At 33.8% G+C, this 133,702-nt stretch overlaps 1 protein-coding gene across 1 annotated transcript; it reads right to left on the minus strand.

Moving 5' to 3' along the window:
* Positions 1-4,335: 4,335 nt before the first annotated feature.
* Positions 4,336-118,167, minus strand: LOC133321436 (fat-like cadherin-related tumor suppressor homolog; the record flags this gene model as incomplete). The annotated part of the gene is made up of 11 exons (XM_061530522.1): positions 4,336-4,469; positions 16,733-16,870; positions 29,987-30,157; positions 47,985-48,222; positions 57,966-63,305; positions 76,343-76,651; positions 76,741-77,141; positions 79,331-79,771; positions 94,484-94,658; positions 99,571-100,288; positions 117,836-118,167. Coding segments are annotated over 11 exons (8,397 nt in total), but the record flags the coding sequence as incomplete, so codon positions are not given.
* Positions 118,168-133,702: the final 15,535 nt, after the last annotated feature.

Consider the following 133,702-nt stretch of genomic DNA (forward strand, 5'->3'; position numbering starts at 1 on the left):
AGTATTTTGGCTGTGATTACAAAATTCTTGTTTTCACTGAAACTTGGTTAAAACCAAATATTGGTGACACAAAAGTTTTGTCTGATCAATATCAAACCTATAGAACTGACAGAGTAAATAAATCTGGTGGGGGAGTTCTTATTGCTGTACACAACTCCATTGCCTCAGAGCGTATTCCTACGGACAATTCCATTGTTGAATTTGTTTGTGTCAAAATAAATTATTTAAATAATATAACAGTTCTAAAATGTTCATATATCGCTCCAAATTCTGAAGCAGACATTTACCTAATGCATTCTAAATTAATAAAACAAGTTTCAGACTTACAAACCACTAAATTTGATTTGATTTGTCTTGGTGACTTTAATTTGCCTCATATAAAATGGATTCCAGGTGAGAATAACATTGACTATTTGCCAGTTTTGTCAACAACCTCGGCACCTGGTATGGATACCTTTTGGGACACCTTATATGATCGGTGTTTGTTTCAATAAATAATGTAAGAAACACCAAAAACAGAATTCTCGATCTTGTTTTTTTCTTCTTTTCCAAACATATCATTATGTAGATGTGCACCCTAGAACCTGAAGATAAACATCATGCCACATTATGTGTAACTTTAGAACTGCAAGATAACTCTTTAAAAAATACTATGCGGATGAAACTTGTTCAAAAATTAAACTTTACGAAGACTAACTTCAATAAATTGCGATACTCATTATCTTATAGCCTAGACAGACGACAGCCGTAATTTGCATTAACAGCCTTAATTCAAATTAATTTATACATTATCCTCATTTTTATGTGTTTTTAATGCACAAAATCAAACTGAATTTATACTGAATTAAGCAATTTCAATATGGCAATGCTGTAGAAAATAAATTGATTGTTGTCAAATTTGTTTACGTTTATGAAAATAAAATTTATAAATAATAGAAAATTCAACAATTATTCAAATTGGGAGCTGTTTTACTATCGTTATAGCCGATTTTCTTCCTTTCTGCAATGTATCAATTTCATAAAGACGTATTCCCAAAAAATATTGAAAACAAATGTCAATATCTTCTTCCTACACACAGACAAACAATAGTTTTGAAACAAAAAATTGTTTCATAAATGCAGAAACTCTCGTCTGTCAGGGGTAAATATTAATTCAAATTAAGAACTTTTTAATGCAAATTAAGGCTGTCGTCTGTCTAGGGTATTATGCTGATTGGAAATTTGAAAATAACATAGATTCGTCTGTTTCATATTTTTATAATAATGCCCTATCAATCTCAGTCCCCGTTCTGAAAGTTAGTTTGGACCGAGGGCCAGCATGGTTTACTCCATATCATAGACGTTTACGTAACATTAAGAGTAGATTATTTAAAAAGTTTAAAATATACAATACATTGTTAAATTATACTAATTATTCTAAAGCTAGACATAAATACAATACAGAGAATTTAAAATGCTATTCAAATCATCTGACCAAAATGAGACAAAACCTTCTATTAAATCCTAAAAGTTTGTATGAATTTGTTAATTGAAAAAGAAAAGTTAGAGAATTTTCTAGTAGTATGAATTATGGTAGTAAAGATTCCGCTGATACGGTTGAAATAGCAGACATGTTTGCAGATTTCTTTCAAAGTACATACTCTACATCCACATTCAACTCAAAGTATGCTTTTAATATTGATAAAATAAACAATTCCCTAATTTTCTTCTAACAGAAGATGAAGTGTTGGATGGTTTAGATCAATAAAGTATTGTTGCTCCCCAGGTACTGATGGAGTGCCTGCGAATATATTGAAAACTTGTGCTTATGAACTGTATAAGCCCCTGACTGCTAGACCCTGGAGATCTAGCTTCATTATCCCTTACATAAGTCTGTAGCAGAAATGTTATTGAAAATTATAGGGGTATTTCAAAATTAAGCGGCATTCCAAAACTTTTCGCACTTTTAGTATTACGTAGAATAATTCATTTCGTTTCGCCAATAATTTCACCTTGTCAACATGGTTTCATAAAAGGGAGATCGACTTTAACTAATCTGATGGAATTAACATGCCATGCACACCATGGATTTTCTACAAAGCAACAAACAGATGTAATTTACACTGATTTTAGTAAAGCATTTGATACTGTGTTACACAAACTTTTATTATTTAAATTGGACGCCATGGGGTTTCCATTCAAAACTTTGGCTTGGATTTCATCCTACTTGCAAAACCGCACTCAAAGCGTGTCTTATAATAATATTTTCTCTAGAAATATTGATGTTCATTCTGGAGTTCCTCAAGGTAGCCATTTAGGTCCACTATTATTTGTGTTATACCTTAATGATCTTCCATCAGTGGTTCAATTTTCTAAAGTGTTGATGTTTGCTGATGATGTAAAACTTTTCAGAAATTTAGACTCACTAAATCAAGCCCTTAATCTACAAAATGATTTGCACTCTCTTGAATACTGGTGCAGTATTAACGATATGTCACTGAATCTTAAAAAATGTAAAAAATTATGCCTTTCTAAATGTCGTTCAATTCCTATCAATTGTTTTATAGGCTCTTAAAAATTAGACCATGTTGATTCCTTTGTTGATCTTAGCGTTATCTTAGATGACAAATTTCGATTTAATTTGCATATTGAGTCATGCGTAAATAAAGCCAAATCTTTACTAGGATTCATAAAACGATGGTCTAAAGAGTTTAACGACCCTTATGTGACTAAACGTTTATTTTTTAGTCTGGTTCGGCCTACATTAGAATATGGATGTGTATTGTGGAGCCCGTTATATAGTTGTTATTCTAAAAAAAATGAATCTATCCAAACACAATTTCTCTTATTTGCTCCTAGAGGTTTGCCTTGGAGTACAGTTGAAGGACTCCCTACTTATGAAAATCGTTTAAAACTTATTAATCTTCCAACTCTAGAACGAAGACGTTTAATGCTGAGATCTGTATTTTTAATATAACTTTTACGCGGTCAAATTGACTCCAAAGTTTTAATCTGTGATATCAAGTTTAATGTACCTTCACGTCTTACTTGTAATTATATACCGATTTATCTTCCTTTAGTGAGATCTAATTGTATAATCGCATCTCTTTACCTGATCCAATACATGTAATTAAAAATTCTATTCTAAATTTAGAACTGTGAGTGCAAGCAGTTGCCAGATGTTTGTGTTTGTCTTTATCGTTGTGTTTAATTAATTAACTTTAAATTGTTTAGCCGTCTGATGTTTACTGTAGCCGGTGTTTCCCAACATTACTAACCCTCCATGAGCCGGATTATGGGGTGTACGTTCTCCCTACGTTATGGGGAGGAGGCCCCCTCGGTCGGCAGGGGCGGGTAAGAGTGGCGTGGGAACGATCGAAAAAAACTGATTAGAAAGACTAAGACTCGATCACATTGAAACCAAAAATATGTTCATGTCATCAAAAACATAAAACACGCAAAACAAGAAACCGGTTTCTAATGACCGTTAGAATTACATTCCACACAACAAACAGAAACACTCATCACGCCCCATAAAGCATATACATAAAGTTTGGTCAAAATCGATGCAGTAGTTCTTGAGTTACGGTGCATAAACACAAAAAACTACATATTGCGCCCTCTGTCGGATGAACTTCGAACTACACAGAAACACTCCTCACATCCCATAGAGGCTGTACATACAATTTGATCAAAATCGGTGCAGTAGTTTTTGAGTTTAACGATCACGGACTACACTTAATTTATATATATATATATATATATTAAAAATTATAAAAAAAATACATAATTGGTCACATACACATTTCCAAACTTTAATTTATGTTCGTTTAATGACAAAGCAGTTTTACGTTGGATTCTTTTCATTTCAAATTTCTATTGGAGATATTATTACGTTTGTTAGAAAAATCAATTAATAAAATATTGAAAAATATTATAAAATGAGATTACAATGGGACAACGCACATTATAGCTTAAATTACAATGTGGCAAAACGAATAATTTTTTCAAAGACAAAAAAGCGTGTGGATAATACGGAAAAGTAAGGTAGGCATGTGTGGTATATTTTACAATATTATGAGAATTTATAAGAAAATTGCTTTTATTACAAAAATGGTATTAATACTGACTCAATGTCATGTACATGCTTCAGATATGAAGATTCAATAAAATATACTTACTTACTATGGCATTTCTAAAATACCATTACCATTTATACTAAAATACCATTACCATTTATTCTAAAATACCATTACCATTTATAAACCTTATTTATATTAAAATATTTGCTTTATTAAATTTTGGAGGTATTACATACAGTTATCAAAACAAAATAAAATTAATGGAATTTTAGAATTAATCATGGGATACTTCAACTCGTCTTTTAGGCAAGAATTCTTCAAGCTCCGAGTCTTCTATTTCACATAAATGCACGGAAAGATTGCTATTGTAGGGACTTTTACGGCAAAAATATCCATCGTCTGAGTTAACTGCAAAAAAAAAAATGAGAAAACGATGAGACATGTGACTTATAAATTATGATTTTTTAAGTTATATACATTTTATGTGGGTGGTATTCGAATTTTTATTATATAATTTGTTAAACAGATCTGTAAATAAAATACTTGATAACTGCAATGAACTCACTATTTTAACATTGTGATATTCTATGAGGTATTCAATTGTCCGACTATGTATTACTTTGAACTTATTATAAAATAATTTTTTTACACGCCAGATTTAAAATCTATATATCACAACTCTATGTCATGCGCAGCGTGCGAAATATAATCGTTTGTTTAGTTAAGAAACATTTGTTTCCGAAATTTCTTTTGCCATTTTTATTAAAGAGTTTTACGCCTTTTAGAATACCTGGTAATTTTACCCTACACAACTATGTTGTCAGGGTATTATAGCTTTGTGCAGCCCCAAGAGTTTGTAACGCCGCGAAATATTGGTCCTAGAACCTCCTTTAAGTATACCGATCATATCTCGACTAGCTGAGTCGATCTACACATGTGTTTCCGTCCGTCCGTCGATCCGTCTGTCCATTATAATTTGTAAACACGATACAGGCCACAGTTATGTACCAATCTTCAGGAAATTTTGCATGTATGATGGGTTCTGGGCAATGAAGACCCATATTGTTTTTGGTAAGGAACGGGTAATATTTGGGGGATGATATGAACCAAGTACTTAATTTTTATCGTTTTTTCTGGTCGCTCCAGAGACCGCAATTATGGCCCGAACCTCGCGAAATTTTACATGGAGAAGGGGATCGGGCCAAAGAACAAGCATGCCTGTTTTGATAAAGATCGGTCAATATTTAGTGGGTCAAATGGTTCCAAACTTTTGTGTGAAAAAATACAAAATTTGTATTCGTCAGCGTATAGATTTACCCCTGAAGGACATAGACCCGAGAAGTTGGTAGTATATCCAAGACGAGTGGTTGGCTTTTAAATTGATACCAATTATATTGTCGTATGTACTCGGAGTTACACGTAAATATTTACAGGTGCTTACGTATTCATTATTTAGTAATCAGTTACCACACTGGAGGGCGCAAATAAAGCGCTGATGGCTTTGAAATGTTCCATTAGGTTTCAGTTATGGTCAAGGACAACGCCTATACTTTTCGGTGATGACCAGATAATAATTTTGGGATGAAGTGGTCCAAAGACTTATTTTTAGTTTTTTTTTCTATTGGCCACAATTATAAGACAAACATCACAACAAAACCTACGGTGAAGGGAATATGGACAAGCAATTAGAAGGACTGTACTGAATATTAGTAATATTCGGAAAATAATTCCGTGTAAGGAAGTGGTGCAGTTGACCTCTAATCGGGCAACAGTGTGTAGATGTGTTATTACTACAGTTCCGTGGTAGTTGTGTAGGGTATCGTATGGTCGGCTCTGTACGACTATTCTGCTCCGCTCACTGGTTTTATGAATATGTTTGTAAATTTCGGAGATATTAAGAACAATTTAGCGTACGCACGCGCTACATAATTTTCCCATTTAAAAATTGGATATCAGTTTCGATATGAAATTTCTGCGAATTGGCTGGAGATAAAATTTCGTATTTTTTACACCTATTATGGATTATTCAAGATTATATTGACATTTAATTTTTTTGTGAAAACAATTTCTAACATATACTTTTTTAATTTTGAACACCGTCACGCACATGTTACACTCGTAACGCACCGTTACACACATGTACTAAAAAATTAAAACAGAATGTTTTAAAAATGCTAATTCTTATACCCCACACAACTATGTTGTCAGGGTATTATAGCTTTGTGTGGCCTCCAAACCTTTAGTAAATCATTATGCAGTTATGGACGAAATTTTTCCCTGTAAATCCGGTTCTAAATCAACTTATTGATGAGGAAGATCCACACATAACAGCATTATTAAAAATCTCATATTAGAGTCTGTATAGAAACATACAATAGGTTTAGTTTGGGGATGTGCAGTCACATGTGTGACTGCAACACTCTGAGACCGGTTAGGTCCGTTGTGATCATCCACAAGAAGAGATACAGCGAAGAGAAGAGACCAAAGACAGATCTGTAGGGGAGAGAAGATTAGTAAATTAAAGGAGTGACGAATGAATGGAGATCGATGGCCCTATGAGTTAGACAGAAAAAGTGTTACGTGCCAAGGTTGTATGCTCCTAGCCACTTTATGTTTCTAATTATGCTGTAGATTAGAGCAGGTTCGATTGTTGAGCAGAAGCTGAGACCCGGTAGAAAATGAGCACACATTAGTCTGTGTCGCCTGTAAGCCAGGGCTGGGCAATGACACAGGAGATGCTCAATTGTCTCTGTCTCCTCCTCGACAACACAGAGTCTACAGTAATCAGTTGCATCAAGATCCCATTTACTAGTAAAAGCCCTGATGTTGCATTGACCAGTGATGATTCCGGTCACCACTCCAATTTCAGCTTTGCTCAGGTTCAATAGTGAGTGCGTTCTTTTGGTAGACAGAGTCAGCCAAATTGATCCTGACACGTTGCACCTAGATTCGTTGTGCCAAAGTTCGCAGGCTGTTTCGTCAAAGAATGCCTCAAAATTCCTATAGAAAAGAAATATTGGTGGTTTGATTGAGTCATCAGTTTCTAGATCGGTGGATTGAGATCCTCGTCTAGCTAGTTCGTCTGCTCTTTCATTACCCAAGATGTCACAATGTCCTGGTACCCAACACAACCGATAGCTATGGTTAAGTGCTTCCAAAGCTGCTCTACACTTGAGGACGGCTTCGGATTTTATGTGACAAGATTTGAAGGATTTAAGAGCCGCTTGACTATCCACAAAGATAGTCACCGGTTCAACGACCTCAGCATACAGATTTTTATCAATTCCGCTGCATTCCAGATCGCGAAGATTTCAGCTTGGAAAACGCCTGCCCCAGTACCTTCATCCATCTTGGATCCGTCTGTATAGAAGGCCAGACCGTCCAGGGAAGGGTTACTTCGCTTCCAGTCGTCTCTACTAGGAATAACGACATCTACGACATCAAATCTAAGGATTGGTGATATATTGTCGCTTAGTTTAGCGCGTTGGTCCAATGCTATACCTGGTTCATTCAGAACACTACTATGCCCAAAGGTACAGTTCCGCCAAACTTTTTGTTCATGCAGCCATAGGGCGCTACGCGCAGACTGACACTTAATGCGGAGGCCCAAAGGCTTGAAGTACAGCATTGCATTCAAAGCTGCTTGTGTCGTACTCCTTCTGACTCCTGTAACTAAAATCGCGTGAGTGGTTTATGGATTCAAGTTTACGTTGTTAAAGGCTCCCTCTATATCTAAAAAGGCGGCCAGCGTCAAATTTGAATTTTCCATGTTCCTCTCAATATAGCCTACCACTTCGTGCAGTGCAGATTTACATGCATAATTTAATTTACACATGCATAATTATTAAACATATTCTGATGTAGAATCTTGAAATAACATTTATTTTTTTATTTTTAATATTTATTGGTTATTTTTAATAATTGTATGCTGCACTTCATACAGTTTGAGTCAACGAAATTAAAATTGAATGAAAAATAAAAGAACAGTACAACAAACAAATGTCACAAAACTCTTTACACATCTCGTGCTTTTTTCTTATGGTGAGCATTGTATGAATTTTTACGGTACTCTACCGTTAGCTTTTGTGTGTTCTACTCTTTTGTTTTATATTGGGAATCATTTGATGGCAACATTTTTTAATGGGCGCAACATACCTTGAAATAAAGTATTAAAAAATGCCAGGCAAAAGGTTATCTTTTGATCTAATTTAGTTGATATATTACAACCTCCAATTGGGAAAAAGGTGTGATCGAATTGTCGGAAATGTTTTCAGTTACACGAAAGACAATTTACAATGTATTAAATCGAGCAGAAAACGAGGGAAGATTGGAGTTAAAGCGAGGTGGTGGTCTGAAACCCAAAATTAATAAGCGCATGATTATTAGAAAAATTATTCAAAACCCTCAAATTTCCACTAGGACGCTTGCGAGGGAGCTCGAAGAAGAGTGTTGTGTTAAAGTTTGTCACGAAACATTTCGACAGACAATATTAAAAAACAAATACTCATCAAGAGTAGTACGCAAAAAAACCTTACTATCTGCAGCAAATATAGAAAAAAGATTTTCCTTCGCCAATACGAACGTTTCATATCCGACTGAATATTGGGAGAGCGATGAAACTAAAATTATTTTATATGATAACGATGGGCCAACCAGAGTAGGGTGTAAGCCTTTAACAGCACTAGAAAGGCAGAACATCATTCCAACAGTCAAATTTGGAAAAATGTCAATAATGATTTGGGGGTGCATATCACGCAAAGGCGTGGGAGACTTAGCTTTTATTGAAACAACTATGGACGCACAACAATATTTAGATATTTTAAAGAAGCACATGGTAACCAGTACTGTGAACTTTGGGTTCATCAGGGAAAACAAGCCACATTTTAAATTTTTTCAGGATAATGATCCTAAGCATAAGTCATATATAGTGCGCATGTGGCTTCTTTATAACTGTGGCAAAGTTTTGGATACGCCAGCCCAAAGCCCAGACCTTAACCCTATAGAAAATTTGTGGGTCAATTTGAAAAAAGATGGCTAAACGGCAACCAAAAAAATATAAAAGTATTAAAAACTGCAATTTTGGATGAGTGGCAGAACATTCCAAACAATTATGACTTGCAAAAGTTGGTCCACTCGATGAAAAAACGTCTGCAATGTGTGGTAGATGCAAAGGGAGGCAATACAAAATATTAAAACTATGGAAATGTGTGTTCAATAATATTATTATACTATATACCTTAACATTTACTTCTTGTGAAAAGAGTTAATTGACAATGTTAAAATTGAATATTTTTTGTTTTTGTTATATTTTTAATGTTTTTAAACTGAACTTTTTTTGCATTTTATCTCTGTACATATGTATACAATTATAAAAAAAAATCAAAAAAATAACTTTAATAAAAAATATTTTATTCAATGTGTAAATATTTATTTATTCAATGTGTAAATTCATTCTTGACATACTGTATGTTAATTTTGTCACGCACGCGTTTCATATTTTCATACACTATTTAACTGCACTTACCACGGGATGTTATATATATATACATGTAATTCTTAGTAAGATATTACTTAATTTAATTGCAAAAATTTGAAAAACAAATCTTATATAATTTCATATCTCCCTTAACGAATTGATTTTTCACCTATGTGGTTGACCTTTTTGTGGAATTCGTTATATACCAATTGTTCTTGTTGGGTAGCTCTACTTTTTAACTATTTCCTTCCATTTTCCCCACTCCCTTGAGCTAAATAATTGCTCACGCGCGAATAACTTTACAGAATTAACTGCCCTCAGAATTAACGCCCTCTTATTCGCATATGTCCAAAACAAATTAAACCTTTGTTCACGCATTTAAAAAGTTTTAGAGGTCTAACCAAAATTTTTATTTTGACGGAAAATTACCTAAAACCTGATATCTGTATTACATATCGCTCATTTGCTGCAAGGCAGGCATAACTAAAAAATAAAACATTTTGCAGAAAACGCGTTTCAAGTTTTCAATTTACACAGAAATTACATAGAACAGAGGAAATTCTATAGTGTCTCAATCAAAATCTGTAAGAGATATTCACATGAATTTTTTACACAACATGAGGTCTATTATAGCGAACAAACCTGCACCATTAACTCAAAACTCACGGTTTTTGAGTTATGTCTAGCTTGCAGCAAATTAGTGACATGTTCTCTCCGAATAATGTTATTTTATTGAACTTTTATATTTATGATGGAAACGTTTTTAACAGTGTTCGAAAAGGAATGATACAATAACGTTGTGTAAATATTACTAAAATATTAAAAACATTAAATGAGCACAACGATGACCGTAGTGTTCCACATGTTGAAACACTAAAAAATTTTGGGTACCGCAGTCGGAATACTCAAAATTGATTTTAGTGTAGCATCGTGTGATACAAATATTCGTATACCGGTATAGTACGTTACATACCCTTTCATCAACTAGTTTACAAAATGTTTAGTTATAAAGAAATTATTAACCAACTGGTAAATTTAATGAAGAGGTTACTTAAAGGAAATATTGCTGGAAATATTTGCAATAGAAATAATAATTGATTTTAACGTGGATGGGACCCATGGAAAAAAACGTTTAAAAGATTTCCAAAATGTTTTCGAGTGCCTTAGGGACACCCTGCAATCACTTCCAGTGGATCCAGAGAAAGAGCTCCGAAAAACGTTGCATATTATTAAAAACGTCACTTCCACAACATATGCACCCTGCAATCACATTCAGTGGATCCAGAAAAAGAGCTCCGAAAAACGTTGCATATTATTAAAAACGTCACTTCCACAACATATGCATACAAAAAAAAAACTATAAGTCAGTCATTTATATTAATTTTCTGTGATGAATTATTCATTATTTTTTAACATGTATATAACGTTATTTCATAGATTCAAACATTGCAGTGTTGGTATAATTACAAATTAGCCAAGTTAAGTTAATAAATAGTTATATTAACATATACCAACTAATAGTCATTTCGAAAATTGTACATACAAATTAATCTCTTTTAGACCGATGACTATCTGCATTTTTTAATCTAACCATAAATCGGTCAAAAATAAGTAGTTTGTAACCAGTTGAAAAGTTTCTGACTACTACCGCGATCATCGCCATGTAAAAATAGTCAGTTGGTCCAAAGAAAAATAATCGATTAAAGGACTAGTAGTGACTATTTTAATGTTTAAAATTGGTTCATTTCCCTACAGGGTATGTTTGCAGTCTGTTTATGTATTGCGAAAGAAAGGTTTCTTTCGCTTTCAATGCGAAAGAAAATCATATTTGGTTTATATAAAAACTGTTTACAGGCAAAAAAATCGAACGATAAACAACTCGAAAGAAAACGTATACTTTTTCTCTAAAAATTGGGTGTATGTATGACGATAAAACTGTCCTCACTCGAACGAGAATGTCAAATTCACTCTCTTGCTTTGTAGATATCGAATGAATTGCAAAATCGCGAGCTATGTATCAACATTTCAAGCACTTCCACACAACACAATTTCTGAACAAAATACAATTTTTTGAACATGTTTTATAGGTATCGTTTTGATTTTTTATTCATGTTTTTGGAAAATAAAATTGTACAAAATTCTTACAAATACTGACAATTTCCATTTGACATTTTTTTCATGTTCAAATGTGTGATTGTATTTGTGTAGTCTGTTCACATTTCCTATTTGACTCTCATTTATTGAACATTGTTGTAAAACTTTACATTAAATTTAGTAGTTTTTCGAATGGTATACGTAACGGCAAACGAACTATAGCTTTTGAAATACATGAACGCTTTTTTAAACGAAAGTGAGTGAGTTACTTTCTTTCGCATTGATTTTGATTCGAAATAGAAAACAGGCTGTTATTTCCGAATACTCGTTCTTATAATTGTACACACAATTTTAATTAACCTGTCTAAGTGAATTTATTTTGCTCCATTTCAAACGGATTTTATGGAATATTATTTTTGGGACACTATATATGATCGATGTTTACTTTAAATAAATAATATGTGAAACACTAAAAATAGAATGCTAAATCTCGTTCCTTTCCCAAACGAGCCAAATCTTTCTTCATGGAACCAGTGAGCGGACAAGTATAGTCGGACGGGGCCGACCATATGATACCCTACACAACTTCCACGAAAATCTAACTTTATTCTGAGCTAAGGCAATATTTCGCGATATTTTCAACCTCTTGACCGACTAGAGGTCAACAAATATTTCTAATATTCAGAACAGCCCTTATAATTACTTGTCCAGAATCCCTTCACCGTGGGTTGTATTGTGATGTTCGGCTTTCAATGGTGGCCTATACATCGACTCGAAAAAAATATAAAAAATTAAGTTTTCGGTCCACTTCATTCCAATATTATTATCTGATCATCATCGAAAAATATAGGCGTTGTCCTTGACCACAACCGGAACCTCACGGAACATTTCAAAGCGATCAGCGGTATATTTTCGCCCTATAGTGTGGTAAATATTTAAGTGTAACTCCCACATCCGAGTACATACGACAATATAATTTAAAGGTCAAGCACTCCTCTTGGATATACTATCAATTTCTCGGCTATATGTCCTTCAGGAGTAAATATATACGCTATAGAATACAAATGTTGACATTTTTCACACAAAAGTCAGGGTCCATTTGACCCGCTAAATATTGACCGATCTTTATCAAAACAGGTATGCTTATTCTTTGGCCCAATCCCCTTCTCCATGTAAAAATTCGCGATGTTCGGGCCATAATTGCGGCCTCTAGAGCGACCTGAAAATCAGACAAAAATAAAGTTTGTGGTCCATTTCATCCCCTGAATATTAACCGATCTTTACCAAAAACAATTGTCTTCATTGGCCAGAACCCATCCTATGGGGGAGGTCCCCTTAAATGCAGATGCTGTAACAAATTATATTCCTAATCAAGCTCAGCCAGAGCCAAGACCAACAACTGCCAAAAAAAACAACCACACAAACTGCCGGAGGTAATACTAAAAGTGGGGAACATTCTATATATAGCCGCACATGGAGTGCATGCAGCACCAAATTCCTCCCAGGAATTACCGCTAAATAAAAGCCCGCTACAAAGCCTGGAAGCAATCAACAGCAAACAACACAGCAGATGCTATTACTGATAGATAATTGTGTAACCACTTTTTCCACTGAATTGGCTGTAATTTAGTATTTTGAGTTCTTAATAGGTACCAAAAATTTTTATTATTCGCCCCCTTTTTAGGGTCCTCCCCATATAACCCCCTTTTTATATTAAAATAGTTATAAGATTTGTTCCGTGTTTGGGTTTGGTCCTAAGACTCTGTGTAATCATTTCATCTGATTCGATACTTAACCCTATATATAACCTCATTTAGGCCTAGCCCCTGTTGAACTAAATTTGGAAGAAATAATAGGATGGGCAAAGTTTGGATGAAATCAAAATTTTTTGAAACAAATTTGGCTCGAAGAAACTTGATGTATAGGACCAATATTTAGAACCATAATCTGTTTGTAGAAATGTCGGTATAGGTACCCTTTTTGATATGTTCCCTATATTTTTATTTCAAGTACTTGTCAGTATATCTATGGTGGATGGTATCCAAAGTTCGGCCCGGCCGAACTTAATGCTATTTCACTTGCTATTGTTTTACGATTCATAAAAAATGACGGCATTTGGCGTACCATTTCCTATAGGCGAAGCCCCACTACTTTTGTTTGATTTCTTTAAAACAAAACACCGCATATTTCGTTCCTTTGACATTCCCTTCAAACATTGTTGTTGTTGAGAAATTACTTTTCTCATTTTGCTTTACTGCATAAAGCAAAACCTGTAATATTTTTTGTTGGTCACCAATAATATTGCTTACAGTTGTTAAATTTATTTATTTTTCGATTTAACTGAAAGATTTCTTATTTGTCGCTAGCAACAACAACACTGTTTGACCCTCTACCAACATCACTGCTTGCGTTGTTATTATGCTCTGATCAGCATTTCGTCTTCATAAATGCAAACGCAATATTGAAGATAGAAATTCTAAACTTATATTAAAGTTACTTCTTGGATGTTTGGTACTGGAAATGAGATATATCTGCCAATTTTTTATGGTAGCCCCCAAAAGTCCGTATTTTATGGCTTTCTTCTTTTTTAACTAATCAGATAAAGTTAGGTAGTTTTGTTTCCCACTGGGTGGAAAATCTTCCTGCAAAAATTATCAATATTAGTACAAATTTTAGGGTTGCCCCACTTTAACGGTACATCCCAAAGATCTATATTTTGATAAATAATGCCACTTATTTTAACCAATTGGGCTGTAATTTTACACTTTGGATAATCATTGAGTACAATGATCATTATTGGCCCATGTTGCATATTGGGTACATACAATAAAGGCTCTTAAGACCGTTATATGTACCGATTTAAACCAAGCATAACAAATGCAATTTTAATACCCTGCTGGAAGCTTGAAATGTAATATGTGATTAATATAGTTATATGAATCGATCTCTTAAAATCCATTCAATTGAAACAGGCTTTGGATCTTATGTGTACTATTTGTGTGAAATCGAAGAAAAATATATATGAGAGTTACACGAATAAATCTAGACAAATTTGAATGAAACTTGGTATTCTTGAGCACAGCACGTTGTTGAAAATTTCATTTCAATCGGGCAAACGTTGCTAATTTGGTGCTCAATATACATAATAGCTATAGTTAAATCTGATTCTCTGTGTACAAAGCATCATTATAGGCTCAATTGGGTGCGTTGATAAGAATTAGTCCAATATTTAGATACAAATGGCAGAAAGCATTTACAAAAAATCGTTGAAAATGTATTAGGAGCTATATCGAAATCTGAACCGATTTTCACGAAACTTAGTACGCATCATTCTGGACTCAATTCAGTACGCTATGCCAAACTTCTTGCAAATCAAAAGAAATATAGCGGCATTAATGCACCGTTTACGCATAATTATCAGACATTTTGTTGTGCTATAATTGTATTGTAGATACGACTTTTTGTTTCAGAAAATATCATGTTAAAAAACGTAATTGACATAAAACCTTTAAAAACCAAAAAATAATAATAATAATAAACTTTGAAAAAATTTCCAACCATATTCCATTTTTATAGATTTTACAACGTTTTTTGCTTCTCCTGTCAAATTAGTAAAAGTGTAGTTACATACGTTTGAATTTATGGCAACGATATAGAAATACAGCCAAATATCGAATATTAATTAAAATATATATGGGCTATTTGAATACTTAGGTCAATTTTCAATACCAAATATCGTATGAGTACTAGAAATGTATGTGCAAATTTCAAAGTTCTATCTTACAAAAAGCTGACTTCATATTGCGCTACCGTTATATGGAAGTCATTTGCCGTTGTCTTGCCCAGTTGGTATTGCACTGAGTGCAATATGAACTATAGAAAATTGTAGTACAACTACATTAGCTGAAGATGCAATTTGATAACTGCGAAATATCGGGAAATCTTTGAATAAATAAAATAATTAAAAAGACCTCAAGCTCAAATAATCTCATTACTTGAATATCAACAAAAAGGTCGAAAAAACAACAAACACTCAACATAAATATATTGGTATTTTATAAATCGAAAATTAAATTTTAATAACATAATTTAACATCTGATTTTTTATAACAGTCGAAATTGCTTATAACGTCAGTCAAGGGACATTATAGGCGACAGTCGTTAATGTTTAGACATATATTTTGTGGTTTTGATACATAAATAATAAAATATATTTAATTTTGAACTTCTACGTGTCATCATGGTATAATAATAGAAGGTAACAGCAAGTGTTGTTGTGCAACAAACGATACAACAACCACATGGAAATTTGTTGTTGTAAGTTTTGCTAGTGTCAACATCATTTGACAGAAAAATGTAAACAAACAAAGAAATTTTCAACAATTTTTATTTATTTTGAAAATGAAATATGTTCTAATCCTCAAAAAAGGCATTGCCACTTATATGTGTAACACATATAAAAAATGCTGGGAATTGCGTGTTATTCCATGAAGAAAGATTTGCTTCCTCAAACTTTCCCAGCAGGCAGATTGAGTAAATTGAATACTGGAGCACATTTAATAAAGAACAATTTCAAATTGTATGCGTTCCCAATTTTCCTGTTGGGTAATTTTTAAAAACATAATTTGTCAAATTTATATTGACACTAGTATTACGTTGGAATCAAATCAGCTGGGATTTGGAATAGAAAATATATTTCATATAAATGAAAAACTTAGAACGAAGTAATAAAACATAACACTACTACCTGCTGTGTGTTCGATATTTTATAAGAAATATTTTCGTTGGTTTCAGCCTTAAAATGTATAGGAAAATTCGAATATTTTGCAAAAACAGGTCTTTACAACCAATATGCCGATATTCTTTTGTGAGGGGTAAAACGGCAGAAATACGGGACTTTTGGATTTCGTATAACTACGAAATGTGTCGTTATAAACGCTGTCGTTAAAAAACGATTTCGACTGTATTTATAAAACGATGGACCACGGAATACTGTGATCCCTGTGTTTCGTTGTAGTCAGCGTTACTGGTTTTTGGGATTTCATACAAAAATTGATCAAAAAACATTTTGACTTGTATGTATATTTTATTTAGAACTTACCACTTAGTTTCCGCTTTTCGTTCTCAATATCAACTTCACATTTTAAATTGTAGCACGGTGAATTAGTTTCTCCATCAGTTTCACTAAGGTTGTTTAGCGGTGGCAAGTACGAATCTGGATGTCGTACGTACATTTTACCTAAAAAAATAATCAAATAAAAAAAATAGATTCAAATATTTTTCGAATATATATATATATATATATATATAAATTTATATGTCTATATAAATTAGTGTCCATTGTACTTACATTTTGTGACACATCCGAAAGGCACTGACAGGTTCAGGTATTAAAATAAGATAATATACGTTAAAATTAAAATTAATTTTCGTTGTCCATATATATATATCCTTTTTGTTTTATTATTGTTCGTTTAATCAAATGTAACTGCAATGGCATGTTTATACCCTTTAGCACACTGTAGTACAGGGCATTATGGCTTTGTGCATATGTGTGTAACAGACAAAAGGAAACGAGATAGAACCATGGTTCACTTTCTGAGTCGATATATGCATGCCCTTCTGTCTGTCTCTGTCAAATTGTAAACAAAGCATAGGTCGCATTTATTATCCGAATGAGATGAAAATCGGCACAGATCATTTATCAAAAATCGATTCAGATTTAGATATAGCTCCCATATATATTTTCGTCCGATTTTTAGCATATGCTGCACCAAAGAGTCAAATTTAAGCCGATTGATCCAAAATTTGCACTGCGTACTAAAGTTAGGATAGCTTAACGTGTGCCAAATTTTATTGAAATCGGTTCTTCGACCAATATTATGTAAATAGTGTACAATGTATTAAATTGAGCCTAAAATGTGGTGTTTTGTAAAAATTGGTATAGACGTCTGTCCTTCTAGAATGCATCTCTTAAATATACCCAAAGTGGTAAAGGGTATCATATAGTCGGCCTCGTCCGACTTTACTGCCTTCCTTAATGGTTTTATTAATGAAAAATGGCTTAACTACACTTCTGTAAAATATTGATGTTACTTCTGGGATGTATTCTATTAATAATGATTTATCGGTACATTTTTTACGGTAGTACCATATAGTGGTACCTCAATATTCGATATTTTAAGGCTTTTCTTCATTATTTTTAACAAATCGGCTTTAATTTGGTATTGTTGTTTCTCACTGGGTGAAAAATCTCCCTGCTAAAAATTATCAATATTATTAGTCTAATTTTTATAGTAGCCCTAAACATCAGTGTTTTGAGAAGTTCTGCCACGCATTTGAACCAAATGTAATTTTACAAAAAATATCATAATTGGCCCATATTACAGGAGTCGGATGGGTGCGGCTATCTAATGCCTTAAATCGCAATAAACACTCTTAAGATCGCCATTTTTTATGCTGTCAATTGAACATACATATATAACATTTTTGTAGGAAGCTAGAAATGTAATACGTGATCAAGACTGATTTATTTACCGATTTCTAACAATCCATTCGCAACCTATGCAAATATTCATATCATTCAAGCTGACTTAGGATCTTTGGTATACTATTTGTATGAAATCGAACAAAAGTCTGTATGAGAGTTATACGAATATATCTGGACCAATTTGAATAAAACTTGACACAAGACTTTCGGTATCCTGGAACACAATGCGTTGTTCAAAATTTAATCTCAATCCTAATAGTTGGTGTACGATTACATAAAATCGAACGAAAATTTATATGAGAGTTATATTTAAATTTGAACCAATTTCAATAATTGGCCCATATTACAGGAGTCGGATGGGTGCGGCTATCTAATGCCTTAAATCGCAATAAACACTCTTAAGATCGCCATTTTTTATGCTGTCAATTGAACATACATATATAACATTTTTGTAGGAAGCTAGAAATGTAATACGTGATCAAGACTGATTTATTTACCGATTTCTAACAATCCATTCGCAACCTATGCAAATATTCATATCATTCAAGCTGACTTAGGTTCTTTGGTATACTATTTGTATGAAATCGAACAAAAGTCTGTATGAGAGTTATACGAATATATCTGGACCAATTTGAATAAAACTTGACACAAGACTTTCGGTATCCTGGAACACAATGCGTTGTTCAAAATTTAATCTCAATCCTAATAGTTGGTGTACGATTACATAAAATCGAACGAAAATTTATATGAGAGTTATATTTAAATTTGAACCAATTTCAACAAAACTTATCATCTTAATTTTTATAGATTTTATAAAGTTTTTTTTTTGCTTCTCCTGTAAATTAAATAAAATTGTAGTTACGTCCGTTTGCATATATATATATATATATATATATATCACTTTCAATATATTTTTTGGTCGGAATGGAAAGGAAGATCCTTATAATTTGCACACTAATATCAAGGTATATTAAAGTGCATCTTTCCCTACTTCAATTTCCTGTTTCTCTAACAGAATTGTTTTTTTACGACGGTTATAGTATTAAAGTTATTATTTTTACATAGACAAAAATAGGAATCAAATCTAGTAGTCATGTAACATATTTCCTGAATTTTACTCTAAACAATAAAGGGTTTTTATAAGAACGCTATAAATAGCTTCTGGGGAGAATATCCCAACAAAAAAACTAAGGGAACTGATGAGGATCAATGGCGAGGTCCGAAACTATAGTCTTCCCTGGTTTACTCCTCGGCGGACAATGCCATACACCGCTAATAAATATTTGTTTTTTTTTATAAAAACATTTTTGGGGATTCAGCCCGACTATTTTGCAAAAACAGAGTATCAAATAATAATTTTTGTTATTCTACGTTCGGAATATAACATTCATATTCAAAATAAAGCTTCAAATATACCATATAACATAATAAAAAAAACTCAAGAGTTGAGAACTGGTCTACAGAATTGATAGGATCTCGTAAGGCTTTAATGATGAAAGCCAGTATATTTTTCGTGGTGTGTTTAAGACATCGAAACCAATCTTAGTGTTTGGCCGTAATTTTAATTCTGATTTTATTGTGTAATATTCATTCTTAAGAACCAATCCTAAACTAATATGATTCCATGCTATTTTGATTTTAAGGGAACCCCCCCATTGTCGATTTTTATTTTTCAAGATTTTCAAAGGGCTGGTAAATCAATACCAATGCTTGTTAAGGTTTGTAACTTTGGACATATGTATTTGAAGATTTAAAAAGAAAGAAAAATAATTTACAAAAAAATTTTATTGTTGTTTTGTTCTTTTTTTGTAATTAAAGAAAGGTCCTTATTTTTGATGGCGGGCATGATTACTCCTCACTGGAACATCGGAATCCGAAAATTCCAATGGTGTTAGAAAGAGTTCATGTTTGGCTCTCGTATGAACTAGAATTATTGACTTCGCTTTAAAATTAACAAAATGGTGGACCTTTGAAAAATATTTTTGGAAAATCTCACATTTTCGACCAAAAACCAAGTTAATAAATAAGGAAGATCTTCACCGATTGGCTTTATCCTAGTTCATACGATATCTATACACTCACAGAGGGACGTGTAAAAATTTGGAATCGTTTGGGTTATTAGTTTTTGAGTTATTGTGCCGTTTACGCGTTTAAAGTATGAGAAGTCCTCAGCCGCCACTTGATGCTGACACAATAAATTTCTTGAGATTTTCACTTGAAATTGTGTAGGAACATTCTTGAGTTATTATAGATTCGAATTAAATCAAACAAGGATTTTGACTCCGAGAATGGGGGTCCCCTTAAATAATGCCAAGAAATGAAATATTTTGATATTTCTTACATTTGATGCACCATTTTGGATTAATTTTAATTGGTTTTAAAAATCTGATTTCGATTTCTTTTTAATCAGTGACCCTAGCTCTACAAAACGTGTAAAAAATAATTTAATTAATTCAAATTTTAAGAAATGTGTACGCCGTTTTCAGTTCTCTCTATTAAATTTTTACTTTTTATGACCAAAAAATGAGATCTTTGGCCCATAGTGCTACATATGTATTTTTCGTATGGCATAACCTATAAACAAAACAGCACTATTATTGTTTCTTAAATCAACATAATTTTTTCATTTAACACCTATAAACGAATATACACTTTTGCCTTTTCATCCTTTTCTTAGATATTCAATTCAAATGTTTTCTTACAACAATGAGTTTATTTCAAAAAATACATATGTAATTACATATCGTTTTGACACTCGACGACCCCGAGTTGTATATGTAAATAAAGTAACATCACATACGTACAAGGGGATTGTTTTCTCCCTATACATAAGTGGGTTCATTTGTTTACACCCTGCAAACATTTTTTATCGCCTATGTAAAGAAAAAGTCACTTGAATTCTGGTATAACATCATCGGCAACCATCGCTTTCTTATCGAAAATTATAAAGTTCACGGGAAGAGTTGTACCACGTCCATGATACTACTTGGGAGGATCTTCTCCGTTACAACTCGAAGTTACTCAGGCGATAAAGTTTGGCCCATAGTGCTACATAGGTCCAAGCCTTGACCTAAATTAATAATCTCCTGCATATATGTATGTCAGCCTCCGAAAATCCGCAATCCTTTAAAATACCTATAAAGTGGGATCTTTGCTATCCACATAGTGATCCACAGATCCACTTCAGTTTCTACTTCCTGCTTACAATTTCGAAAATGTAGTTCATTAAATTTAATGAACATTCTTAGCCTATATTCCTTAGCATTTCCAATTACTTTTTTCCTATTCGACATCTTTTTCAAGAATTTGGGTCGCAATATAAATCAACTAAACAACGCGCTAGACCGAATGTAACAGCATGAAGCCGGATTGTCCAAAGTCAAAACGTGTGTAGTTCGTTTGAACCATCAAGAGGAATGAGAGTGGGAGTACGGGTTTTATAAGTCTTTTACTCTTCCCTCTTTCGTTTTATGTGTGTTACATATGTATGTATTGATCTAAATTGTATCATCACTGACAGTATTTATCTATGTAGATAACTAGTTATAAGCCATTTTATTGTTTTAGTCTTAGAGCAAATATGAACTTCTCAACATCTTAATCGTAAACACTCTCAAGACAAATCAACACCTTGTTTGACTCACACAACGCATATACAACATGGTGTCAGGAGTGAGTGTAGTCTAAGTAAATTGTCAAATTAAAAACAAAAAAAAAACAGTCGTGACAAACAACTTAAATGAAAAATAAAAAACATAAGTGAAAACTGAAAAACAATTAAAAATGGTAGAAAACGAAAACAAGTCGAGTGCAAATTTTTCTTCGTCATTGCCGAAGTTGTTTACATCAGGGAAGCAAAAGTCGGGTGAAAATATTAGTAATTTTGTTGCGGATTTAGAAAATTTAAGCAAAAATTGAGAATTTGGTGATTTAAAAGAATTACCAAATAATTTCGTAAATGTGGTCAGAAACACAGATTTAAATGTCCAGCAATGTCAGCTAAGTGCAGAATTTGTAATAAGTATGGTCATTATGTTAAATTTGGTTTTAAAAATAAAAATGTCAGACAATTCAAATAAGTTTTTAATTGGAACCTTAAACCAAAATAAGTCATATTCTAAGGAGTCGTGTCAATTATTGAATTATGTCAACAACAAAAATGTAAATTGCATTCTGATATATATATATATATATCAGGTCCTGATATAAATGTCATGACTTTAAAAACATGTACAATTTTGAATCTAAAAAGTGCCTTGTTTAAATCCTTTATACAATTGTCAGGTTTCCTTTACACAATTGTCAACTTTCCAGTAATTGATCAGTGTGACATAGTTTGTGAAATTAATGATGATGTTAAGTCGATTCCTTTTGTCATAACAGACATTGAGTGGTCAACAGTCTTAAGGTAAGGTTACACTAGGCAAATATTTGACTCAAATGTATTTTATTTAGTTTGCCCTCAAATTTGTGCACTCTTGATTTTGTGTTCACATTACACTCAAATATTTGACACATTTTGTTTTCTCAAACAGCAGGTAAATAGTGTCAAATAACGAAATGGGAAAACATGTTTGACAATAAAGCAGTTTTAAAAGACAATTAGAAAGATTGGAAAGCATGCAGGTGATACATGCAGGTGATACAAATCCTAGATGTTGGGTGAATTCTATCGTAGTCAAAGTTAAAAAGTCAGGAGATTTGAGAGTATGCCTTGATGCCAGAAATTTAAATAAATACATTATGAGAGAACACCATCAATTACAAAATATAGATGATATCAGCTATATTGTCTGTAGATTCTTCGACGTCCGCAACAGAAGCAGTTTTAATGCAAAATAAACCTATTGCCTACAGTTCAAGAGTACGTACTACGTCGCAGGAGCGTTATGCTCAAATTGAAAAAGAGCTCTTTGCAATCCAATTTGTATTTGATAAATTCCATCAGGACCGAAAAGTAGTAGTGTATACAGAGCACAACTAGTCTATTTATTTATAAAATCATTACATGAAGTTTCAGCTAGACTACAGTATATGATTTGGAAGTAGTGTATGTACCAGGCAAAGAAATGTCAAGAGCGGATTTAAAAGAAAATTTATCCCCCATTATGAGTCAGATTTAAAATGTTATGTAAATGCAATATTTTCAAGTCTTGCTGTAACTAAACCCAATTTGTATAAATTGGCTAAAGCAACAAATTCTGAAGAAAACTTAAAAATTTTCAACCTTATTACATTAATGAATGGACAAATAGTAAAGAAAAAGTTTCCGAGCAGTTTAAAAACTTCTTGGAATTTCCAAAGTGAACTACATGTACTAAATGACATAGTCTTCAAGGGGAATAAATCGATAGTACCATCTTCAATGCGTTCAGAAATGTTAGAAAAAAATACACAAATATACCTTACGGACATTTGTGTATTTTTTCTATGGCGAGTGGCGGTGGTGGTTGTTCAAAACAACCACTGAAGTCCCAGCAACAGAAAACAAAATGCACATCAACCACAAAAGTTTGTGGTTTTGTTTGATATTAAAAACGAAACGATTCAAAGCAAATGAAAAGTTTGTGACATTGTGTGATTCGTACGGGTATCGCACTGTTTTTTTACGTTCTCTGGTTTCAACTAAACATCGACCAACAGAAGTACATACACTAAAGCAATGAAGCATACACTAAAGCAATAAAGCAATTTGAAATTCAAAAACTTTCTACATGAATGGGACATATAGTTACAAGTCCATACCATGCAAAATCCAAAGGTCAAGTTGAGAGATCGGTTAAAATCGTCAAAAATATTCTGAAAACATTTAAAGAGCCCAAGGCAGATCCATGTATAGCATTGTTACATTATCGTAACACTGAAAAGAATAATTTACCGTCTCCAGCACAACTTTTAATGTCTATAGAAGATCAACCCTATGTATCAAAATCGGGTAGGACTAACTGATAAATACCAAATAATAAATAAACATTGTAAATTGAAATTTAGTTTTGAAATGCATATGCATGCATCTGTATCATCACTGTCAGGTGTCATCAAACATCAAATGAGTAATTGGTATCCTAAGTATTTACTTATGTAGATAACTAGCTATAAGCAACTTTATTTTATTGCGCGCATCAAATGAGACCAAAGAAAACCAGTAATTCAAATTTATTTTTTTCCTAAGATTCTTCCGATAAATCGCCGACTGGTTATTAATGATGCTTTATGACATCTGGTCCATGGTACATAATTTTGTAAACTATTGCAGACATATTTCTAAACTGAAAATTTGTATTATATATACGTGCAGTATCCTTGACAAACATTATTGCATCATTTCTTCCTTGCATTTCAAGTTTTAGAACGATTGCCGATGTGCATGGCAATCATTCTAAAACTCGAAATTAAATTAATATCGACACCAGTTATTTCAGATGTTTTGTTTTCTAATCTGAAAGAACCTACTAGCTGTACTCCCGTCATTTACGAAATTCACACACGCCTTTTAGATCGATGTATGTTGCTTCTTTATACATAACTGTATTAAAATCTCAATTTCTCGAAAAATGGACTTGTTACCTTTACAAGTTAAGCCAGCGATATGCATCAGTAGTATCTAATAAATTCTTCGGGGACTTTGTTTAACACTAGATTTACGGATATTGATGGATGAAGCTTCAGTGTGCTACATTTTCAACTACCATAGTAAGCACTAATTGATAATTAACTTCAATAGTCTGCCGGTCAATTTACTTCAATTGGCTGGAATGACACAATTTGTACTTTTACAACACTGTCGTCTTAGCTAATTTTTTACCGAGTTTCTTTTTATACCCTCCACCATAGTATATACCACCCATACTTAATTTTGTCACTCCGTTTGTAAGTCATCGAAATATTAATTTCCGACCCTATAAAGTAGCCATGTCCGTTCGTCTGTTGTAATCACGCTATCTACTGAAAGAATTGAGATAGGGTGCTGAAATTATGTATTTTGTATTGTAGGTTTGCCTTTTGTCTGCAGGCAGGTCAAGTTCGAAGATGGGATATATCGTTACTCGTTTAGGCATAGCTCCCATATATGGGTACCCTCCAATTTTCGGTATTTTGGGGTTCTTGAACGTGTTTTTCAACCGATTTGCCTGCATTTTGGTACATTAAGTTCTCTTTGGGTACTAAATTTCTCCACAAAAATATAAATATAGGCCCACTTTTTCCGTTACTACCCGTATAACGGTACCTCCTAATTTTCAATATTTTGGGGGTTTTGATAGTATTTTTCCTCCGAATTGACTGTAATTTAGTATTTTGGGTTCTTAATAGGTGCCAAAAAAAAAATATGAATATAGGTCAATTTTTTCGGATAGTCCCCATATAAAGGTAGCCAAATTTTCGGTATTTTGAGGTTCTTGAGAGCGTTTTTCAACCGAATTCGCTGCAATTTGATATTGTAGTCGTATATGGTAACAAATCTCCCTACCAATAATTATAAATATTCGCCTTCTTTTTTGGGTAGCCCCATATAACCCCTTTTATACCCTCCACCATAGTATGGAGGGTATATTAATTTTGTCATTCCGTTTGTAACTCATCGAAATATTCATTTCCGACCCTATAAAGTTTATATATTCTTGGTCAGGGTAAAATTCTAAGACGATCTAGACATGTCCGTCCGTCTTTTGTAATCACACGTTCAAGTTCGAAGATGGGATATATCGGTCCACGTTTAGGCATAGTTCCAAATAAGGGTACCACCCAATTTTCGGTATTTCTGGGTTCTTGAGCGTGTTTTTCAACCGAACTCGCTGAAATTTGGTACATTGGGTTCTTATTAGGTACTAAATGTCTCCACAAGAATTATGAATATAGGTCCACTCCTTCTGGTAGCCCCCATATAACGGTACCTCCTAATTTTCAGTATTTTGGGGTTTTTGATCGTATTTTTCCACCGAATTGACTGTCATTTAGTATTTTCAGTTCTTAATAGGTTCCAAACCTCTCCACCAAAAATTATGAATATAGGTTTATTTGGTCCATTATGAATATAGGTCCATTTGGGTTTGGTTCTAAGACCCTGTTGTAATCATTTCACCTGCGGAGGATATCGAAATAAAAAACTAGAACGTAAGGTTCGATAATTAACTATATATGAACTATAGCCCGGATTTAGGTCTAGACTATGATGATGTTCTTGCTGGTGGTCATTGAAGAAGTGGTAGACACAAAAAAATGAGCTAATTGCTGCTATGGGATCAGCAGGATTTCAGTTAAGAAAATTGACAGCTAATGGCCCACAAATAATCAAGGATTTACCAACAGATCAACTATTACCACTTAGGGGAGACTGGGGCACCTTCGGCAATCGCGTTTTCGACATGAAGCTCTCACTGTACATCACTAGTTTCGATACATAGGTATCGCATATCAAAATAAATAACTGTCGCAAAGTTTGAAATCTCTAGTTAATAAAGTTTTTTAGATGCACGGGTTTTTGTATTTTTACAGATGCATTTGTAATATTTCCATTTCATAAGTATTTCGTGTATAAAATTTTTAAATTTTTGGAGCAGTAAGTAGTTAATTACAATGTGCATTCTTCTATTTCTGATAGTGTGTATGGCCTTGAGATGTAAATGTCTATTGCTAGAAAATATAGCATTAAAAGTCAAACTTTGGGTCGCGTATTAAAACTAAATGGAACATTTAGAGGACCTGAATTTCAACCAGACTGATAGCGGTAATAATTACAAAACTTTAGAACATTTTAACTAATACTAGTTTATTATATATTTTTGGTACCAGTTTTTATATCTGAGGACAATAAACAGCCATAAAGATTTTATATCTGTTGAATAAGTACTGAAATATAGAGCTCTAAACAAAAATTACCCCAGTCTCCCCTAATTGGTTGAATTTATCTGAAAATGCTTCCACCAAGACCCTTGGTATATAATGGATTATCTCAGGAGTTTGTACCTCATTCACACCGCCTTCAATTGAAAACAAAACCAATTATTCGAAAAGAGAAATCTTATCTACCATAGCAAAGTTTTTTAGCCCTTGTTGGTGGTTGGCACCAAATATCAAATAACGTAGCAAAAATAATAATGCAACAAATATGGTCCGATAAAATAGCTTGGGACGATAGCTTGGGCGAAACGCCAGAAAGTGCTTATGGAGCCGTCTTATACCTCCGAGTAGAAAATGTCGATAATACTGTTGACACATTTCTTTGACTGCCAAAACCAGTGTGGCGCCCATTAAAAAGATTTCACTGCCACGCCTTGAGTTGTGTGGAGCTGTACTCCTAGCGAAACTAGCTGCTTCTATAACAAAACATATTCATATTTCAAATATTGATCGCATTATTGGACAGACTCTAAAAAACTGCCCTGCATATGGGGTACATTTGTAGGAAAACGAGTTTCGGAAGTAATTCACAACGTTGGTAATGATAAATGGAAACACGTCGATTCTGAATCCAACTTAGCAGGCATTGCAAGTAAAGGATGTTCACCGCTGGATTTAAAATCACATTCATTATGGCGGCATGGTCCAAATTGGCCAAAACTTCCAAAAACTAGCAGGCCATATCAAAAAATATTATTCATCCCTATCACGCGCATTTAGAGCATATGTATACATCTTATGTTTTTGCAGAAATACGGGGAACAATAAAATCATTTCAGAGTTTACTCTGCGAACGCCTCATTTTGTAAACGAATACAATCTATTAGAAGGAAAAAAATATTCCGCCTAGCAGTACTCTATTGACACTAAACCCCTTTATAGACTCAAAGTGTATTATCAGAGCAAATGGTCGACATGTCCAATCACCAGCCTTAACATACAATGAACGCCACCCCATATTGTTGCCATACTCATCGAAATTATCGCAACTAATCGTAGAATTTACACATTAAATCACCTTACATGGAGGAAATCAACTCATTACACGAATGTTACTTACTGAATTTGGACATATAAGTTGAAAATATTAGTCGATAGACTATCCACCACTGGCGCGCATTTGCGAAAATGTATTCCAAAAATAAACTTCACATTTGAGGAACTTAACACAATTTAAATTCGAATTGAATCATTGAATTTAAGACCCTTGAGTCTCCCAATGACGACGCAAATAATTTAGCTCCATTAACACCCGCGCATTTCTTAATCGGGTCACCCATGTTAGCTCCACCAGGACCAAATTTGTCCGACACAGATATTTCATTTTTTATTAGATGGAATTTGTTAAAAGATAGAAAAATTATTTAGAAATATTTCTGTCATAGATGGAAAACGGAATACCTGAATGAATTACATTGAAGAAATAAATGGAAATATCAGAATCATAATGTAAAGGAGGGGACCTTGTGGGAAGGATTTTGCGAACATATAAGGGGATTGATCAAAACATACGAGTTGTTGACATTGAAACTTCAATTGGAACATTAAGTCGACCCATTACAACGGTTGTCAAAAAGATTACCGACTGACTTGTCGGACATTTCTTTAAAAAAGATACGTTACTCCTCTCAATTATTTTCAGACATGGCAGCTTACCTACCCAATCAAGATGGAGCTTTGAACTCAGCCCGAACCGACCAGTCGACCTTAAACCAGCCCCGATAAACGTCACCGCAGTCATTCTGATGTTCGCCCAAGACCGAGTTCTTGGCAGTTTTCGTGTGGGTTTTGCCAACAAGACCACTCCCTAAGCAACTGTTAGCGCTTTAGAGACCAAACGCCATACCTGCGCTATGAGACAGTCGATCGACGAGGATATTGTCGAAACTGTTTAGCAAGAGGTCACATGCCCCATCCGATTGCCATGTATCGTAAAGATGTGACTATGTGTGATGCCTCTCCTCCTTAAGCCAACATTTACATGAGATTTGGTTTTTGTGCCCACTGCCTTGACCCTAATCAAAACAAACGAGATTGACACCTTTTACACCGCAAGAGAACATTTAGTCGACTGTTACATCTCGACTTGAATATACAACATTTCAAAGAATAGGACTCAGGTCCTTTATGTATCAAGGACGCAGATTCACCAAATTTAAAATTATGACACGGCGTAATAATTCCACTTGGGCATTAAAAGCCAACGCCCTTATTACTGACGAGCTGCCAAGACGAGTTTATTCAGACCTCATTCTTGAAAACCCAAGTATTGCACTGGCCCTACTATAAAATTGGATATATATGCGTACACAACCTAAACCTAAATATTTCACTACAAATACAGAAATATTGCAATAAATTTGCATCACCTAAAAACTATTGGAACTCAAATCTACCTAACCTAAACAAAGTATATTACAACTAAATTTAACTATTTTAAAATACATTAATTAATTGCCTAAAAATAAAAAACAAAGTTTTTAATTTGGAATAAAATGCAAAAGAGGTAAACCCCCTAACCAAAACAATGATTTAATAAACTTTGACAAAAATTCACATAAAATTATATAGCATACCCCATTAGCCTACCATACCACACCACATTATCTACACCTTTTCTTAATGGTTAGTAAATGTATTTTTCAAGTTAATTTAAAATCTTTTTCAATTCACAACGAAAACTAGCGCCTTTCAATTATTGTTCTCTAGGTTTACCACATTGCCCGAACTTACTCTACATCAGTGTTGGGCAAAACTAAATTGAGAGCAAGTGTGTTCGAGCGTACCTGACAATTCACAATTAAAAACGACTTATCGTTGATAGTACAGGTGTACAGTTTAAGTGATAGATAAGTTAGCATATGTATAGCTAAATGTATCTTATTAATTTGTTTTCCCATAATAAAAATTTGCAAAATATTCAGATGACAGGCATATAAATAATTGTATGTAAAAAACAATACTCACCTGGATTTGATGTATAGTCTTCGTTCTCACTGTAGTAAACTGGACTCAGTCTTGAATTACTACCGTTTGGTAGATTTAGTTTTTGAGTGCTATCATGAAGTTCTGAATCAGAAACCAAATCCTCGTCTAAGGTTGAAATATCTCTTCTTGGATCCGATTTAATTATAGCATCTGAAATTAAACAAAATTTGTGTATAAATAAACTAGAAATTTTGATGTGATTGTAACAAATCATGTCGACAAACACTTCTAATGAATATTATTAGATAAATCGAAGCTACCAATAACAAAATAAAGAAACAAGGAAAACATTCTAAAATATCATTGAGATGGAATAAAAAATCAGCTACAGAATCTACAGCTGCGGAGACCTTAGTGTACGGATGACCTATCAGCGGGGGAAGTTGTGGTTTTCCTCTCCTATTTTCATTCATTCAAAGCACAAAAATAATTATCGGGAAATTCCAAATATAAGACACGTGTATCGGCATTTTGAAAGTTTTCGTCGGGAGGCAATATTTCACGATGAGTCTCAAAACAAGCTATATATCAAGGTCTACATATTAGGTCACCCAGTAAGGACAGTATAAAATTAAAAGTATTGGCAACATATTCATTGTTGACTTCAGTAAGCACATCTGCAGAAATGTGCAAAATTTTTCAACAGACAGCATTTACGTCATAAAAATAATTGTAAAAAACCCCATTAAAATGTTCATTGTTATTTGTTAAGTATCTAGAATTAAAAAAAAAAATATACAAAACTTTTAACAAAATAGCCAATAAGCACTAAATGTATATTTATCACTTTGCGACATTGGATGAAGAGTTCTTCCGAATCCAAATTCAGCCCTTTTCATTATCGCTGATGAAAACCAATTCAATTGAGAAATGAGAAGCAATGGATTGAGGATTCGTCATGGTAAGGGATGGCTTTTAATGTTAGGACCTTGGACCGATGCAAACAAATTTGAATTTATTATAATAAAAGAAGTCTACTGAGAGGTTTTAAGAGTCATATCAACCGGTTTCGGTAGATAAGAACACTTACCCTGTAGAAGAAGTAATTCTGAGGAGAATGGTGATACAAAGCACACGTCCGAAATCGTGAGAGAATATATTGATGAACAAAATTTTTAATTAACGCAGTGGCCAGCACAAAGTCCGCCATCAATCCGAATTTGTTAATTTGTTTCTTAGAAATTGATGAGTTATTTTTTTAATTTTGATGTGTTTTGCTAAGTACAAAGTACTTAATAAAGTACGACAACAAATTTTAAATTTGCTTTTTTACTGTTTTAATGACGCAAAAATTTTCAAAGTACAAACATTCACTCGCTTCTACATGCCACTGTATATTTTCCGAAAAATGTTGCCAATTGTTGTACATCAAATTTCTAACAATATTGCGAATTTTTTAATACTCTATTGTAATTTTTTTTTGGACATATATCGGGAAAAAGGTCCTGAGCAACGTTCGAAAAATAAATAAATAACATACTGTACCGGTACACAAACACTAAAAATATTTTTAGCGTTACTGTTCCGGAGCACAACGAAAATCTTAGCGTACCTGCCGCGGTACACTAAAAAATCGTAGTGTACAGACAGCGGTACACTAAAAATGGTAGTTTAACGGTAGTGGTACACTAAAAATCGTAGTGTACCGACTGCAGTTCAAGTAAGTGTACCGGAAGTGGTACACTAAAAATCGTAGTGTACCGACTGCAGTTCAAGTAAGTGGAACGCTGCGATTTGTATTGTTCCGACCAGTGGAACACTAAGATTTTTGGTGGACCACTGCCGGAACACTACGATTTTTAGTGTTCCTCTAAATGGAATACTACGATTTTTAGTGTTCCGCCAAATGGAACACTACTATTTTTAGTGTTCCGGCCAGTGAAACACTACAATTTGTAGTGTTCCGGGTTCCCTCTTATATAAGAGGGTTAGTGTTCTATCTGGAGGTATTCATATATAAGAGAAGGTTATATTATTACAGTAGAGCTTGAGATATTCTTATAGAAGAGTTGAAAGAGTTTGAACGGGATAAAGATCTGAATGCATCTTCAGGAAAAGCTGAAAGTCTTCTTAAAATGAATATTTAATATTTTTATTTTATTTTGTATACATTTTTTGGAATAACAATAGTTAGAATGACGAAGTTTGAATTTAAATTCCTTTGAGCGAACATTGGGGCGTGTGTAAAGTTCGCCATCTGTTTTTCCGAAATCGATGCAAATAATGCGAGCAGTGCGTTTGCATTGCAACAAGCCAGTCGATCAAAAGTCATTACTTCACCACCAGCTTTCATTATAGGTTCGCAATCATTCATTTTGGACACGTTAATTTGGCTGTTTGGTATACTTAAAGAAACATACGTTAAAAATATGGTACAACTTGATCATAAGAAGACAAACTTCCTTTGTTTAGGTTTTCACTATAGGTTCGCAATCATTCATTTTGGACACGTTAATTTGGCTGTTTGGCATACTTAAACGTTAAAAATATGGTACAACTTGATCATAAGAAGACAAACTTCCTTTGTTTAGGCGCTTGTAAAGTAAATTTAAACCGCAGTGCTGAATGTCTTTGTATGTAAGTGATAATATTCTTATGGATGAAGCGAATGGCTTCTATAGAATAGATGAAGGCCTCCTTAATGTTGGTTTTCCTTTATGTTCCCATCGCCTCCTTTTCGCTGCTCGGAAGGTGTCACTGCTTAAGAGGCTGCTCAATATGAAAATGGAGGAAGGCGATGGAATCCAAGTCGTAGATAAGTCAGATACGTCAGTCGTAGATAAGTTGGCTCAATCAGTTATTGAGTTGGGTGACGAGATCTTAGTAATCTTGATCCTAATTTGCCGAAAAGTTTTGAGAACTTAGTGGTTGCATTGGAATCGCGGAACGATTTACCTAAGGTGAAATTGTCAGAGGAGAACGAACGGCGAAAGTTATTAGGAAATTTAAAAGGCTGTTGTTCCGATCAGGCATTTATGGCGCAACGCAGACGAGATAGCAAAAACAAAAATGGTACAGTGTCCAATACGCAAGAACAAAGATTTAGCAACAACAACGCAGGTAGCTGCAAAAGGGGTGCAGACAAAAATAGAACGCGCACACGGAATTTTAGGAGCTACGACAACGACAGAGGCCGTTACGCAGCGCAATATAAGGCAGCGAAAAAAGGAAACGAGCAAGCGTACGTACAGAGTCATAAATAGGAATGACAACAACACAAGATAGATAGATAGATATAGCTCCAATTTATATTTTCGTCCGATTTCAGGTAAATGGTGTACCAATGTCCCTTAATATCTTTCGGTTTGCACGAAATTGGGCACAACGTAATGAATTAGATCTACAATTAAGTGTGTTAAGTTTCCTGAAAATCGGTTCAGATTAAGATATAGCTCCCATATATATTTTCGTCCGATTTAAGGTAAATGATGCACCAAAGTCCCTATATATCTTTTGATTTGCACGAAATTTTGGCACAGCGTAATGAATTAGGTCTACAATGAAGTGTGTTATGTTTCGTGAAAATCGGTTCAGATTTAGATATAGCTACCATATATATATTCGTCTGATTTAATGTAAATGGTGCACCAAAGTCCCTTATTATCTTTCGATTTGCACGAAATTTGGCACAGCGCGATGAATTAGGTCTAGCATGATGTATGTTAAGTTTCTTGAAAATCGGTTCAGATTTAGAAATAGCTTTTATTTCTGACCAAATGAAAAATATAGTATCGGCCCCGTCCGAACTTATTACTTTCCTTACTGGTTTTACATTGCTGTAAGCATATGTTAGTAAGAAATTGAAAGTGAATGTCAAAATAAGTTTTTGTGATCAAGATATGTTATTTCTTAGAAATTTAAAAATATATGTGTACAAATATTATATGAATCCAAAAGTTTTTTTTTTTTGATTTCCTCGTCTTCGTATTCAGAGGATGAGTACAATGTAGCAATGTTATTTCATAGAAATTTAAAAAAAATATGTGTACAAATATTATATGAATCAAAAGTTTTTTTTTTATTTCCTCGTCTTCGTATTTAGAGGATGAGTACAATGTAGCATTAATATGGAATTTAGTTTTGTTGTCAATTCGCGCCACAAGTTTAGTTTTTTTTATTTTGCTTGAGCACAGTTTTGCAACTTACTTTTGGCTAAGTCTGGATGCTTCAACATAAATTGAGCCTCTTTCTGCTTTGCATTCACTATTTTTACCAACTTCTTGTTCCTGTTTGTTTACCTTTTTCCGCCCAAAAATCCCTAAGTATGTAGTTTCCGATAGCATACTACCTATCGTATACAACTTCGAGTAGAAACAATTCTATAACGACTGCGGTGATCCGATGCCGAAGTACTCGATTTCGACTGCGGTGATTTGGCCCCAGTTAGGTCAACCATTGTCGATCCCTTGTGAGGGGGACAGCATGCAGAAGGAGCATGAATGATTAGTCTTACAATTAGTAGTTAAATAGCGTGTGTATTATTTTTGGTTTTATTAAGTGTTTACAATTTATGTAAGATATAAATAAAGAAAGGATAGATATAAATAAAAAAATGTGTGTTGAGGAGAAGCGTTGGAATTATTAAATCTCCAGGATACGATCGAACAACACACAACACACATGTTGAGTAATTACTAAACCTCGGATTTTGCATATTTTTTAATAATGAAGATATCGAAATTCTGATTGGACACAAATTCGTTTCAAAGGATTTAGAATTATTTGAAGGGTTCATATTTTTTAATGTTTTGCATATTTGCATATAATGTATATTTTGCATATTTGTGCCTATATTTTGCATATTGTGTATATTTTTGCATATTTTGCTTATTTTTGCATATTTTGCTTATTTTTTGCATATTTTGGCATATTTTGTATATTTTTATATATTTTGCATATTTTGTTTATTTTTGCATATATTTACATATTTTTGCATTTTTGCACATTTTTGTATATTTTGCATATATCTTGCATATTTTTGCATATTTTTCCATATTTTGTATATTTTTGCATCTTTTGCATATTTTATGTATATATTTTGCATATTTATTGCATATCGACCTAGCATACCGTGCATATTTTTTGCATATTTTGCATATTTTTTTCATATTTTGCATATTTTTTGCATATATTTTGCATATTTTTAACATGACTCCAAATATCGATCAATTGGAGCATGAAACGCCTAAATACAAAATTTGATTCCAATCGGATAAAGCATAAAAAATATGCAAAAATCCGAGGTCTAGTCGGGAGGCAATATTTCACGATGAGTCTCAAAACAAGCTATATATCAAGGTCTACATATTAGGTCACCCAGTAAGGACAGTATAAAATTAAAAGTATTGGCAACATATTCATTGTTGACTTCAGTAAGCACATCTGCAGAAATGTGCAAAATTTTTCAACAGACAGCATTTACGTCATAAAAATAATTGTAAAAAACCCCATTAAAATGTTCATTGTTATTTGTTAAGTATCTAGAATTAAAAAAAAAATATACAAAACTTTTAACAAAATAGCCAATAAGCACTAAATGTATATTTATCACTTTGCGACATTGGATGAAGAGTTCCTCGGAATCCAAATTCAGCCCTTTTCATTATCGCTGATGAAAACCAATTCAATTGAGAAATGAGAAGCAATGGATTGAGGATTCGTCATGGTAAGGGATGGCTTTTAATGTTAGGACCTTGGACCGATGCAAACAAATTTGAATTTATTATAATAAAAGAAGTCTACTGAGAGGTTTTAAGAGTCATATCAACCGGTTTCGGTAGATAAGAACACTTACCCTGTAGAAGAAGTAATTCTGAGGAGAATGGTGATACAAAGCACACGTCCGAAATCGTGAGAGAATATATTGATGAACAAAATTTTTAATTAACGCAGTGGCCAGCACAAAGTCCGCCATCAATCCGAATTTGTTAATTTGTTTCTTAGAAATTGATGAGTTATTTTTTTAATTTTGATGTGTTTTGCTAAGTACAAAGTACTTAATAAAGTACGACAACAAATTTTAAATTTGCTTTTTTACTGTTTTAATGACGCAAAAATTTTCAAAGTACAAACATTCACTCGCTTCTACATGCCACTGTATATTTTCCGAAAAATGTTGCCAATTGTTGTACATCAAATTTCTAACAATATTGCGAATTTTTTAATACTCTATTGTAATTTTTTTTGGACATATATCGGGAAAAAGGTCCTGACCAACGTTCGAAAAATAAATAAATAACATACTGTACCGGTACACAAACACTAAAAATATTTTTAGCGTTACTGTTCCGGAGCACAACGAAAATCTTAGCGTACCTGCCGCGGTACACTAAAAAATCGTAGTGTACAGACAGCGGTACACTAAAAATGGTAGTTTAACGGTAGTGGTACACTAAAAATCGTAGTGTACCGACTGCAGTTCAAGTAAGTGTACCGGAAGTGGTACACTAAAAATCGTAGTGTACCGACTGCAGTTCAAGTAAGTGGAACGCTGCGATTTGTATTGTTCCGACCAGTGGAACACTAAGATTTTTGGTGGACCACTGCCGGAACACTACGATTTTTAGTGTTCCTCTAAATGGAATACTACGATTTTTAGTGTTCCGCCAAATGGAACACTACTATTTTTAGTGTTCCGGCCAGTGAAACACTACAATTTGTAGTGTTCCGGGTTCCCTCTTATATAAGAGGGTTAGTGTTCTATCTGGAGGTATTCATATATAAGAGAAGGTTATATTATTACAGTAGAGCTTGAGATATTCTTATAGAAGAGTTGAAAGAGTTTGAACGGGATAAAGATCTGAATGCATCTTCAGGAAAAGCTGAAAGTCTTCTTAAAATGAATATTTAATATTTTTATTTTATTTTGTATACATTTTTTGGAATAACAATAGTTAGAATGACGAAGTTTGAATTTAAATTCCTTTGAGCGAACATTGGGGCGTGTGTAAAGTTCGCCATCTGTTTTTCCGAAATCGATGCAAATAATGCGAGCAGTGCGTTTGCATTGCAACAAGCCAGTCGATCAAAAGTCATTACCTCACCACCAGCTTTCATTATAGGTTCGCAATCATTCATTTTGGACACGTTAATTTGGCTGTTTGGTATACTTAAAGAAACATACGTTAAAAATATGGTACAACTTGATCATAAGAAGACAAACTTCCTTTGTTTAGGTTTTCACTATAGGTTCGCAATCATTCATTTTGGACACGTTAATTTGGCTGTTTGGCATACTTAAACGTTAAAAATATGGTACAACTTGATCATAAGAAGACAAACTTCCTTTGTTTAGGCGCTTGTAAAGTAAATTTAAACCGCAGTGCTGAATGTCTTTGTATGTAAGTGATAATATTCTTATGGATGAAGCGAATGGCTTCTATAGAATAGATGAAGGCCTCCTTAATGTTGGTTTTCCTTTATGTTCCCATCGCCTCCTTTTCGCTGCTCGGAAGGTGTCACTGCTTAAGAGGCTGCTCAATATGAAAATGGAGGAAGGCGATGGAATCCAAGTCGTAGATAAGTCAGATACGTCAGTCGTAGATAAGTTGGCTCAATCAGTTATTGAGTTGGGTGACGAGATCTTAGTAATCTTGATCCTAATTTGCCGAAAAGTTTTGAGAACTTAGTGGTTGCATTGGAATCGCGGAACGATTTACCTAAGGTGAAATTGTCAGAGGAGAACGAACGGCGAAAGTTATTAGGAAATTTAAAAGGCTGTTGTTCCGATCAGGCATTTATGGCGCAACGCAGACGAGATAGCAAAAACAAAAATGGTACAGTGTCCAATACGCAAGAACAAAGATTTAGCAACAACAACGCAGGTAGCTGCAAAAGGGGTGCAGACAAAAATAGAACGCGCACACGGAATTTTAGGAGCTACGACAACGACAGAGGCCGTTACGCAGCGCAATATAAGGCAGCGAAAAAAGGAAACGAGCAAGCGTACGTACAGAGTCATAAATAGGAATGACAACAACACAAGATAGATAGATAGATATAGCTCCAATTTATATTTTCGTCCGATTTCAGGTAAATGGTGTACCAATGTCCCTTAATATCTTTCGGTTTGCACGAAATTGGGCACAACGTAATGAATTAGATCTACAATTAAGTGTGTTAAGTTTCCTGAAAATCGGTTCAGATTAAGATATAGCTCCCATATATATTTTCGTCCGATTTAAGGTAAATGATGCACCAAAGTCCCTATATATCTTTTGATTTGCACGAAATTTTGGCACAGCGTAATGAATTAGGTCTACAATGAAGTGTGTTATGTTTCGTGAAAATCGGTTCAGATTTAGATATAGCTACCATATATATATTCGTCTGATTTAATGTAAATGGTGCACCAAAGTCCCTTATTATCTTTCGATTTGCACGAAATTTGGCACAGCGCGATGAATTAGGTCTAGCATGATGTATGTTAAGTTTCTTGAAAATCGGTTCAGATTTAGAAATAGCTTTTATTTCTGACCAAATGAAAAATATAGTATCGGCCCCGTCCGAACTTATTACTTTCCTTACTGGTTTTACATTGCTGTAAGCATATGTTAGTAAGAAATTGAAAGTGAAAGGGAATGTCAAAATAAGTTTTTGTGATCAAGATATGTTATTTCTTAGAAATTTAAAAATATATGTGTACAAATATTATATGAATCCAAAAGTTTTTTTTTTTTGATTTCCTCGTCTTCGTATTCAGAGGATGAGTACAATGTAGCAATGTTATTTCTTAGAAATTTAAAAAAATATGTGTACAAATATTATATGAATCAAAAGTTTTTTTTTATTTCCTCGTCTTCGTATTTAGAGGATGAGTACAATGTAGCATTAATATGGAATTTAGTTTTGTTGTCAATTCGCGCCACAAGTTTAGTTTTTTTTATTTTGCTTGAGCACAGTTTTGCAACTTACTTTTGGCTAAGTCTGGATGCTTCAACATAAATTGAGCCTCTTTCTGCTTTGCATTCACTATTTTTACCAACTTCTTGTTCCTGTTTGTTTACCTTTTTCCGCCCAAAAATCCCTAAGTATGTAGTTTCCGATAGCATACTACCTATCGTATACAACTTCGAGTAGAAACAATTCTATAACGACTGCGGTGATCCGATGCCGAAGTACTCGATTTCGACTGCGGTGATTTGGCCCCAGTTAGGTCAACCATTGTCGATCCCTTGTGAGGGGGACAGCATGCAGAAGGAGCATGAATGATTAGTCTTACAATTAGTAGTTAAATAGCGTGTGTATTATTTTTGGTTTTATTAAGTGTTTACAATTTATGTAAGATATAAATAAAGAAAGGATAGATATAAATAAAGAAATGTGTGTTGAGGAGAAGCGTTGGAATTATTAAATCTCCAGGATACGATCGAACAACACACAACACACATGTTGAGTAATTACTAAACCTCGGATTTTGCATATTTTTTAATAATGAAGATATCGAAATTCTGATTGGACACAAATTCGTTTCAAAGGATTTAGAATTATTTGAAGGGTTCATATTTTTTAATGTTTTGCATATTTGCATATAATGTATATTTTGCATATTTGTGCCTATATTTTGCATATTGTGTATATTTTTGCATATTTTGCTTATTTTTGCATATTTTGCTTATTTTTTGCATATTTTGGCATATTTTGTATATTTTTATATATTTTGCATATTTTGTTTATTTTTGCATATATTTACATATTTTTGCATTTTTGCATATTTTTGTATATTTTGCATATATCTTGCATATTTTTGCATATTTTGCATATTTTTCCATATTTTGTATATTTTTGCATCTTTTGCATATTTTATGTATATATTTTGCATATTTATTGCATATCGACCTAGCATACCGTGCATATTTTTTGCATATTTTGCATATTTTTTGCATATTTTGCATATTTTTTTCATATTTTGCATATTTTTTGCATATATTTTGCATATTTTTAACATGACTCCAAATATCGATCAATTGGAGCATGAAACGCCTAAATACAAAATTTGATTCCAATCGGATAAAGCATAAAAAATATGCAAAAATCCGAGGTCTAGTAATTACAACATGATCGCAGAGAGCGATGCACACTATTTGTAAATATAGTTGTTATAGTATTAAGATTTCATAGTGTGTAAGTTTGAATTTGTCACTCGTAATAAAGTTCTTAACCAGTAAAGAAGTATTTCAATTAGAAGCGGCAAACACATAAAAGGAAATCCTACAATAGAATAGATTCTAGAATGATGTATCCTGTTCTTGTCCGGTCATCGTTTTTATACCCTTCACCACACTGTGGTACAGGGTATTATGTCTTTATGCATATGTTTGTAACAGGCAAAAGGAAACGACATATGGTTCCTTTTGAGAATATGCATAGAATCACTTTCTGAGTCGATTTATGCATGTCCGTCCATCCATGTATTTTTGTTAACAAAGTACAGGTCGCATTTGTGATCCGATTTGGATGAAATTTGGCACAGTTCACTTATTTGGCCCAAGGACGAACCCTATTGAAATTGGGAAAAATCGGTTCAGATTTAGATATAGCTCCCATATATATTTTCATCCGGTTTTAGGTAAATAGTGCACCAAAGTCCCTATATATCCTTCGATTTGTCTGAAATTTGGCATATATATTTTCGTCCAATTTTAGGTAAATAGTGCACCAAAGTCCCTGTGTATCCTTCGATTTGCACGAAATTTGGCACAGCGTACTGAATTAAGTCTAGAACGATGTGTGTTAAATTTCGTGAAAATCGGTTCAGATTTAGATATAGCTCCCATATGTATTTTCGTGCGGTTTTAGGTAAATAGTGCACCAAAGTCCCTATATATCCTTCGATTTGCACGAAATTTGGATTTGTAAGTAAATGCAGAACTCAAAATGTGGCCGAATGCAAAAAAAAAACATACTGAAATAAGTGTAACCTAACATGTGACAAGTTTCGATGAAATCGGTTTAGATTTCGATATTTTGCTTTAAATTTAATTGCATAATTATGTCCCTTCGTAAGAAGCAACTCTATATCTGACCAAAATTTAGTATAGGTTGCAGAATGACATGTGTAATTTCATGTTAATGGTCCTTCAAAAATGCGACGTCTGTTAGGATTCCATCTTTTGGATATACCCAAAGTGGTGAAGGGTATCGTATAGTCGGCCCCGTCCGACTTTATTATTACTTTCCTTACTGTTTTTTTTTTAATTTCTTAAAAAAAAATTGTTAAAACACTTCAGTCACCAAAAAAATTATGACGACATACCAAATGCCGGAATACCAAAAATGTTTCAATAGTTATCGATAAATGTTGGTAACGACATAATGCCATGTTCTGACGGGCATTCGAACAACGTAGTTCGCTCTCAAAATTACGTACATGAATGAACCCGTTCATACAACACTATTCTTAATTCATGTCATCAGAGTTTATTTTTTTCAAACTTTTTGTTTCTGGTTTTACACCAAAATTGTAACATATTTGAATGAAGCACATGTTGATCTAAATAGAAAAAATAATTCTCTTTCTCCTGACTATAGTATGAACCCATATCTATTAACTTTTAATTAATGTTTTCCATTTTTTCTGAAAATATTGTTGTTTTCATACATTTTTATATTTTCTCAATTCAAATGTCAAATATAAAAAATTGGAGAATTTTTTTTTTTGGGTGGCCCCACATTTTTTTCTTGTTTTGTACGCTAATTAGAACAAAAGGGAAAGAAATGCATATTGCATTATGTATACAACTAAATTTAGATCCTTCTGCATACAATTTTCATAGACAATTTTTTACTTTTCATTCATCATTTTCAATATTACTAAAAAAGTTTGAAAATTTTATAAATATTTTCAAGCTGTCAAAATTAATTTATTTTCGGTAAATACTCTCAATTGTTAGGGATGGGACAAATTTCTTCGTTATTCAGAGAGTGATTCGAATTGAACAACGTACAAAAGTAGGTGTTCGCTCAGAACATTTTGTATGGGGAACTAAGTAATTACTTCATAATTAGGGGTCGAACAACGAATGAGAGAGCGAACAACGCTCGTCTGTACATGGCATAAGGAATACCAATTTGCAAAAAAAAACAACGTCGTCCTTTTGAGTCGACGACGACATACGGAATAGAGGTGATTATAATTGTTGAAAATTATTGTTGACCTTTGGACTTTCTTTTTATACCCTCCAAAATGGAGGTTATATTAGTTTTGTTTTTCCGTTTGTAACGCATCGAAATAATCATTTCCGACCCTATAAAGTATATATATTCTTGATCAGCGTAAAATTCTATGACGACCTAAGCATGTCCATCTGTCCGTCTGTCTATTGTAATCACTCTAGCGTCTAAACGAATTGAGATAGAACGCCAAAATTTTGCATAGAGTCTTTTGTCTGCAGGCAGGTCAAGTTCGAAGATGGGCTATATCGGTCCATGTTTAGGCATACCTCCCATATAAGGGTATCCCCAAATTTTCAAAATTTTGGGGTTCTTGAGCGCATTTTTCGATCGAATTTGCTGCAATTTGGTATTTTGTAGTCGTATATGGTAAGAAATCTCCCTACCAAAAAAAATTTTAATATTCGCCCCCCCCTTTTTGGGGTAGTCCCCATATAACCCCCTTTTTTATATTAAAATAGTTATCTGATTTGTTCCGCGTTTTGAGTTTGGTTCTAAGACTCTGTTGTAATTATTTCACCTGCGGAGGATAGCGAGATAAAAAATTAGAACGTAAGGTAAGATAATGAACTATAGGCGCATTTAGACCTAGTCTCTATGTGGAGGTTCCAGATGGAGTGGTCCGATTTCCCCATCTTGAAATTTGAACTAAGTTTGGAGAAATAATAAGATGGGCAAAGTTTGAATGAAATCTAAATTTTCTGAAACGGATTTGGTCCAAAGAAACATGGGGTCTAGAACCACATTGAGGCACATTTTCACCGTGTTAAAGTGTATACACCCTCATTAGCCATAATGCTGAGGGTATAATTATCCATTAATAAATTTCTGAAATTTGTATTAAGGTTTACATAATCCGTTTTTAGAAATGTTGGTATAGGTCCACTTTTTGGTATGTTCCCTATATTTTCATTTCTAGTACCTGTCAGTATATCTATGGTGGAGGGTATCCAAAGTTCGGCCCGGCCGAACTTAACGCTATTTCGCTTGTTTATATTCGTTTCTTTCGGCTTGAGGTCTGTGAATTTTTTTTCGACCTCATGTCCGTCCGTCTGTTATAATCACGCTATTTTCTAAAGGAATTGTGATAGATCGCCAAAAATTTGGTCTCTGAAATTTGGAACATTGGGTTATTTTTGGATCCCAAATGTCCGCATTACAAATTATAAATATTGGTCCACTTTTTCTGGTAGCCTCCATATGACGGTACCCCCAATTTACGGTACTATGGGGGGTGGGTTTAAGCGGGTTTTTGAACCGAATTCGCTGAAATGGGTTCTTATTGGGTACCAATAAAAATTATAAATATAGGTTCATTCTTTCATGTAGCTTTCATATAAGGGCAACCACAATTTTCGGTATTCTGGGGTTCTTGAGAGCGTTTTTCAACCGAATTCACTAAAATTTGGTATTTTGTAGTCGCATATGGTAACAAGTCTTCCTACCAAAAATTATTAATAGTTGCCCCCTTCTTCCTATGGTGGAGGGTATCCAAAGTTCGGCCCGGCCGAACTCAACGTGTTCCGTATCCGTCGGTATTACCACTTTTTAAAGCCAGTATGTAGTGTTCATTGTTATATAGATTTGAATTTGCGAAACGTTCCGATAGATTATAATTCATAAAAATCGCATTTTTACGCATTGACATACAATTTTGCATACACCATATTTTTGGTTCTACAGCTTCGAGGTAGTGAACGATTTTATATACCTCGGTATCTATGCTACTATGGTCTGAGTAAACAACTGAAAAGCAAGGCCATCCAATGTCTTTCAAATTGGATGAGATGGATGCTCACAAGACCGACGCGCCTGGAAATGTTTTTTAAGCTCGGCTTATGGAACAACCGTTCTGTCATAAGCCAGCTAAGGAAGTAAGTAATATTTTTGGTTCTAGGGTTAACTTCATATAAAAAAAGGTGACAATTTGGGCAGATTTCAATAAGCATACGCCTGATACACATTTGAGAAAAATCGATTCACATTAATATATATTCCCAATATAGCCTTAACTCAATTTTGTTTTTTGTTTTTTAATATATTACAATTAAATGTATGAGTATCGAAAACATATTTGTATGTTTCTTATTGAATCGGATGCTCTAGGGTTTAGCGCATAAAACAACAGCGCATAAAACAACTATTGGCAAACGTTGGCAACAAATTAAAATTTAAGTTATCTTATGTTAGGTTTGGGGATCTGCAGTCACTAATGTGGCTGCAGCACTCTGAGAACTTCCGGTCCATTGTGATCATCCAAGTTATCTTATAAATTATAAAAAATATTCATGACAAAGATGTTCCAGCGCTATTAAATGGTTCAAATTCCTCAAAAAATATAATAAAACATAATTTTGAAAATATAAGTTTTCGTTAAAACTATGTTTCTTTCCTTTTTATCTATTTTCACAGTTCCAAAAAATGTACTTTCTAACATTCAGTACCGGTAAGAACAATTGTCTGATTCGCGGGATTGATTATTCGCAGACAGTTTGTAATTATTGTAGTGAAAGGGGAAAATAATAAAGTTACGTGTTTTGAATTTTTTGAGTTTTGCTCGATTTTAGGGAGTATTTCCCTAAAATGCGATGCTTTGAGTAATAGAAAATAGTTTTTACCACAGAAAAAATATGAGTCACAACAGAATGAGCATATAGAGAGACTATAAGCTTAGAGCACACATCTAAGATTGTAAGGAAAAATGCTCTTCAACTCAGGACTCCAAAAATATGTTGAAAAAATAACAATATATTTCTGAAATAATAGTTTCTGAAGAATAATGTCAATTAATCTATTTGAGCCTGGAGAAGAAAACATTTACAGTCTGACAAATATTTATGATACTGAGTAGGACTTAAAAATTCTTGCTTTGTGCTCTGAGACTATATAAGTCAAAATTATGTGGATTTCTTAAAGTATTTAGTGAACGACTGCAAGGACCAAAATTCGAATCAATAGGCGCGCGACTTCATATTTTTGTACCATTACTTCTATAATTTTGTCTTTAATCAATGTGAAATAGCGTAGAGGACAAAAGATTCCCAGGAGGATGAACCCGGTGGATAATGGCGATGAAACAACAACAAAAGATGATTGGGCCGATAAGCAGACGGCAACGATCATGGATTTTTCGGCCAGCAAGGTATAACCGAGAGATATGGGCATTGATATAAATTGTGGAAATACGTCCGGGAAGTTGGATACAGCAGCCACGTATAATAAGCCACCAACGTTAGATGGTGCTTATGCTACCGGCCAAAGATGCGGAGAAGACAGTCGGAAATTGTATGACCGAAAAGCTGATGAAGACTTTTGCCAATGGTTCAGACTAGAAAAAGAAGCCCACAGACAAAGGTACAGGTAGAGGTTCCAACGTGAGAAGCTGGTTGGAGAGATGACGGTGGTAACTAGATACGAACACCAAGCTGTTTCTTGATTTCTATATAAATAATTTTTTATCATTGTTTTAGTCGCTGTATACCAAAGGAAAACTAAGGTGGCTGCTGACTTCGACGAGTCGCTCCGATGGTCCCGTATTGGCAATTTTTAATGCAGTATTATTAAAAAGTAGTTAATTACAACGTGCACTCTTATAAAAATAATTAAAAATATGTTTTTAGAAGATTGATAGAAATAAATGAAATAAAAAGTACCTTCGGGGTAGATTCGGCATTTTGAAGTGGGGCACATTCGGCCATATACAGATAGTGCAATATTATTTCATTAATTTTTTTGAGTTTGTCTTTAAAAATAATATTTTAATATGGTAGGGGCATTCGGGTAGGGGCACATTCGGTGAATTTGACTTTAAAAAAAACTGTAAAAATGTTTAACTAATACTAATACAACTGTTTATATCTGTTGAATAAGTACTGAGATATTCGATGTGTTTACAAATTAAAAATTTAATGATGGAGGGTATAAAAAAATGAATAAGGCCTGTAGATGTATGTCATAATTTGTAATTTTACATGAAATAAAGTTTTTTTTAGTTTTTTTTAATCTATGTATTTTTACTTATTGAACATCAAAATCTAAATTTCTAAAATAAGTTAACTTATTGCCTTTTCACGTTAAGCCAGAGATAACACGTAATTAAAACATCTACTGTGGTAAAAAATTGGATCAGCCCTCGATTCAGAACACTTAGAATTACTGTACTTAAGAGATTTAGCGTGAAAATAGAAAATTATTGAATGCAATTTTGCAAAAAAAACATTAACTTTGAAGTGGCCACATAATTAAAACATATACTTTTTTTTTACTTTAGTGCATTTTTTAAACATTTAAAAAAATACTCCTTAAATTTATTAAATTAAGTAAACAAAGCACCGATAAAATCATGTACACATAAAGATTAAAAATAAACAAGTGAAAAAGCCTTAAGTTCGGCCGGGGCGAACTTTGGATGCCCTCCACCATAGATATACTTACAGGTACTTGAAATGAAAATATAGGGAAAATACCAAAAAGTGGACCTTTACCGACATTTCTACAAACCCATTTGGTAACCATAATACAAATTTCAAAATTTTTTAATGGATAATTGTACCCTCAGCCTTATGGCTAATGAGGGTGTATACACTTTGACACGATGAAAATGTGCATCATCGAAATATTGGTTCTAGACCCCATGTTTCTTTGGACCAAATCCGTTTCAAAAAATTTTAATTTCATCCAAATTTTGTCCATCTTATTATTTCTTCCAAACTTAGTTCAAGTTTGAAGATAAGGAATATCGGTCCACTCCTTCTAGTACCTCCCACACAGGGACTAGGCCTAAATGCAGTTTATAGTTCATTATCGAACCTTATGTCCTAATTCTTCTAATTCTTCAAAAAGGGGGCGAATATTAATATTTTTTGGTGGGGGGATTTGTTACCATTTACGACTAAAAAATACCAAATTGCAGCAAATTCGGTTGAAAAACGTGCTCAAGAACCCCAAAATACCGGAAATTGGGGGTACCTTTATATAGGGGGCTATCCGAAAAAATGGACCTATATTCATAATTTTTTGTGGAGAGATTTGGTACCCATTAAGAACACAAAATACTAAATTACAGCTAATTCGGCGGAAAAATGCGATCAAAACCCCCAAAATACTTACAATTAGGAGGTACCGTTATATGGGGGCTACCAGAAAAAGTGGAAAAGTGGAGACATTTAGTACCCAATAAGAACCCAATGTACCAAATTTCAGCGAATTCGGTTTAAAATCGCGCTCAAGAACCCAAAAATACCGAAAAGGGTTAAATTTATCAAAATTGGCAAGAATTTGTACAGTACACCTAACATTCGGAAAGTCACATAGAAAATAAATGTCCGAATTGATGGAATTAGTAGAAAATAATAAATAATTATTAAAATAAATATTTGAATTAAAAACTCAAAACATGGGAATTTACCTAAAGAAGGGATTCGCTTTCGAAAGACTTTATTGAAGAAGTACGAAATATATTTGCAGTATGTCAGGAAATATCGAATAATATTGGCATTTATTATATCAAATCGATTGTTCGGGTAATACAGAATATATTTAATCAAAAAATATATCAGTCACAACAGAATGAACAGAGATAAAGGTCAGTACAAGTTTCTGTCACACAGTAGTATTTTTGATGCAATTTTCTATTTTCACACAAAATCTCTTAAATCTCTGCAGTATATATAAGTGTTCTGAATTAAAAAAATTAAAAATATCAACAAAATTTTACCACAGTAAATGTTTTAATTACGTGAACGCCACTGTACAATTATACATACATGTGTATATAATACATATTTAATTTACAAAAGCTACTTACGTGTGTAATTTCTTGGTCTTGATTCATTGCTTTCGTTACTATGAAAACTAGATGAATCCATAATTTCTGCTCCAGGTACTTCTGTAATATCGGGTAATGGATTTTGACTATTTCTGGCCCAATCAGAACAATCCCAATGGTATTGTCCATGAATTGAATATTCCGTTCCATGCGCTGCGTGACATACGTTTGGCATTGCTACCTGTATCAGTTTTCCACAGCTGGGTTTTATTGATGTTAAACGATTCAAGGGTAAGTTATAATCAACACATTTTCCTGTAAAATATAATATTAAAATGAATAGTTTATGAAAGTGGATATTGCTAAAGAAAAAATAATTTGCAGAATGTTTGATAACTTAAATTTATCTTCCTATGGATGAAGGTACTGGATTCAACCATGATTTCTACAAGAGGATGCAGTTTATCTCATTTATTCATTATATCTATTGGATGACTACATTTGTTTTTCCTTGTATAAATTAAAATTTATTCATATTGTGGCTTGTTATGGGGCTATCGATATATTTTTGCATGGATGTTTGGTGCCAAATTGAGAACTCTCTGTGTCAAATTACAACCAATTTAATTGTAAAATGTGGCTAATAGATTTAAATTACCTTAAATCGGGAGTTACTATTCGTATTGATTTTAAAAACATGTGAGCCAAATTTTGGCAGACTGCGTCAAGTGGATCGCCAGTTAATACCCAATATTTGGGTAAATGCTCGGGTATTTACCCATGGTACCAATGTACTGCTGTTAATTGGAATGCTGTTATGGACGATATACCCTTCAAATCAGCGTCTGTCCAGTTGTGCCAATAACAATGGTATTGGGGTAAATCTATGTATGCCACATGCCCGTAGCTAGAAAAGAAAACAGTTTATCGGTTTCCCTATACTCCTAAAAATTCTGTCAGTTCCATTAACACCCCCTTTATGCCATTTAGGTCGTAAACAGTATAATTTCCAAAGAATGGAGTTCGAAAGTTTTCAAGGATTGGCCAGAAGTTTGGCAATATTGCTAAGTTTTTAACACAGCTGATATTGCCCTTTTTAACCTTCTTGATATTGACCTCCAAAGTTAATTTTCCTGGAACCTGTGTCTACTACTTTAACATAAAAAATGGATGAGATAACTCAGTTTTTTTTTTAGTTTTTTTCTACTAAACCACTAATTTCACAGTCTTTGTGTCAAAGTAGAAGTAGTAATATAGAACCCCACGATTTATTTGAAGGGTATTGTTATAATCCGCAAGGTGTATACTTTTACACAAGTGAAATTCGGCTAAAATAGAAGAATAGGTTTTTTTTTTTCGTACGTTCCCACGCCTCACATTCCCACCCCTGCCGACCGAGGGGGCGACCTCCCCTTTCGTAGGGATCGCGTACGCATCATAATCCGCATTATGATGGAATATGAGAAGGGATAGAAAACCAGCTACAGAAATCTACTTCAACAGCCAGTTTGTTATTAAGTTGTATTATTCATTTAAAAATATGATTATATTAGATTTTATTAGGTCTATATTCATGCAAAAGTCTACTTTAGAATACACAGAATTGAAATCAATACACATTTTACTAAGTGGATCTCCCATAGAATAATTTGTGCGATGAAAATCTACGTATAATGGTTGATAATATCTACTTGATCGAAAAGGAACATTTATTCTAATGGATGAAATTAGGAAGTCCGAGGGTATATTACCGCTTAGTATTTTAATTACTATCATAGTGTTCAACATAATACGTCTACTTTTTAATGTTGGCAATCGAATTAATTTTAACCTGCTAGTGTAAGAAGGCAACACAAAGTCACTATTCCAATGTAAACCTCTCAGCGCAAAAATTAGAAATTGTTTCTGCACTGATTCAATTTTATCGGAATAAATTGTATATTGGGGATCCCATACAACAGAACCATATTCTAATATGGGTCGCACAAGAGATGTAAAAAGTTGTTTTGTAATGTAGGGATCAGAGAATTCTTTAGCCCATCGTTTTATAAATCCTAAGACACCGTGGGCTTTGTTTACCATAGAAATAACATGATTATTAAAATTTAATTTTGGATCCATTAAAATACCAAGATCAACAAATGAATCGACAGTTGATAAAACAGTACCATTTATATTGTATTGCCTTGTTAAAGTAGAAGATCTGGAAAAACACATATGCTTACATTTGTTTAGGTTTAAATCCATACAGTTTAATTCGCACCATTGAAAAAGGTTATTTAAATCATTTTGAAGTAAATCAGCTTGCTTCATGGAGTTATGGGTGATAAACAACTTGACATCGTCAGCATACATTAGCAATTTGGAGTGGATTATTGCATTTGGTAAATCATTTATAAATAGAAGAAAGAGGAGTGGACCTAAATGACTTCCTTGGGGAACACCGGAAGGAACATTAATGGATTTGGAGAGACAATCATCAAACAAAACTACCTGTGATCTATTTCTCAAATAAGATGATATCCATTTAACTAAATTTATACTGAAACCAATTTGATTTAATTTATATATTAAAAGTTCATGGTTAACCCTGTCAAAAGCTTTACTGAAGTCAGTGTAAATCGTGTCGGTTTGATTACGCTGAATAAAACCTTTTATGACGGTTGAGGAAAATTGAATAAGATTGGTAATGGTTGAGAGGCCACTACGAAAACCATGTTGATATGGGCTTAAGATTGGCTGAACTTTATGAGAAATTACATTAGTAATCAGTTTTTCGAATAATTTTGGAATTGCACTTAATTTAGCAATTCCTCTATAATTCGAGACATTAGTTAAGCTACCAGATTTGTGTAAAGGAACTATATAGGATTTCTTCCAGAAGGTCGGAAAATGACTATATTTTAGGGAATAATTAAACAATAGCGTTAAAGGGATAGCTAATGTATCTGAACAGTACTTTAGAATTATGCTAGGAATGCCATCCGGACCTGGACTTTTAATTGATCTTAAATTACGTAGATTTTTAGAAACATATTGACTTTGTAAAAAAGGCATAGATATTTGATCTATCGTCGATAATTTATAACTATATGTATCTTTATTTGGACAGGGTGAATATGAATATGTTGTAGCGAAAAAAATTTGCAAAGCACTCTGAAATTTCAGAGTTTTTCTCAAATGTCTGATTATTGAATTTCAAGATGGTGGGCTTTGACGTAGCTTTTCTTTTTATATTAACAAAGTCATAAAAAGATTTAGGATTGGATTTGAAATTAAGTTTAATCTTGTTTAAATAAAGATTGTAAAGTTTTCGGGACTCTGACGTATATTTAGACCTTGCGACAGCATATTTAGCATAATCTATAGAGGAGCCTGATTTTTTATATTTTTTAAAAAGTTTATTTTTATAATTTTTAATACTTGAAAGCCCAGATGTGACCCATGGATATCGTTCCGAGTTTCTAACTCTAACAATGGGAACACATTCTAGAATAAATTTATTTAGGATATCATAAAATTTATATACTGATAATTCTAGATCAATATGACTCTTACAAATTAATAATGTGCTCCAATTTACGTTTGAGATAAGTGCGTTTAGCTTTCGGAAGTCAGTTTTATTATAATTAGGAACAGATTTAAATGATATTAAAGAATTGTTGGTAGCTAAATTATTATGCATCATGGATATGCATAATGTAGGATGGTAGTTATCTTCGGGAGTACATACTGGAGGTATTCTAATAATTTCAAAATATTGTGTATAATTCACAAATGCTAGATCTAGAATTCGATCATAACAATTTGATACGCTATTTATTTGATAAAGATTTATGTCGCTAAAACGATTTACAATTTCAAAGGTATATAAGTTTACATTTGCATCAGATGTCAAAGGTGTTAGAGCCTCAGAATCTGGCAATGAAAGCCACTTTACGGACGGCAGATTAAAATCGCCGAGAACTAATATTTTGTCAGAGTCATTCATTTTGTTAGTGATTGAATTTATTGCTAACAAATGCTGATTATAAATATCAAGTTGCGATGAGGGAGGAATGTATGAGCAAGTCACAAATAATTTAAAATTTTCTAATTCAATGGATATGCAAATAAATTCGATATCAAAACAGTTTAATTCAATTAAATTAGTGGAATATTTGGCATCAACTGCAATAAGGACGCCACCATCTTTTTTAAGAACTCTATCTTTTCTAAATATTTGATATCTAGAACACAAAATTTCACTATTTAACACGGATGGTTTTAACCAAGTTTCAGAAAATACTATAACATCATAATTAAACCCAAGGCTATCAGAGAATAATCGAGTTAATTTTGTGTTTAACCCTCTTACATTCTGATAGCAAACATTGAGAAACATATTTAGTTTTTTGGCAATATTTCAGCCCTCTGAGGCAAATGAGCTAAATTTTCAGATCTTTCCAGAAATTCCTTTACAAATGCATTAGCAGGCCAAAATTCTCTCGAAATTAGTCGATGAAACATACTTTCTTCTACTACGATTTTAAAAGATGATCTACTTTCTGAGAAAGCAGACCGGAGCTTATAACAACGTAGAAAGAAATTTCCATCGATTTTTGATTTTATATAATAATTGATATCCTCAGCCGAGGTATCTGGTGCAAACCTAGATACAAATACCATTTTCCTGGTGGGAGCCATAGATAATGGTCTTTGACCAGGTTGGAGGGAATTGCTAATGCCAGCTACGGAAGACGCATTAGATGATTGAACTGATGATTCCCGATTTCCGTGAGTAGGTTTTGAAGTCTTTTCCAGACTAGCACTACTTATACTCACAGATTTTGGATTAATCACTTCATTTACATCCTTAACGATTTCCGAGGCCGAATGTGACGCAACACTAGCATATGTCTGGACACAATCAGTTTCCGTTGTATCTGTGATATTGACGGAAGGTGATTGTGGCACTGTATTCCCAACAGAAACTGTGGGTTTGCGACTAGGCACGACTTTATTGGGAGCCTTTTTCGCAGACCTTTTACGTTTCTGCCCAGACACAGACGGTGATGATACAAATTCATCAAGCTCTTGGTACTTGTCGAACAAATTCGAAAAATTCTCAAATCGTTTTGATAACGATGTAAATTCCTTTTTCATCGAACTAAGCTCCGACTGCAAGTCTTTTACAAAGTTATAAAAGTCAGCTGAAAGTTTTCGACAATGGACACAGCACCAGCGGACACCAACATTATCCCTAATTGTGTCCACTACTTTTGCATTAATTCGAGCACATTTAACGTGCCATTGATTAAGGCAAAACCAGCAAGTGACACACAACTCATCATCTACGGAAATATTACATAACTCGTAAGGACAAACCATTCTTAAGAATTATTATTATTATTTTTTTTTTAAATAATTTATGAATTTACTGGAATTTCTATCCCTTGAATTTCTTATGAAACACACAATTTGGCAACTCTGTTTTGAGATGTCAAAATAACAAAACAAAATAAAAATAAAAGAAATGTTACAACAACAATATAAGCTAATGCAACAAAGGAACAAATTGGGAATGGAATCAAAATGCCAATAAGAATTAAAAAGATTAATTAATATTAGAAAAAATATGTTATATTTCACACTTCCAATTATATCAAAATGCACAAAAATTATTTCACAACACTTTTAAACACCGTTACCACAAAAACACAGATTATATTGTTAGAAATTAAATATTTTTTAAACGAGCACAGAGCACCACAAAATTAGTGAACATTCACGACAGGGTTGCCAAGACAATCTAATATCATTAAATGCCAGTATTTTCAAAAGTGACCAGTTCAAAAGAAATTGGACAATAAATTGAATTTTTCAAAAGCTGATAGCACCTGGTCATTCCTGCACCAATGGTTTAGCAGAGTGAAATGTTCAAACCCTGAAGCGGAAATTGAAAGCAATACAATTTTATCTATATATATAAAAATGGAGCAAGAAAAATGTATACTAACGCATCAATTGAGAACGGCTGGACCGATTTCACTCAAAATTTCTTTCAGTTGTCGGTAATTACAGTGGGAAGGTTTTTATGAAAGAAAATTTTGAGAAAAATCCGCGAAAATCTTGCAAAAATTATTTTAAAGAAACGGCTGGACCGATTTGACTTAAAGTTTGTAATTGAAGTAGAAAGGTTTTAATGAAAGAAAATTTTGAGAAAAATCCGCGAAAATGTTGCAAATATATTTTGGAAGATATTAGCATTTCCACACGTTTTATATCGAACTTTTATGATTTCATCCCTTCATAGTTCTTTTTGGACACATTTTGGTCGAAAATTGGCAGCGTATAACATCTTAAAGTAATTGTCAATTATGGAAAATTCTCAAAATATGTTAATTTTCTACAATTAATTGGATTGTCATTGCCAAGAAAAAACTATTGTATATTGAAATTTATATGTTCATGTATGTTCTAATACTAATAATGCGATCATTAACATATTATTATTCACGTCAGATATTTGAAGTTTTGTCTTATTTTCTTTAGCTGTTGGATATGAAATCCTATTTTCATATTTATCAAAATTGTATTATTTTTATACCCTTCACCACACTGTGGTATAGGGTATTATGTCTTTGTGCAAACGTTTGTAACAGGCGAAAGGAAACGAGATAGACACATGGTTCCTTTTGAGAATATGCACAGAATCACTTTTTAAGTCGATTTATGCATGTCCGTCTGTCCATGTTAACTTGTAAACAAAGTACAGGTCGCATTTTTGATTCGAATTGGATGAAATTTGGCACAGCTCATTTATTTGGCCCAAGGACGACCCCTATTGAAATTGGGAAAAGAATGATGAGTGCCTAGAATGATGAGTGGTAAGTTTCGGGGAAAAAATTCGATATACCTACCATATATATTTTCGTCCGATTTTATGTAAATGGTACACCAAAGCTCCATATAGCTTTAGATTTGCACGAAATTTGTCTGTCTGCCCATGTTATATTGTAAACAAAGTACAGGTCGCATTTTTGTGACGTACAGAATATTATGTATCAATTTTACTATACACCGTTTTCCATAAATGTGTCCCATGGTACGCAGACGACACTAAATTTGCCCGAATGAAATTCAATTTAGCATAGGTTGTAGAAAGACATGAGTATGTTCCTTCGAGTGAACATTGACATGCAATTGTAAGGGTACCTATGCACAGATTTAGTGTAACTATCCTAAATAGGATATGAGCAAAATTTGACGTCGCTACATCGTTGCATTCGGGAGATACGGTACCTTGTTTCCGATAAATAAAAGTCCAATATCAACAAAAAAATGCATTTTTTAGATTTTTGATATGTGTCGTCTATAATCAGCTCATAAAATATGTAATCCAAAAATATACATACATTTACTTGCCGCGTATTAAATAAAAGCTCTAGAACATTTTGTTGCCTGTGGGCAACATTGTGCCATAAAGGATTAAACAGCAACTTACTCAAATGTTAAATTAAAATCAAGTTATTAAAAATGTGAGAATATAGCAAATCCCGTTACAACATTTCACGATTTAGAGTTAAGATATAAAATAGGCATTTACAATTAAAAGACGGTCTACGTCGTCAACATTGGCCAAACTCTTCTCCCATAACTGTCAAAAACTATTTATAAAATATATAGCAAACATATACAAATCTATAACGGCAATCTGAAAACTAATTAACAATTTATTTAAAAATGAAATATACCTATAACTGAGCGAAAACCACTAAATTTCTATGCCAAATCTAAAAATTTTCGAGTTATATACTGATTTCAATATAAAAATCAAAAGAACAGTTGGACATGAACAAAATGTCATTGTAATTAAGAATCCTTCAAGAAGGGACATATAAGATAATGAAAAAACGTTCCTTAAATATAATATTAGTAGATGATTTTTATATAAAACAATGTTATGTGTTTATTAGAAATATATAATATAGTGGATTAGATGGTCAGGGTACATTTACTTCCCACATGGTGATCCACAGATCCAATACAGTTCTTGAGGCACTACATTTGATAATGTTTTAAGTTTTTTTCCAGAACTCCTCGTCAATAGTTTGTCTTATAGTATTTATCTTATAAAGTACTAAATGTATGTGATCATATGCATAGACAAGGTCCAGATTAGTAGTTAGAAGAGGGTGTACTCAAGAAAGCGAGATGTTACAGCTACGCCTAATAAAAATCGAATTTTACAATTCTGTGATGAAAATTTACTACATATAAATACTGATGACATAATAAATATTTTTTTTTTCTAAAAATAATATTATTTATATTTTTATAAACAATTTTTATTAAACGAATTTAACATGTTTACAAATGATCCACAGTGCTGCTCAAAACATATGCAACTGAAATTGAATATGTGGAAATATGTTGAAATCTTTTTATTTGAACGTCAACGAGTTTTAAAAATATCGGTATTTTAGGTATCATACAGGGACGTACGCAGGGGGGCGGCCCGAGATCTAATCTAATCCATTCCAAATTGTATTACGTTATTCTTTGAGATAGTATTTACCGGGTATTTAATATAGTGAATCGGTAATACAACATCTTTCACCCTATTTCTGGATTTCTGTTATTAAATCGATTTACACGTTTTACAATAAACACGTGGGTTCGACGTTTTTCTGGTAGCCCCAATATTTACCCAATTTACCCATATCTAGTTATTCTGAACATACATAGCTATCGCTTAAACCAGGATAAATGTAATCGGTCAAGATCTTCCTTATTTTCTAACGTGGTTTATGGTCAAAAATAGGGAATTTTCCAAAAATCTAATTTTATAGGTCCGCAATTTTGGAATTTCTGGATTCATGCCTGCCGTCGAACAGAAGGTATTTTCTTTCAATACGAAAAAAACAACAACAACATTTTGTGAAATTATGTTCTTTCTTCTTTAAGTCTTGTAAAACATGTATGGGACGTTACAAGTCTTTAACATAACAATTATTAATGTATTATACAGTCGAGTACGGTTATAGCGAACTAATAAGGACCAAGCAAATTAGATCGTTAATCCAAGTTAAGGCAAAACATTGGTTTAGCAGAAAAAATATATATATGCAAATGAAATTGATAGGATTTGTGTCCTTTTTGAGAAAGACATTAAGACATCACAACTGATATTTTTTGTAAATTTTGCAAGCGTTAGCGTAAAAATTAACTTTTGTGAGGATTGTCATCGTCAGTACTACGTAAATTTGTAGGAAGTTCGTTATAACCAAATTAAAATATATGAAAACTAAATGTTGGGAACGAATAAATAGTTCGTTATAAAAAAAGGTCGTTATATGTGTAGTTCGCTATAAAAGTAAAGATTTGTATGAAAAATATGTCTTTAAGCTTCGGGACCAGGAAATGTGTTCGCTATTAAAAATTCATTATAATCGGTGTTCGTTGTAAGCGTACTCGGCTGTATTTTTATGTTTTCACATGCTGTTGTGTACGGAATCCACCTTTGTCCTATGGGCAAGGACTAAAACTGTCTTGGACTTGATTATAGATTTACTTGATTTATGTATGAAAATAAACTGTTCATTGGAGTCCTGAAAATGAAATCCTATGTATATATTTTATATTTCAATTAGTATTTGGCGAAATATCATTTAGATATAATAGTTATGTCTCGTTCATTTGCTGTAACAGTCTTATAACTTATTATCAGAGTGTAATCAAATAATGCTAGTAGCATCCAGCAGTAAGTTCTCAACAAGGCTCTACGGAACAATTTACCTTCTAAAAGTTAGATTTGGTCGTCCTGATTTAAAATATATACAATCGGTTTTATACGTACATATATTGCTAGCATTCAAACAATTACAATTATGAATATCCAATATTTTATTAACAATGAAAACGGCGTACGTTGTTTAAATCAATGTAATTCCACCAAGATATAACTATTACCACCCCACAATGCCTGATTATTTGTTTCATGATGTGTTTCTCAATTTAGATATAAAATATGAAAAAATAAGAGAACTTACCATTATTAAGTTTATTTTCACAAAATGTCTTCAGCTGTGTTTGATCACACCAATCCGTCTTATAGGCTGACACTGCTGCCTCTGATATGTTTTCGTTATTAATATTTACATTTGCTTTATTAATACTTATTTTTTGATATTCAAATGGTATATTCTCAAGTTCGTCCCCAGCGGATCCATAACTTCTGAGAATATCCAAATTATTTACAAAATGTGTATTCGAAGACATCATATTGTCATTAGATGTTGGAGCATAGCTTATTGGCCGATGATTAATTTCCAGATTACTAATTTTTATATTGTGCTTATTATTTTTCTCCTTCTCCAACAACGAATTTAAGGTAGTTTCTTTGTAACTGTTTTTAATGCGATTAGGACTAGTTTTCCTAGAAGTACAATTCTTCTTGTATATTATGCAGCAAAGAGTTATTGTACATAAGACGAACACAAACGAAGCACCACAAATAATTCCGGTTATGTTCTCAATAGAAAAGTTTTTCAGTTTTGTTGAAATTGAATTAGAATAAAGTGGATCTCCGCAACTAGCACCCGTTAAATATGAGGGGCATATACAGCGAAAACTTCCCGCCTCGTTTATGCAAGTTGCACCGCTGCCACAAGGTTGATTTTCGCATTCATCGACATCAATTTCACATGTTGGTCCTGTGAAACCTCTGCACATACAGTGGGGGACTCCATCACCCTCCTCACACATGCCACCGTTTTTGCATGGGTTAGGTGTACAGAATCGTCCATATTCGCAACGTTTACCAGATAAGTGTGGAGGACAGGTACACGAGTAATTATTGGGACCAAGCATTTCGCAAAGACCACCATACAAACAAGGAATAGAAGCACATGGGTCTAGATCCACTTCACAAAATTTTCCTGTGTAACGTTCTGAACATATGCATTCGAAATCGTCGCCCAGGTCATGGCACATGCCAGCGTTTAGGCACGGTTGTCCTCCACAAATGCCAAGATTTACTAACACTTTCGATGGATCGCAAAGGAATTCAACGTTGGTAAACCTTAAAGCTGCAACACTATTGCCACCCGCTACTATATATAACGGTAAAGTTTCATATCCTATTTTAATATCGGCCATACAACCAATAAAACCTCGTTGAATATCCTCATAACCGACTATTGTATGATGTGGTAGTACCTTGGCGCCGATAAAAATATCATTTTTCTGCAAATTTAGTATAGAATTAATGCCAGGGGCACTAGACTGTGATGAATGTTTGTTGTCAACAATCAGTTTGGCTGTGTTTAGAATACGCTCGAGTTTTATAGAATGCCACTCTCCATCAGAAATATTAATGCTAGTAACAACAACCATGCCTTCTCCTGAACCAAGGTCAAATCTATACTGAACGGCTCCATTCACAATTTCAAGTATGCTGTAGTCTATCTGACCACTGGCGTAGACAATTGTTCCCGATTGTTGTACTGTGCGTATCTTGAGGGCAAACGAAAATTGACTTTCAACCAAGCTCCTAGCAGCGGACTTATTAATTTTATAATGGGCGTAGCTTTTTCCACTAAAAGAAACTGATGTTTCTATGTTTGAACAATTATCGTGTTGACATCTTGATGATTGCATTTCACAATACTGACCAGAAAATCCCGATGGGCAAATACACTGATATCCACTAATTGTATCGGCTGGCCAACACTGTTTCTGAGGCGGACAAGGGTCTGATGAACATGCATTGACGGGTTCATCACAATTTTTACCATCAAATCCTTGTTTGCAAGCGCAATTGTAGCTCAATTTATATTTTGGAGTAACGTAACTAACCACATCCGTATAAAATGTGTCTACTTCATTTTTTGCAATAAGCAGTTGAGTTTTACATTTTCCGTGGACACAAATATTTATCGAACATTCGTTTGACAAAATATCTTCTATAGGTAGATTAGAACGAAGTTCTATTTCTTCAATGCTACTAGACAGTTTATATAATATTTCATCAGTAGTATAATAGTTGTCAGATGTGGGTAGTATCAATTGTTTTTTAACAGCAAACACAACATCTAGTACATACTTGGATTCAGTTAATGTTAAAGCAGCCGATGATAATATATGATCTGTTTTTGAATCGTTATGGGGTGAGTGTTTTGATATATAATTGGAAGTGTTAATATCGTTCTGATTAAGAGCAATAATAAAAATATCTTTTTGTCTACAGCGTAGAACCTCTCGAATTGTTCTGAGAAATGTTTTTCGGTGACTCAATATAAAATCCTTTGCCGTGGTTTTACTAAATCGCATGATGATAGCATTTGTTATCATTTCTGTGGTTACCATTTCAACGTTGATTCTCACACTCGTATATGAAATATATTTTCCGTCGGAAACACTTACATTGATAGTATACAAGCCTACGTCCAAATTTGTTATCGCATATAAATCGCCGGTATTAGCTGATATGTTAAAGAGCTTTAGGGCAGAGTATGATTGTCCCACATTCGGTAATATTTTATACGTAAATGTATCATATTTATCTTGATCCGATACGAAAACCTTACCCAAAAAACCACCACCAAAATCATCTTCAAAAGAATTTATCGTTATTTCCAAGGGTGTTATAACTGGTGGATATTGGCTTTCTTCAATTATTTTGACAATGACCCAAGTATCTGAAAAAAGTGGTGGAATTCCATTGTCAAACACTCGTATTTGTAGTATGTATTGATCACGTATCCTGTGATTGAATCGAAAAGCTGTTAACAAACTTCCATCCTGTTCCAAACGGAAAAATCCCCCTTCATTTCCGCTCTTAAAATCAAATGTATATGGACTTGTGTTTGGATACTCGTCAGCATCAGAAATTTCAAATTTGGTAACAGTGTAACCCAAAGGCTTGTTTTCTTGTAACAAAATGGTGCTATTGCCATTCTTAAACACTGGACTGTTGTCATTTTCATCCAAAATGTCAACAAAAACCTGGACAAAGCTGCATAGTCGTGGCAATCCTTTATCACACGCTCTCACCTCTAGAATATAGGATGAAATTTCCTCTCTGTCCAAATTTTGATTGACATAAATATGTCCAGAGAAGTCATCTATTGAAAAATGCTTCAAGCGATCGCCCCTCTCAATATTGTATTCAACGATACCATTTTGGCCACTATCATCGTCCTTTGCAATCACTTGTATAATTTGTTCTCCTTTTCTTGCATGTTCGCCAACCTTAACCCGATAAAGATTTTGAGAGAAATGTGGTGTGTTATCGTTAACATCCAAAATAGTAATATTCACAAAAGCTTGACCACTTAATGGCGGTATACCACCGTCAATTGCTTGAATATTCAAAAAGAATGATTTTGTCATTTCGTAGTCTATTTCCATATTAAGGAAAATAATACCGCTGGTGCGATCAATTTTAAATTTCTGTTGCTCATTTCCTCCAATAATAAAGTAGGATATTTTCGCATTTATGCCAATGTCTTTTGAAGTTGCATAGACTTGAATTACCTCAGTTTGTACTGTTGTATTTTCCCACAGATATGCTTTATATAGCTTGAGCTGAAATTCTGGCGGGTTATCATTAATATCAAGGACATTAATAATAATATTTTGCGTTGATTGCATTTTTTTACTTCCGCTATCTTCAGCTTTAACGGATAAATTGAAAATTGAAATGCTTTCTCGATCCAAAGTCTTTTTAAGTTTTAATATACCACTTGAGGGATTTATTTCAAAGTATTCCGTCTCGTTCACAAATGAGTAAATTATTTTTCTATTTGGACCAAAGTCTTTATCTATGGCATGCATTTTTGTCACAATTGTTCCAGTTTGTGCATCTTCTGGAATACTCAATATATACTGATGCATTGAAAAAATCGGCCGATTGTCATTTACATCACTAACTGTGATTATTGCTTCACAAACACATTCTTGCGAAAGTTCTTTTCCATCTTGTACATGAATAAGTAGAAAATACTTGGATATTCTTTCTCGATCGATTGACTGTGCAACTCTGAGTACTCCCTGATCTTTATCGACATAAAAATCGTCTGAATTATTTCCTGTAATATAATATCGTATTTTGCTGTTCTCAATGTCGTCATAATCTATTGCATTTATTTTGACAATAGAAGCATCCACTGGTGTTGATTCAGGTATGACTATTTCATATTTAGGTGTCATACATATAGGAAAGTTGTCGTTAATATCAACAATATTTATTGAAACATTGGTGTACGAAACAAATTTGCCGTCTGTAACAGCCACACTTATGTTATAAGATGGAGTTGATTCCCTATCAAGTTCTTTGGACACAAAAAGTTCGCCCGTGTCTACTATTTGAAATTGAGATTTATCGTCACCCGAAATGATGAAAAACTGCAAACTATTTCTTTCTACGTCAAGATCGGTAATCAGCAGTTGATTTAGAACCGTGCCAGGTAATGCGTTTTCTGACACAGAAAATGTTTGATAATTTTGTTTAAACAAAGGTGGATTGTCATTATAATCTCTAACGGTTATAGAAACCGGAATTTTAGATATTTGTTTAGGCTGGCCATTATCACTTGCCAATACATTAAAATAATATTCCGTTTGCAATTCTCTGTCTAACGTAGCAAGTTGCGTTATCCACCCGGAGTGAATATCTATTTCGAAAATTTTGTTGTACACCTCATCTTCGAAATAGTAGCGAATATCTCCATTGGGACCTTCATCTGTATCATATGCTGTTACTTTCATTATTGATGACCCTTTTTCGTTATTTTCTGGGACTTCCATTGTGTATGCCATATTCGAAAATTTTGGAAAATTATCGTTATCATCTTGAATGATAAAATATATATCAATATACGCATATAAAATAGGCTGTGTGACAGTTTCCACCATAGCAGTAATACGCTCTAAAGCACAAAGCTCTCTGTCTAAAGATTGTATCAAAATAACATCCCCATTTTCCGTTACAGAAAATTTAGAAGGTTCTGATGCTAGGGAGAATTTTACAGAATAATTTCCAGTAACTTTAAGTCTGGCCAAAATAGATTCAGGTGCCAGGGTTTCATCGACGTTTATATTCATTCTAGTATTTTCAAATGTGGGTATAGTTATACTAGAGGAAACAATTTGTAGTGATACTGGAATTAAATTGCTTTTTTTTTCTGGAATGCCATTGTCAATTACTCGCACAAAAAATTGTATTAGCGTGTTAGTCGAATTTGCCAACGATGTTAATATAACTATTTCTCCATTATTTCTTAACATTATATTATTCTGCCATCTGTCACTTATATTTTCAATTGAATAATTTAGTAGTGCATTCGGTCCAGAATCCAGATCCATGGCTGATATCTGCAAATAAAAAGTTTGGATATATATCAATTTAAAATCGTGATACAATTGGCTAATAATTAAAACGGCTATATAATACAATAAGCGCGTATGTTGTGGCATAAATGGTTTTTATTACTAAATATTGCACAGTGAGCATAGTCAAAAGAATTATAAAATACTAGCTGACCCGGCAAACGTTGTTTTGCCTTATCAATATTGCATAAATATAAGGTTGGTAAAAAACATTTGCCACTAAGTTTATGTCAATAAAAAGTATTAACGGGTACCCCAATGCAGGCCCAAGCACAAATGTTTTTTCAATAGATGATCATGTTGGGTTATTGTTCCAATGTTTTTACATTATCTTATTTGTCCCTTCTTAAAGGATTCTTAATTAGATTTTTTTTAGATTTGACATAGAATTTTAGTGGTTTCCGCTCAGTTATAAGTATATTTCATTTTTAAAGAAATTGTTTTCAGATTTTTCAGATTGCCGTTATAGATTTGTATATGTTTGCTATTTATTCTATATATATATAGTTTTTGACAGTTAAGGTGAAATTTTAAATTTAATTGTAAATGCCAGTTTTACTCTTAACTCTAAATCATGAAATTTTGTAGTCGGATTTGTTATATCCTCACATTGTTTAACAACTTGATTTCAATTTAACACTTGAATAAGTTGTTGTTTAAGGTTACATAGGGCCACATCCAAACTTCAAGTTGACGGCAAAAAAAGGAACTTTTTTAAAAAAAATAATACACTTTTTTGACAAATATGAACATGAGATTTCATATCCAACAGCTTGGGCTCTGAAGAAAATAAGACAAAACATCAAATATATGACGGGAATACTAATAATGCTATTATTACCATTATTTTCGATGATGTTAATTTTCGCATTATTAGTATTAAAACATACACATTTTTTATGAAATTAAAAATTTTGATCTAACTAACGCAAAAACCATATGTCTTAAAAAAATACAATTTATTTAAACAATAAAGCTAGATACAACCAGTGAGCGGAGCAGCATAGTCGGACGGGGAAGATCATATGATACCCTACACAACTTCCACGAAACTATAACTTTCTGTGGTTCTATATTCTGAGCTTGGGCAATATTTGACCGACTAGAGGTCAACAAATATTACAAATATTCAGTACAGCCCTTCAAATATTCAGTACAGCCCTTCTAATCACTTGTCCAGATTCCCTTCACCGTGGGTTGTGTTGTGATGTTCGGCTTCCAATTTTGGCCTATAGGTCGACTCGAAAAAAACACCAAGAAATACGTTTTCGGTCCACTTCATCCCAAAATTATTATCTGATCATCACCGAAAATTATAGGCGTTGTCGGTGACCATAACTTGAACCTCATTGAAAATTTCAAAGCGATCTGCGCTATATTTCCGCCCTCTAGTGTTGTAATGGGTTACTAAATACAGTATTTTTCGGTTAGTTGCACATCAAAATTTGCACAAATTGTTCAATTAACCGAGGAACCAATTATCCGAACCCGCTTAATTGAATAGTTTGTTCAATTATAGTAATCACGTATAATTGGAACTACTAATGGTTTAAAAAAATCCAATGTCAAATACAAATTACGCTTTCTCGCAGTTTTCCCTTAGCAATAAACATATGTTTTGAATTAAATTATGTCAAATATGTATGTAAAACATGACAGATTATTTGTCAATTATTATTGTGCAATTAACCGGTGAAAAGTAAAAGGAAATTTATTTTTGATGACATGAATTTTGAACCAATAAGGCGGGAAAATCAATTAATAGGGTTTAATTATCCGAGAAAATTTAAATGTATTTTCCTATGAAATATTGTTTGCCCCATCATGTGGTTCAATTAAGCGTGGAAACCAATCGTAGGGTCAATTAACCGAAAAATACTGTAATATATGAATAAGTAAGTACCTGTAAATATTTATGTGTAAGTCCCGCATTCGAGTACATACGACAATATAATTGGTATCAATTTAAAGGTCAACCACTCCTCTTGAACATACTATCAACTTCTCGGGTCTAGGACCTTCAGGTGTAAATATATACCCCATAAAATACACCCTCCCAACTATATTGTTCCTTAACTTCAGGAACCCCGCAGTGGTAGACACCAACTCCTCGTGACCCTACATCACTGGTTTAATCCCAATCACATATCCTCTCTCTCCTTCCATACAAGACAATCTACACCATCATTTTGGCTTCAACACAGTAAATATTTATTACATATTTTCACTCATACATTAGTATCATAATCTTTCCCTAAACTATTAAATATATATTTCTTCTTTTTTATATTACTTACTTGCTATTATAAAATCGCATACAAATTAAAAAAAAAGAATTCAAAATTAGTTTCATTAAATATTTTTTCTATATCTAAACAAACAGGATAAAAAATAGGATCTATCCTTTCCTTTTTTTGTTTTAGTCATACTTTAGAAAACCTACCTATCAGAGCTCCAACAGGGGGGAAATTCTAGGGACTAATTATTGGCAGAGGATAAATCCCTTACATCCGATAATAATTGTGTTGTATAAAATTTGAATAACACTTAAATATAATAATTACCTAGCCTAAACACTTATAATAAACACATAAATTATGAACGACAACACATTTATTCAACAAAATCACATATACACACAAACATCAAATCGCAAAATTTCATATGGCTCCTACTAGTATGCTACACTTAGCTGGGTATTAAATTTTTGTCTCCTTACAGCCTCCATGTGGAGGCTAGTTCTATTTTTGGATTGTATTTTGCAGTTTTTAAACTTTCACTTGACTTAAATATTTCTCCTCACAGCCGTCTATGGGAACAACAAATTTTTCTGTTTTCCTTCCTGCCACCTTTAGTGTCTAGACACACTTCACAACTCGGCACCGTATGAATGTTACAAACCGTATTAAAATTAATTTCTGTATAATTAATATGCCTACTTTTAACGCTCTTCAGTACCCGTTTGAAATCTCTCTTCCACCAACAATTTGATCATGATTGACCAACGGTCCGAGTTCGCTGTACGACCGTCCTTGAAATTTTACGTTTTCACACACTTTGCGCTCACAACATTACTCCTAAAATGCGCTCTTATGTGCGATCCTATAATCGCACTATCCTACTCCCACATCCATACTATCGCGTCCCACATCCATATGATTCACATCGTCTCTTGGTACCGTCGATGTCATGTCAAATAATTTAGCAAAACACAACTGGGCAATTTTACATATGTATAAAACAGAATTGGCGAAAACCCACACAAGGAAAAGACCAACATCACACTTATGGCACGGTGGACGTCGTCTCCTGGTATTGGCGGTGTCACTCAAATTGTTACTAGGAGTTCAGCCTAAGCAAAATGGAACGAGTAAGACATATACAAAGTCCACTAAAACATATTCTTATTTCGGCAGACTAGATAATTTACGTGGCGTTCAGTGCACCATCGAAAACCCCCATTACTCAAAAAAAAAAAAACTTAAATTTAAATGGAAGTAGTTGCAACCATTTATTCGAAATAACTTTCCTACGTCTTTGTACATTCTACATCACGCTGAATTGAATTCTTATTATAAATAGATTGGAAAAACAGTTCCATCCCCTTTTCAACTTTTCATTTTAGGGAGTTAATCGATGTGTGCACTTGGCGCCTCATGTACACCAATTCAGATTCTCACTGTGTTTTGTTTACAATATATTTTGAACATACTGACGGACGGACGTGCACTAATGAATACTCAACGCAATTCTATGTATATCCTCAACAGTCAATCTAGGTTTATCTCCTTTCCTGTTACCTTAATCTGTTCAAGGACATACTACTCGGTACCCAATGTGGTGCAGGGTATTCTAGCCACAAAGATTCTGATCGTCGGCGACCTCTCTCACCTAAAAAACAATACACAAACAACAACACGTCCGTGTGTTGAATAGAGGTTGTTATTGATTCATCTGATTTGGATTATCCCTCAACAAATGTTTTTACATTATCTTATTGGCCCTTCTTAAAGGATTCTTAATTACAATATCATTTTGTTCATGTCCAACTGTCCTTTTGAGTTTTATATTGAAATATATATAACTCGAAAAATTCAGTAGTGTTGACGGGTTATTTGGGATACCATTTGTATTTTGTTTTTGCAAAATAATCAGGCTTAATCCCAACGTTATGTGCATTCGTCACAAAGCGACGACACATAGCAGTGGGAAATGTATTGTAGTTGTCTGTAAATGCCTTGTTCACCACGAAGTCAGGCGCCAACAAAACGAACTTCTCATTGGGGTCGTATCGCTGGTAACGTAAGAACTTCGAATTGTCACAAGAGACATTTGGGTTTGAAAGGTTTTTTGTAAAGAAGCTATTAATAGCTTCTGGGGAGAATATCTCAACAAAAAACTAAGGGAACTGATGAGGATCAGTGGCGAGAACCGAAACTATAGTCTTCCCTGCCTTACCCCTCGGCGGACAATGCCATACATTCCCCACTAATAAATAGTTGTTTTTTTATAAAAACAACAAATTGGGATTAAGCCTGACTATTTTGCAAAAACAAAATAACTCGAAAAATTTTAGATTTGACATAGAATTTTAGTGGTTTCCGCTCAGTTATAGGTATATTTCATTTTTAAAGAAATTGTTTTCAGATTTTTCAGATTAGTTTTCAGATTGCCGTTATAGACTTGTATATGTTTGCTATTTATTCTATATATAGTTTTTGACAGTTAAGGGGAAATTTTTAATTTAATTGTAAATGCCACTTTTACTCTTAACTCTAAATCATGAAATTTTGTAATCGGAACAATGTAAATAATGCCATGTTCTGACGGGCATTCGAACAACGCAGTTCGCTCTCAGAATTACGTACATGAATTAACCCGTTCATACAGCACTATTCTTAATTTAGGTTATCAGAGTTTTTTTTTCAAACTTTTTATTTCTTGTTTTACATCAAAATTGTAACATATTTGCGTGAATCACATATGGATCTAAATAGACAAAATAATTCTCTTTCTCCTGACTATAATATCAACCCCTATCTCTTTACTTTTAATTTATGTTTTCCATTTTTCCTGAAAATATTGTTGTTTTCAATACATTTTTATATTTTCTCACCTCAAATGTCACATTTAAAAAATTGGAGAATTTTTGTTTGGGTTTCCCCACTTTTGTCTCTCGTTTTGTACGCTAATTAGAACAAAGGGGAAAGAATTGCATATTGCATCATGTAGACAACAAAATTTACATCCTTCTGCATATATAAAAACTAGAATTTTGTTTACTTTTCATTCATCATTTTCAATTTTACTGAAAAAGTTTGAAAATTTTAAAAAATTTTTCATGCTGTCAAAATTAATTTATTTTCGATAAATTCTCTCAATTGTTAGAGATGGGACAAAATTCTTGGTGATTCAGAGAGTGATTCGAATTGAACAACGTACAAAAGTAGGTGTTCGCTCAGACAATTTTATATGGGGAACTAAGTAATTACTTCATAATTAAGGGTCGAACAACGAATGAGAGAGCGAACAACGCTCGTCTGTACATGGCATAACACAACGTTCGATTATTCCAATTTCCCGACTTTTTTCTATTTTTCTCAACATTTTCTTCGTAAAAACCTTTCCAATGCAATTACAAACAGCTGAAGGAAAACGTGAGTGAAATAGTACCAGTCAATACAACATGTACATATTTTTCACTTCTTTTAAAATACATTTGAGGTACCTTAAAGGCACATATAAGTTAGACACAAACAACATGACTTGCCTCTATGAAGGAATCGAATTTAAATGTATTCTTCGCGAATATAAGAAAATTTGTTGACGTATTTGTAATCGTATATTACTAACATCATTGAACTATATTGAATATTTTGATAGACGTTTTCGTTTTTACTAAAACATAAAAACATATGTCTATGTATTGGCAATTTTCTCAAAAATATTCCTGTGTTGTTTCCTATTAAGGACACGATCAAGTTTCACACGGGATATGTGTTGTATTTATAAAATATATATTTAATTGCCTTTAATTCCGTATTCCACATAGGGTAAGCATAATTGCCGGTATAGTTTTTGGTATAGGCTCCACATAATGGAACCTCTTAATCTTTACTTTACCACGTCTTACTGTGATTTATTTGAGAAAATTTTCACAACCTATACATACCATGCAAATTGCTTCACATAACATAACTTGTATTTTCAAACTAAATAAATCTTGATTTTATGGAAACGTGATAGTGATTAATCTTACTCTCTCTTTTCGGTTTCATATTATTAAATTTAACTCTAATGAAAATAAACATTTATTTTCATATACAAAAGTTTTTTCAAGGCAATGGCAATCCAATTAATTGTAAAAAATTAACATATATTGAAAATTGTCAATAATTGACAATTACTTAAAGATATACGCTGCCCATTTTCGCCCAAAATATGTCCAAAAAGAACTACGAAGAGATGAAACCATAAAGGTTCGATATAAAATATATTTTGCAACATTTTCGCGGATTAGTATACATTTTTTCGGCTCCATTTTTATATATATAAGATAGCAGCGATCAAGTTGAAAACAAATCATATGCAGCTGAAATATAGACTAACAATTTATGTATTAAATGAGGATTGCTTAATAAGACCAATAATTGTTATCTATATATACATACATATATATAAATGGAGCAAGACAAATGTATACTAACGCATCAATTGAGAACGGTTGGACCGATTTGACTCAAAATTTCTTCCAGTTGTCGGCAATTACAGTGGGAAGGTTTTTATGAAAGAAAATTTTGAGAAAAATCCGCGGAAATCTTGCAAAAATTATTTTAAAGAAACGATTGGACCGATTTAACTTAAAATTTCTGTTAGTAGTCGGTAATTGAAGTGGGGAGGTTTTAATAAAAGAACATTTTGAGAAAAACCCGCGAAAATGTTGCAAAATATATTTTGAAAGATATTAGCATTTCCACACATTTTATATCGAACCTTTATGGTTTCATTTCTTCATAGTTCTTTTTGAACATATTTTGGGTGAAAATGGGCAGCGTATATCTTTAAGTAATTGTCAATTATGGGAAATTCTCAAAATATTTTAATTTTCAACAATTAATTGGATTGTCATTGCCTTGAAAAAACTATCCATATAAAATAGAAAAAAATTGTTTGTTTGTATGTTACCAATAGACGCAAAAACCGCTGAACCGGTGTTAATGAGATTTACACAGTATGTCATATGGCATGACGTATCCTGAAAGTAACATAGGATATATAAACTTCTAAAATTCCTCGTGGATGCAGAGTTATAGCATCAATAGTGAACACACCTCAAATTTTCAGTACATGTAATATGCGTATATCTTTATAACGGTAATAGACACCGTCTTCAAAATTTGTCTGAATAACGTAGGTGTAAACACACATCATCCATAAAAAAATGAGCGTGGTACGATTGGGGAAATGCCCTCCCCGTTGCACTTAAATAATTTGCATACAGCGAAAAACCCGCTCAACAGAATTTACTGAGAATTTTACAGCACCTCATGCTACCTGATAGAAAAATCATATGCGGAGTTATAGCATCAAAAGTAATTACAAATCTGAAATGACATAGGTATACTATGTTTATATCCTAAAGGGCGTTACAAATTCCCATTTTAAAATTTGCTTGAGTAAATTGGTTACGCATCATCCATATGATGGGGGTGATACAATGGACGGAATTTACTCACAATTGAATTTAATATATCTATACATGGAAAAAGAAACACTTTCGGTTGTAAACACAAAAATCGCTGAATAGACATTGCAGAAATTTTCGCAGTCAATCATGCTATCCCATGGAAGTAAGATGAACAAAATAAACATTTAAAATTGACGAAGAGTTGTAGCATCAACCGTAATCATAACTCTGAACTAATATTAATTGTCTATGCATATATCTGAATATCTTGAATAAATATGTTCATAAAAGTATGTATGATACTCAGATAAGTACACATCCAATCTTAAAAGACCAGGAAGTAAAATTTGGTCAAAATCAGAAATTTTCGACTCATAATTTTTTGTCCTATTATCAGTAATTATAATAGCCACCAGTTCAGTAATTCGTCTAACGTCTACTGCTTTCCATCGCTCCATTATCATATTCATCCACATTGGAATAAAATTTGTGTAAAATGAAAAATTGTTGACATTATATTTTTACATTTTGAAAAAAATATATATGTACATACATATATAATTTTACTACCATTGGAGAAAACGAACATGAATTAAATAAAAGTATGCATCAGCAAAAATTGGGAGATATCCAAACTTGACCTTTCATGAATTCGTTATTTTTTACCAAACCTAAATTGACGCAATTCTGATACAGCAAAACAGCGTTTGCCGGGTCTGCTAGTAATAAATATATGAATTTGTTTTTAATAAACTTCAATTTTAGTTAAAAAAGTACATACGTTGTGTATAGTCTATGAGGAGTATTATATCAGGATTCAGTTATAGTCCATTAAAGAGCTTAAAATAAAATTCGGATGTAGTTGTGGACTATAAACCAAAACTACTATAGTAGGTTTAGGATAATTTGGGTGAATTCCGACAATTTAAGAATTTAAATTGTAAGGTAACGTATTACGCAGTTTATTTGAAAAGTGTACAACAACCTCTATATAGCATTTTCTTTATCCTTTAGCTTGTTTATTTTGTTATTGCAGAGCGCAACTCACTAACACTACACTAGTGACGTTACTGTCAAGCTCCCTTTATTCCACACTCTCCCATGTATATTTGTTCGTATTTTTCTCTCAGTGTTAGTATGTGTATGCATGTTGCACTAGTAAATTCTTAATAATCGAGGTGTTTCTAGATTGTCGAAAATCTTATGTGACGAGAGGAGACGAAGTATAAATCGGTGACGAGATCGCGAAACCGAAACCCTTAGTCAGGCGATCATCCCGAATCAGCTCTGGGATGACACGCCCTTGTCAGACGAGGAAGACATCATGGAAACTACAGTGAATAGCACTACGGTGAAAAACACGGTTGCGACCATGGTGTCTCTCCGAAGCAGCATGGGGAGTCCTCCCAGTTGTTGACTAGGGAATTAAACCCTGGCGAGGTTGAAGATCTGCACTCAATCTCAATATCATTTCTCATCAGTTCATTCATCAGTACCAGTAACTGTTAGGCTAGTCGATGTCAAGGAAATCGCTGCCAAGAAGGTGTATCGGAGTGACTCCATCACGGGAAAGGAGTTCATTTTAATCAAGAGGAACCGGAAGTTCTCCAGGAACTATCCGATCCATATTGAGAGGGACTTCTTGATTGAAAGGATCCCCCGATCCAGTACTAAGACCATAACGGTAGTCCCTTCAAAGAAGGAGAAACCTGTGGGGGTTCTAGTACACCTAGGAAGCTGATGCCTGAGACTTATAAGCCCTCAGCATCCCTCAAGGGTAAACTGAGACGTCCCATACACCAGCATCCACAAAGACGGAAGGTAGGGGACTGTCGATGTCGGCCCGAAGGAGAGCCCGTAAAAAGGCCTCCAAGAAGACCGATTAGACACAACCCACCCTAAGTCGAATTGCCAAAGCCGATACCGAAGGTTGTGGCAATTGGGCAGTTGCTAGTGGATGCGCCGAAGGTAGTGAGCGCGAAGCAGGTGCATGCGTCGGCTGGGCATATATCTTCGGCGGTTGCAACCCCTGGTGCCAAATCTCGGCCACAGCCCACGGCTGTCAAGAGAATGAGGTCCTCGCAGTCGTCGGCTACACAAAGCTCTGCTTCGTTTGCGTAGGTCGTAGCTTCGAAGGAGAAACCTGTGGTGGAAGCCAAACACGCTGTCTCGAAGCAGGTAGCCCATAAACCTACAACGGCGCCCAGCGACTCTGCTGCTCCACAAGAGGTTCCGGATGATCTGCGAGTAGCAAATATGGACCGAGCTGACCCTGACGGGATCACCACCGAAGATAAATGGATGCTGGTCGATCTGAAGGACATCTTCCTATCTGACGAGGTTGATCGACAGGAGCCTACGTTTCGGCCAGACCTCCTTATACAAAGGGGTCAAGGTTGTTAATTGTCGCACTAAGGAGATTGCGGACTTCCTTAAGAAGACAATTAACAACCGTGACCCTCTTTGGGAAGGTGGCAGACTGGCAGCTGTCCCGGTCCAAGAGATACCAAGCAGTATGGTAAACTCTGTGTGGATCCCACCACTATTTAAGGGACTGGAGAACACACTAACGTTAGTGGAAAAGCAGAACGACGACCTTCAGATGAGGAGGTGGAGAATCCTCGCCTCATTTGAAAGGAATGGCGGTGTAGTCGCGAAGTTCGCTACTGATTCTGCTGAAGAGCAATATTTGAGGAAGAATAAGGGAGTTGTGGTATGGGATGGGGTAACGTTGTTTCCGCCTTATCCTGTTAGGTATAATCTTAGAATTTTTAATAGGGGCAACACATTAACGTTTGTAAATAGGGTGAGAGGTGAAGTTATTGACATAACCCTCACAAATATGGACGACTCTGGGGTTATGAGCTGGGAGGTGTCTGAGCAATGCTCCTTTTCGGATCATAGACTGATATATTTCCAGATACCTACCTCCAGAGGAAAACAGAAGCCTTATAGGAATCCTCGGAAGACGAACTGGGACAAAATCAAAGCTAAAACAGCAGCCTCAACCCTGGATCATAAAGATCTAAAACCGGTTGAGCTACTCTCCTGAAAAGCTATGAGGCTGGGAAAAAATCTCAGCCGGTACAGTTTGGGACGTCTATAAAAGCGAAATCAAGAAGGCTACACGTTAGTCTTGGGTCTGCTGTAGTGAGCCAATCGAAGGAGTCAACGAAGCGGCCAGATTTCGCAGAGTCTATCCAAAGATCCAAAATCTTTAGGTAGCATTAAACGAAGTGATGGAACGTGGACAAACTCTGGCAGTGAGACTCTTGATCCTCTATCGTCAACCCACTTTCCTGGTTGTAAGGACTATAGGGAGCGTGCGCATCAACCTATAGTTCGAACGAGATAGAAAATACTATAAGTTACACAAAACTGGTATGGGCGATAAATAGTTTTCAACCTTATAAGTCTCCTGGTCCAGATGGTATAATACCGGCCATGCTGCAACACGCAGATGAACGAGTATAAACATCACTGCAGGACATTTTTAGGGCTTGTCTACTTCTGTCGTATATACCTAGTCTATGGAAAGAGGTAACAGTGACCTTCATCACGAAAGCAGGGAAGCCGAGTCCTCTCTTTAGAAAGGTTACTAGATTCAGAAATTAGGAACACTATTGACCAAAGTAAACATAGCAACTCCCAGCATACATGCATCAGAGGCAAGTCAGTGGATACAGCCTTAAATGAGGTAGTTGGATGCATCGAGAAGAATATGGAATCCTCTGGCTACACTTTGGCAGCATTCCTCGACATTGAGGAATCTTTGAACAATGCTCTCATAAGCACAGGTATCCCCTCACTCCTAACGGAATCGATTTATAGAATACTGGAAAGCAGAATTATGAAATCATCCTTAGGAGAGAGTTCCGTGAGGAAATCTGTCAACAAAGGCACACCACAGGGAGGAGTACTATCTCCCCTTCTGTGGCTTCTGGTGATAAACGAGATACTGCTGAAGTTCAATCGTCTTAGGATAAAGGTTGTAGCCTATGCCGATGATGTAGTCCTGATGGTTGGGGGTAAGTTTCTAATGACAATTGCAGACATCCTGGAGGTTGCCCTTTCAACCAACTGGGCATACGCCAAAGGTCTTGGTGTAAACCCCACTAACAGGCTGTTTTTGAGAAAACGAACTAAACGAACGAATTCGAGTGACTTACGACCAAACCTTTGTTTATGTAAACAAATATATTTTGATTCAAAACAAAAATAAATGACATATTTTTCAAAACCAAGGATTTTGGTCGTGAGTCACTCGAATTCGTTCGTGTAGAATTTTACAAAAACAGGCTGTAAGACAGAATTGGTGCTCTTCACTAGGAAACTATAGTTAGACCGTCACTCCTTCCGTATTCTTCCAGACTAGAGATAGGCAGTGGATAAATACCCAATGGGTATACCCATTTGTGGGTATTTACTATATTGAAGCGCTAATACAACATCTTACTCCCTATTTCCGGGTTTCTGTTAACAAATCTATTTAAAATGGATAGCTTTATATTTTAAACACGTGCGTAAAAACTGACGAACGACTTAACAAAAGCTGCCAAAATTTGGCTCACACGCTTTTAATATCTAATAAATACTGGTATGGAAAAATGTTTGATACCAGTATTTATTTAAAATAAAATTTTATAAAACTATCCATTTTGTATCGATTTGATAACAGCAACCCGGAAATAGGGTGTTAGATGTTGTATTAGCGTTTCAATATAGTAAATACCCAAATAAATATTTATCCACTAATTCCATCTCAATTCCTGACAAAACAAGATCGTTTTAAACTCAGACCAAGGATGGTACGTGTGACGAATTTTAAGGTTTTCGAATGTCAGAAAGTTGCAAACGTCGAAAACGTCATATACCTTTATAAAATGTAATAACTAACTGGTCTTAACAAATAATACTAAACTTTTTTGAGAATAAAATTTTGAAATTTGATATGGGTTTTATTGAAGCATGTGTAATTTCCATATTCACCAATGGAAATAACACTTGTTGGCAATGTTTTTTCATGGGTTTCCGACGTTTTTGATGTATTTGTTATGCGTCGGAAAAGTATGCCATATACGTCATTGTTTCTGACGGACCATAGACTATAGAAATTTTGGACAGAAAACATATTATGTGCTAAGGATTCACTTCCCCCACCAGCAGATTCCATAGTTGAAAAGAAGCTTAGTGGAGTTAATCGGCTCATATATTAGTCTATAGTTCGTGTCTGCATTGCTATTACCAAGATGATTACTATTAATTCTATTAATACTATTTATATTAATTCTATTTATATGACCACTTGCATGTACCATACTCATATAATACTTACTTGAGTAACGACTGTGTTTGTTGCAATATCGTCTTTCAACACCAACTTATATTCTTGTAGGTGGAATAGTGGGGCGTTGTCATTAACATCATCTACCCTAAGTCTTACAAAAGCATAACCAAATTTGCCCCCTCCATCAGTTGCTTTTACCAATATTTCGTATATTTCCCTTTGTTCTCTATCAAGGGGTATTTTGGAGTATATGGAGCCTGTGTTCTTGTCAATTTTAAATATGGATGCCATATCATCAACAGGTATTTCATAAGATACCGATCCGTATTTTCCAAAATCTTTATCAATGGCTTTAACCTGAAAATAAAACAAAACGATACAAAATGTGTTTTATTTTCCAAAAAGAGAGAATGATAAAGATTTAAAATAAAATAAAATTAACTTACTGTTATAATAAATGTATCTGCGTTTTCATTTTCTTTTATATGCGCCTCGTACATCGAAGATTCAAAGACTGGACTGTGCATATTCTCTGGAAGCAAGATAATCTTTACTCTTGCATAACTTATATGAAGACCATCGGTGACAGAAATATTAAGAATGGTTTGCTTGTGGTATTCCAACCTCTGATTGTTTTGTAAAACTATTATACCTGTCGATTTTTCTATAGCATAAATTTGATGGTCATTACCGTCCACAATTTTGTATATCAATTTGCCACTGTCACATTCATCGGCATCGTAAGCACTTGCTCTTGTCACAAATTGTCCCCTAGTCGCATTAACAGACAATTTACTTGAAAATGATGGTTCTTCAAACTTTGGAGTGTTGTCATTAATATCTCCCACTAAAAATTATACAAAAAAGAAAATATGAATAGCTAGCTGAGCCCATTGTGAATCGCAGCTGGAATTAAAATTATCAACATTGTAGGGCTTATAACCTATAAATGTCAACATAAAAAGGGTTTTCTTGAGTTAAAAAGTAAGTTTGTTTAAATGGATATAAGCACACGAGCAACTGTATTCGTTTTACATGTGGATATTGTTGCTGAATTAAAAGTAAGTGAAAGGATTCTCATTCGCCACTCATGTTCATATAGAACCAAACTGTAAATTAAAATCAAAATATAATTTATAGTTGTAATAGATTATCCAGTTAAAATATGGATAAGTTTGTCCCGACCGAACTTTGTATACCCTCCAGCATGTGCTGTAATGATTATGTTTTGCTGTAATGTTTTATCATTTTATGGGAACTAACTTATTGGCGGTATGAAATAGGACCCCAAACAGAAAATTAAATAAGTGTCCAATTTTTTATACACAAAACAACTATAATTGGGGACTTGTTTGATTTTTTGGGGAATTATCATTATTGTTAGCAACTAGTTGAAGAAAGTAGAGTTCTAAGCGCCATGGAATTTGAAATCATTGCCGGTCAAAGGAAAACATCCGAACAAAAAATGATTTATATAAAAATCTGAATTGAAGGTGTTTTTTGGCAAAAAAAAAGTATATTGACCATAATCATCCGAATGAAGAACAATTTAAAATGGAATTAAATCTTTAAATCAAATTAGGAGTGATTGTGATGTAATTTGTAGTGTGTTGGGAGGAAATAGAAATGTTATTAGAAACAAAAACATTGGGTTGTTGGTAAGTAGACCTTTTTTTAATATATTAATTGTATAAAAGTATTAAGTGTTCAAATGAAAATTGTTTAGTTCAGAAAATAGGAAGGTATTTTGGGATCAAACAAAAAATTCGCGCGAATATACTTTTATACATTTAATAAATCTGTAATAATATTAAGTACTTGAAAGAAAATTTAGTAATTATGAACACATGATAGTTATTTTAGACTCAAATAAAAAATTCGCGCGAATTTGTTGGTTTTATAGATTTATTAAACATATAAAATATTAAGTGTTCGAATGAAAATTCTTTAGTTGTGTAAATAGGAAAATATTTTGGAATATCAATTTTCATTCAAATACTTAATTTCTCCATGTATAACAGTACATATACATAAATATATATGTATCTTTTGGTTTCACTTTTGTCAGGCTGTCAGGAAGAACTTAATGAAAAACAAGACTTTGTTGGACTTAATAAGGTCAATCAACTTTTGTGTCTGCAGTAATAAAATTCGAACTACCTCTGCAATAGGGGCAAACATTTAGAAAAACAGTTCGCTTTCTTCTTAAAGATAAAATAAAAAATATATCATATAAAACAACAATTTATTTTATTTCATATTGCTTTTTAGGGAATTAATTCATAATGAAATAAAGCCCCAAACTTGGGGACTTATTTCATTTTCTGTTCGAGGACTTTTTTCACACCGCCAACTTATTATGTAGTAGCAGGTAGTTCGTGCTTAAAAAAAATAAAGTTCCAAACTACAGAAACTCAGGTTGGAAAACTGGGTTAGGAAGTTCAACATACTAAATATAAAAAATGACATTTGTATGGGACGGGACACATATGAAATTTGTCCAGCAGACAAATCGAGTAAATAGAATATACTTAATAAAGATTAATTTCAAATTTAATACATACGTAACCAATTTCCCTGGTTAGTTTTCACTTTTGACAAAGATAAACAAAAAATATTATTTATCTTTTTAGTTTTTCGCAACAACAGTTTTCTGAATAATTAGCTTCGAATATTCAACCTAATTGCTCTTGTGTGAATTTTTCTTACTGTAGTCGCCGGCTCAATTTGAGCTCAAATATTTATATATTCTGAGATTTTAGCTCCAGTTTTCTGAATAATTGTTTCTTCTTCAATCGTAATTTTATATTATTTATTAAAATTGTGCAGAAAATATTCCACTTATCTAGGGATGGTGATGACTTCTCTGGTGCTTAATGAGTGACTATAACCTCATAATATCTGATATCACATTACTTTAATACTAAATAGCTAAAGTTCAACTTTAAATTATAAAAGTGCGATTTTGGAAATCTGTTATCGCATTCATTCTATATAAATTAATTTATATTTTAAACACTACTTTGTAAAACGTACCTTTAATCCACACATTTGCTCTTGAGCTAAGAGAGGGAATTCCATGGTCGGTTACTTTGATTATGAGTAAATATGACTTGCATTCTTCGAAATTCAATTGATGTTTTAGGTAAATGGATCCATCTGCTATATTAATATAAAATAAGTCTGAATCTCGATTACCGTTTGTCGATTCTATGTAATAGGAAAGAACACTATTTGCATTTGAGTCGCAATCAGTAGCATTTATCTTTACAATTTGAGACCCCAGTGGTATATTTTCTGCTAATGTTATGTTGTAGTTATCTGTTTCAATGTGTGGGTAGCAGTCATTTACATCGTCAATTCCAATAGATAGAGTCACTTCTGCGAACACTCCTGAGACAACATCAGTAGCCCTCACAATTAATTCGTGAGACTTTTGTGCTTCAAAATCCAAACTGTTTACAACATAAAGGAGGCCTGAAAATAATAACAAGGAAATAAAAAAATGCGTTATTTCGGAACAAACATAAAAAGATTGTAATTGGGGATGAATAAATGTTTCCGAATTTGTATTGAACCTGTTCTTTTTTCAAATGCGAAAGTTCGGATTTATCTAAATTTTCGACTTTCCTTGCAAGGTTTTTTATGATCTGTGCCTAAAATGATTCCAGTAGTAGTTTTATTATGTAATATTATTCTTAAAATGAAAACTGCATTTTCCTTAAGTTGTTGTAGCAGTTTATATGAATATATATTCCTGTTTAAATTCAATCTGGTTCTGTCTCCCAATTAAAAAATGCAGCTCCTTCCACTGACTGCAAGCACAGATCTTTAGGAATAAGATGAGTGATTTGGCTGGGCAATTGAATAAGTGCAGTGTGGACCCGTACCACATGCTGGGCAGACATTCTGCACCTGGTCATCAATCCGTGCCCAATACGGGTTGAGACGACTGCACCATCCTGAACGTAATTGGGCCAAAACTACTCTGGTTTGTCTGGGCAGCTGACATTCTTCAGCTGGTTTGGGTGGGGGTGAGCTCCGAGGCATTCAATATGTATCCGGTCAGCGCTACGGCTTCTGCATCAGTATGAATGCCATTCAGACCTGCTCGATAGGCATCTTGATCTAGAGTCTCTCTCTCTAGATCATGCAGATCCTTCCTGACACCCCTGGGTGGAGCGTGGACAATCATCCCACCATATCATGGTTGGGATGATTGTCCTTGAAGCACCCGAACAGGAACTGCAACGAAAGGATATTGCTATGCTGACGTAAGGGAAGGATATTTACTTATATCCGTTGGTACTGTACTTGGAATTTCAATTTATTTATCTTTGCTTTAAATTTCTTCGCAGTTACGGTTCATAGCTTTAGTTGTAGCTAAAAAGTAAAATTCTGGTGTATTTTATAATTGGCAATGACCAATGACAACCGAAACCCAGTATGCGGTCGCGTCAAAAGAATATATGCATTGTTCATCAGTTATAAATCGATTGTTATCTAACATCAGAGGTTCTAATAAATCATCCCTGAATACTTCTTCGAGCAATTCAGTTACCAACAAATATTAGTTTTGTTTTCCTTTTCGACAAGTTTTGTCTAAATTCGTAGAGAACATTTCGTTTGCATTCGATAATTGTTATTGTAAAATTAGTTGAAGAACTTCTTCTTTATACCATTCCTATTGATCGTTTTCTTTTGCATATCATCTGCTGCAAAAAATACACAAAAGTATATTCATACATATTCCTGTGACATACGTACGTTTACCGCCTATTCGTGCCTACCTATTTCTTGATTTACATACGTACGTATTGTTACATGTTCCAGCATCGTCGCTTTGTTGTTCTGGCTAGTTGGTCAGCCAGTCACTTGCATGCCTAGATATTCACATGCATGTAAGCATACATATTACATTTTCGCATATTCCCTTTTCTGTTGTGTCCGTTTTATTGCACGGTCTCCGGCCAGTGTATTATTACACAGTCCCCGGCTTGTATATTAGGACAGTGACACACATTATTATATTTTATGGTAAATATAATATTTGTGTCAGGGAATATTATTTAAATAATTTTGGACATTTTAAAATCCAGTGCACCCTACAATCGGTCAATTGGACTATTGTATTGTGTAGGGTGCATATTTGGCATATTGTTGCTTATATTTTGTTTGTGGATTTTAAATATTTATTTTTGTTTTATTGTGCATATAGTTGCATATTATTTGTTTTTTTGAATTTTAATATTTGTTGTGAATATTTTTATGCCCTACAATCGGTCGTTTGGACTTTTGTATTGTGTAGAGTGTATATTTGGCACATAGTTGCATATCGATTTTGTGTAAATATTAATAATTTTTTGTATTTTATAGCAATTTTATTATAAAAACGATACATTCGGTAGCTTCTTTATTTGATTTAATAATTTATACTCTACAATTGGTAGTTAGTTTGTTGATTGTCCGCTATAATTTATAGTTTATTTTTGTTTTTGTGGATTTTCTCCAAAGATATACTTGATTTTTGAATATTTTCACCATTATACGGGTTTTCTCATATCCCATATTTCATTTTTGAATTATTTATCGTGATCATTTATTGATAGCTAGTGGGGTTAGATTAAAACCTTTGTTATCGAATTCGTTTAAAAATCAAATTGTTTTCTTTATCGTTCGTATAAATAGTAATATCCTCTTTGCTTGGTTGTAGCTATCGTGCAAATTGATTCGATTTTTATATATCACTTGGATAATCTTATTTTGGTTAAATTTATAAAATGGCTTCCACTCCCTTAAATTTATTCATTCGTGCTTCCAACTCTATGGGGAGTTTCGGTGCATTGAAGGAAGACGAATTAGATATTTATGATCTTGAGGTTAGGAGTGAGGAAATTAAAAAATTTTGGAAATCAGTCAGGAAACTTTTAATAATTGTCTCTCCCACGTAGAAAATCCTGAAGATCTCGATTCATTGTATAGCCAGTATGCGGTCTCGTCAAAAGAATATATGCATTGTTCATCAGTTATAAATCGATTGTTATCTAACATCAGAGGTTCTAATAAATCATTCCTGAATTCTTCTTCGAACAATTCAGTAGTGTCGGTAACAGAGCATACCGACAATATTCTTCCGGGAACTCTCTCAGTTGATGCCACCGTTAAAAACGTGAGCTCGTCGTCCCACACTTCTTGTGATGTGGGAACGCAGGCATCTAGCTCCACAATTTTGAATATTGGGAATTCTAGGCCAAAGCTTTATCGTAGATCCTCCAAACACAGATAACCTTCATAATCTTGCGATTCCTCCCTGCAATATCGACATTTTCAGTGGAGATATTCTTAATTGGCCCACATTCAGAGATTTGTTTAGTGCGGTATATATTAATAACTCCCGATTGACAGACATTGAGCGTCTATGTCATCTGGTGAGTAAAACTAGTGGTGAGGCTCGAAATTTCCTTTGACTCATCGGAGTTTTGAACCTGCGTGGAATGCCTTGAATTCCACTTATGATAATCCACGTCTTATTGTTCATAGCCATTTGAAAATGTTGTTTGGCCTTCCTATGCTGGATCAAGAATGTAGTTCAGGACTTAAGTCACTTCAACGCGGAATAAATAGTTGTCTTTCCGCAATGGCAATTTATAACATACCAACGGATAATTGGGATCCGATAGTGGTATTTCTATGTTTGCAAAAATTGCCCAAATTAACACATGCATTATGGGAGCAAAATGTAAAATCAAAATCGTCTCTTTCATCTTGGAAAGAGTTAGATGCATTCTTGACAGAGAGAATTAAAACTCTTCTGTGTTTGCATGAGATGAGAAATTTCGGCACTGTGTCAAAATCGAATAATAAAATCAATTCCATTTCGTCTAAATGTGCGACTTCTACACCTCGTTCGTCGTATAATTCATGTTGCGTACTTTGTTCAGAGCAACACCGAGTACATCTTTGCTCTAGGTTTGTAAATAGTACACCTGCCGATAGATTTAAATTGGTCAAAAAGCTTCGTTTCTGTGTAAATTGTCTTCGTAGGGGACACGAAGTGAAAAATTGTAATAGTCGTTTCTGTCGAAAGTGCAATCAGAGACATCATACTCTATTGCACAGGGATAGCTCTATTGTGAGCGCTCCGAGTCAGATGGTGACTCGCACAAACTCGAATTGATCGTCTTCCGCTCCAGCTTTTCGACCTCGATCTTCCACTGTGATTAATCCACCCGCATCTGTCGGCACTGCTATTCGACAGACATTTCACGCTGCACAGAACAAAGCAGTTCTATTGGGAACAGCCATAGTCAATATTGTTAACCATGGTGCTTGTTTTGCTGCTAGGGCGCTTATAGATCCAGCTTCTGAGTCGTCTTTCATTTCCGAGCGACTTCAGAAGAAATTGAAGCTATCGGTCAAATCCACAATTTCGACAATTCGCGGAGTAAATTATACTGTCGCTAGTACATGTCGAAAAATGTGCTCGTTGAAACTTAGCAGTCGTTCTAATAGGTCTTACAGTTTGAAAACGTCGGCCTTGGTAGTAGATTCCATATCGGGAAATCTTCCATCCTCTTCGATTACATCGGACCTTAAATCGGATTTGTCAAATATAGTTTTGGCAGATCCCGACTTCCTTCAATCTAGTCCAGTAGATATTTTGATAGGAGCAGACTTGTATCCACAAATAGTAAAAAATCATAGTTTTCGACTTTCGTCTGGATCGCTGCTCGCTCAAAATACAAAATTCGGCTGGATAATTACTGGTTCTATAACATAAATTGTTCTCGTATATTGTACGAAACCGTTGTAAGGCGGCACTCAAGAAATGTCACACAATTTGGCTCACAAATCGCGGGGTCCCTAATGGCCCTTTCGTTTCGCGGGGTCCCTAATGGCTCTTTCGTTTCGCGGGGTCCCTAATGGCCCTTTCGTACCACAGGTCCTTTCTGACCTAATACATCCGCGGGGTCCCTAATGGTCCTTTCGTACAATAGATCCTTCATGATCTGTGTAATCGGGGGGTCCCTAATGGCTCGATCGTTAGCATGTAAGCATGTTTTTTGAAAAAAATTAAAAAAAAAAAATTATTAAAAAATATTTGGCACTATGCCGTTATTTATAATTTATCATTTATCATATAATTGTTAAAACATATAGATGTTTTAAGGGAGGCGGCAAATGTTTAAGCAAGAATGGCTGTTTAAAATAGTTAAATAGTTTGCCTTTAATTTGAAAAGTCGTAGCCGTTGAAATCTGTCTACTCCTAATTATTACATCCTTGTAATAGTATGAGGCTGACAGATTTCAACGGGCTTTTGTTTATATTTTACTTCTGCGCCACCTTTAGGCATCTTTGTGTTTTTATTATTTCTTATTACTTGATTACTTTCGTCGCTACCGACTGCCCACACATATTATTGTGATCACCAGCGCTTAAATTGTAAGACATCGTATATATTGTTGTGCCATACAGGTAATATCGTTACCAATCAATAAATATCGGCATTGGTCGAAACCTTTTATTAATTAAACTATCGTGTTTTATGTCTCTTCTTTTTTTGCTCACGAGTACGCATTGGGCGTACTGACTCAATTGGAGAATCTGTTGCACTGTACCTGCCAACCACTCAAGTCCCTATAGTGCGGACTTAACAACATTTTTAATCATAAAATATGATTGTAGCATAATAATTTGTTATATTGCTGAAATACAATATTCAATAGTTAATACAAAAAATTTCAGAGTGTATTACTTCATTTACGTCAAACAATTAAAACAAGCAAACAATGCGTGCATCCATGCGCGTGTTCACTCGTTGACTGCTTATCAACGACTGATTGTTGCTCTTCGAGCAACTTTGTGTTGTCATGCTGTTACGGTAGCGTATATGGGTAAGCGTGCCTGCGTTATGTGAAGAAATTTGCATGGTATGTATAGGTTGTGAATTTTTTTTTTTTTTCAAATAAAGCCATGGTAAAGTAAAGATTAAGCGGTTCCATTATGTGGAGCCTATACCAAAAACTATACCGGCAATTATGAGGGAAGTTTCTATGGGGAATACCGAATTAAAGGCAATTAAATGGATATTTTGTTACTAATTTCCAGGTACTTTAGGATAAGGATGCTTAAAAGCGCACAATAATGAAACAAAACTGTCAATACATAGACATATGTTTTTATGTTTTAGTAAAAACGAAAACGTCTATCAAAGTATTCAATACAGTGCAATGATGTTAATAATTCGCTATATACGATTACAAATACGTCAACAAAATACGAAGGTATTATTGAACATTTTCTTATATTCGGGAAGAATACATTTAAATTCATCCTACATGGAGGAAATTCCGCATTACATATTTTTTGTGTCTAACTTATAAAGATGTAAATAATGTTTGCATGGTATATTGACTGTACCGATTTCAAACACGTTTTTCTTCGTTTGTTTGTAATTGCATTGAGAAGGTTTTTTACGAAGAAAATGTTGAGAAAAACATCAAAAAGTCGGGAAATTTAAATAATCGAACGTTGTGTTAGTTACATCGTTTATAACTCAAAAACGTCTACACCCATTTTGACGATTCAAGGGACTTATAAATCATATGGGGTCAGAATAGGAAAATATGCAAACTAATTGTGAGATTCCGCCAAAACAAATATATTAAGTAATAGAGTAACTTCTGGTAATGTGGACCATGCGTCAAATGTGGACCACCCCCCATATCTAAGAAAATGCTTCAAATATGAATGCCGCCTTGATAAATGTTTTCCTAATCAGTGAAAACAAACATCAAACTTGGTTTTTAATAAATAATTGCAATGTTGAAAAATTAGTAGGTGAAATTGTAGCTCTGATTGTAAAAGTGTGATTTGAAAATTTTTTAGCACAATAGTCGAACGATTTTGTAAAATAGTGGAAATTTTGTTTTTCTCGAATATAAAGAGGTTATGTGGTTTTCTTTAAGAAAAATACACGTTTATCTGTAATTACTTTCGGTTATTTTTAAATTTTTATTAATTTTTGAAGCCGATAATTATTTTTAAATAAAAATATTCAATGTCAAAAAATTGAAATTTATCACAATTAATCCACAACCTATCTTTAACTTACTGATCCTCATTACCCACACATACTGGTCCACATTACCCGCCAAGTTATTTTTATTTGCAGTTTAGAGTTTTTTGAAATATAATGCAATAACATTTTTATGGACAAATTCATATAATTTTTGACCTGGAATATAATTAGCCAACAAATCTACCATGCTGTGAAAACAATTTGTTTTTATTGTTTACCGTTGTTACGCCCACGATATCAAAAAAAAAAAAAAAAAGAAAATGGTGGTCCACATTACCCGAAGTTACTCTATTTACAATCCCCTATTTTTTGTATCGAGCTTTATTGTTTTAATAAATTGTTGTTTTTGTATGACATATGGTTTTTTGAGTTAGTTAGGTCAAAACTTCTAATTTCATAAAATATGTGTATGTTCTAATACTAATGCTGCGATCATTAACATAATCGAAAATAATGGTAATGATAGCATTAGCATTCCCGTCAGATATTTGAAGTTTTGTCTTATTTAGAGCCCAAGCTGTTGGATATGACATCGCATTTTCATATTTGTCAAAATAGTGTATTATTTCTTCGACAATGTTTCTTTTTTTTTGCCGACAACTTGAAGTTTGGATGTGGACCTATGTAACCTTAAACAAAGAAGGCATACGGCGTCAACATTGCCCAAATTTTTCCCCCTTAACTGTCTAAAACTATATATATATCAATCATATACAAATCTATCAATCTGAAAACCAATTAACAATTTGTTTAAAAATGAAATGTACCTATAACTGATCGGAAACCACTAAATTTCTATGCCAAATCTAAAATATTTCGAGCTGTATACTGATTTCAATATAAAAATCAAAAGGATAGTTGCACTAAAAAAATGGTATTGTAATTAAGAAACTTCTATTAAAAAACACATTTGGTGAAATAAGTTCTACCAAATTATAAATTGTTATGTGTTTGGGCCTGCATTGGCGTACCAGTTAATTCTTTTAATTGACATAAACTTAGTGGCAAATGTTTTTTACCAACCTTATATTGATGCAATATTGATAAGGCAAAACAACGTTTGCCGGGTCAGCTAGTTTAACATATTTTTGCTAATATTAATTAATCTTTTTTAATTCTAATTCGCATTTTGTTTCCATTCCCAATTTGTTCCTTTGTTACATTAACTTATATTGTTGTTGTAACATTTTTTTATTTATTTTTTTAATTAGAGATAATGTTGGTGTCCGTTGGTGCTGTGTTTATTGTCGAAAACTCTCAGCCGACTTTTATAATTTTGTAAAAGACTTGCAGTCGGTTTGATGGTTTGATGAAAAAGGAATTTACATCGTTATCAAAAAGTTTTGAGAATTTTTCCAATTTGCTCGAAAAGTACCAAGAGCTTGATGAATTTGTATCATCACCGTCTGTGTCTGGGCAGAAACGCAAAAGGTCTGCGAAAAAGGCTACCAATAAAGTCGTGCCTAGTCGCAAACTCACAGTTTCTGTTGGGAATACAGTGCCACAATCACCTTCCAATCAATCACGGATACAACGGAAACTGATTGTGTCCAGACATATGCTAGTGTTGCGTCACATTCGGCCTCGGAAATCGGAAGTGGAATCCAAAATCTGTGAGTATAAGTAGTGCTAGTCTGGAAAAGACTTCAAAACCTACTCACGGAAATCGGGAATAATCAGTGTCTTCCGTAGCTGGCACTAGCAATTCCTTCCAAAAATCATTATCTATGGCTCCCACCATGAAAATGGTATTTGTATCTAGGTTTGCACCAGATACCTCGGTTGAGGATATAAATTATTATATATAATCAAAAATCGATGGAAATTTCTACGTTGTTATAAGCTCCGGTCTGCTTTCTCAGAAAGAAGATCATCTTTTAAAATTGTAGTACAAGAAAGTATGTTTCATCGACTAATTTCGAGAGAATTTTGGCCTGCTAATGCATTTGTAAAGGAATTTCTGGAAAGATCTGAAAATTTAGCTCATTTCCCTCAGAGGGCTGAAATATTGTCAAAAAACTAAATATGTTTTTCAATGTTTGCTATCAGAATGTAGGAGGGTTAAACACAAAATTAACTCGATTATTCTCTGATAGCATTGGTTTTAATTATGATGTTATAGTATTTTCTGAAACTTGGTTAAAAGCATCCGTGTTAAATAGTGAAATTTTGTGTTCTAGATATCAAATATTTAGAAAAGATAGAGTTGTTAAAAAAGGTGGTGGCGTCCTTATTGCAGTTGATGCCAAATATTCCACTAATTTAATTGAATTAAACTGTTTTGATATCGAATTTATTTGCATATCCACTGAATTAGAACATTTTAAATTATTTGTGACTTGCTCATACATTCCTCCCTCATCGCAACTTGATATTTATAATCAGCATCTGTTAGCAATAAATTCAATCACTAAATAAATGAATGACTCTGAAACAATATTAGTTCTCGTCGATTTTAATCTGCCGTCCGTAAAGTGGCTTTCATTACCAGATTCTGAGGCTCTAACACCCTTGACATCTGATGCAAATGTAAACCTATATACCTTTTCTGAAACTTGGTTAAAATCATCCGTGTTAAATAGTCAAATTTTGTGTTCTAGATATCATATATTTAGAAAAGATAGAGTTGTTAAAAAAGGTGGTGGCGTCCTTATTGCAGTTGATGCCGAATATTCCATTAATTTAATTGAATTAAACTGTTTTGATATCGAATTTATTTGCATATCCATTGAATTAGAAAATTTTAAATTATTTGTGACTTGCTCATACATTCCTCCCTCATCGCAACTTGATATTTATAATCAGCATCTGTTAGCAATAAATTCAATCACTAACAAAATGAATGACTCTGACAGAAGATTAGTTCTCGGCGATTTTAATCTGCCGTCCGTAAAGTGGTTTTCATTGCCAGATTCTGAGGCTCTAACACCCTTGACATCTGATACAAATGTAAACCTATTTACCTTTGAAATTGTAAATCGATTTAGCGACATAAATCTTTATCAAATAAATAGCGTTTCAAATTGATATGATCTAATTCTAGATCTAGCATTTGTGAATTATACACAATATTTTGAAATAATTAGAGTACCTCCAGTATGTACTCCCGAAGATAACTACCATCCTACATTATGCATATCCATGATGCATAAAAATTTAGCTACCAAAAATTCTTCAATGTCATTTAAATCTGTTCCTAATTATAATAATATTGACTTCCGAAAGCTTAACGCACTTATCTCAACCGTAAATTGGAGCTCATTTTTTATTTGTAAGAGTCATAGTGATCTAGAATTATCAGTATATAAATTTTATGATATCCTAAATAAATTTATTCTAGAATGTGTTCCCATTGTTAGGGTTAGAAACTCGGAACGATATCCATGCGTCACATCTGGGCTTTCAAATATTAAAAATTATAAAAATAATCTTTCATTTCATTTATTTCATACAATGTAATATAAAAAAGCCAGCATGGCCAATAACTTATATTAACTTATATATAAAAAAAATAAAAATCCAAACAAAGAATAAACTAAATAAATTAAAAATACATAACAGTAAAAAAAAAAATTCTACATAATAAAATTTAATGCAAACCCCTAACATAACAGATTCCAGACAAGAACCCCAATCCACTGCACTCTACTTCACTGTTGCTAAGAAAAGTGGAGGGGAAAGGAAGCTTAAGGAATCATACATATAAATATACTATACAGACATTAAATTCCATATGTATAAATCTATAACATAAATGCCAACGAACTTAAATAAAAATGGCTCCCCAGCCAAAAATTAAAAAAAAAAAAACAAACTAACATTATGCAACCTGTAATCAGGGATTTCTTCAAAGCCATCTTCATCAAATACGAGACAAATGCCCAAACAATTCCCTCCTATACGCAAAAGTGGAAGAGGTAAACTTACGAAGGCTCAAAGGGAGCTGATTCCACGATCTTACGACTCTAACTACAAATGATCTTTCACAAATTGCAGACGAAAACCTCGGATACAACAACTGAAGGTTCCGAGAGGATCTACACATCACAAACCTACTACACAGTGGTAAATCAACATTTCTCATAATTCTATAATAACACAAAAGGATACGATATTCAACATAATTATAAAAGGATAGGCCAAGAAATTTAACAACAAATTGGGAAACATGATGACTACGACCCAAACCATATACATAACGAACAATGGAGTTAACAACCTTTTGGAGCCGATGCAAATGACCAGAATTAGAGCCCGAAATAACCTCCAAACAATAGTTAACCTGAGACATCAACAACGACATAGCCACCTTCACCCTAACGCCAAGAGGCAAATATGCTTGGACACTATAAAGCCTCCTAAGCTGGAATCGCACACGGGACAACAGAAGATCAATGTGGGTCGAAAAACTAAGTTTGGCATCAATAATTACACCCAGGCACTTCATTTCACCAACAATATTAATAGTAAAGGAACTAACGCAAATATTAGGCATAGAACCGTCATAGCAACAATTGAACAAAACAACTTCAGTCTTATCCCAGTTTATAACAAGACCATTGGAAGAGATCCACATAGAGAGAGATTGCAACGTTGTGTTAGCCAGATTCTCCAACCTGGCGAGATCATCACTCCTAAAGAAAACATGTATGTCATCCGCATACAAGAAGAGACTACAATCACTAGCAGTAACAGAATCCATGATGTCATTAATAAACATAATAAAAAGTAATGGGCCTAGTACAGAACCCTGCGGGACTCCACACCGGATTAGACCAACATCAATTGGACACCCTTGTGCACAACAAACTGGGATCTACACTCCAAATACGACGAAATTAGTCTACAGTCCGAAACGGAAAATCCAAATTTGACTCTAAGCTTTCGAATAAGCAGCGCATGGTCAATTGAATCAAAGGCCTTAGACAAATCAAGACCAACATCAGAACCATCAAAAACATCACGAATAACATCAGTAAGGGATAATAAGTGCACCGTAGTACTGCAGCCACGCCGAAAACCATACTGAGAACCACTCAGGCATTTGTGATCATGAAATAACATCTTTAACTATCTTAGACATGGCCGGCAATACACTTATTGGACGCAAGTTAGACTGACTGTATGAAGACCCTTTCTTCGGAACAGGCACCACACGAGCCACCTTCCAAGCTTGCGGGAAGGATGACGTCATAAAAATACAATTAACAAAATGCAAAAAGTGAACAGATATGTATGGAAAAATTAATAGGAATGCCATCAAAACCTACAGCTCCAGACTTAATGTTGCGGAGAGCACTTTCAACATCTTCCATAAACACGCAGTAAAACCTAAATTACTCTGGAACAAAGGCAATTCCTACACTCACTCCAGGATTAGATTTGCCCACATTACAAAAGTAATCATTAACAGTATTAACATCAATAAAAGGAACATCATCACCACAATCCAGACAACCAAAGGACCTAAGAGACTTCCATAATTGACTACTGTTCATACGACCGAACAACTTTTCATAATATTTTCTTCTTTCATTACGCATAACAGCTTTGCAACGATTTCTGCAGATACAATATATACGTCTATTGTCATCAGTAGGCCTTCTGCGCCATTCAAAGTAAGCTAAATCCCGAATCAAACGAGCTGACTTCACCACATCAGAATTCAACCACTCATCATTTTTGGGGTTAACATGACGATTAGCAAGAGGAACAAAAAAACAGCAAACTCTGAAATAACGTCTCAAACAAGGCCATTTGGCTGTTTACGTTACTGGTGAGATACAGAGGAGAAAAATCAAAATTAAACACAAAATCACAAATACCCACCCAATCCGCATTACAAAAATCAAGATACTCAATTACCTTCTCTTCAGCAACTGCAGGCAAATCAATCATCCCAAAGATAAGCGCATGGTGAGATATGCTAGGGCATTGTCCCTGCAAGGAAAAGCCCAGCCGCATGGGATCACTGATCAAACAATAGTCAATCAGCGAGGTAGAACTATGAGCAAGATCAAAGTGCGTAGGCTTGGAATTGTGGACAATAGAAAGCCCAAGAGACCTACATATGCCCCGCATCAACGTAGATTTCGAAGATTTAAATAAGTTACAATTAAAATCACCACAGACAAACACATTTGCATATGAATCAAAAATACCCTCATGAATGCTACGAAAGGAATCTACATCTCCATGCGGCAGGTATACAACGGCAACAAGCAACGTATATGCACCGAAACACAGCTCGACGCACAAAGACTCGTATACACCATAATGATCCGATTTAAAAACCACCTTATATGACAATCTGTCACATACATACAACATAACACCGCCACCTACACGGCCAATGCGGTCACTACGTAGAGCCTTATAGCCAGGAACTCTCAATGACCTCGATGAGACAGCTGAGTTAAGCCAAAACTCAGTCACACCAAAAAAATCAATTCCACTGCCAACAAGTAGACACTTTATCTCATCCCATTTGTTATTGAATCTAGACGGACGAATGCTCTGACAGTTCAAATAGGCATACGTAAGCATACCACCACCACAATGAATGTTCTGCCTAAAGAATTGAGCACAGCTAATTACAGGCCCTAGATTCACATCAGGGCACATAAAAATTAAATAAGAGACCGGGGAGCATAATTATTATAGTTCGATTAAACATCGAATGCATATCAAAATAATTATAATAAAAGAATAACAAATTAAACAATAAAGAATATACCAATTCAAAAAAAAATTGTTTTAAGAAAAATAATATTAAAATTAAGAAAAATGAGATCAACAATATTTTAACGCAATTAACGCTGTTGTTTAATTATTCCCTGAAATATAGTCATTTTCCTACCTTCTGGAAGAAATCCTATATAATTCCTTTACACAAATCTGGTATTTTAACTAATGTCTCGAATTATAGAGGAATTGCTAAATTAAGTGCAATTCCAAAATTGTTCAAAAAACTGATTACTGATGTAATTTCTCATAAAGTTCAGCCAATCCTAAGTCCATATCAACATGGTTTTCGTAGTGGCCTCTCAACCATTACCAATCTTATTCAATTTTCCTCAACCTTCATAAAAGGTTTTATTCAGCGTAATCAAACCGATACGATTTATACTGACTTCAGTAAAGCTTTTGACAGGGTTAACCATGAACTTTTAATATATAAATTAAATCAAATTGGTTTAAGTATAAATTTAGTTAAATGGATATCATCTTATTTGGGAAATAGATCACAGGTAGTTTTGTTTGATGATTGTCTCTCCAAATCCATTAATGTTCCTTCCGGTGTTCCCCAAGGAAGTCATTTAGGCCCACTACTCTTTCTTCTGATTGTACATGATTTGCCAAATGATCTATCCATTCCAAGTTTCTAATGTATGCAGACGAAGTCATGTTTTATTACTCACGTTTCTATGAAGCAAGTTGACTTACTTCAAAAGATTTAAAAATACTTTTACAATGGTGCAAATTAAACTGTGTGGATTTAAACCTAAACAAATGTAAGCATATAATCATGTAATTTCTATGGTGAAAAAAGCCCACGGTGTCTTAGGATTTATAAAACGAAGGCCTTAAGAATTCTCTGATCCCTACATTACAAAACAACTTTTTACATCTCTTGTGCGACCTATATTAGAATAGCGTTCTGTTGTATTGGATCCCCAATATTGGAATAATGATTTTGTGTTGGCCTTCTTACACTAGCAGGTCAAAATATTAAAATTCCTGATATACAAAATGTACAAATGAAAAATATGTATTTGTTTACAATTTTAAAGGGGGTATGACTGAAGACAATATGTATTCTATTATCAACGACATGGTAAGCGAATATGTCGTCAACTACAGATTCCCTTGATTTTCCTTCGCATCGAAAGCGAAAGAACTCGTTCTTTCTAAATACATAAATAGACTGTTAGTTTCGGAAAACACATTCCATTTACTTTGTCTTGTGTTACCCTTTAGAATTATGTTATTTTATTACTGTAATTGGTTTAATACAAAAACAAAAACATGTTTATTTTATCCACAAAGAGGTGGGTAAACTTATGATTATTTCGTATACTGCAAATTTATTAAAATACTGGCTTACCCGTTCTATAGTCTATCTCAAAAAAGTCTTCATTCGATATAGTATAAATCAATTTTCTTTGTAATGGACTCTCAGCCTGTATGTTTACAGATACTGCAGAAAATAGTTCAATGTCCTCCTTTACACGGCCAAAATAAAATTGTTTAGTAAATACTGGCATGGATTTGTCAACGACCTGAAAGAAAATCGGATGATTATTATATGAAATCGACTTATATATATATATATATATATAGATTTTTAATATGAAATATTGCAGAAATTTATTTAAAAACCTTAATAGTGTTGTATTATAATGGTGAAATAATGTTTATTTTGTTAAGAAATTTCAGCATTCTTCTAAAATATTAATTACAACTGTCGTGTCAACAAATTGTGAATACCTCAATAAATTAATTGTTTATTTTCCATTATATATATATATATATATACTCTTTCTACAAAACCTCGAAATATTCGAAGGCGGAATAAGAAATTATATTGCTAATAAGAATAAATTTGTATATCGATTTAGCCTTGTCCGACTGCCTGTCATTTTGTATTTACATTACTTCTACACTTATGATGTTTGGGCATTGAAAATGAAATATATGAACTATTCAGTGCACACATTGATTAACTGTATGTTACGTTTCAATTTCCTTTATAACGTAGAACGCATAATCAAAGCGTGAACTGAACGCAAAACGGTATAGACGATGTACACCTCTTCCCGTTCAATATATCATCAATGAGGACTTTGTCGTTAATTAAACTATATAGTATATTCTGAGAGAAACGTACAATTGACTGACTTCATATTGGATGGTGTTTATACTGGTACTTTAGAGGATATGCAGCCGAGACAAATAGGTTAAGAAAGATATTTCGTATTAAATAGGAATCCCAAATATCAAATTACAACTATTTTTAGTTGAAAATCGTGCCAAAAATACGGAAAATTTGGGGGTACCTTTTGTTGATAACTTTTATTAGAGAGGTTTTTATTTATTTATCAACAATAAACCAATAACGTTATGGACAATCCTTGCTGATAAGATATACATAAAAAATAATATAAACTATATTAATAACCAACGTAAATCTAGAGCCTAACACCGTCTCTTAAAATGATCATAAACAATGAAAAAATGGGAATATTATTAGCGACTACTTACATATTTATAGAGATTGATTTGGTGTAGATATATAGTTTAGAAGATTACGCTTAAAAGTATGTGAATGAATGGAAAAAGTCCTTTAAATAACTAGGTAACATGTTCCATAATCTCACTATAACAACTGCAAAGTATCGCTCTAATACAATATGCGTGAAACTTTGAAGGATTAATTGAATATACCTACAACTATTTAAAAATTTTATTTTGTTGAACAGATAAACAGGTGCGCCATATTTTAGCACCCGGTATAGAAAATAGATACATCTTAGATTCATTTTTAAGTGATTTTTATATCAGGGTGCGAAGAATGATTAAAATACGTTCTTTCTCACGAATGCTCACGGCGAGAATTCGAATGATTTCAGTTTATCGCGAATGAAGTCACAATGAATGTACAAGCATTTGCATTCTCTCGCGAATGTTCGCATTGTACAAAACATTCACGAACGAAAGTGTGAGGAATAACAAAACACATGTCCAAAAACTATAGAGTTCACGAATGTTTGTTGTTGTTGTAGCAGTTTATATGAATTGCATGTTTTCTGTTATGTTTCCTCCAGTTCTGTCTCCAGATTCAGAAATGCAGCTACCTCCACTGGCTGTAACCACAGATCTTCCGGAGTGAGGTGAGTAGGTTTGGCTGGGCAATTGAACAAGTGCAGTGTGGTATGAGGGCCTGTACCACATGCTGGGCAGACATCCTGCACCTGGTCATCAATCCGTGCCCAATACGAATTGAGTCGACTGCACCATCCAGAACGTAACTGAGCCAAAACTACTCTGGTTTGTCTAGGCAGCTGACGTTCTTCAGCTGCTATGGGTGGGGGGTGAGCTCCGAGGACGGCATTCACTTTGTAACCGTTCAGCGCTGTTTGTTGTTATTGTTGTTGCTGTTTTGAGCATTCGCGAGAATTCGGGAATGTTTGTTTTCATTCGTGAGAGAATGTCAGAAAAAATTTCAACCACCAAACGAATCGAACGATCTTTGTTGTGTGCTCTCACTCGTTTGTTATGCGTGTGCGAACATTATCTGTCGAATCCTCGTTTGGTAAAGAATTTAACGCCATAAATTGATTCGTAAAATGAACAATAAACGAGAAGAATGTATTTTTATCAGAGCTCCGATTTGCTCGATTTTACTCGCGAGTGAAAAATACTCCCGAGTGGGAGTAAGTAAAGAGTACGAGTTTTTTAGGGAGTATACTCTCCACTCTTTTATTTTGTTTGGGAGTGCTCGCGAGTACTCCTTGATGAAGAAAAAGAGTGTGAGTCAAAATGTTCGAAATAGAGTATGAGTTCACTCTAAGAGTGAAATCGAGTGGACAAATAAATTTGGTTGTTTGGTTATTTGTGTGTGTGTGTGTGTGTGTGTAGTAGCAAACATTTTTTGATGTTGATCTTTTGAGTGCTGTGGGGAGATCGATTATTTTGTTTACTGAAAATGTGAAATACAAATAAAAATCTTATACCATATAAGATTTTTATATGTTTTTTATTTCAATTTATAAAATGAATTCAACCGTGTGATTTAATTAATTCAATATTTTTTTAAAAGCATAAACACCTCCATATAAATTTTTAAAATGGTATTCATTAAAAAATGTGGAAAAGTATTCTCCAAAAATAATAAAAGCGCTGGTTTGAAAGAAAACCCATGAATGCATAAGTGGTTCATTATTTAATTTTAGTATCAAAATATTGTCGAGGGTTTCAATATGGAGGCTGGTTCGTCTTGTTGTCACTATTTCAGACTTACATAAAGTGAACGCAGAGAACGAGCTTGTTGATGCATGCTTTCCCAGCAGTACAGCAAACCAAACATCACAAAACAAACAATGCACACAAACAACATCAAGTAAAACAACGGTATCACAACAAAAAAATAAATAAAAATAAAAGAGTACTCGGCAAGAGTGTAATCTGCTCGATTTCGAGCGTATTTCACTCCCACTCGAAAACGAGCGAAGCACTTGCGCTCTTATTTGAGTGGCAGAGAAAAATAGAGTATACTCTATTTACTTTCTCTACTCGCAGGAGTACTCCCGCTCGAATTCGAGCGAGTTTCACTCTTTACTCGAATTCGAGCGAGCATTTCGGAGCTCTGATTTTTATTCATTCGCATTTGCGCACCCTGATTTATACTCTTTCGAGTCGAACTTAATGACCTATGTTTTGCAATGAAAATGAAAGCCAGGAGAAGAACCTACGTACCCACCATTATGCGACATGTTTAGCCGTTGGTTAAGCGGGTCATCAAGCATATTGGGCTATGTGGCTTTACAAAAGTCGTATGTTGATAACTTGTATTTATTCCGACCTGATGCGAAAGATTCAAATAGATTCAAATAATTACCAAATGAACACCCAAGAAACAAATCACAAAAGGAATCATAATTGCAGCAAAAGTCCGTACAGGACAGCGACGCACGCGACGCACGCGACGCGAGTTCATATCGACAGCGGCCAAAAATAGGAGTTATCGTAGGTGGATGAAATTTTGTACAAGTGCTTATTATTGGCCTAAAGAGCAACAGACAAAAAATTAGATAGATCGGACCAATTGTGAGTCTTGAGAATTTTACCCTTTTTTGCTTATAAAATCTTTAATTTTCAACCAAACTCAATGAAAATTGGCAATTTTTATCTACTTATATCTGGAAAGCAACAGACAAAAAAGCCTATAAAATCGTTAATATTCTGCAAGATTCGATGAAACAGTTTGACAGTTTACTTAAAATTAGGACGAAGACAGTAATAAGTGTTGCAATTTAGTTGTTGGTTGACGTTTCAGGACGCTTACCATACACAGGACCATTAATAAGTAATTTTATTCCTGTACAAGTAACTATTCTATAGCATAAAATCACTATTTCACTAATTACCACTATTTGTATTGTTATTTTTATTAATAAGAAAATATTTCATATATTTTAGTTACTACATACATTATTGATTTATCATTCATCAGATTTTCACAACATACATCAGGAATAAATTAAATATTGTATTCCCAAATGTACGATATCGTATTATCCATGTTATAATGACTGTTCAAGGATATAACAGGGTCGGATTGTTATATAAAATCCAGAATTAAATCCTTATTTGACTCGGCTCTTCCAAATATTCGGGTTGCTCCAAATTATTTTGTGGCATGACTTGATAGCATCTTGTGAATGTCACTCCAAAGGTACTGTACTATACATCTCCAATGCCATGTACGAAAAATTTTCTGTATGAACTTTCCATAAAGGCAATGCAAGTACGTTGCCTAAATTTATACTATAATTTTCCTAATGAAGCACTAAATAATGCGTTGAATTAGTATAATCTTCAAGCTGACCAAATATAATTCAAAAGCAACCACGAAAAAGCGAAATTTTAATACTAATTCGACTATATATCCGCTTCTGATAACACTATTTTCCAATTAATTGCAAATTTTGTGTAAAATATTATATGATAACTATGTTCTCAATCAATCTTTCTCCTTCCCATTTGATCCTCAAGAATTTTTTAGGGTATGCATAACATATTCGATAACATCTAACTGCGGCTTTTGGGTGTTATTTTGGTTCATTAATTCTGTCCGATTTCTGTTCATATACGATTGTTTTCAGTTTTTCGTGGTGTCCACATACATTTGTCCACTTTTCTCATCTTTCGTTTCACCACATTCAATACGAAATATCACATTATGTCTCTCAGTAATTGGAATTTTACTTTTAGTGTTAGTAAATAAACATTTAAGTGTATTGTTTGTCCGAGTTGCTACCTGCAATCAGGAAATCTTTACAACAAATAAAATTAGCAAATGAACCCAAGATCAACTAATCATATTATTTGAATAACAATCGTCTTATCTTTAAATTTCAAATAACAACACATTTTTACTATGTTAAAAAAAATAATGAATAATCTACATACCTTAATTGTAACTGTGACTTCCGAGGAACATGGCGTTAATGCATTGTCATATGCTGCAACCACTAGTTCAAATTTGTTATGGGAATTTTCAAGTTTCTGCTTGAGAACAATGTCGCCAGTTCTACGATCTACCTTAAATAGTTCGCCGTTGCCTTTTTTCATCTCGTATCGAACTTCTCCATTTTCATAGCTATCCAAGTCGATAGCTTTTACTCGCATTACCACAGAGCCTTTTATGTCATCTAATGATACTGCAGAATAATATGGCAAATTGACAAATATTGGACAATTATCATTTATATCAACAATAGATACGTCAACCAGTGTAGTAGCACGGCGTAGATATGGTTCATTGTTTTTGTAAAGAATAGATATGGCTTCAATTATTAAAGTGTACATTTCCACCGACTCTCTATCGAACAATAATCCCGTCGTTTTAATAGCACCTGAAGTTTTACCAATTTTAAATAAATCAGTTGGATTTAAAATTTTATATTCAACATTCTCTTCCAGGAGGTTTCCGACTGTATTAACAACACCGATAACAACAATTTTAGATGAGTTTTCGGCCGTAGAAAAAGCATACTTTTCTTTCTGGAATTTGAAGCTAGTCTCATCGATGACTTTTTTGTGGATATCCACACGCGCAATTGTGGAAAATAAACCGTCAGAGGCACGAATATGAAGAGTATATCTCGGCAATAGTTCATAAATGTTTCTGTAAATATATATGTAAACATTATATAGGATAATTTGATCTTAAAAGTTAAGTGTTATGTATAAAGTTTATATAATTTGTAATTTTAAAATACATTTCTTTGGTACTTATTCTCAGATTGCCTATCAAATATTTCCTTTAAGCGCACAATTCATATCTGCACTACTTAAAATTTTTGTATTTATCTGCACAGAGAATATCATATTCAGGAGAATTCGTTTTTTACACATCGTCGGAAACCACACACAAGGATTTGAGATTTTAATGCAATACATATTAGGTTTGGGAGAAAGGAATCCATTATTTTTATATGAACTATATGACTTTATTTAACAAGTTTCGGAATGTCCAATTTGGGCCAAATATTTGCAAAAAAAAAAAAACTATAGCAATGCAAGAAATAATTGCAAGTGTGGTTTGTGCAGGTAAATCAAAACTACTGTGGGTTTTATTGTTCAAAATCAGATCTAAATGATTATCCATTGTAGGTTTTCAAAATTTAATTTTCAAATTTATTAAAAACTAGCGGGCCCGGCAAACGTTGTCTTGCCTCGGTATTTTAGATTTCTTTTTAAATTTCTATTCATACTTGCATCAACATATTTTTGGGTAAGAAATATGCAGGAACATGATTGGTTTACATAAACTTTTTATATTTTTTTCACATATCGATCTTGATCGTTACATCGGAAGCTATATCACACATTTCAATATAATTCTCTGCAGTATAAAATATCAAGTTTCAGTTGGGTAGGGTCCAAACACATCGTTTGTAATACCATAAAGCAGAATTACAGTTTTGAGTATATACTATTTGATGTTTATGACCGAGTCTTGTTCCTATAGAAAATAAATTAATTTATAATTGACAAATTTGCCAGGGTATTTTACGATTTTTGTTCTTGAGTTATAAACGGTGCAATTGTCAAAAAGGCAAACGTTGTTTTCCCTTCTAAAATATTCTTGGATATAATTTTTGTAATAATTGAATTCATGGAAAATAAATTTAAATAAAGTCATATCATTTAGACATCAAGAGCCGGAATTATCGTTTAGGATTCGGTTTAAATAGATTCTTTCCCAATATGTTTATACGACTTCCACGGTAGCCCAATGCTAAGCAAGCTTATTATATCTTTCACCATATGGTAAAGTGTATATTAAATTTGTTCGAAATCACGATAGTGATTGCAATATTTAAGATAGAGATTTGTTTGGATGATTGGTAATGAAAATGGGGTATATAGGGAGATGATGGACACGGTTTTCAACCTAATTTTCGGCAATTTGGTATTTTGCGTTTTTAATGTATAGCGAAGCTACTTACTAAAAATAATTAATATTGACTCAAGTTTCGAGGTAGCCACACATATAAGGGTACCTCCAATATTTCGCAGTTTGTCTGTGATTTGGTACCTTTGACGACATCGTCCCACTTTTTATGATAGCTCCCATATAACGATACTCCCCATTATTCCTTATTTTATGTTGTTTGGCTAATTCGGCTAAATGAATTCTCATATGGTAGCAAATCTTTCTACCAAAAACTATGAATATAGGTACACTTTTTAAGATATCCCCCATATAACGGTACCACCATTAGTGTTTTGGAGTTAATGCACGTTTTTAACCAATTAGCTGTAATCATATACATTGAGTTTCCATTGGGTAAAAAAGCTTCTTACCAAAAGTTATCGATCCTCCTTTTTAGGATAGCCTCCACAATCCCCAAACGACTACTGGTATAAAAGTTCGGTCCGGTCGAACTTAACGCCGTTTTTGTTTGTTATTAGATGTCCTAATTTTATATACCGGTAATTGACATGTTGAGGTATTTTTTTTTCAAATAAAATAATCTACAGCATGGATCTTAGAATCAAAATTCTATTAATGGACACAAACTCGATTCAGAATGTCTTCTAATTTTCCATCCTTGCATTTGTTCCAAAATTATGTGCATTCTATGTGAAATATGTAAATACAATGACCGCGTGTGCAATCAATGATATACTTCTCAATTATTTTTTTGTATTCTCACATAAAATACTTTCAATACAATGTCAATCTAATTGAAAAAATAAAATATTTTGGAAATTTTCAATAATTGACAAATTTGGGATTAAAATATCTCAAATTAAAACTACGACATGGTGCAATCAAAATAGCTCGATACTAAATTCGTGGAAATGCAAATTTGCTACATATTTGTTTGCAAATTTTTCGCGGTTTTCGATTTTTTCTCACCTTTTAAACTTTCCCTGGAGCTCCACGAACATTTCAAGACTAAAATAAGAAAAATCCGTTCAGCCGTTCTCGAGTTTTAGCGAGACTAACGAACAGCAATTCATTTATATATATATATATATATATATATGTATATAGAAGACTAGCTAGCCCGGCAAACGTTGTCTTGCCTTAGCAATATTGTTGATGTATAATTATCGGCATTTTAGATTTGTTTTAGAGATCGTTTGTAATACCATTATCAGAACTCACATAAAGTAACATTACAGTACTGAATGTCTACAATTTAATGGTTATGAGCGAATTTTTGTTGCTATTTCTGCCTTCTCAAGTTTCGGTGGATATAATTTTTTTTTAACAATTGATTTCGTGGAACATAAACTTAAATGTAATAAATTTTAATGTACATATAAGTTTTAGATTTCATTAAATTTTTCCCAATATATTTATAAGACTTCCATATAAAGGAAAACCAATATTAAGTTAGCTTTTTATTCCCTCCACAGTTTAATATATAGCTTTGAAATTCGTACATAGATTATATCATAAGATATTTGTTATTAAAAAAGTTCAATAATATTGGTTCACATTTTAGGGTAGCCCCAATATTCGACAGAATTGCTTAAAATTTAATATCAATGATACTTATTGAGCAGATAGATCCAAGTATAACAGTCATATAACAGTATCCCATAATATCTGGTATTTAGCTGTAATTTTATATTCGCCCAAGCTTCCGAATAGCCCTTATATAATGGTACTCCACATTTTTTTAATGCTGTGGTGGTTTGGACACGTTTTTAAATTTAATCAGTTGTAATTTGGTTGTTTTATTTGGTAGATTGAATCATAGTACATTTGTGAAAATACCGAACAATGGTATCTCCCATTGTTCGGTATTTTCACATGTACCTGTAATATATCATTCCGTACCTGTAATATATCATTCCGGGATATTGAAGGGTAAAACCCATTTTTGCGACTGGACATACAGGTCCAGTCCCATTTTCGTTATTATAAAGACTTTGACCAAATTCTCTCATAGAGTTGGCCTAATGCATTAAAAAGGCGCCATACATATTTCCCGTTTAATTTTAGGTATGCTGAATCTCTAACCACCCTTTTCCCAACATAAGTGTCTGTAATTTTAAACATTAGTTTTACAGAGCATGTTACGCAGGTTGTAACAAAGCCCCATGTCCCGACCGATTTAAGAAATCTACTTACTGGAAGATGTAAAAAGTTCGATCGATAGTTGACATTCAATACGATAGGTATCATCATGAGGCTGTTTGTTATAATAATTGTTTTTGAAGGAGGTTTTGGTATAAACTTCACATTAGATATTATGCCTTGGCATTTTTTTTAATATTACTGTTTTTTGATAGTTGTTGTCTTACCAGTTGAGCTTAATACTGCGAAGAAAAATCCTTTTTTCTTAGGTTCAAAGATATTTGCCAACTATTAGGCATATAACCACTATATAATGGTACCATCTAAATTGGTATTTCCCGTGGCATATCAACATTTTAGGTATCATAGGAACAACACGTTCCTATGATACTATTATTATTTTCAAACAAAATAGTCTGAGGTATGGATAGTTTAATCAGATTTCCCTGAAACGACACGAACTCGATTCAGAATGTCTTCCGATTTCCATACTTGCATTTGTATATGAATTTTATGGAGAATTTGTGCATACAATAATTTGCAATTTGCAAATTTTTTTACTGCTAAACCTTCCGGTTAACAATGCGAATACAATGCAAAAGAAATTATTAAAATCCGATGAACCGTTCTCTTGTTTTTAGCAGACAACGCACATCATTTCATTTATATATATATATATATATATATATAATAGATGTTCAAATGTAGAAGCTCGAATTAACACTAATATAATTTCTTCCCTTTATAACCTTGGAATTATTAAAGTATATGAGACAAATAGATCAGTTTTGGATTTATAGATCTGTCGTTTTCATGAGAGTAGGTATAATATTGTAGTCCTTGGCCCTATGTACTAGGTTGCTACATCAAATAATCTAATTATAATAATAAAAATGTTTTTGAAGTACAATGGTTCTGAATAGACGTTAAGATATTATTAATCTAATACATTGATAGTTTTATGCTTTTGTAGTAGCCTATATTTTGTTGTTTTTTTGAATCGATCTTGGCCCTTTGGGCTAGATTCTCGTTTATGAAATACATTGAAATTAATATTGACCTCCAAAATTTATTTGCGTGGAAGCTGCGTCTACTTTGATGTAACAAATGGGTAAACCCAGGTTGAAGCATAACAAATTTGTATGCTTTTTTTCTTGATTTGTGACCAAGCCACTCATTTCACGGACTTCGTGTCAAAGTAAGAGAAGAAGCCTACAAAATGAGGAATGCGTCCCTTATGTATAATTTTTCGAAAAAATATTTACATTTAGCTTTAAATGATACTGATAATTTGAAGCCCTTTTTGTATTTGTCTTTGTGCAATCAGGAATTTTCAACTATAAATTATGTGACTTTTGTCCCTGGTCACAGCAATATTCATTCAAAGGTGAAACTTTCGTGTTAATCCTGCATATTTCTAAAAAAAACCTATTTTTCAGTTTTTTTCCAGTAGCAAGTTTTTTTACATTCCAGATAAAATAATTTTGAAAATATCGCGGACATAATTGGTTTTCTGCTTCAGTAAATAACCTGATACGGATTTTTATCTTTTGCGGAAACAGATATTTAAAAAAATTATTAATTAAGTTTACCCAATTACAAAATTGATTACTTCGAACCATAAAAAATTTTCCCAATATCTTGTTTTGTTGCTCCTGTCATTGCAATGTATCTAACATGTATAAGTTCGATACATTGCAATATATATATATATATATATATATTCGATACATTGTCTCCCCTTCTACAGCATTACAATTAACCACTTTAATTGGCCGCTCTTCGGGGCCCAATGGGGAAATCTTCTCTGCATATCTTCCAGGAGCCTCATTCGCCTCTTCTACTATATCTCCTGGAAGCCACATTCGCTTAGTTGGGATGCCTATATTTTGTTGTTTTTTTGAATCGATCTTGGCCCTTTGGGCTAGATTCTCGTTTATGAAATACATTGAAATTAATATTGACCTCCAAAATTTATTTGCGTGGAAGCTGCGTCTACTTTGATGTAACAAATGGGTAAACCCAGGTTGAAGCATAACAAATTTGTATGCTTTTTTTCTTGATTTGTGACCAAGCCACTCATTTCACGGACTTCGTGTCAAAGTAAGAGAAGAAGCCTACAAAATGAGGAATGCGTCCCTTATGTATAATTTTTCGAAAAAATATTTACATTTAGCTTTAAATGATACTGATAATTTGAAGCCCTTTTTGTATTTGTCTTTGTGCAATCAGGAATTTTCAACTATAAATTATGTGACTTTTGTCCCTGGTCACAGCAATATTCATTCAAAGGTGAAACTTTCGTGTTAATCCTGCATATTTCTAAAAAAAACCTATTTTTCAGTTTTTTTCCAGTAGCAAGTTTTTTTACATTCCAGATAAAATAATTTTGAAAATATCGCGGACATAATTGGTTTTCTGCTTCAGTAAATAACCTGATACGGATTTTTATCTTTTGCGGAAACAGATATTTAAAAAAATTATTAATTAAGTTTACCCAATTACAAAATTGATTACTTCGAACCATAAAAAATTTTCCCAATATCTTGTTTTGTTGCTCCTGTCATTGCAATGTATCTAACATGTATAAGTTCGATACATTGCAATATATATATATATATATATATATTCGATACATTGTCTCCCCTTCTACAGCATTACAATTAACCACTTTAATTGGCCGCTCTTCGGGGCCCAATGGGGAAATCTTCTCTGCATATCTTCCAGGAGCCTCATTCGCCTCTTCTACTATATCTCCTGGAAGCCACATTCGCTTAGTTGGGATGCCGAGAAGCGCTTTCCAATGCTGTCGTAGTAGTCGTTGATCACGGCCTTGCTGTAGCTTTCTTGCCCATAGCAACATCACTTGCTTGCTCGATATCGTAGTTAACGCACGAAACCTATCTCTTTTACAATAAATATTGAAATTATTTATCTAAACACTCTTTCGTTTTTCTTTTCTCCATTTTGTGGTATTTTTTATTTTATTTTTTCTCGGTATCACGCCAACAGATCATGTATATATTATTTTAAGGTGGATATAATTAAAATAATGATGTAATCTCCTATATTTTTCTCATACTTCTCGAAATGTGAAAATTTTCGCTTTTATTCTTAAATTTCAATATTCATATTTGAGGAAGGAAGTCTATAAACGCTTTTAGCGTTATTTTAAGACTTTTTTCGTATCCTCAAATTCAAAACCTCCATAACTTTTGCGCGCACCAACCATAAGTTTGGCCGCGGTCAGATTCGGAGTTAGGAATTTTTCCCAAGAATCATCCAAGAAGTACAAAAAAGCCGATTTTTTTTAATTTATTATTAAAATTTTGGCAATATTCCGTTTTTTACGTTCCATAATTTAAATTCTCTGAAATTTTGGTAATCATCGGCCAATCCAAACAAAAGTTATAAGCAAAAATTTACTTAGCATGACACGTAAGATTAAAGAAACTTCCATACTTTGAGAGCTTCTGCTGAAAAACTCACTTTTCAGACTGAGCATCAATATGATCATTATTGAAAAAACATAACGAATTAAAAAATAAAAACATTTTTTTAATTCAAGAAACATTTTAAGACGGAATTGAAATGTGCAGTAGAAAACTACTAATCAATATTTCGTTGCGTATCACTTATCCACTTTCACATTTTTCAAACATAGAGGATATTAAATTAATTATTTCAGGTGATATTGTTTCCCAGGCTATTTTTTCGGCTTCAAATATATCTTCTTTAGTTTGGTAAGTTTTTGGTTAATTTTTAGTTAATGATCTCCAACAAATCCTGAGATTGGTTGGCTTGTACGGACTTCAATTGATTGCGAGATATTCGATTTAAAATATTCAATATTTTCAACCGGCTAGCAAATGACCATATATAATATTATTTTAAAGTCTTGTAACTTTGCACACATGTATTTGAAGATTTAAAGAAGAAAATAAATTTACAAAATTTTGTTGTTTTTTAATTGAACAAAAATCCTTCATTCGACGGACGTAGCTGACATTCACTGGAATACCTTAATTTGAAAATTCCAATGCAATTAGAAAAAGTGCATACACTGGTGACCAGAACAAGAAATTTAAAACCAAAATGTATTTTGAAATAAAAAGTATTCTATGGAAAACTAAATTGAACCAATTTTTGATTGATCTAAACTAAAACAACTTTTTGATTTTTTCTTATAAATAAGCAATTTTTGCTAGTAATCGACAACATAACCATTATTTTTCATTACGGCAGCACACCTACGAGGCATTCAATCAAAAAATGCTCAATTTGATTCTTGGGAATACTATTCCTCCCATCCAGAACCTTTGTGAAACTCTTTTGAATTTGCTATATATGATACCCCAAAGGTGTTTTCTATAGGATAAAGATCTGATGATTGTTTTGGCCATTATAAAACTATTATTTTTGACTCCCGCAAACAATCTTTGAAATGTTTTGGTGTATGTTTGACGGTTATTGGCATGCTATAACATACAATTTCTTCAGCGGAAGGAAACAATGGCGTTTTCCAACACATTTGTGTAAACAATCCGATCCATTACTTTACAAATCTCGTAAATATATCGAACTCCATAAAAAAAACAGCCCAATACCATTATTAACCCTCCTCCATACTTCTAAGTACCCTTGCAATACCGTGACATGAGCCGTTCATTTTTTGACTTTTTCACGGTAATTTTTCCACTGAATCGAATTCCAATTAATATGAGCTTTTGCGATCCTTTTCAGAAATAAAATAACTTTCTTGGTTGTTTCCGGGCATGTAGGCCTAAGGATATATAGGATATATAACTTTTATGGATACGAATTTTGGTGACACCTCCGAATCTAGGTTATTCCTCTCATCGTTAAAATGGATGAATCATTAGAACCAGGATCTTCTAGACGAGTCAACGCCAAAGAGATCGCCTCCAAGAAGATGTACCGGAGAGCGGTTTACTACTGCAATCGGTTCATTGGGTGGAACAGAGACTCTATAACGTGTAAGTAGTTCCTTTTGATCAAGAGGAACCTCAAATTCATCCGAACGATATTGCGAGGGACTTCATGATTGACATTTAGCTGGTGACTGGGACGTCCGACCCTCTGCCCGGTCTATCGATTTTTACAGACGGGTCAAAGATGGAGGAAGGCACTGGTGCAGCCGTTCACTGTAGGGAACTAGAAATATATAATTCATATAAACTTAACGATCTTTGCAGCGTTTTTCAAACAGATATCCTTGCAATTACGAAAGCGGCTGAGATAGTCAAAACACTTACTGGCGAGAGCATAGGACCGGTGACTATATTTGTCGATAGTCAGGCTTTAAAGTCGTGTACTATTAACTCAAAAGCGGTTTGTGATTGCAATGCTACTCAATCTTCCGATTGAGAGAACTGTGCAACCGCTCATTGTCTACTTTATTGGTAGAATCCGTTTGATCTACGGCGATTCCAGAATATCGAAAATTATCTGGCCAGAATTCTCTCGCCGTAGAACTTACTCGCAGTTGTCCCATAATAAGAGAGAGAGATTAAAATCATTGTGGGGATCATAACAGGTCACTGCAGTATTATATGTCTTATTTCAAAATGGAACATCAACGGAGAGGATTACTGCCGTCTATGTGAGGACCAAGAAATGCTAGAAACATTTAAAGATATCCTCTGTAGGTGTCCATCGCTGAGTGGCAGAAGATACAGACAGTTTGGCAAATATAGGGTCTATTCTTCTCCAAAATAGACCCCAAGATCCTAGGCTTAGTTAAGAATTTGACATGGCTAAAATAACCACATTTTTCTAAACTCTCCAACTCCGGTTATCTTTCCTCTTTTCCGCCATCTTTTCTTCTTTCTTTTCAGGTGCCAAGGATGATTACAATGGACAAAGGTCTCTGATTGAAGGGTTGCAAATTAGCAACCGTACATCCCTAAACTAAGGTTATATACAGCGATAAACGTCTCACACTTTCCGTGGAACTTAAATGGGGTTTTACTGCTATGACAATTTGTTGAGCAGTACGAACTAATGTTCTTTTGCATCCTTCCTCCGTGCTAAACTGCCACTACTGATATAGTTTAATAAAATCAACTTATAATTCGAGAAATTGCTGATTTATTTCATGGAATATGTCTTCGAAAACATTTTCGGTACTAAATTAATTTCACAATCACTCTTAATTAGCTGTTTTATCGGAGAACTGTATTTGTTTCTAGCCATTTTTATATTTTTGGCAGTAAGTCAAGTATGTTGAAAAACCCTCTCGCTGCCAATTATTGTTTACACATATTAGATTATAGATTATATCTTCATGACTTTTTGAAATTTTCACTTGAAATTTTAAAGAGAAATTTAAAGTTTCAAATTAAAAAAATATATCAACAAATTGAATTTTTGAAACCGAGAACTTTTTAATAGATCAATAATTTCTATGCTAGTTAACGATTTTTTTCAGCTTATCCGCACATATTCAAATAGTCAAATTCGAAATCGCTTACATTTAAAAGTTAGAGAAATAACGAAAAGGTGAGACCCTTTTATTTATTAAAAAATAAAAAAGCCTTAAATTTTTTGACTTCCATCTCAACTGGAGCTTCCGAAAATGGAGAACTGTGCTGTATTCTGAAGTACCTAAGTCCAATTTCTATGATTTTGATGGCGTACAAACAGAAAATGGACAACCTTTAAATCCTATTGGAAAACATGGATGAGGTAACATAATGTTCTGGGTTAGTTTATTGGGACAAGCGGTTGGATTTATAGATAGTTTCATGTAGCGTTGTATATTATACAACGTGATTTTGCCATATGCTGAGGAAAAGCAGCCTCTTAGATGGACATTCCAGAGAGATAACGACCCGAAACATACGCTAAAAGTGGTTATGGAGTAGTTTCTTCAATAATTTGATTTAAGTTTTCCTGCCAAATTCCAATAATAAAAAAAATTTCCAATAATACAAAAATGAAGCCGGAAAATCACATGAAATAACATATAATTTAATATTTTGTTACGGGTTGTTGTTCACGACGTTAGGACGAGCTACTCGTCCGCTCAAGAACACTCAGGTGGAGTCCCAACCCGCTCATCCCTTTCCATATCCCGAACATGAACACGAAATAATCAACATAAATCTTACATACGAACACCTACCTCTTACCACACTAGAGACTTGCTGTCACGCACTTACCGCACCGTCGAAGATTCATCCCCATAAAATGCAGCAAACACTTAGCTCTCCATTTGGTAATATACAGCAGACTAATTTATTCCATTTTTAATTAATTAAATTTTACACTACTTGACAAAAATTCTTTGTACTTCATTAGCGCAAATGAAAAAGAAGCAATTTACACACATTAATTTTAGGACCCACAAAGTTATAATATCTATGCCCATTAATCGGCAAAAAAAACTCTCTTTATATCCTACCTAAAGGAGCTCACTTAGGCGGGTTTATTTTGATCACAAAACAACTCTGTCACTGATAATCACTTTTTTGGACCTAGATACAAATTGCCCCTTTATAATATCTCAATATTTTGTTACCTAATTATTTTCCTTTATCTTATCCTAACTTATCCTAGACTAAATACTAATTTCCTTTTTTGTTAACTTTTATTATTAATTTTTTTAACTTTTTTTGTTTTTTTCTTTTTTTGTGTTTTTTTTGTAATTAGAAAGGAATTTTTAAAATGAATTAGATTCTTTTGTTTTCTTTTTTTAGGTACCAACCCCTGGACTGACGATAATATATTCGGTTCTTCTTTGCTTTAGGTTGGGTTTTACTTTTTGAAACTTTAAAAATTTTGGACCGTTCTCTAGATAGAACCAAGGTAACACCTTTTCTCACAAATTCTTGGGTTATATTTATGGTATCTTTAGGGTTGATGGATGGCCGCTATTGTATTGCTGTTTATGGATGCTTTGGCTAAATACCTCACAGGTACCGGGCTGGGATTTCTTTGACTTCCTGTGAACATCGACCAGGCCGCCTCTACAATACATATTAGTTAAGTACATACTTATCATGACCACATTTTCCCACACTTACTAATATTGGTTTTTATTTGTTCTTTTTTTTTCAGCGCACACACAACAACACTGTCTGGCGATACTTTATAAAAATTATTTAATATTACTATTTAATTTTAATACCCCTTTTTTAGTCACTCACTTTATCTTCGCACAATTTTAAAAATGTGTTATATTTTCTTATTAGAATAAATTAACTTTTTTTGTTTCTGGCAACACACCATACCACTTCGCAAATCTTTTCTTACAAGAATGTTTTTTTGGTTGTTCTTTTTTTCCCTTTTATACCCCCATCGGTTTTCCAGTACCCTCGGCCATCTTTGCATACTCTTCTCTTCAGTCATTGCGCCAAAACATAATATTCGCGCAAAAACACAATCTAGAACAAGATTTGAAAATCACTTTTGGCGGTTACATATTTATGAATGAATTTTACACGTCTTTTGGTGCACCCTCTTCTCTATGGCATGACCACACTATCGTGTTATGTATAAGTGGACGATTACTTTGGTCGGTAACCACCTAATCTACATCACTATCAAAAACAAAATAGTATATTGGAGAGACGGTGAAAAATAACGGAACGAATAGGACGCGCAAATTTTTTAAAGAATCCAAATCCCATAGGAAAATTATAATTTTTGCAAATTCTTCGGTTTTCTTATAATCCAAAACATCTATTTAAACATGGTTTGGCCCAAGGCCAATGAAATAACCCTTGAAGATGGGTATAAGTACCCACTTCCAAGTATTAAAAAAAATACATAACCTATTTGCCGGAATACGTTGCTCTTTTGCAGGGATACCCAAATGGAAAAAGTATCCCAACGATGAAAATTGCAGACGAACTTCATTGAAAGTTTGATAATTTGGAGACGCACTTCGTTACAAAACGAAAAATAAAAATTATATGTAATGACCGCGAAACCATAAACAAAATAGTTGCTGATGAAGATCTCCGCAAGAGATACTCCGTGTTTATACCAAGTGAACTCTACGAAACAAAAGCTGTGGTGCAAATCCCATTTGACACAGAATTCACTGAAGAATTTCTATACGAAAACTTAATTATAAAGCATAAAGCGGGATATGGACTCATATATGACAACATTACCATAAATGAAGTCAAACGCTTTACCAAACCTGACTTGGATGACAAAGATAAAATAATCAATTCCGATGCTGTCCTTCTGATCTTCAGTGGGGATAAACTGCCTTCACACGTATGTATAAATAAGGTATTTTTCTTGGTAAAACCGTTCATAGAACGGATTCTTCAGTGTAAAAAATGCTGGAAGTTTGGACACTCAACAAGAGTTTGCAGCCGCTCCCTACAAGTTTGCCCGCGCTGTGGATCGGCTCATGAGGGTACATGTTTAACTATACCAAAGTGTGTCAACTGTGACAAACCACATGATGCCAGGTCGAACCAGTGTGAACTGCGTACAATGCTTAGGAATAAAGCCAAAAAAGAAGCTGAGGAAAAAACGCCAAAGATCATACACAGTTACAATAATTTAATAAACAAGCCTCCTCTTTTTTAATTTATCACAAGAAGACTTCCCGGAAATCAACGCAAAGAGGCCAAAATTAAGACCAAAATCTAAAATCAACATAAAGAGAAAGAAAAATCCAGTTTCCGACTCATTTATTGAAAATATTGATGAGAATTCTCATCAAGAAAACATTCAACAAACCCCTTCCAGCGTTGAAGTTTTAACTGAAGCTGCCTTTGATTTAACTGAAGCCGTTACAAATTTCGACATTCAATCACCCAATGCTTTGGAGACTCCGTCCATGGATCTCAGTCCAAAATCTTTGATCAATTCCAAAAGCATTGAAACCAACCAAAATAACACTCAACCAGAATATGCTGAAAGCAACAATGACACTACAAAACTCAATCAACCTATAACTAACACATTGAAAAATATCATCTGAACATCCACAATATCCGATAACGTGATCCGCACACCCTTATATCTTTTTGAATCATTTCAAAAAGAAAAAAATAATGTTCTTGATCATGATGAAGGTCCTACAGATTAACTTGAGAAGCATCAGAAATAAAAAAACACAGCTATGCCATTTCCTGAAAGAATCGGGGATTGACATAGCATGCATATCGGAAACCTATTTGGATACTATGGATCATTTTTCTATACCTAATTATGACACTTTAAGAAAAGATAGATTATCATATGGTGGCGGCGTTGCCATCCTTATAAAGAATACTATAAAATACACCAGCTTTGACATTCCAATTATTAACCGTAATATAGAAATAATTGCGTGTTGTATAAATAACGATTCAGGCCCTACAATTATAATATCTACATATATTCCACCCAACGTGACATTCAGCACCGCTGACTTAATGAGTATTACCACACGCATTCCACAAAATGCTAAAATAATAATGTGCGGTGACTTTAACTGCCATCACCAAATATGGGGCTGTAGTAATACAGATATTCGTGGAGAAAATATGCTTCAATTTATAGCAGATAAAGATCTTGTCCTTCTAAATGACGGCTCGTCAACCTATTTTGGTAGCAGCTTTCTTTCGGCGCTGGACTTATCAATATGCAGCCCTTCCATTGCTCTTGTAACAACGTGGTCCACTTTAAATGAGTGTCTGGGTTCAGACCATTGCGCTATAATTATGGAGATTGACTTATATACAACATATTGTAAAAATAGCTACGGTATACCAAAAACATAGCTCAAGATCGAATTAAACAGGGCATAATTCAAATACTTAACGACGACCAATATTTACAATGCCCGGAGTCATCAAAATTTGAACTTCTTTCTCAAAAATCTACGAATTATTCAAAGCACCTGTTGGCAACAGGTTGGTGGAGCTTGAAATGCAGAAAGGTAAGAGCAACTCTTATTAAAGCGCTAGCTCGATACAAAAAAAAACACCAAACAGGATCAACAACGAAAAATTAAAAATATGCCAAAAAGAGTACTTCTATACTATCAGAGAAGAAAAACGGAAAGGATGGCAAGAAATGTGCGAAGGTATTAGTGCTGACATATCTTCAACAGAACTTTGGAATATTGTCAAAAAGTTTACCAAAAGTAAATATATGCCAGAAATGTGCGCAGATAAATTCTGCGACATAATTTTTGGCCCAATCGGGCCTATCAACGTACCCCCTACTCTTGGCAACATTTCAAATTACACTGATTTTACTATGGATGAATTGAACGCTGCAATTAACACTTCATAGGACACAACTGGAGGTATTGATGGCATTCGACACGGTCATATGAAAGGATTTAATAACGAGGTAAGAAGAAAAATTTTATCATTATATAACCATATATGGAGATCCGGAGAAAACGGAAAGGATGGCAAGAAATGTGCGAAGGTATTAGTGCTGACATATCTTCAACAGAACTTTGGAATATTGTCAAAAAGTTTAGATGCAGACATGCAACCAAAAGTAAATATATGCCAGAAATGTGCGCAGATAAATTCTGCGACATAATTTCTGGCCCAATCGGGCCTATCAACGTACCCCCTACTCTTGGCAACATTTCAAATTACACTGATTTTACTATGGATGAATTGAACGCTGCAATTAACACTTCATAGGACACAACTGGAGGTATTGATGGCATTCGACACGGTCATATGAAAGGATTTAATAACGAGGTAAGAAGAAAAATTTTATCATTATATAACCATATATGGAGATCCGGAGATATTCCGACCTCATGGTTAAAATACAAAATATGCCCTATTCATAAAAAAGGCAAACCGCCTGATGACCCTCAGTCATACCGATCAATCGCTATAATATCATGTTGGCGTAAAATATTTGAGAGAATGATATTATTCCGAATTGACCACCAGCTTGAATCGTGTGATAAATTACACAACGCACAGTCTGAATTTCGAAAGAATAGATCAACTAGAGACAATGTTACCAGCATATGGTCTGCGGTACAGCTAGCAAAAAGAGAGGGTAAATTTCTCTTGGCAACATTCCTCGACATCAAAGGAGCTTTTGATAATGTAAACACTGATATACTAATACAAAAATATAAAGAACTCGAAATCAAATACCCCGGAGTGTTGCAACAACCATCACAAGACTCAGATTTGGCCATAACCAAACAAAACATCACCTCCATGAAATAAATATCTCCAGCTCCGACAGATCTGATTGTGGCGACGTCCAAACTATGGATCACATTACGTTCAAATGCCCGAATATCAACATTAACACACGTCTTTTCCTATTGCAAAAACTACAAAATCTTGACATACACCAAACATCAATCGACATCATATTAAAATCGAACAACGTCAAAGCTTACTTCGCTTTATGGAAATATTATAAAGCTGCAGACATCAAAATCTAAAAATTAAAAAAACAATTCATAACTAAAATTTTACCCGTGAAAAAGACCAAATTCCCAAAAAATATATATTAATACCCGTGAAAGTGGCAATATAGACCAAGTGTCTCGTGTCACTTTATAATTCCTCCCCTAATTGTGGTGGAATTGACATATGGCAACGTATGTCTGAAGAAGAAGAAAATAGTATATCAACGCATACTTTCGAGAACTACATCAATTCATCTATTCTAAACCAACCCAAATCGAGGAAATATATGAAGTATCCCTATTCCAGAGGAACACCCCGCAAAACTCTGGGTACTATATTATATTCGGGGAGAAATATATGGGTGATAGTATTTTATTATTGGGCTCTGGATGTCGTAAGACTTTTTTGGTATTTCTCTGGCGTGTGTAAGTTACCACACTCCAAAGGCTCATGTTGCTGCCATCAAGCCCGTAAGGTGATTTGCAGTTCCCGCAACAATTTATATTTAAATAGTTTTTTTCTGTACTTTAAATTAGGGGGTGTTTTAATTTTGTCTACTTCCATATCCGACTTAAAAAGTTTTTTTAATTATTATTCATATATTCGATGCTTATTATTTAAATCTAATATCAAGAACCACGCCCGTTTTTTTTTTTTTTTTTTTTTTTTTTGTTTTTGGAATGATACGTATTTGGATCCATGTTATTCAGACAGATTAAATTTTTTTAAGATACACGCAATTCTACAATAATTGAAACAAAGCAATCGGAGAAATATATTTCAAGTTGAAGAAAAGCTTATAGAACCATTTGTTTTTCCTTCAAAATATAAAATAGATAGTAGCATAGCACGTAATCGAAAATACATAACTTTGAAAATCTGATTTTTCCGTTTTATATAGTTATGAAATAATTATATCGACGCCTCCGAACCATAGCATGGTATAATAATAGAAGGTAACAGCAAGTGTTGTTGTACAACAAACACATGGAAAGTTGTTGTTGTAAGTTTTACTAGTGTCAACGTCATTTGACAGAAAAGTGTAAATAAATAAACAAATTATCAACAAATTATATTTATTTTGAAAATTCAATATTTTCGAATCCTCAAAATAAAATTTGAAAAACATGAATGAAAATCTATCAAATTCATATTTCTATCGCTTCCACATCTTTCCTACAATTGAGCCATTGCCACTTATATGTGTAACACATATGAAAATGCAGGGAATTGCGAGTTTTTCCATGAAGAAAGATTTGCTTCCTTAAACTTTCCCAGCAGGCAGATTGAGTAAATTGAATACGGGAGCACATTTAATAAAGAACAATTTCAAATTGTATGCGTTCCCAATTTTCCTGTTGGGTGATTTTTAAAAACATAATGTGTCAAATTCATATTGACACTAGTATTACGTTGGAATCAAATCAGCTGGGATTTGCTGTTACCTTTTATAATTGTACCATGGAACCATAGTATGCTAAGTTGACTTAGCATGTTTTAAAGTTCTTTACGTTTTTAGATACTACGGTCCTTAATTTACATTCACTGAAATTTTGGTAATCATCGGCCAATCCAAACCAAAGTTATAAGCAAAAATGTACTTAGCATGGCACGTACGATTAAAGAAACTTCCATACTTTGAAAGCTTCTACTGAAAAACTCACTTTTCAGACTTAGCATACTATGGTTCGGAGGCGTCGGTATATATTCATTATATGTAATTATATATTTCCAACATTACAATACTTACTTTGTTGTAATCACTCCGGTAGAGTTGTCTATCAGGAACGTGTTGTTTATGTTTCCATCCACAATGTCGTAGCGGATTTTATTAATTTTGTCCTCGTCCATATCAGTTGCAGTCACTTTCAGCAGTTGAATGCCTTCATAAGTAGGTACGTATAATGTGGCATTAATTTCTTTGGTAGCGAAAACTGGGGGACAGTCATTAACATTTAGGATATTGACAGTTATCTGAGCAAAGTTTCGAGAATACAATTTCGGATTTCCCTTGTCATTTACCTGTAAATATGTAGTATGTTGAGTATATAAACAAATAAATATCAGGTGAATAGGAGTATTCTACAATAAGAAAACACGAGCTACAAGTAGGTAGCCACATTAAATATTTATTGATAAGTATGGTCAATAGATTAAAAATTCAATTTTAAATAATAAGTTTAACAGTTGTGATATTAAAAAATTGACTTTGCTTGTCTCAATCAATTCTAATAGTTGAAAATTCACATGTTTTTCATTAATAGTTTAACGGCCAATACAAACCTTCATTCCCATTACACCAACTATGAGGCCGAAAGAAAAATTTAAAGGACATAAAACAGTTTTTAAGAAGAAACCAATCTATATGCAGTTACAATATAGTTTAAATTTTAGTTTTCAATTAAAGTAAATCCTAAATCAAAGGTTTAAGAAAGAAAGAAATTCATTATGAAAATCGGAGAAATGATCAAAGTTGACGGGCAGGTTAGCAGTCGTAACATCGGCTGGCTCTGATATCAGGAAGACGAGTGCTGAGTCGGAATCCTCCGCAAAGACCGAGAATCCCAAAAGGACCAACCGGAAGTTGCGAAAGAGGAAGATGACAGCAACAGATGGTAAGGAGCCGCCGTCTTACGCCAAGGTTGCCAGGAAGCGCTATCGAGACGAGCTCTGCTATGCAGTGATCGACGGAAATAGCGCGTCCGGCAAGCTAAAGAAGGAGACCCATAGAGAAGTATTAAATGTGGTCAATACCAAGATAATGGAGTACCTACTGGAAGGAGGGGACTCTATAGAAATGAATAGCTGCGAATTCAAAGGGGAATATCTAATGCTGGAAATTTGAAGTCCAAAAAGCATAGTAGCCCTGAGAAATATAGTGGCAAGCATTGGACCAATAGATGGAATAATGAAGCTCAAGCTGGTGAGGAAAAAAGACATTCCTCAAATACAAAAGGCTACAGTCTTCGTCAAAGGTTGGGCAGCGATTTCGACACGGAACGCATGCTCAAGGTCTTCAGCCTACAAAACAAAACGCTGCACGTGAAGAAATGGGAAGTCTTCCACAGGGAGGAGGAAGGGACTCTCCTCGTGTTAGGCTTAGACAGGTCTTCAATGACAAGTCTGGCTAAGACCAAAGGCAAGGCGTACTACGTGTCCAATGCCGTTTACTTCAAAATCGGAAAGGCAAGAATTGGAGACGATGAAGCCAAAGAAAGCAGCGAGGGGATAATTCCCAGCAACACAGAGGAGGAAGCAGATGTGAATATCACAGACTCCCAAGAAAACCGGTTACTGGAGGACAACTGATTGACGTCATCCAGATCAACCTCCATCGGAGCGAGATGGCAACCCTGGCCCTGATGGAAAAAATTATAAAAGGTAAAATACACATCGGACTGATCCAGGAACCTTGGACAATTAAAAACAAGGTCTCTGGATTAAGCCATATAAATTACCAACTCTTCTATACAAATACGGGGTCTCGTCCGAGAACCTGTATAATATGTCATAAAAATTTATGCTTTCTCTTCTCCCCAGAGTTGTCAACATCGGACGCCACTGTACTGAAACAGGGGAGTGGTAACATTTACCTGGCTTCAGTGTACCTCCCGTTCGACTCGCCGATACCACCACCAACGGCGGAGCTGTAACGACTGGTGATGAAAGCACAGGAAACAGGTAACGAAGTACTAATTGGTAGTGATGCTAACTCACTTCATATTGCGTGGGACAGTACAAATACTAACAAAAGGGCCAGGCCCTTTTAGATTATTTGAATACTAACGATCTGATAACACTTAACATAGGCAATAAACCTACCTTTGTCAACAGGAGCGGAGGGTCTCAGAAGAGTACTCCTTTTCTGACCACAAATATATTATGTTCAAAATCCTACGGCCACCGCCGAAACCAATACACTTCCGTAACAAGTCCAAAACTAACTGGATAAAGTTCGAGAGACTAGTCAAGGAGGGTTTAGGGCAACCAAACTATGAATGCCTAGACACGAATGACATAGACGGGAACGTCAACAAATTAACGGAGGTAATTGTAAAGTGTAAAGAAAGCTGTCCTCTTCAAGAAAGGAGATCTGCCTTTGAAAAACCCTGGATGACAGGGGAGATTCGGAACAAAGGAAAAGAGGTCCGAAGGCTTTACAACAGAGCACGCCGAAAAAATCCGCAGTATTCGGGACAACTCACACGATAAACAGAAAGAATACAATAAATTAACAAAAAACCGAAAACACATCGACAATGGACGATGTCATGACAGATAGGGAAGAAAGATCAGAGGAACCAATTATTGACAAGTCAATGGTGTTAGACGCCCTAAAAAGCTTCTCACCATTGAAAGCGGCAGGACCAGATAACGTCTTCCCCGCGTTGTTACAAAAAGAGGCGGTATTTTTATCACCATATCTAGCCCCAATCTTTAATGCTTGCTTAAGGTTGACGTACACACCGAAAGCCTGGCAGGAAGCCAGGGTAGTCTGGCAAGGCAAATTACGCCACACTAAAATCATATCGGCCAATAAGCCCAACTTATTTCCTACTCAAAACCATGAAACGTACAATCGGCACCATGATAAAGCGCAGTATACCCAATGATACGCTGAAATACTTACTATGCAGGAAAGCCGAAACGGTGCTAAAAATCACGATTGGGCAAAACCGAGAGGCTTAAACGTAAATCCGAACAAAACGGAACTACAAAGACAAAAATAGGTCAGTACGAAGAGGCCATCTTCCAAAACAAAACGATAGCCATATCTAACAAAGTTAAGTATCTGGGAGTAATTTTAGACAAGAAACTTAAATGGAAAGACCACATACAGCAAAGGGCTGACAAGGCCCAAAGATGCTGGTGTTTCTGCAGAAGAGCCGTAGGCTCTAAATGGGGTTTCAATCCAAAGATGATACACTGGATATATAAGAGCGTTATTAGACCAATTCTAACATACGCGTCTGTTGTCTGGTGGACAGCAATGGATAAAAAATGTAACGTAAAAACGTTGCAGAAAGTTCAAAGAACGTGTTGCCTACGAATATGTGGAGCAATGCGTACAACACCAACTAGGGCTTTGGAGGCAATATTATATATACATCCAATAGACATCCAAATAAAATATGAAGCGGCGGTTGCAGCTTTAAGACTTAAAGCAATGGATGAGTGGATAAACACCGGACACAACACACCGCACAAAAACATTTTACAGGCAACAAATGAGTCGACATTCAATATCTTTGATTCAGACCGTATACCTGAAACAAGAGTACTGACACTGTGCGAAACTATAATACCAGATACAGAACAATGGAATAGCGGAACACTAGTTCAGATGCCGCCTGTTAACTGTTGCTACACGGATGGCTCTCGACTAGGATGGAAAAAGTGGACTGGAACTTTTTATCGAAAAACCGAGTACCGAAATTTCTCTTCGTCTTACAGATCACAACACGATCTTACAGGCGGAGGTTCAAGCTATAACAGAGTGTCTTAACTGGTTAATTTCAAACCAAAGACAAAATACAGTAAATATTATTACGGACAGCAAGCAAGCTATAAAGGCAATATCTTCCAGAACAGTTAAATCCAAAACTGTACTGGAATGTATAAAAACCATTAATGATTTCTCACAACAAGGACCTGTATGAATTATATGGGTACCGGGTTACAAGGAATCATAGGCAACGAGATAGCAAATCAACTAGCCAGGAGTGCCATTGCACTACCCACAATAGAGGTGTATACCGCCAAACCCTTTAGCGAAACACGACAAGAAATGAGGGAATGGGCACATGAGACCCACAAAACCCTTTGGGATAATGAGGGGACAGGAAAAATCACCAAAATCTTATGGGGCGACCCAAGTGAAGACAAAACTAAGCAAATCCTAACGCTAAACAAAAAAGAAATAAGCAGACTGACGGGAGTTCTGACGGGACACCTCGGCCTGAAGGCACATCTACTAAAGACTGGATGCGAAGGAAGTAACAAGTGCAGAGCGTGTGGGGAAGACAGTGAAACGCTGCAACATTTCCTATGCCATTGCCCAGCATTTACATGCCTTCGGAAACAATTCTTGGGAAATGACACGCTTCACGGATTAAGCGATCTGAGGGGGTGTGAATGGAAAAAACTGAAGGAGTTCGCAAAAAACACTGAATTCCTAGATTCATAGGTAATCAAACCCAAATGTTTTTCTTTATTAATATACACTTTCACTAATTCTTGATTTGTACTTTCTCCGTACATCTAAAGCGCACAACAGGCCTCGTATGGCTTTTCAACCTAACATTGTATTCCTTCGATAAATTGTTATGAAAATATCGCTTGTAATTATGAGTCATTCAGTATATTCATGTTCAGATTTGAATTAGTGGGGTCTTTTAAATGTTTATCCTTATACCTTTCACTACAAATGTTGTTTTTTTTTTTTTTTTGTTTTTTGGTTGATAATAGATGTTAGTTTTTGTTTTGCCTCAATAATTTAATTTGGTAAAATAAAAAATCCCGCAATTTACTACCCAAAATTGTTTAAAGGTTCTTGAATTGATAAATATTTTAATTTGTCTCTAATAAAGTGTAATTTCTCTAATAACAACCTAAAGTCCAATTGACATTTACATTTTGACAACGACATTTCTATTTTTGGCCATTGAGGCAACACTGTTCGTCGTAGGCAAGAGACCACTTTGTGTACTTTAAATTTCACCGTCCATGAAATGACGAATGGAGGAGGTTGTCACGACTACCTACCTCTATGGAATAATAAAAGGATGTTGCGTGGAATCCGTTGTGTGGGTGTCCGTGAGCAGCCCACTCTGCGTAAAATAAATATTTATTCACTCTTAAAGGTTGATTTAAAGTGTCGGTACAGCTGCTGCGGATATTGTTAAAGTTGAGATGTTAACATTATTTGACACTTTTCAAATGTGGTCTCTGTCAGCCATATGTCACCAGCACCAGATTATGGTTTCCATGGTGTGTCTGCTTCACCTGAGCACAGATAAAAAGATATGGTCATTCACGTTTGTATTCTGAGTACTGTCAGTGAGGTGTTTACATCCAAGTAAAAAATAGTTCGAAACATGCAAATAATATGTGTATTGAAAATATTTTGCACTTAAAATCGATGAATCATTCCGATTTTATCATCTACATATTTAAATTTTAAAAATTTAAGTATTGAATCACAAAAATATTAAATCACAAATAACAGAAAATGCATGATTATATATAGAAAATTTATTTGTGAGAACGTAAAGGCTTAGTGTTCAATTTTGATTTGGAGTAATTTAGTTCTATGACTCCAGTATATGGTATTTTTGAGTGACAGTGTTCGTGTCATTATTCTCTAGATACGATTGCGTCGGCTATAATAAACTTGTATAAATCAAAAAGCCTAAAGTAGATGTGTTTCCTTCACCATTTTCTTAAATAAATAGGAGAAAAAATAAATATTAGTTAGAGTACAGCAGCCACAATTATCGAAACCTTCGAGCAAAATGCGCATACCAAGTATGGGTTAGGTGCATAAATTGGAGCTTTGTAATTACCTAAATTCGAAAATTTAGATTATTCCATTCGGAGATTGACAAAGATTACCAATTAATTAAGCGGAAGTCTGTCACGAATTTTGTTTAGCTCCCAAAAACAAATTTCAAATTAAATTATAAAATCCACCGGGGCGAGTGAATCTATTTTCGTCTTTATTATTTTTATCCCCCAAAAGTCGGCTTACCATTGTACTGGAACAACTTTTCATTCCATCATCAAAAGTTTAAAAAAGGATCAACTCAGTCATTTTTCATTACGTTTTGCATCATTAAAGCAACGCCAAAGTTGTTTATTTTGTGCCACCATACCCGAAAATCCTATTTACGGGGGGGAGAGAAATCTGTTATGAGAAATGTTTTTGTGGGGGCTTAGAAATATGTCAACAGTCATGGATGTAAAAAAAAACTTTGATTTATTTGCAACAGCCATGTCTGTAGACATGTTGCAAAAAACAGATAAAAAATTGCTACGGGTGTTTAGCCTAAACAACAAATGTTATATTCACGTAATTTGCAAAAGGAAAATGACAAATCTGTTAACATATTTTAACATACGGTACAATATGCGGGCTTAGTTTATTTAATTTTAATTCGTTAAGAAAATAAATAATAATAAACTTTCTCCGGCTAAAAAAAAAAAACATTTATAGGAGCATACAATAATAAACCATATATATAAGGATGTAAGATTTTATAAAACATAAATATGGCTTTTAAAATTTAGTTTCGGCTCAGTGCAGAATTAACGCGATTTTATAGAAGGAAGATAGAACAGATATGTACTTTTGAGGATATCTATAGAATCACTTTCTAAGTCGATTTATGCATGTCCGTAAGCTCCTACATATATTTTTAAGTTAGTTTTTCTTTTTGAGTCGAGATTAATGATCGAAGTTTTTGCAATGAAAGGAAAGCCAGGGGAAAATCTAAGCACCCACACAGAAAAAAATAATTCGTATTAGTGTTCAGAAAGTGTTGCCAATGTCGAGATTCCTGCATTTTATGAACGCAATTCATAAAACTTTAAATACTGGTTTCTTATCAAAGAGATTGAGAAAGAAAAAAAATCAAATGACACAGGGAGAGAGAGAAACTCTCTAACTCTTTGATTTTCTGTTATTATCTTCCTTGTTATGTCTTTCTTTTCTTGTCTGGTTCTCTTTATTTATTTACTTACGTGTTCTTTTTTACGTCAATGTAACCAATTATTACAATGTAAACACTCGGCTTGTTGCTCAACGCACTTATTATTATTATTATTTCATTAAAAAATATATAAAAAATGTTCAAAATTTAAAAAATATTTAGATCAAAATTTATTAAAACTTAAAATGACTTAAAAACAAAAATTAATATGGTGAAAAATACAGTTAATTTCGTAATCTTATTAGCCCATTTGATATTTTGAGAAATCGAAGCAAAAATTTAAAAATTCCTTTTTTTACTCGAGTTTAATGGGCATGTTCAAAGGTGCCCCACCCATGGCATTTTACGAAAATTTAAAATAACTTTTTTTGTAATAAATATATATGAATGAAATTTCATTAGTTATGTTTGAAATGATTGTTGGAATGCAAAAAAATTGTTTGACGAAAGAAAACTATCACAGAATTCTTCCTGCGCCCTTACAACCAAATGAATAAAAGTTTACAATTACACTGAGAAAACATGGTCACCCATGCACAATTTTTCGACAACTGAAACAGCAAGCCAAAGTGGTTTACGCATATAGAGAACAAGATTGCCATATACAAAAATGTGGTTACGGGTCGGAAAAATATTAAACCAAGATTTTATGAGCGCTATTCAAATGTGCCCCCCTCTCCCCTACATATGTTTTTGTCACAAAAAAGAGAATGAGAGAGGACAAATAAGCGCAATAGTGGTAAAGTAGAGCGGAGTAGGTTAAATAATGGCTTTCTCATGGTTTTAAGAATTTTTACTTGTATTCAAATCATGGTACTTTCACAATATGGAAAAAAACTATGAATGAAATTATGAAAATATTCATTAAAATTTTTTTACTGTGTACACATGAATGTTTTGAAGATGATTAGTCAATATTTGGCGAGTCAACTGGACCCAAACTGCTATGACCTATTAATTTACTAAATTGTTACAGTTGATATTGATTTATGTACTCGGGTCTACATATTCTGATATTATATAGTATTCCCATTACCAAACTAAAGGACGGAAATGTATAAAGGAGTATACGTACAGTATCATATGGTCGGCCCGTCCGACTATACTGCTCCGCTCAAAGGTTTTTCTATTAATTTAGTATTCTACCAAAAAGACATAGAAATTGTTTTCGGAGTTTTAAATATTTCCCAGGAACAACATGATGAGTATTTATGGTAAAATTGGAAATTATTTTCCTCCGAACAAAATTACAAAAGTGATCTGATTTTTGATACAATGTGTGACAATTACTTTGAAGGTGAGAAAATAAACATTTATTTATTAAATGCTGGCAACCTTTTTATCAATCTTCGTAAAAATTAATTAAACGCATATAATTCCAATTAAATTCGTTGTAAATAATTTTTCAACATTTTAATATTGTTTTTAGTTTCATGTAAAATTAATCAAGTGCAACTTCAATTTTTTTCTACTATACAGTTTCATACTCATTTATATGCTAATGAGGCACCATCGTATGACATGTAAACCGTCTGTGTCATTACACAACCCAAATATTATTAAAGTCGTTGTAAATGGTTTATATATATGTGATACCAGCCACTACAACTAGCATACAAAATTCTTCCTTTAAATGTCTTCTCTAAGGGTAGATATGAAATTTATCGGGTTAATACCCACATTTGTGGCTTATATATTTTTTTATATCAACTGGTATGAAAGCTATGAGAATACGCACAGTGTCACGAAAGCGACCAAAATTGGTCAAAACCAACTACCTCGGAGGACAAATTTATTAATGAGCATAGATAGAAAACACTCCTATAAGAAACATGAAATTTGGTATTGAAACGTCAAGTAGTTTTGGATATACAAGAATTAAAATTTCATAATTGTTGGCAAAAAGATTTTTTCGCCTTATTTTCGAACAATGGGTAATTTTTCTGATGCTCAAATATTTGAATATTTAAATTAATCGTTATTTAAAAGTGTTTATTTTGGTTGCTTTGGATGTTAAAATGAGGCCAAATCATACAATATTTTACATAAAATTTGGAATTACTTGGGAAAATATTATCGGAAGAGGAGATATAATTGAATTAGTATTAAAATATTGATTTTACATTGTTGCTTTAGAATTAGATTTAATCAGTTGGAAGATTATAATTATTTTACGCATTATTTAGTTCTTCTTTAGGAAAATTATAATCCAAATTTAGGGACGTACTTGCATTACCTTTATGGAAAGTTCATACAGAAAAGTTTAAGTTTATGGCATTGGAGATTTATAGTGCAGTACATTACCTTTGGAGTGACTTTCACAAGATGCTATCTAGTCATGCCAAAAAAGAATTAGGAGCAACCCGAACATTTGGAAGAGCAGAGTCCAATATGGATTTTATTCAGTACTAGCAGGCCCGGCAAACGTTGTCATGCCATGGCAATATTGTTAAGGAATAATTTTAGGTTTTCCAGACTTGATTTTGAATTTCTATTCATACTTGTATAAACAAATTTCATGAAAATTGTTGGTATAGATGCACTTTTTATATTTCTTCCCATATACCGACCTTGATCGTTACATCGGAAGCTATAGCACACATTTTAATATAATTCTTTGCAGTATAGCATTTAAAACACATCGTTTATTATACCATGACATTAACATAAAGTAGCATTACACTACTGAGTATCTACTACAAAAACAAAATCTTATATTAATGAATAGTGTTCAGAAAGTGTTGCCAATGTCGAGATTCCTGAATTTTATGATCGCAATCCATAAAACTTTAAATACTGGTTTCGTATTAAAGAGATTGAGAACGAAAAAAATCAACTTTTTTGTGCGTTTGGTGGTGGTGGCGGGTTTTTTGAATGACACAGGGAGAGAGAGAAACTCTAAACTCTTTGATTTTCTCTTATTATCTTCTTTGTTATGGCTTTCTTTTCTTGACTTTTTCTATTTATTTATTTACTTTACGTCAGTGGGACCAATTATTACAAATGTAAACACTCGGCTTGTTGCTCAACGCACTTGTTTGACAAATCAACACTTGATTGGCATATTGTATTTTGCATATATACAAACATAATTAGGAAAATGCATATGTGAATTTTATAACACCAATGCAGAGTTCGGTAGCAGTGAGTGAAATAAGGAAACAGTGGAATACAAAACTAACCACAATCTAGAGATAGGCGAGACGTTGCAAAACTATCAGCCAGCAAGTGTGGTGAGGGGGGAGGACAATACCAAAACAAAACACAGCTGAACAAGGAATGGTTGCTGTGTTTTTTTCTTGGGAGGAATACGTTTGTTTTGTCAAAAAAGTTGGTGGTTGTTATCAACAGAAACAGTAAGGATACTTTGAGTTTCCATTGTGTAGTAAATCTCCCTACAAAAATAAGACGATATCGACCCACTTTCTACGATAGCCCCATATAACTGTATTTCCTATTATTCCGTATTTTGGGGTGTTTGAAAAATATTGGTTCACTTTTTGAGATATGGGGATAACGGTACCCCCATTAGTGTTTGGGAGTTGATGTACTCTTTTAACCCAATTGGCTGTAATTATATACTTTGAGTTCCCATTGGGTGACAAACCCCCTTACCAAAAGTTATAGATATCGGTCTGGTGTAAAAGTTTGGAACATACCAAAAAGTGAACCTATACCGATTATTATACCAACCGGTTTATTTAAACCATTGTGGACCAAATACAAATTTCAGCAATTTTTAATCAAATCCCTAAAACGTGAACTGATACTAATAACGCATGGTAGAATATAGAATCCTCAAACTTCTGCAATTTAGATTACAAAGTTAGATTACATACTGTAGGAATTAGCGAATATTTGGAGTTATAGTTATATGAGGGCTATGGCTAATTAATGACCGACATATGTCAATTTCGAACAAAATATTTTTATTTTGTGTCTCAATTCTTTCCTTCAGGAGGTATAATTATATGGGGGAGATGCCTAAATGCCGGCCGATATATAGCATTTCCAGATTAAATGAAACCTTTTACAAATTAAATGAACCATTTTCCAAATTAAATGAAACCTTTTCCAAATTAAATGAAACCTTTTCCAAATTAAATGAAACCTTTTCCAAATTAAATGAAACCTTTTTCAAATTAAATGAAACCTTTTCCAAATTGGAATGAAACCTTTTTCAAATAGAATGAAACTTTTTACAAATGGAATGAAACCTTTTACAAATCGAATGAAACTTTTTCCAAATTAAATGAAACCTTTATTCTTATCCAAGGAAATATAATATTTGCAGTAATTTTAAACCAATATTTGAAAATTAAATCAAAGAATATTTACAAATATAGTTGTATGACTATGTAATTAACATAAATATTCTTTAATTCGGTGTGATTTTATTTAATATCTTTACTAAATAAAACTAAATAAATAGTAATACAAACTGGGGTATTTCTTGACATTTTAATAAATAAATATTTTAGAACAAGAATTGAATACCCGGTCCTAAATGCGAAATACATATTTGACTTAATAAATTGTTGATGATAACATAACTGCTTATCTTAATGAAGGGGTTCCCGACTTTCAGCTTGTGGGATTTTCAAAACCATGTCCATAACGTAGTTAGAACAATCTTGCCGAGTAAGCTTTTGAATACTTCGCTCGATTACATCAACAATGTTATGTTCCATTGAAACGTCACACAGCTCAGCTCTTGCACATAATTTTATTTTTGAAAATGCATTTTCGATTGGATTTAGCATTGGAGAATAAGGCGGTAAGAATTTAAGGTTGCATCTCTTGGATTCGATCAAATTTTTTATGTCATGTCGCTTTGTATTTGAGTGTTATTTTCCAACTCTGGATTAATTTTCTCAAAAAAAAAAAAAAAAATCTATAAATAATTTAAATCTGTCTGCATTGTCACTGGAATTAGAATCGATGGTGTGATGTACAACTCCCGCGTTGTTTATTGCTGCAATTATAATGACATTACGACCTCTGACCGTAGGCAACACAATGTGTGCTCTTGTTCCTTGTCTTGAACGGGCTTGTGTTCTTCGTATGTGAAGATTAAATCCACACTCATCAATGAATATTAATTTTTCTCCTTGTTGGGGTATCCATTTTGTAAAGTTTTGAGCATATTTTTGTCTCAAGCCTAATGTTCTGGAGTCATTCATTCGTTCTATTTCAATTGTGGCCATCTTCAACGTAATTTTTAATTTCCGTAATCCATTTTCTATGCAGCTTGTGGAAATATTTATATCATTTTCTCTCAACAGTTTAGTTTTTATGGCTTTGAGGGTAATTCCAGGTTGACTTTCTATATAGAACTCGATCAGACTTAAAACTTGTTGTATCAAATACTTAGTTCTGAGCTGTGCAAGAGCTGAGCTGTGTGACGTTTCAATGGAACATAACATTGTTGATGTAATCGAGCGAAGTATTCAAAAGCTTACTCGGCAAGATTGTTCTAACTACGTTATGAACATGGTTTTGAAAATCCCACAAGCTGAAAGTCGGGAACCCCTTCATTAAGATAAGCAGTTATGTTATCATCAACAATTTATTAAGTCAAATATGTATTTCGCATTTAGGACCGGGTATTCAATTCTTGTTCTAATATATTTATTTATTAAAATGTCAAGAAATACCCCAGTTTGTATTACTATTTATTTAGTTTTATTTAGTAAAGATATTAAATAAAATCACACCGAATTAAAGAATATTTATGTTAATTACATAGTCATACAACTATATTTGTTAATATTCTTTGATTTAATTTTCAAATATTGGTTTAAAATTACTGCGAATATTATATTTCCTTGGATAAGAAATAAAGGTTTCATTTAATTTGGAAACAGTTTCATTCTATTTGTAAAAAGTTTCATTCTATTTGTAAAAGGTTTCATCCCAATTGGAAAAGGTTTCATTTAATTTGGAAAAGGTTTCATTTAATTTGGAACACGTTTCATTTAATCTGGAAATGCTATATATGAAAATGAATCGCTGTTCGTTAGTCTCGCTAAAACTCGAGAACGGCTGAACGGATTTTTCTTATCTTAGTCTTGAAATGTTCGTGGAGCTTCAGGGAAGGTTTAAAAGGTGAGAAAAGATCGAATACATGTCGACACTTTTATATTTCCCATACAAATGTTTTCTAAATAAAATGTAGATTCATACATTCAATTTGCTTTATTTGTCAGATTTTTTTTAAGAACTTTCTTTACTTTTGTGATCCTTTGAGATAATGACCCTGTGATTGTTACACTATTGTTCGGCATCTTAACGTCATTAATTAATAGCGTTAAGATGCCGAGGAAAAGACGACCTGACTTAGGTCGTCCATAGAATGCAAGTACATTTTGGAAATAATGCAAGGATGAAAAATCAGAAGAGATTCTGAATCGAGTTCGTGTCCATTCAGGGTATTCTGATTCTAAGATCCATGCCCTTGATTAATTTGTTTGAAAATAATAATAATAAGAACATGTTGTTCCTTAAAGTACCTGAAATTTTGATATGCCACGGGAAATATCAAATCAGGCGGTTATATGCCTAATCGTTGTTCAATATCTTTGAACTTATAAACACCTCGCATATATCCGACACCAAAAATGTTTATCTATCAATAAGCTCAGCTGAAAAGAGAACAACAAACAAAAAACCAGCAATTTTATAAAAATTAGCGATGACGTAGCGACTTGAAGGTTATACGTAAACCTCCGTCCTATGTTACCCATTCGTATTGAACATGCTAACTACCGATAACACTCAAGTTGGAAAACGGGAGTAAGAAATTCAAAATACAGAAAATTGAACTGGAATTAATTATGGCGTTTTTTAACGTTAAGCTGTAGTGCAAAATTCCTGGAATGATGTTTTTTATTCACAGGGATTCGTTATGCCTAATTATAGCCAAATCTATTAGGAAATTCGGTCAATGTCTTTATAATACTTTATAATAAATGGGGTATTATGCTATATAGATGCTATATCAAAACTCGGACCTAAGTAGATACTTTGTCGCAAAATGTTGTTCTGTTGAAAACCGTGCCTAAGATCTTCAAAATTCCGAATGTTTAGGGCTACCATTATATGGGCGGTACACAGAAACATGGGCCAATATTGATAATATTCGGTACGGACACTTTCTGCGCAATTTCAATGAATGTGCAAATTTCAGACCACTATCTTAAAGATAATTTAATATTGGGCTATCGTTATGTGAATTATACATCCGGCAATGTTGAATGTTGAAATGTTCGTGGAGCTCCAGGGAAGGTGTAAAAGGTGAGAAAAAGTCAAAAAACCGCGAAAATTTTGCAAAAAGTATTTTGCAACATATTGGCATTTTTACGAATTTAGTATCGAGCTATTTGAATTGCACCACGTCGTAGTTGTTATTTTGAGATATTTTTGGCGAAAATCGGTAGCGTATCATTCCTTTAAGCCTACATTTGTCAATTATTGAAAATTTTCTAAATATATTTTTTTCAATTGGATTGACATTGTATTAAAACATTTTTAGGAAAATACAATAATTGAGAAGTATATCATATCACACTCAGGTTGGAAAACGGGAATAAGAACTTCAACATACCGAAAATTGAGCGGGAAATATAATTTCTGGGATGCTGTTTTTTATTTACAGAAATCCGTTATCCCTAATTATAGCCAACTCTATGAGAAAATTCAGTCAATGTCTTTATAGAACCGAAACTGGGGCGGGACCTGTATTTATATGCTATATCAAAACTTGGTCCTAAATATATATTTTTCAACCCCAATATCCCGAAATAACATATTTTATTATATTTAGACATACAATGGGAATGGGGATTAATTAATTGTTGGTATGAAGATTTGACGCCACATGAGAAAATGAGGGGGATACCATTATATGGGTGTTACCCGGAAACTTGGATCAATATTGATAATTTAAGTAAGTAGATTTTGTACTCACTGATCATCTAAAATATAAAATTACAGCCAATTTTGTTCTAACACGTGACAAAACCCCCCAAAATACAGAAGAGTGAACTGATATTGACAATTTTAGTAGGATTCATGGTAACAAATAAAACAACCAATTACAGCTGATTAGGTTGAAAAACGTGTCCAAATCCCCAACGGATCGTATAATGTGGAGTGCCATTATATGGAGGCATTTCGGAAGCTTTGTTAGGAACATTTTCAACTCGATGATCATCCAAAATATAAAATTACAGCCAAATACTGATATAATATTGATAATTTTAGTAGAGAGATTTTCTGCTCAAGAACTATCCCTTATATTAAATTAAAAGCAATGCTGTTGAAAACCGAGCCCAAGATCTTCAAAATACCGAATGTTTAGGTCTACCATTATATAGGCGGTACCCCGAAACATATGCCAATATTGATAATATTTGGTACAGACACTTTCTGCTCAATTACAACCAATTTCTCATATTGAAGGTACCGTTATATGGGGATACCCTAAATAGTGAACTAATATTGAACATTTTCTATACCAAATATCGTAGGAGTAGTAGCAATGTATGTGCAAATTTCAGAGCACTATCTTAAATCGTGGAGTGTAGCTTAATATTGGGCTATCTTGAATTATATTTGGGAATTATACATCAACAACAATGCTATGCAATACAACGTTTGCCGGGCCCGCTAGTATATATAGCATTTCCAGATTAAATGAAACCTTTTACAAATTAAATGAAACCTTTTCCAAATTAAATGAAACCTTTTCCAAATTAAATGAAACCTTTTCCAAATTAAATGAAACCTTTTCCAATTTAAATGAAACATTTTACAAATAGAATGAAACCTTTTCCAATTGGAATGAAACCTTTTACAAATAGAATGAAACTTTTTCCAAATTAAATGAAATTGCAAAAACTATT

The sequence above is a fragment of the Musca vetustissima genome, unplaced genomic scaffold, assembly GCF_032173495.1.
Source record: "Musca vetustissima isolate MV318-11 ecotype Yass unplaced genomic scaffold, APGP_CSIRO_Mvet_v1 utg107837, whole genome shotgun sequence".
Taxonomy (NCBI): domain Eukaryota; kingdom Metazoa; phylum Arthropoda; class Insecta; order Diptera; family Muscidae; genus Musca; species Musca vetustissima.